We start from the raw sequence: 144179 nt of genomic DNA, 5'->3' as shown, positions 1-144179 counted from the left end.
ATTCAAAGACTGGGTCACCAAAACCATAAAACCAGCTAAAATGATGCACTAACCTTTTACAATCTCCATCAGATGACACTCCTAGGACATTATGTTAGACAATGCATGCATTTTTAGTTCTATCAAGTTCATATTTATATCCAAAAACAGCGTTTTACTATGGCATTGATGTTGAGGAAATCGTTTCCCTCCAATAACCGGCAGTCAAGTCAGCGTCACAAATTAAATAATTAAAATTAGAAAACATTGGTAAAATATTATATTGTCATTGAAAGAATTATAGATTTACATCTCTTGAACGCAATCAACTTGCCAGATTTAAAAATAACCTTACTGGGAAATCACACTTTGCAATAATCTGAGCACTGCGCCCAGAAAAATACGGCGTTGCGATACAGACTAGACGTCATGTTGGGGAGATCTAAAATCGAAAATACTATGTAAATAATCCATTACCTTTGATTCTCTTCATCAGATGTCACTTCCAGGTATCACAGGTCCATAACGAATGTAGTTTTGTTCAAAAAAGCTCATCATTTATGTCCAAAAATCTCCGTCTTGTTAGCACATGATCTAAGCCAGCCGGACTTCTCGTCATGAACGAGGGGCAAAAATATATTTACGTTCGTTCAAACATGTCAAACGTTGTATAGCATAAATCATTAGGGCCTTTTTAACCAGAACATGAATAATATTCAAGGTGGACGAATGCATACTCTTTTATAACGTATTGGAACGAGGGTACCCAACATGAACTCTCGCGCCAGGTGTCTAATGGGACATCATCGTTCCATGGCTCTTGTTCGGTCAGATCTCCCTCCAGAAGACTCAAAACACTTTGTAAAGGCTGGTGACATCTAGTGGAAGCAATAGGAAGTGCCAAAATATTCCTCAGCCCCTGTGTTTTTCAATGGGATAGGTTTAAAGGCAATACAACACATCAGGTATCCACTTCCTGTCAGAAAATGTCTCAGGGTTTTGCCTGCCAAATGAGTTCTGTTATACTCACAGACACCATTCAAACAGTTTTAGAAAATGTAGGGTGTTTTCTATCCATATGTAATAAGTATATGCATATTCTAGTTACTGGGTAGGAGTGGTAACCAGATTAAATCGGGTATGTTTTTTTATCCAGCCGTGTCAATACTGCCCCCTAGCCCTAACAGGTTAACGAGAGTCTTGTCTTTATAATGGTGTAAAATAGTCATATGTTTGAGAAATTGAAGTAATAGCATTTCTAAGGTATTTGAATAACGCGCCACGGGATTCAAATGGCTGTTGAGTAGGTGGGACGATTTCGTCCCGCCGACCCTAGAGAGGTTAAGAAGGCAGAGCAGTGCTTTATTATGGACAGATTTCTCCCCATCTTAGCTACTGTTGGGTCAATATGTTTTCACCATGACAGTTACTCCAAGCAGTTTAGTCACCTCAACTTGCTCAATTTCCACATTATTCATTACAAGATTTAGTTGAGGTTTAGGGTTTAGTGAATGATTTGTTCCAAATACAATGCTTTTAGTTTTGGAAATATTTAGGACTAACTTATTCTTGCCACCCATTCGGAAACTAACTGCAGCTCTTTGTTTATTGTTGCAGTCATTTTAGTTGCTGTAGTAGCTGATGTGTATAGTGCTGAGTCATCCGCAAACAGCCTAGACAGCTGCCTTGGGAAATTCCTGATTCTACCTGGTGTCTTGTCTTTGGCTATGCCGGATTAAGTGATATGACATGCTAACCCATAAAATTCTTTCTCTAATTAATATTACCTGATTAAGCTAATCATGTAAATGTAATTAACTAGAAAGTCGGGGCACCACGGAAGAACGTTTATAGAGCCGTTATCTTCCGAATAAACTCTTAAAATACTTAGTAATACTTTACATCGATAGCAGTCAATATTAACCCTTATCTTATTTTCAGTCTCATAATGAAGGTTGTAAATTCTTGGCTATCTTCACGAACCCTGGCTAACAAGTTGAATCAGCAATACCAAATTGGGTTTAATTATTTATTTACTAAATACCTAAACTAATCACACAGAATACAAATGATGTCATACAGAAAACGTCCCGGTGGACGGAACCTGTATCATGGCTGGTTACACAAAGGAAAGGGGGTTGGGCTTGAATGAAAGAGCGGGAAGACTTAGGAACGAAGAAACAGCAGCTATGCTATCGTAAATACATTATCTTATGCATTCTAAATTACCGCCCATTTGGAAAATGAAAATGCAATAAATATTTACTCTGAGCTGCGCTTCGGTAGATTGGTCGTAGATGCTGGCCGGGTTGGCCAACAGATCTTCCTGTAAACTCTTAAGAATGTCTTTGGTGGTAAATTGGATACGTGGTGGTATCTTCGTCTGGTTGTTAGACTGGATCCGTTGTCCGTCCTTTCCTAGCCCACGTCTACAGCGGCCGCTGCTAACTCAACGGCTAGGAAGTATCACTTCTGTAGTGAATAAGCTCAAAGTTCATACCATTCATACCATAGCTCACGCCGAGGTTGGCTTAGTTGACATGTGTGTCCTTCTAACGTAGAGGCTGCAGACCTCCCGTACTGGAACAACCTGGTTATCTTTTCGTCAAAGGCTTATATAGTGGAGAGGGGGAAGGATGTGTTTCATTGTTTATAACCCCTCCTCTTCACAGGGGTGGGCCACTGATCAAGCAGGGCACTTTCCTTATGAAAACCCAAATCTCTCATTTGGAAGCTAAAATTACATTTAATCTCCTAACAAACAATTTCAATATCAAACATTTCAATTGCATAACAATTCCATTTTACTCTGATAACTAGAGGGTGTATACTTTCTCAGGTACAGTTTATGTCGTCCTGTCATCAGTCATAATGTCTCAGATGACAACCGAACTGACATACATACTCATTACGTTCCCAAGCATATTTCCAACTGGTTTAATTACCAAAATATGGTTCCTTTTCCCCATTTGTTTGATGTTCCCAGACTCTCTATATTTAGCACAGGCTATTCAAGTCCTTCAGTAGGGTCAGAGAGGGGAAGGGAGAAAGGTATTTATGGGGGGGTCATGAACCTTACCCACAGGCCAACGTCATGACACTGGATTATGTTGGAGAGGCTTCCATTAACCTCTATGGGCTATGTGGGACGCAAGCGTCCCACCCCTGGTACACCCTATCAACAACAGGTGAAATATCAAGAGCGCCAAATTTGAAAACAATTAAATGTCATAATTCAAATTTCTCAAACATACAACTATCTTACACCTTTTGAAAGATAAACATCTCCTAAATCTAACCACGTTGTCCGATTTCAAAAAGGCTTTACGGCGAAAGCATAAAGTTAGATTATGTTAGGAGAGTACATTGACAATAGCTGAGTGTAATGTTTTGTCAATTCAAAGACAGGCGTCACCAAAAGCAGAAAACCAGCTAAAATTATGCACTAACCTTTGACAATCTCCATCAGATGACACTCCTAGGACATTATGTTAGACAATACATGCATTTTTTGTTCTATCAAGTTCATATTTATATCCAAAAACAGCGTTTTACTATGGCGTTGATGTTGAGGAAATCGTTTCCCTCCAATAACCGCCAGTCAATCAGCACAACAAATTAAATAATTACTATTCGAAAACATTGGTAAAATATTATATTGTCATTCAAAGAATTATAGATTTACATCTCTTGAACGCAACCGGATTGCCAGATTTAAAAATAACATTACTGGGAAATCACACTTTGCAATAATCTGAGCACTGCGCCCAGAAAAATACGCTTTGCGATACAGACTAACAGCCATGTTGGAGAGATCTAAAATCGAAAATACTATGTAAATAATCCAGTACCTTTGATTCTCTTCATCAGATGTCACTTCCAGGAATCCCAGGTCCATAACAAATGTAGTTTTGTTCGAAAAAGCTCATAATTTATGTCCAAAAAGCTCCGTGTTGTTAGCACATGATCTATGCCCGCCGGACTTCTCTTCATGAACGAGGGGAAAAAAAATATTTACGTTCGTTCAAACATGTCAAACGTTGTATAGCATAAATCATTAGTGCCTTTTTTAACCAGAACATGAATAATATTCAAGGCGGACGATTGCATTCTCTTTTAAACCGTATTGGAACGAGAGTACCCAACATGAACTCGCGCGCCAGAGTCTAATCGGCCACCACCGTTCCAAGGCTCTTGTTCGGTCAGATCTCACAGTATAAGACTCAAAACACTTTGTAAAGACTGGTGACATCTAGTGGAAGCCAACGATTAATAAGCCCCTGTGTGTTTCAATGGCATAGGCTTAAAGGTAATTCAACACATCAGGTATCCACTTCCTGTCAGAATTTGTCTCAGGGTTTTGACTTCCATATGAGTTCTGTTATACTTACAGACACCATTCAAACTGTTTTAGAAAATTCAGTGTTTTCTAAACAAAACTGAACAATAATATGCATATTCTAGCTTCTGAGTTGGTGTAGGAGGCAGTTAAAAATGGGCACATATTTTTTTCAAAATTCTCAATACTGCCCCCTAGCGCCAACAGGTTAAAGAAGCTCTTTGGGCTAGACGTGCCGCTAGCGACCCACCTCGATAACATCCGGTGAAATTGCAGAGCGCGAAATTCAAAATACAAAAATCGTAATATTAATCATTCATGAAAATACAAGTATCTTACATTTCTTAAAAGCTTAACTTCTTGTTAATCCAGCCGCTATGTCAGATTTCAAAAAGGCTTTACGGCGAAAGCATACCATGCGATTATCTGAGGACAGCGCCCCACACACAAAAGCATTAAAAACATTTTCCAGACCAGCAGAGGTGTCACAAAAGTCAGAAATAGCGATAAAACAAATCACTTACCTTTGAAGATCTTCCTCTGTTTGCAATCCCAAGGGTCCCAGCTACATAACAAATGGTCATTTTGTTCGTTAGTCCTTTATGTCTCAAAAAAGTTGATTTAGTTGGTGCGCTTGATTCAGTAATCCACCTGTTACACTTGTCCAAAATGCAGACAAAGGAATCCCAAAAGTTACCAATAAACTTTGTCCAAACAAGTCAAACAACGTTTCTAATAAATCCTCAGGTACCCTAATATGTAAATAAATGATCAAATTTAAGACGGAGAATAGTGTGTTCAATACCGGAGATAAATAACGAAGTGCGCACCCTCATCCACGCGCGCCACAACACTACAGTCAAAATGAGAGCCACCGAGAAAAATAATACTACTAATAATAAGAATAATAAGACTAATAATAAGACTTATTAAAAATAATAAGACTAATTCTAGCTAATTTTTCAATAAACAAGCCTGAAACCCTTTTTAAAGACTGTTGACATCTAGTGGAAGCCATAGGAACTGTAATCTGGGAGGTTTTCCTTTGATTTTCCCATAGACAGGCATTTGAAATGGTGGTCACCTCAAAATTTTTTATTCCGGATGTATTCTCCTCAGGTTTTCGCCTGCCATATCAGTTCCGTCATACTCACAGACATTATTTTAACAGTTTTGGAAACGTTAGAGTGTTTTCTATCCAATACTAGCATTTATATGCATGGGCCTGATAACCTCTTACATCTAGACGTTCCGCTAGCGGAACACCTGCTCCAATATCCAATGATAGGCGTGGCGCGAATTACAAATTCCTCAAAAATCCCCAAACTTCAATTTTTCAAACATATGACTATTTTACACCATTTTAAAGACAAGACTCTCCTTTATCTAACCACACTGTCTGATTTCAAAAAGGCTTTACAGCGAAAGCAAAACATTAGATTATGTCAGCAGAGTACCCAGCCAGAAATAATCAGACACCCATTTTTCAAGCTACCATATAATGTCACAAAAAAACAAAACCACAGCTAAATGCAGCACTAACCTTTGATGATCTTCATCAGATGACAACCATAGGACATTATGTTATACAATACATGCATGTTTTGTTCAATCAAGTTCATATTTATATGAAAAACCAGCTTTTTACATTAGCATGTGACATTCAGAACTAGCATTCCCACCGAACACTTCCGGTGAATTTACTAAATTACTCACGATAAACGTTCACAAAAAACATAATTATTTTAAGAATTATAGATACAGAACTCTTTAACCTGTTATGGCTAGGGGGCAGTATTTTCACGGCTGGATAAAAAACATACCCGATTTAATCTGGTTACCACTCCTACCCAGTAACTAGAATATGCATATACTTATTACATATGGATAGAAAACACCCTAAAGTTTCTAAAACTGTTTGAATGGTGTCTGTGAGTATAACAGAACTCAAATGGCAGGTCAAAACCTGAGAGATTCCTTTACAGGAAGTGGCCTGTCTGACCATTTCTTGAACTTCTTTTCCATCTCTATCTTTTACTAAGGATCTCTGCTCTAACGTGACACTTCCTACGTCGTCCATAGGCGCTCAGAGCCCGGGAAAAAACAGAATGTCGTCATCCCAGCCCCAGGCTGAAACACATTATCGCCTTTCTCAAGTGGCCGATCAAGGGACTCTGGGCTTAGGCGCGTGACCCGACCGCCCCCGCCTTTGTGATTTTTTCCTCTGTTTGCCGAAAAGGAGATTCCCTGTCGGAATATTATCGCTTTTCTACGAGAAAAATGGCGTAAAAATTGATTTTAAACAGCGGTTGACATGCTTCGAAGTACGGTAATGGAATATTTATAATTTTTTTGTCACGAATTGCGCCATGCGCACGACCCTTCTTTACCATTTCGGATAGTGTCTGGAACGCACGAACAAAACGCCGCTATTCGGATATAACGATGGATTATTTTGGACCAAACCAACATTTGTTATTGAAGTAGCAGTCCTGGGAGTGCATTCTGACGAAGACAACAAAAGGTAATGAAACTTTTATAATAGTAAAGCTGATATTGGTGAGTGCTAAACTTGCCGGGTGTCTAAATAGCTAGCCCGTGATGCCTGGGCTATGTACTTAGAATATTGCAAAATGTGCTTTCACCAAAAAGCTATTTTGACATCGGACATATCGAGTGCATAGAGGTCTGTATCTATAATTCTTAAAATAATTGTTATGCTTTTTGTGAACGTTTATCGTGAGTAATTTAGTAAAATGTTAGCGAATTTCCCGGAAGTTTGCGGGGGGGTATGCTAGTTCTGAACGTCACATGCTAATGTAAAAAGCTGGTTTTTGATATAAATATGAACTTGATTGAACAAAACATGCATGTATTGTATAACATAATGTCCTATGGTTGTCATCTGATGAAGATCATAAAAGGTTAGTGCTGCATTTAGCTGTCTTCTGGGTTTTTGTGACATTATATGCTAGCTTGAAAAATGGGTGTTTGATTATTTCTGGCTTGGTACTCTGCTGACATAATCTAATGTTTTGCTTTCGTTGTAAAGCCTTTTTGAAATCGGACAGTGTGGTTAGATAAAGGAGAGTCTTATCTTTAAAATGCTGTGAAATAGTCATATGTTTGAAAAATTGAAGTTTTTGTATTTTAGAGGAGTTTGTATTTCGCGCCACGCCCATCATTGGATATTGGAGCAGGTGTTCCGCTAGCGGAACGTCTAGATGTAAGAGGTTAATGCACTCGCTATGTCCGATTTTAAAATAGCTTTTCGGTGAAAGCACATTTTGCAATATTCTGAGTAGATAGCACGCCATCACAGGCTAGCTATTTTGACACCCACCAAGTTTGACCCTCACCAAACTCCGATTTACTATTAGAAAAGTTTGATTACCTTTCCTGTTCTTCGTCAGAATGCACTCCCAGGACTTCTACTTCAAAAACAAATGTTGGTTTGGTTCAAAATAATCCATAGTTATATCCAAATAGCGGTGTTTTGTTCGTGCGTTCAAGACACTATCCAAGGGTGACGAAGGGTTATGCGCCCGACGCGTTTCGTGACCAAAAAATTCTAAATATTCCATTACCGTACTTCGAAGCATGTCAACTGCTGTTTAAAATCAATTTTTATGCTATTTTTCTCGTAAAAAATGCGATAATATTCCGACCGGGAGTCGTTGTTTTCGTTCAAAGACAAAAGAATAAAAACATGGGGTCGCCTCGTGCACGCGCCTCCAGTCTCTGTTCGACCACTATCAAAATGCGCTAATGTTTTTCAGCCAGGGCCTGCAAAGCCACCATTCAGCTTTTTGCCGCCTTCTGAGAGCCCATGGTAGCCGTAGGAAGTGTCACGTAACAGCAGAGATCCCTTGTTTTGGATAGAGATATTCAAGAAGGCCAAGAAATGGTCAGACAGGGTACTTCCTGTACAGAATCTTCTCAGGTTTTGGCCTGCCAAATGAGTTCTGTTATACTCACAGACACCATTCAAACAGTTTTTGAAACGTTGCAGTGTTTTCTATCCAAAGCTAATAATTATATGCATATTCTAGTTTCTGGGCAGGAGTAATAATCAGATTAAATCGGGTACGTTTTTTATCCGGCCGTGAAAATACTGCCCCCTATCCATAAAAGGATAACAGGCAGTTTACTTTGGGCATGTCAGTCATCCAAACTTCCGAATACTGCCCCCTATCCTTAAGAAGTTTTAAAGAATTCTGTGTTCTGTTAGGCAGGTAACTCTTTATCCACAATATAGCAGGGGGTGTAAAGCCATAACACATACATTTTTCCAGCAGCAGACTATGATCGATAATGTCAAAAGCCGCACTGAAGTCGAAAAAAACAGCCCCCACAATCATTTTATCATCAATTTCTATCAGCCAATCATCCGTCATCTGTGTATGAGCTGTGCTTGTTGAGTGTCCTTCCCCTATAAGCATGCTGATATTCTGTTGTCAATTTGTTTACTGTAAAATACATTGTATCTGGTCAAACAACGTTTTTTTCCAGAAGTTTTCTAAGGGTTGGTAACAGGCTGATTGGTTGGCTATTTGAGGCAGTAAAAGGGGCTTTACTATTCTTTGGTAGCGGAATGGCTTTTGCTTCCTTCCAGGCCTGAGGGAACACACTTTCTAGTAGGCTTAAATTGAAGATATAGCAAATAGGAGTGGCAATATCATCTTCTACCATCCTCGGCAATTTTTGATCCAAGTTGTCAGACCCCGGTGGCTTGTCATTGTTGATAGACAACAATAATTGTTGCACTTCTTCCACACTCACTTTACGTAATTCAAAATTACAATGCTTGTCTTTTATCATTTAGTCAAATATACTTGGATGTGTAGTGTCAGCATTTGTTGCTGGTATGTCATGCCTACATTTGCTAATCTTGCCAATGAAAAAATCATTAAAGTAGTTGGCAGTATCAGTGGGTTTTGTGATGAACGAGCCATCTGATTCAATGAATGATAGAGTTGTTTGCCTTTTTGCCCAAAATGTCATTTAAGGTGCTCCAAAGCTTTGTACTATCATTCTTTATTCCATTTATCTTTGTTTCATAGTCTAGTTTCTTCTTCTTTTTATTCAGTTTAGTCACATGATTTCTCAATTTGTTGCACGTTTGCCAATCGGATGTGCAGCCAGACTTGTTTGCCATTCCTTTTTCCTCATCCCTCTCAACCATACCATTTTTAAATTCCTTATCAATCCCATTGGATTTAACAATTTTTACAGTCATTTTCTTAATGGGTGCATGGTTATTAGTAACTGGGATAAGCAATTTAATAAATTTGTCAAGTGCAGCGTCTGGTTGCTCTTCATTACACACTATGGACCAAGAAATATTCTTTACATCAACAATATAGGAATCACTACAAAACGTATTGTATGATCACTTATACACTATATTAGGCCCAGCCTTTGTAAATTTGGTTTTCCTAGATATGGCTATTATATTGTGATCACTAGAGCTGATGGATTTGGATAGTGCTTTAAAGCAAAATACTGCAGCATTAGTAAAGATGTGATCAATACTTGATGATTTCATTCCTGTGCTGTTTGTAACTACCCTGGTAGGTTTTTATTTATTTTAACATTTTAGTCATTAAGCAGACACTCTTATCCAGAGCAATTTACAGTAGTGAATGCATACATTTTTCTTTCTGTACTGGTCCCCCGTGGGAATCGAACCCACAAGCCTGGCGTTGCAAACACCATGCTCTACCAACTGAGCCACTAGGCAAGTCAGATCTTATTTTCAATGACGGCCTAGGAACAGTGGGTTAACTGCCTTGTTCAGGGGCAAAACAACAGATTTGTTCCTTGTCAGTTTAGGGATTCGATCTTGCAACCTTTCGGTTACTAGTCCAACGCTCTAACCACTAGGCTACGCTGCCACCCCAACTGTTAGCACCAAGTGCTAACAGTCAGTATCTGGATAACGTGTGAAATGCTTGATAATATATGTGATATCAACAGAGAGGTACAGTACCAGTCTAACATTTGGACAGACCTACTCATTCCAGAGTTTTTCAAATATTTTTTGTATTTTCTACATTGTAGAATAATAGTGAAGACATCAGAACTATGAAATAACATATATGGAATCATGATTTCATATGTGATATTTAATCGTTTTGATGTCTTCATTAGTATTCTACAATGTAGAAAATAGTAAAAACATTAAGAAAAACCCTGGAATGAGTAGGTGTTTCTGGTACTGTTCAAAATAAGATTTTTTTAATTGGGTGATGTAGTATGTTGTAGATGTTAATGCCACTTATTTATTCTACAGACTACACCACGGATGAGGGTGGTATAGTCATTCCCACTGAGGCTGTACTATTTAGTATAATGTTTTGGCAACATTGACAAAACCATAGATCATTCCCAAAACCATAGATCATAAAAATTATGTTAACAGAGCAGCAGATCAAGATTAAAATCACAACATGGTTTGTTTTTCTGTTGCAGCCTGCTTTCAACAACCATAACTTCAGTGGAGAATCAGAAAGCTAAAGAATCTGACTTTAGACAGTGTACTGGATTTATTATATCTGAAATTTATCCTATTGCTAGTTACTGGTCTAACTTTAGGCTTAAACCCTCTGGGGCACACTTATAAACCACCATGATAAAACTGTTCCTGAAAGATATACATTCTTGAGAATTAGTTATAAATACATTTTCGTTCTTATGAATCAGTGGGCAAATCATTCAATTATCATGAATGTTGAATAGTTATGAGAATGAATTTTGATAGATTAAGGCTGTATTGTATATACTATAGCTAATATTGGTAATCAAACTAAAAAGTAGAAAAACTCATTGAAAATGATACTTTTTTCAAAGTATCTCTCTTTTTCAAACAAGCATTGCAGAGCTGGCTACAATTTCAATTTCCTCCCCCTGAAAAGATAGAACAAATATTACAACAAATATTATGGCTGAACTCAAATGTGCTGTTTCATAAAATACCTGTATTTATGGGAAAGATGTTTGAAAAGGGTATTTTGTTCTTAAATTATATTATAAATTGGAATGGTAGAGTTGTCTTTCATTGAGTTATCAGAATTGTACGGAAAGGTCTGCTCAATCCAAGAGTACAACCAATTGATTACAGCATTACCTCAAAAATGGAGGAGGCAGGTGGCAGCGGGAGGAGGTAGGGAATTGTTCTGTCTGCGCAATATAAAGAATCAAAACTGGCAGAGGAATAAAAATAGCATAAACAGGAAAGTATACCAGTTTCATTTGAGGACCAGTATGTTGACAACTGTCCCATACAGATTGCAAAATAGTTGTGAAGAGATTTTTGATGTACTGATTCCATGGTACAGGGTATATGAGGTGATATATAAAACAACGCAAGATTCAAGACAATGTGCTTTTCAGCTAAAATTACTATATAGAATTCTTGCCACCAACAAAATGTTGAATATTTGGGGCATAAAATCACCGTAGCTCTACAGATTTTGTTGTGAGGGTACAGAATCAATAGACCATTTATTTTGGTAATGCCCTCAGGTAGCCTGTTTCTGGTCTCAGGTTCAAGAATGGCTGAAAATGCTTAACATTGATCTAAAATTTGCCCTAGAAATCGTACTGTTAGGAGATCTGGAGAAACCGGGTCAGTCAATTACTAATACTCTTAGTAAAAGTATTTATCTTCAACTCGCAATCTGTGGATTCTATTCGATTAGATAGATTGAAATTGTACGTTAAACATCACAGCATAGTTGAAAGATATGTTGTGAAGAAATCCGAAGAGGGTGGCCAGCAGAGATAGGTGGGGTGGGCTGAGGGAAGCTGAGGGTTGGGATGTGGAATTGGAGACAAGTGGGAGTGGAGTTGCTGGGTGGGATATAGAATGATCGTCAAAGATAAAGTATAAAAAATAAAGTCAAAATTAAACATAATAAAAAGTACGTTTGAATGACACTGAGGGGCAGTGTTTTTACAGCTAATGCCGGTTTGCCTGAGGCTGATGCCGATGCCATGCAGGTGTTTGTACACATGCATATACACACACTCTCATTCAAATACACACATCGACGGACACACACATATGTAAATAGTGGCAGACATGCACTCAAACATATACAGTTGGCCTTGCTGTTATGATTTTAGTTGTCCTTGTGTCCTTTGTTTTTTTTCTTCATTGTTGTTTTCTGTTTTCTTTGGTCTTTTTCTTTTTCTCATGAGTTCATTTTCAGGTTGTTGGTGCATTGGGGGGATTCTTGGTGGTGGAGAATGGAATTAATTTTCTTTTCTTTTTATTATTTTATTTTATTTTTTCTTTATTTTTCTTGGAGGGTGGGTGACTGTGGGAGGGGTCTCGGATGGTTGAGGGACAGCTATGGGGAACTGTGGGGGGATCTTTGAGGGTTCGCCTCCCCGTTTTTTTGGCCTTGTTGGAGATCTGTCGACGTACCCTTCAGCTGGATGCTTCTGTGTGTCGCTCTGAATGGGAGTCTGTTGGATGACTGGTGTGGTGCAGTTGTTGAGCGGCTTCACTGCAAGTATATTGCATGTTTTTGATATTCAATAAAATAAAATTAAAATTAAAAATGAGCCCAGAAAGAATTTCCATAGGTGGTCACGTAGACAAGTCAGATAAAAAAAAATCCTAATTGTTGCTGAGGCCAATTTGTTTTCCATTACTCACGGATGAAGATATTTTATAATCATCCAATGTCTGCCATGTCTTTGGATGACATGATGAAGTCTTTGCTGCTCACACTGCTGTGTGCATTTGATGTTCGTCTGTATAACCCAAAAGCAACCCGAATATAGACTGCCCATGATTTTACCTACGTATGCGAACATGAAAACAACGGTCGTACAAAACAACGGTCGGACATCTTGTATCCAGTTCTTATTATACCTCAATCCTAGCCACCATAGGTAGCTAGCTAGCAAACACACAATAATACCAAAGTCAATATCAGCATGTGAAGTAGCTAGTTAGCTGTAAAAATTGCCTAAAAACAAACTGCACTATCAATTTAGGAGTCTACAATCTCACCATGTTCAACCTGCTGATCGATGTGCCTTGCAGAGTGGAGTATGACATTCGCAATGGCCATGCAATGTCATCATGTGGTAGGACCCCCTCTTAAATTACAAATTTCTCGAGTTAGGAATATTGCAAAAATATGATCAAAGGCTGATTCGAGAGAAGACAACCTCCCGCGTTATGACATTGGCCAGTATTGAAGTCTGACATGTATGATAGACGTTTTTGCGATCTAAAAGTCATATTCCTATAAACTTTCAGTGTACTGAGAGTGACTTTATAGCAACGCTACGTCTACCAGACTAATTTCTGCCTGCTTGAATGGCAATAGCTCAGATACACATGAAAAAATTCAATGACCCGTGAATCGATAGATCATTGCTCAGAGATCGACAAAAACAATATAACATTCAAAATGGGTGACTCTTTCCTTTAAGATCCTAGTGTAGTTTGAGGGTACAAATCGGGATATTGTTTTTAAAGATATATTGCATCGTATCGTTTTGACAATATAGCAATATTATTTTTGCGCTAGTTGGCTGTACCTGCACCAAAACGGCAATATTTTTCTTTCATAACTTGTTTTCAGCACATTTATTTCCATAACTGATCAAAACTTGCTTTCTCATGGCTCTCTCGTCCCTCTGCAGCTGACATATGGTGAGCAATATGTTTGGAATTTGTCACGTGTGCTCCCTCTCCGGCCTCTAGGTCACCAGTCTGCTCGTCATGGTGTACACCTGCCACCATCGTTACGCGTAATTGCACATTATGACACTCATCTGGACTCCATCACCTCCTTGATTACCTGCCCTTTATATGCCACTCCCTTTGGTTTCTTCCCCAGTCGTCATTGTATCTGTTTCATGCCGGTGCTCTGTTTGTGTTACGTGTTTGTTTAATTTATTTATTACATGTATTCATTCCCTGAACTTGCTTCCCGACTCTCAGCGCACATCATTACAGAATTGCAATAAAATCACAGTATTGAATCACAATATGTATAGAACTGAGAGAATTGTAAGAATCGCAATACATATTGTATCGGCACCAAAGTATCGTGATGATATCGTATCATGAGGTACCTGGCAATTCCCAGCCCTAGTTACAGCCATGCATGAACTGATTTACATCCTCTGCTCTCTTTTACAATTAACCCACTCTGACCAATCAGAAAAGAGCAAAGTAGACAAAAAGGATCCATCAAGCACAATTGCTGTGTCATCACAATTGCTGTGTCATTCAGCATTGAAAAAATGCGTAATTTACGTTTGTCTGGCCGCAAGTCAGATACACTTGCGGCCAGACAAACGTAAATTACGCATTTTTTCAATGCTGAATTGAATGTCACTGAGAAAACTGAAAGGTGTCAATGTCTTTTTTTGCAAACATCCTTTCTAAATTTAAAAGTAATCCAATAACTAATCATACATTTTTCAAAAGTATCTGTAATCTGATTACAATATGACACGGGGCCTGGTGAAACACAGGGGGATCCAGGAGCGTAGCATTCCTGTGTCTCACAGGGTGTTGAGGGCTTGAAGGGTAAGGCACCTGATAAGGCTGTCAGGGTTGGATGTCGAGGAGGTGCAGATAAGCATTCCAAGGACATATTACTTCCAAGTTGGGGAACAGGTGAGTTGTACGGTCTTAGGCAATTGCAGTGGATCGCTTGGGTTTTGTTAGATGGATCCACAGGTACCTGATCCTGTTGGTTATACCAGGGTCCTCTTCTGTAGATCCAAGGCACTCAATTATCTCAAAGGGACCCTTCAATTGTAGTGAAAGCTTCTAAACTTCTGTCGTAGGGCAGTTAAGCCACACAAGGTCTCTTGCGATGCAGGGGATGTGCCTGACATTCTTGTCATAGTGTGTTTTTGTTGTAAACTCAGCAAAAAAAAGAAACGTCCTCTCACTGTCAGCTGCGTTTATTTTTAGCAAACTTAACATGTGTACATATTTGTATGAACATAACAAGATTCAACAACTAAGACAAACTGAACAAGTTCCACAGACATGTGACTAACAGAAATGGAATAGTGTGTCCTTGATCAAAGGGGGGGGGGGGTCAAAAGTAACAGTCACTATCTGGTGTGGCCACCAGCTGCATGAAGTAATGCAGTGCATCTCCTCCTCATGAACTGCACCAGATTTGCCTGTTCTTGCTGTGAGATGTCACCCACTCTTCCACCAAGGCACCTGCAAGTTCCTGGATATTTCTGGGGGGAATGGCCCTAGCCCTCACCCTCCGATCCAACAGGTCTCAGATGTGCTCAATGGGATTGAGATCCGTGCTCTTCACTGGACATGGCAGAACACTGACATTCCTGTCTTGCAGGAAATCATGCACAGAATGAGCAGTATGGCTGGTGGCATTGTCACGCTGGAGGGTCATGTCAGGATGAGCCTGCAGGAAGGGTACCACATGAGGGAGGAGGATGTCTTCCCTGTAACGCACAGCGTTGAGATTGCCTGCAATGACAACAAGCTCATTCTAATGATGCTGTGACACACCGCCCCAGACCATGACGGACCCTCCACCTCCAAATCGATCCCGCTCCAGAGTACAGGCCTCGGTGTAACGCTCATTCCTTCGACGACAAACGCGAATCCGACCATCACCCCTGGTGAGACAAAACCGCGACTCGTCAGTGAAGAGCACCTTTTGCTAGTCCTGTCTGGTCCAGCCACGGTGGGTTTATGCCCATAGGCGACGTTGTTGCCGGTGATGTCTGGTGAGGACTTGCCTTACAACAGGCCTACAAGCCCTCAGTCCAGCCTCTCTCAGCCTATTGCGGACAGTCTGAGCACTGATGGAGGGATTGTGCATTCCTGGTGTAACTCGGGCAGTTGTTGTTGCCATCCTGTACCTGTCCCACAGGTGTGATGTTCGGATGTACCAATCCTGTGCAGGTGTTGTTACACGTGGTCTGCCACTGCGAGAACGATCAGCTGTCTGTCCTGTCTCCCTGTAGCGCTGTCTTAGCCGTCTCACAGTACGGACATTGCAATTTTTTGCCCTAGCCACATCTGCAGTCCTCATGCCTCCTTGCAGCATGCCTAAGGCATGTTCACGCAGATAAGCAGGGACCCTGGGTATCTTTCTTTTGGTGTTTTTCAGAGTCAGTAGAAAGGCCTCTTTAGTGTCCAGAATTTTCATAACTATGACCTTAATTGCTTACCGTCTGTAAGCTGTTAATGTCTTATCGACTGTTCCACAGGTGCATGTTCATTTATTGTTTATGGTTCATTGAACAAGCATGGGAAACAGTGTTTAACTTTTTAGTGACAGGGGGCAGTATTCAGAAATTCGGATGAATGACGTGCCCAAATTAAACTGCCTACTACTCGGGCTCAGAATGTAGGATATGCATATTATTAGTAGATTTGGATAGAAAACACTCCCAAGTTTCTAAAACTGTTTGAACGATGTCTGAGAAAAAAATCCAACCAGGAAATGGTTTGTAGTTTTTCAAGACTGGGCCTATTCAGTAAACAATGAGTTAGGGTTCATTTTGCACTTCCTAAGGCTTCCACTAGATGTCAACAGTCTTTAGAAAGTTGTTTAAGGATTCTATGGTGAACAGAGAGCGAACAAAGGAAGTTGGAAGTTGTTGACTCAGGAGTGGACATGAGTTCATTGGCGCGCATTCACGTGAGAGTTAGTTGTGTTCCATTAAATTTTTCAAGACATTGGAATCGTCCGGTTGGAATTTTATTGAAGTTTTATGTTAACCTCTATGGGCTAGGTGGGACGCTTCTAGTTACTGGGCAGGAGTAGTAACCAGATTAAATCGGGGACGTTTTTTATCCGGCCGTGCAAATACTGCCCCCTATCCCCAACAGGTTAAAAAGGCCCTAAAGATTGATGCTATACATCGTTTGACATGTTTCTACGAACTTAAATATAACTTTTTTTGACTTTTCGTCGAGAAATTTACTGCGCGCTTCCTACATTTGGAGTAGCTTACTGAACGCTCGAACAAAAAGGACATAAATGATGGACTTTATCGAACAAAACAACATTTATTGTGGACCTGGGATTCCTAGGAGTGCATTCTAATGAAGACCATCAAAGGTAAGTGAATATTTATAATGCTATTTATGATTTTAGATGACTCCAAAATGGCGGGTATCTGTATTGCCTGCTGTTGTTGTCTGAGCGCCGTACTCAGATTATTGCAAAGTGTGATTTCCCCGTGAAGCTTTTTTGAAATCTGTCACAGCGGTTGCATTAACCTGTTGGGTCTAGGGGGCAGCATTTGCACGTCTGGATAAAAAAAATGTACCCGATTTAATCTGGTTACTAATCCTACCCAGTAACTAGAATATGCATATACTTATTATATATGGATAGAAAACACTCTAAAGTTTCCAAAACTGTTTGAATGGTGTCTGTGAGTATAACAGAACTCATTTGGCAGGCAAAACCCTGAGACATTTTCTGACAGGAAGTGGATACCTGATGTGTTGTATTGACTTTAAACCTATCCCATTGAAAAACACAGGGGTTTAGGAATATTTTGGCACTTCCTATTGCTTCCACTAGATGTCACCAGCCTTTACAAAGTGTTTTGAGTCTTCTGGAGGGAGATCTGACCGAACAAGAGCCATGGAACGATGATGGCCCATTAGACACCTTGCGCGCGAGTTCATGTTGGGTACCCTCGTTCCAATACGTTATAAAAGAGTATGCATTCGTCCACCTTGAATATTATTCATGTTCTGGTTAAAAAAGGCCCTAATGATTTATGCTATACAACGTTTGACATGTTTGAACGAACGGAAATATATTTTTTCCCCTCGTTCATGACGAGAAGTCCGGCTGGCTTACATCATGTGCTAACGAGACGGAGATTTTTGGACATAAATGATGAGCTTTTTTGAACAAAACTACATTCGTTATGGACCTGTGATACCTGGAAGTGACATCTGATGAAGAGAATCAAAGGTAATGGATTATTTACATAGTATTTTCGATTTTAGATCTCCCCAACATGACGTCTAGTCTGTATCGCAACGCGGTATTTTTCTGGGCGCAGTGCTCAGATTATTGCAAAGTGTGATTTCCCAGTAAGGTTATTTTTAAATCTGGCAAGTTGATTGCGTTCAAGAGATGTAAATCTATAATTCTTTAAATGACAATATAATATTTTACCAATGTTTTCTAATTTTAATTATTTAATTTGTTACGCTGACTTGACTGCCGGTTATTGGAGGGAAACGATTTCCTCAACATCAATGCCATAGTAAAACGCTGTTTTTGGATATAAATATGAACTTGATAGAACTAAAAATGCATGCATTGTCTAACATAATGTCCTAGGAGTGTCATCTGATGGAGATTGTAAAAGGTTAGTGCATCATTTTAGCTGGTTTTATGGTTTTGGTGACCCTGTCTTTGACTTGACAAAACATTACACACAACTCTTGTAAATGTACTGTCCTAACATACTCTAAATTTATGCTTTTGCCGTAAAAACTTTTTGAAATCGTAAAACGTGGTTAGATTAAGGAGATGTTTATCTTTCAAATGGTGTAACATAGTTGTATTTTTGAAAAATTTGAATTTTGACATTTATTTGGATTCAAATTTGCCGCTCTTGAAATGCACCTGCTGTTGATGGAGTGCACCACGGGTGGCACGCTAGCGTCCCACCTAGCCCCAAGAGGTTAAAAGGAGATGTTTATCTATAATTCTTTGAATAACAGTTTAATATTTTATCAACGTTTATGATGAGTATTTCTGTAAATTGATGTGCTCATTCACCGGAAGTTTTCGGAGGAAAAGCATTTCTGAACGTTACGGGCCAATGTAAAATGGGGTTTTTGGATATAAATATGAACTTTATCAAGCAAAACATACATGTATTGTATAACATGAAGTCCTATGAGTGCCATCTGATGAAGATCTTCAAAGGTTAGTGCTTAATTTTAGCTGTATTTCTGGTTTTTGTGACGCCTGTCCTTGCTTGGAAAATGGCTGTGTGGCTTTTATGTTTTACGCACTGTCCTAACATAATCTAATGTTTTGTTTTTGCTATACAGCCTTTTTGAAATCGGACAACGTGGTTGGGTTAACTTTTTATGGATAGGGGGCAGTATTTGCACGGCCGGATAAAAAAAGTACCCGATTTAATCTGATTATTACTCCTGCACAGAAACTAGAATATGCATATAATTATTAGCTTTGGATAGAAAACACTCCAAAGTTTCTAAAACTGTTTGAATAGTGTCTGTGAGTATAACAGAACTCATTTGGCAGGCCAAAATCTGAGAAGATTCCAAACAGGAAGCGCCCTCTCTGACCATTTCTTGGCCTTCTTGATCATCTCTATCCAAAACAGGGGATCTCTGCTGTAACGTGACATTTTCTAACGCTCCCATAGGCTCTCAGAAGGCGCCAGAATGTTGAATGATGACTTTGCAGGCCATGGCTGAAAAACAGTAGCGCATTTGGTAAGTGGTCGATCTGAGAACAATGAGACTGGTGCGCGCGTGCACGAGACGACTCCATGTTTACATTTTCAGTCTTTGAATGAAAACAACGACTCCCGGTCGGAATATTATCACTTTTTTACGAGAAAAATTGCATAAAAAATGATTTTAAACAGCGTTTGACATGCTTTGAAGTACGGTAATGGAATATTTTTAATTTTTTTGTCACGAAACGCGCCGGGCGCGTCACCCTTCTTTACCCTTCGGATAGTGTCTTGAACGCACAAAGAAAACGCCGCTATTTGGATATAACGATGGATTATTTGGAACCAAACCAACATTTGTTATTGAAGTAGAAGTCCTGGGAGTGCAAAGGTAATCCAATTTTTCTTATAGTAAATCTGAGTTTGGTGAGTACCAAACTTGGTGGGTGTCAAAATAGCTAGCCTGTGATGGCGAGCTATCTACTCAGAATATTGCAAAATGTGCTTTCACCGAAAAGCTATTTTAAAATCTGACACCGTGATTGCATAAAGGAGTTCTGGATCTATAATTCTTAAAATAATTGTTATGTTTTTTTGTCAACGTTTATCGTGAGTAATTTAGTAAATTCACCGGAAGTGTTCGGTGGGAATGCTAGTTCTGAACGTCACATGCTAATGTAAAAAGCTGGTTTTTGATATAAATATGAACTTGATTGAACAAAACATGCATGTATTGTATAACATAATGTTCTAGGAGTGTCATCTGATGAAGATCATCAAAGGTTAGTGCTGCATTTAGCTGCGGTTTTGGTTTTTGTGACATTATATGCTAGCTTGAAAAATGGGTGTCTGATTATTTCTGGCTGGGTACTCTGCTGACATAATCTAATGTTTTTCTTTCGCTGTAAAGCCTTTTTGAAATCGGACAGTGTGGTTAGATAAAGGAGAGTCTTGTCTTTAAAATGGTGTAAAATAGTCATATGTTTGAAAAATTGAAGTTTTTCGGATTTTCGAGGACTTTGTATTTCGCGCCACGCCCATCATTGGATATTGGAGCAGGTGTTCCGCTAGCGGAACGTCTAGATGTAAGAGGTTATTAAGGAGACGTGTATCTTTAAAATGGTGTAAAATAGTTGTATGTTTGAGAAATTTGAATTATGCGATTTTTGCTGTTTTGAATTTGCCGCCCTGCTATTTCACTGGCTGTGTCCCACCTAGCCCATACTAGTTAAACCCTTTACAATAAAGATCTGTGAAGTTATTTGGATATTTACGAATTTTCTTTGAAAGACAGGGTCCTGAAAAAGGGATGTTTCTTTTTTTGCTGAGTTTGTGAGCATGTTCTCTGTTCTGTCCAGCAGATCCAAGTGCACTCGAGCTTGAAGGTAAATTGAGCTACATAATGTACTGGTGATCCAGGTGTGGAGGCAAATTGATGCGGTCTAGAGGAAATCAGTGGGTTGGCTTGCTTCTCGACCAGGATCTGAAACCTGTTGTAGAATGAGTGCTGGGGTTGTAGGCCAGGCTGTTGGGGCAGAGTCTTGGCCAGTTGATCAATGAGTGTCCTGTTAAATCATTCCACCATTCCGTCATATTGTGGATGATAGGGGCTGGTCCTGGTCTTTTTAACACCAAGCAATTGGCAAAGACCTCGGATGAGATCGGCCTCAAACTGACAGTGTGCAAGATCACTTCGGACTTTTTCAATCTCCCCATAGCTCCGGATGATATACCCACCTGCATCAATATATCCACTATCCCCCCTTTTATTTTATTTATTTAACCTTAATTTAAACAAGGAGTCACATTGAGATTAAAAATCTATTTCACAAGAGAGCCCTGTACACATTACAATAAAAACAGAATATTAAAACGACATACATGTGTATAAAACAATATAATTCAGCACAATAAAACAAACATTTAATAAAAGCAATCACATTCAACTACATAGAGGCCCTCAATCAATAATTTAAACTGCCTGAGTGGCATCAGCACATCTAACTGCAGTGAATTCTGCCGATTGTTCCACAAATTTGGGGCAAAAAAACAAAAATGCAGATTTTCCCAAATCTGTGGAGACTGGAGTGTTATCCATTCCTGTGAACGGGTTAGGTAACTTATGATTCTCATTACCTCCTCGACAACATTACTTCCTCGACACGTACCACAAGGGTGCGTCCTTAGACCCCTCCTATATTCCCTGTATACCCACGACTGCGTGGCCTCACACAGTTCCAAATCCATCAAAAAAGTTAGCTGACGACACAACTGTCTTTATAGGTGCTTTCAGGTGAGGTGAAGGAGCGCTCCTGGCGTCACATAGGATGCACTGCTTACACCATTCCCGTATGTCATGCGACATGAAAGTCCGGAAGCAGAGTTGGTGAGGACGTTGCAAGACCTTGTCAGTTGACAGATGGCCTGCCAAAGGGTTAACATGAATCTAGCGATTGGCATGATTGGCAAATTCGTATATTATATTAATTTATTAGAGTATTAATTTAATTTAATTTTGTTATAGGTCTATTTGAACAATGAAAAGGCTTTGTCTGAATTAAATAAAAGTATCCATGTGACATTGCTAAATACAAGTACAGTTTACAGTATACTATGAAATTTGACATGAATTGAATAAAACAACAAACTTCTGAATGTAGTTTTAATGATGTGCACCCCATTAAAGAAAGCCATATGGGAAGCCACGTTTCACATGTGTAGCTTGTTGTTATTGTTAGTCAATCAAAGCAGCACTACAGCCAGAGGCTCCTTATCTTGTTGGGGCTAGGGGGCAGTATTTTCACGGCCGGATAAAAAACGTACACGATTTAAACTGGTTACTACTCTTGCCCAGAATATGCATATTATTAGTAGATTTGGATAGAAAACACTCTAAAGTTTCTAAAACTGTTTGAATGGTGTCTGTGAGTATAACAGAACTCATATGGCAGGCAAAAACCTGAGAAGATTTCAAGCAGGAAGTGGCCTGTCTGCGAATTTGTAGTTCCTCTTTCTTGTCCCTTTTGAAACTACAGTATCTGTGGGGTTACGTGGCACTTTCTAAGGCTTCCATTGGCTCCCTAAAGCCTTCAGAAAGCAGACTGAGGCGCCTCCTGTCTCTGGGCAGAGTATAGTAGCACAGTTTGTCAGTGGTCTGTCTGCCTGGTGACAAAGAGATTGGAGATGCGCGGTCCCGCGACCATGCTGTTTTTTATTTTCCTCTTTGAATGAATACACTATTGTCCGGTTGGAGTATTATCGCTATTTTATGAGAAAAATACCATAAAAATTGATTTTAAACAGCGTTTGACATGCTTCTAAGTACGGTAAAGGAACATTTTGAATTTTTTTGTCTCGATATGCGCTTGCGCGTTACCCTTTGGATAGTGACCTGAACGCACGAACAAAACGGAGGTATTTGGACATAACTATGGATTATTTGGAACAAAAACAACATTTCTTGTGGAAGTAGCAGTCCTGGGAGTGCATTCTGACGAAGATCAGCAAAGGTAATACCATTTTTCTAATGGTAATTCTGAGTTTATTGTGCCCCGAACTTGACGGGTGTCAAATTATCTAGCCGTGATGGCTGAGCTATGTACTCAGAATATTGCAAAATGTGCTTTCGCCAAAAAACTATTTTAAAATCTGACATAGCGATTGCATAAAGGAGTTCTGTATCTATAATTCTTAAAATAATTGTTATGTATTTTGTCAACGTTTATGATGAGTAATTTAGTAAATTCACCGGAAGTTTTGGGTGGGAATGCATGTTCTGAACATCACATGCCAATGTAAAAAGCTGTTTTTGGATATACAGGTGAACTTGATTGAACAAAACATGCATGTATTGTATAACATAATGTCCTAGGAGTGTCATCTGATGAAGATCATCAAAGGTTAGTGCTGCATTTAGCTGTGTTTTGGGTTTATGTGACATATATGGTTGCTTGGAAAATGGCTGTGTGATTATTTGTGGCTATGTACTCTCCTAACATAATCTAATGTTTTGCTTTCGCTGTAAAGCCTTTTTGAAATCGGACAATGTGGTTAGATTAACGAGAGTCTTATCTTTAAAATGGTGTAAAATAGTTGATTGTTTGAAAAATTGAAATTATTGCATTTTTGAGGTTTTTGTATTTCGCGCCACACTGTTCCACTGGCTGTTGAATAGGGTGGGACGGTGACATCCCACTTGCCCAGACAGGTTATGTCACCTAGCAGGTGAAGGGGAATATTTCTAATCAATGCAGAATTAGAAAAAAAATGACAAACAAACACATATTTCAACTACCCGGATATTGGAAAAAAATGTAATGATATTATGAAGATATTTCAAATTCCCATCGCTAGTTTCATCTGACCTTTGGTTCTCCAACTGATAACTTCAGCCAGGATGGGGTCTGCTGCTGTTGTTCCTGTAGGTCCTGTCACTTATTGGAAAGTAGGTGGACCAAGGTAAAGGAAGCTTCAGGCTGAGGTGTGTCCCTTGTAGCTGGCTGAGGTGTTTGTGGCTCAGGAAGAGTTCTGGAAATCTACTGAAGGTCAGTGGTACACCCGTAACTGTAGTAGTGTGGTTGACTGGTGAGGCTGACTTTGTCAACCATTGGAGCAGTTGACTTGTCAAAAGGGGAACGAGTAGATTTTGACTGCTGCTGGTGTGGCTACCTCTGGGCGCCTTGACAAAGCTTCTGTGTTTCGAGCATCAAAGCGTCTACTCAAAAGGTTCAAGCTCAAGAGCCCAATGTGCGCGTCGACCAGTCCTGTCACCATGAATGGGGATCCTTCTCAGGCCCAAGAGGGGTTTGTGGTCTGTGACAATGACAAATTGTTGTTTTTAGAGGTAGTGGCGTCAATGCGTAACAGACCAAACGAGTTCTCTGTTATAGGTTGACCACTTTCTCTCTGCTTTGGTGGGGGCATGGCTGGATTAAGCAACAACATTCTTATGAATTTCCTGTTTTTGGGCAACCACAGCACCAAACGCAGAGCACGGAAGCTTCTGTGTAGAGGTAGAACGGCTGCATGAAGTCCAGGAAGACAACTACAGGAGGCTCTGACAATGCGTGTTTCAGGTAGGAGATTGTGTCTTGGAATTAAACACTTTTCATTCAGCATATGTAGCGGTACAGAATGGTGCGCATAGCTCTGGATGAACTTCCAACCTGATGTCATTGATGAGACATGACGCATACGTGTACATTTATGTCCTTTTGGGAGTAAAGGGATCTTCATATTCTACAAGGACCACCATTCATTGCTGATATCCAGTACTGCATGGTGCTGCTGCAGGAAATACCAGCCCAGTATCACTGGATGATGGGCCCCTCTGACAACTTTAAACTTGTGCTGGAGTAATTCTTTCCCTAGGTGAGTGCCTACTGACAAAGTCCCAAGAATGCCCCAAAATTGACAGAGCGAGCACGAAAGATGTCTTCATGAGGCACTTTTTCAGAGCTGGATGGGAAGTTCTGAAATTTTCCCTGATGATCGAAATGGTCAATCCTGTGTCAAGAAGAGCAGACACTTCAATTCCTTAAAGGATGGCAATAATATTAGCTGAAACACCCACTGTGGAAGCCATCTTGTCACTTTCGATTTTGAATTGTGGGTTGACAACTGGGAGCTCTGGTGCACTAGCTGAAATATGCTCACCCAAGAGTCGATGTTCAGACATATATCTAATTGGTAAAATAAAAACATCCCCATCAAAATCTGTCTGTTTAAGATAGGGATATGTTTTTTAGCAATGTCGGCCTTCCACATCTGCAGAGGAAGGTGGCAGAGCTACAGCGGTGTTCGTCAGACCAGAAGACATCCCGAAAATCGGTCTTCTCATCGATTTTCGGGATGGAAGTAGTTTTGCACCAAAAAAAAGGGGTTAAATAAGGGTAGAAATATATATACACTGAACAAAAATACAAAACGCAACATGTAAAGTGTTGGCCCCATGTTTCATGAGCTTAAATAAAAGATCCCAGAAATGTTCCATACACACAAAAAGCTTATTTCTCTCACATTTTTTGCACATCCCTGTTAACCTGTTATGGCTAGGGGGCAGTATTTTCACGGCTGGATAAAAAACGTACCCTATTTAATCTGGTTACCACTCCTACCCAGTAACTAGAATATGCATATACTTATTACATATGGATAGAAAACACCCTAAAGTTTCTAAAACTGTTTGAATGGTGTCTGTGAGTATAACAGAACTCATATGGCAGGCCAAAATCTGAGAAGGTTTCATTCAGGAAGTGGCCTGTCTGACAAGGTGTCGTTCTTCTTGTCTCTGTTTATTGAAGAGTGAGGATCTTAGCTGTCCCGTGACACTTCCTACGGCTGCCATAGGGTCTCAGAAGGCGGTAAAAAGCTGAATCGTGGCTTTGCAGGCTCTGGCTGAAACAAAGTAGAGCGTTTGGGTAGTGGCTGGTTACAGTACTGTGAGACTCAGGCTCGTGCCCGCGTCGAACCGAAAGCTTTGTTTACTTTCCTCTGTTTAGCTAAATGGACATTCCCGGTCGGAATATTATCGCTTTTTTACGAGAAAAATGGCATAAAAATGGATTTTAAACAGCGGTTGACATGCTTCGAAGTACGGTAATGGAATATTTAGATTTTTTTTGTCACGAATTGCGCCATGCGCGCGACCCTTATTTACCCTTTCAGATAGTGTCTGGAACGCACGAACAAAACGCCGCAATTTGGATATAACGATGGATTATTTTGGACCAAACCAACATTTGTTATTGAAGTAGCAGTCCTGGGAGTGCATTCTGACGAAGACAACAAAAGGTAATCAAACTTTTCTAAAAGTAAATCGGAGTTTGGTGAGTACCACACTTGGTGGGTGTCAAAATAGCTAGCCTGTGATGGCCGGGAGCGTTAGAAAATGTCACGTTATGCCAGAGATCCCCTGTTTTGGTTAGAGATGATCAAGAAGGCCAATAAATAGTCAGAGAGAGCGCTTCCTGTTTGGAATCTTCTCAAGTTTTGGCCTGCCAAAGGAGTTCTGTTATACTCACAGACACCATTCAAACAGTTTTAGAAACTTTAGGGTGTTTTCTATCCAAATCAAACAATTATATGCATATTCTAGTTACTGGGCAGGAGTAGTAACCAGATTAAATCGGGTACGTTTTTTATCCGGCCGTGCAAATACTGCCCCCAATCCTCAACAGGTTAATAACCCATTAATTGGGGATGACTGTTTATCTGTAGCCCCCTATCCAAACTTCTATTATGCTAGCGAGAAATATTACTCATTAGTCACGACCAATAATGTAGATATACACTAGAACACTTCCAGTGGGCTCTGTTTTGAAGCCACCGTGCCTCAATCTTGGCACTCCCCCAGCGTTGTACATTTTTTTTTTGGAAGCTATAGAAATCCATTTCTAAATGTCTACATTTGTTTTTGCCACATTTATTCTATTACAGACACCTTAATGCACCGGTTCCCAAACTAGGGCTCACAACCCCATGTGGGATTGGCTGATATGAAAATGGGGTATATAAAATATATAAGTACACAAAATATATCTATATTATAATATCATCTTTATATCTGAAAATCATTGTAATGTGGTTAACCTTAAAAATCGAAATGAAAATGATTCAAATCTAAAAGATAAAATGAAATGTGAGAGTGCCCTTAGATCCTGGGAAAAGGCCCCACTTGACCATTGCACTTAAATCATTCCCACGGTGAATGGCTAGGCCTGCTACGCAAAGTTTCTGCAATAATGTGTGGTTACACACTATTAAAGAAACTTTGCCACAATTGATATGGTGAAAACAATGTGTGGGGAGGCAGAGGCACAGAATCTCACATCAGTACCTATGTCAGATAACACTGTTAAACAAAGAATTTATGCTCTGACTGAATGACTGAAAAATGCCCCAGCTTATGCTTTCCAAATGAACGTTAGCTGTGAGGTTCGAGATGCCCATGCATATACTTTTGTTCATTATACATGTCGGGGGATTCTATTCACGAGGACATATTGTTCTCTCTCACGATTCCTGAGCATGAAATGTGCTGCGTGGCTATATTGACGAAAAACTGATTCCATACTGTATGGGATCGAATGGTGGGCTTTTGCACAGATGGGCCTCCATCTATGGTGGGACGGCGGGCAGGCCTCTGCACTCTAGTTATGAATATGTCTCCCTCTGCCATATGGACACATTTTATGACCGAGAGCAACTGGCTGCAAAAGAAAGATGGCACCGGAGAAGAAGGCTGACTTTTTACGTGTTCCTATCCAATTGTGTTTTTTTGTTCGTTTCTTTGCGTTGTTTGTAACTTATTTTTTAACTTATTTTGTACATAATGTTGCTGCTACTGTCTCTTATCACCGAAAATAACTTCTGGACATTAGAACTGTGATTACTCACCACGATCAGGCAGAATTAATTTTTTCCTTTAACAAGTCCGACGAGTCCGACGTGAATGATATAATGCTTTCCCGGGAACAGGCCCAGATCCCGTCATTTGCGTGAAGAGAAGGTGGCTAAAAAGGGACCGGAGGACAGGCTGCCTTCTGAGAATTCGTGGGCGATCGAATAAACCCCCACTGTCTTCCATTCTGCTAGCAAACGTGCAATCTTTGGAAAATATAATTGATGCTCGCTTGAGGTAGAGTATCTCATGTTAAGCTATAGACCACACTGTCTACCTCGAGAGTTTTCATCTGTATTTTTCGTAGCTGTCTACATACCACCACAGACTGAAGCTGGCACTAAGACCGCACTCAACGAGCTGTATTCCGCCATAAGCAAACAAGAAAATGCACACCCAGAGGCGGTGCTCCTAGTGGCCGGGGACTTTAATGCAGGGAAACTTAACCAAATTTCTATCAGCATGTTACAGTTTTTCTCAGTCGCTTTGGTGCATTTCTTAGATCAAAAGTGCCATTCTTGATACTACTTGTACAAATTCCAAATCATCTAGTCACTTGTGCACATCATTAAAGCAATTTCTTATTCCTTTGAACAAATTGCAATTGCTTTTGTACATATTGCAATTGATAATGTACAAGTGTCAGCTTTTTTCCACATTTTCAATTGCTCATGTCATGTTGATCAAAATATAGTAGATGGTTCTCTGTTGAATAGTCTTACCCCTCAAAACATCTAGGCATTAGTTCCTTGCATAAGCCATTACATGCAAAATTGTTTAACTATTTGTCATACACTGTCAAGCATAGTTTTACACATTTCTATTAGACCTTTTGCACAAAAACGTGAATTGATGAATGGTGCAGGTGAAATTGACCCTCACTCATGAAGGAATGTAAAGTGTTAGTTCAACCAACAATCAACCAGTTGTCTAAATTGCTCAAAGGTGCATCTCATGAAGAATCAATTGGCAAGCATATATAGACAGACCACAACACAGAGTTGCAATTTTCCAATAATGGATGGACCAGGAAACGAACAGGGTCAACAGCCAAGAGGAGGAAGAAGAGGAGCAAGGATGCGTGGTCGAAGGCAAAACAGAGGAAGAGGCAGAAGAGGACATAGGCGCATATCTGATGACATAAGGGCCGCTATTGTAGACCATGTTGTCAATCATGGCCTTACAATGGCTGAGGCAGGTCGAAGGGTGCAGCCGAATATTGGGAGATCAACCGTGTCCTCAATAGTTCAAACGTTTCGAAGAGAGAACAGGTATGTCCACCAATGTACAGTGCACAGTTACTGTATATAAGCAGTATACTGTATACTTCCTACAATGCTTCATATTACAGTAGTCCACTTGTATTTCACAGCATACAGAAATATACTCTATACAGATACATACTGCACCTTACATGCACCCACCTGTATGTTTTACAGTAAAATGTGTGTTCGCATTAGTTTTTGTGTATGTGAAAGTGTGCGATGCATCACTGCATTTTTCCCCACATAGGACTGCAAGATTACCTCAACCCGGTGGCAGAGGACGCCTTTTCACACCTCAACAGGAGGAGGCTATTTGCACCATGGTCCGAGCAAACAATGCCATGAGACTCAGGGAAATACAAAGGACCATTATAGAAGACAACGATGTCTTTGAAAACATCCATACGGTTAGCATCTCAACCATCGACAGGGTGCTGCATAGAAACCAGATGAGTATGAAACAGCTGTACCGTGTACCATTCCAAAGGAATGAGGACAGAGTTAAGGAGCTACGGTACCAGTATGTACAGGTAAAAGGTATATCTATGTACCTACTTTACAGCAACATTTTATAGTGATACATAGTACAGTAAGCATAAACTGCACACATTTCCATTGCTGTGGAAGGAACATGCAATATATGTACATTTTATGTCACTCTTCCTTACCAAAACAAATTCAACTGTGTGTTCTGGGATATAGCGTATAATGGAGTTGGAATCAAGTGAACCCTCTCACAACTTTGTATACGTGGATGAGGCTGGCTTCAACCTGACCAAATGCAGAAGGCGGGGTCGGAATATCATCGGTCACAGAGCTACTGTGGATTTGCCAGGCCAACGGGGAGGAAATATCACCATGTGTGCTGCTATTTCGGAGCATGGTGTCCTAACCCATATCCCCCTTATAGGGCCATACAACACCCAGCATCTACTCAACTTTTTAGAGACTCTCTACAGGGCTCTCATCCCTGATGATGAGAGGGGTCTGTTTAGAGAGGATTTGCCAAAGTATGTGGTCATTTGTGATAATGTGAGTTTCCATCGATCAAACATCATAAGGCAATGGTTTGTGACCCACCCGAGGATGCTCATAGAATTCCTCCTACCTTATTCACCATTCCTTATCACAATTGAGGAGTTATTTTCAGCATGGAGGTGGAAGGTGTACGATCATCAGCCACACACACAGATGACCCTGCTGGCTGCAATGGATGCAGCATGTGAGGACATCACAGTAGACGCCTGCAGAGGATGGATAAGGCATTCCAAAAGATTCTTTCCACGTTGTATTGGAAGGGAAAATATCCGGTGTGATGTGGATGAGAATATGTGGGCCGACAGACAGGAACGTCTGGATGTGTAGAGACAGCACTAGAACAGTGCTGCGGGCAAAGTTGTGCCTTAGGGGTGGTTTCCTGTGTTTCTTTCTAATTTAGTTTGTTTTCCTTTGTGCCCCTTGGGTTGTCCAGTCTCTTTCAATCAATAACCCACATGCAGTAATATGTAAATAGTACTGTTGAAATTGATATATGCCATAGAAGTGCAGCCTTGTGCATTTTCAATACAGTAACTGTGTCGTGTCTTTGGCTATGCCGGATTAAGTGATATGACATGCTAACTTGTAAAATGATTTCTCTGTAATTAATATTACCTGATTAAGCTAATCATGTAAATGTAATTAACTAGAAAGTCGGGGCACCACGGAAGAACGTTTATAGAGCCGTTATCTTCCGAATAAACTCTTAAAATACTTTGTAATATTTTACATCGATAGCAGTCAATATTAACACTTGTTTTATTTTCAGTCTCATAATGAAAGTTGTAAGTTCTTGGCTATCTTCACGAACCCTGGCTAACAAGTTGAATCAGCAATACAAAATTGGGTTTAATTATTTATTTACTAAATACCTAACTAATCACACAGAATTACAAATACACAGAATACAAATGATGTCATACAGAAAACGTCCCGGTAGACGGAACAGATATGACGGCTGGTTACACAAAGGAAAGGGGGTTGGGCTTGAATGAAAGAGCGGGAAGATTTAGGAACAAAGAAACAGCAGCTATGCTATCGTAAATACATTATCTTATGCATTCTAAATTACCGCCCATTTGGAAAAGGAAAATGCAATAAATATTTACTCTGAGCTGCGCTTCGGTAGATTGGTCGTAGATGCTGGCCGGGTTGGCCAACAGATCTCCCTGTTTTCGGAAGAATGTCAATGGTGGTCGATTGGATACGTGGTGGTATCTTCGTCTGGTTGTTAGACTGGATCCGTCGTCCGTCCTTTCCTAGCCCACGTTACAGCGGCCGCTGCTAACTCAACGGCTAGGAAGTAGCACTTCTGTAGTGAATAAGCTCAAAGTTCATAACCGGTTCATACCATAGCTCACGCCGAGGTTGGCTTAGTTGACTTGACATGTGTGTCCTTCTAACGTAGAGGCTGCAGACCTCCAGTACTGGAACTACCTGTTTATCTTTTCGTCAAAGGATTATATAGTGGAGAGGGGGAGGGAGGTGTTTCATCGTTTATAACCCATGTCTCTTCACAGGGTTGGGCCACTGATCGAGCAGGGCACTTTCCTTATGAAAACCCAATTCTCTCGTTTGGAAGCTAAAATTACAAGAGAGGGGAAGGGGGAAAGGTATTTATGGGGGGGTCATAAACCTTACCCACAGGCCAACGTCATGACAGTCCCCCCATGTTGGGTTCAATCTTGCGATTAAACTGTATGTTGTAAACCAATCATAAAAATGAACGTGGGTTGTCCTGGTTGTGGATCATCGTTGTGGTCCCCATCTGACGGTCGACCTGGGTAGGGTGTCTGCAAATGAAGAAGTCCGCTCCAAGGCTGGGCAGCAGATGTCCAGTTGGTGGTTGCTATTGCAGTCCCCCCTCTGGTGGTCGACCCGGGTAGGGTCTCTGCAAATGAAGATGTCCGTTCCATGACTCAGCAGCGGATGTCCGGATTGGGATCGCCGTTCCGGACCCGTCGTCTGGTCGTCCAGACTAGAATATCTGGGCAGTAACTTAGGCAGATGTTAACAACGCACACACACTCATGAAATATATCATTACATTTCCTCCCAAATGAGCGGCGTTGTGGCACTAACTGATGGTTGTATGGGGGAGTTGTTTATGGCTCTATCACTTTCTATGTGCCAAAGAAAATAAACAAAATGAATGGAAGCATAAACAAAACAAAATAGTTATGCCACCTTAATCATCTAATTGGACTGTATTCTATCTACGTCCATGGTCTTGGCAAAATGACCCTATCATGGCATTGTCTAATGTCATATCTAGGGCTTTCCTAATTTGCGGGGTGGCGCTTAGGGTACTATCCTAAGTTGACAACTATATGATAAGTCTACAGCTGTAAGGCACTAGTTTTGGGCAGTCTAAAGGATGACCTATGGACTTCTGGTTAGAAAACTGGTGAGTGCTGTAGAGTCACAGGCCTAGAAGTAAACGTTCAACTTTACTAAGGCTGGTATTTTGCTTGGACCCTTAAGTGATCCTAGCATAAATCCTAATTGGATGTTCCGTTGTGCATGTGCGTTTATGCTTACAAAATCGCGCATGTCAAGGGAAGAAAACCAAGTATCCTGGCAGATTACAACTTGTTCAGAATGAGTCTGACGTAGTCAGGTAATTTTCAGGTCAATGCCTGGAGGTCAGTCAGAATTGGTGTCAAGGGAGTCTGTAGTAGTTTTCTACAAGTCACGGTGTCTTCCACTATTGTAGTGGCGGTAGGTATGAAGTCTATTTCATAGCTATGTTATCCACTGAGGAGCTAACCTCACGACGGAAGTACTCTAAGTATTAGACCAGTCGTACGTGGTGTGATCATGGTTCATGACTTCTAATAACTTTTCTCCTGAACGGAGGGTTCTATTTATTAGTGGCATGTGTTAACCATTGGAAGAGTGCAATGGAGATTCCCTTTCCCGTTTTGTACTCTGAGTGACTCCTATGTCGCTATTATCAATAGCAATTTAACTTGTGAGGTTACTAATCCTCTTACTGAGTGTTGCTGGACTGACTGTGGTATTGGTACTGGTATTCAAGGGGTCCAGTTGTCCTACCGATTTATTCTGAAATATTATCTACCGGAACACATGATTGGAGCATATTACTAGTTGTATTGTAGTTGAACCTACACATGGCAAGGAATGATTATTGTTGCCATTTGTTTTGGAGGTGGACAAGTCCATTGGACTTCCTTTACGACCAGTGTGGTACACCTCAGTACTATCTTAGATGTGTTCTAAGATAATCCCCGTCTAGGGGCCTGTCTGCTCCTCACTGTTCTCATAGGGGAGTTTACAACTAGATTTGATCTATGCTCTGGCGGCCTCGTACGGTGTTGTCCGTAGTCTCGACCCCCCCACCGGCCTCGATGAGGCTCATCATGGGTCTGGGCTACTATTCCCCCCCTTTGTGTCTCGGGACCCCCCCACCAGCGGGTGGTGTTGGTGTCCGAGGCGCAAACGAAAAGTTCGGACCCTATGTACGAGTTGTCCGTGGCCGCGTTATTATGAGAATGGCTGTAACCTTTCAACCAAATCTCCTGGTGTTTGTGCTTCAACACCCTCAGTAGCTGTTGAGGTCTGTCAGTCACCACCGCGTCCGCGTGTGGCAACCTTTTCAGTACCTGCAAACTGAGACGAGGATATCGGTCTGTGATATCGCAAAGTGTTTCACCAGTGGGAGTCATCGGGTCAGTTGCTGGACTGACGCCATTAGTGTCATTGTAAGGGGAGACAGTCCCCAACAAAGCAAAAGGTGTATCATCGGAAGCAGAGTGTACTCTGCGCATCAATGTTTTTCTTGCTGAGACGGCCGCAGTGCTTGCGGAAGTGTCCGAAGAGCAAGAGAAGTTCATCTCAACTACCGTATTGCACAACTGCAAGGAGGAGGGAAGTTGCTCATTCACAGAGACAGCTGGCTCGAAATCATGAAAAGAATGGTCAATCAGATTGGCTGATGGAATGTGTCGAGATATCGTAATATCTCCTTGGATCGGATTCTGCACCAAGAGGTTTCTAAACGTCTTTTCCCAAAGGGGTGCTTTCGACAGATACCCCTCGTGAATGACTGCATTGCAGCTAGCGTTAGGGGAAGACAGTGTGGTCAGTGGAGAAGGCACTGTGGCCTGTGACCATACCTGGTTGGTTTTCCAATCCATCAATGGGAGTAACCGATCCATCAAGTCTGCTCCAAGTAGCAGGGTTACAGTTTCGAGGCTGGTAACATACACAGGGTGAACGAGCGATACGTCCTGGAAGTGTAGTTTCAGCATGACTCTCAATGTGAGAGGCGAGGTAGTCTGAGTGACCCCTCGAAGTTTAGTGTCGCATCGTTCCACTTTTAACCAACGTTTAGTTGGCTTCAAAGCCCTTTTGAGATCATCAAACAATGTTTGAGAGATGAGTGATATTGTCGCACCCGAATCAATTAGCGCATGACAAGTTAAGCAGTCCTCCAGGACTGTTTCCAGGTATGGCCGTTTAGATTCGTGGTTAGTGGACATATTCCCCACAAAATGGAGTGGTCGTTCGCAACGACGTGATGTGCCATGTCTGTTCAAGATGGAAGCAGATTGACTTTTCCGATTTTGAGTGAGCTTGGCTTTAACGAAGCGTTTGACCTTTTTCTTCGCAACTTTTGTATCAGAGTCTATAGACAGAGCCCGGGGGCTTGTTTCTTGATCAAGCGGGCCCTGGATAGGGTCTTGAATGAGAGCGGGAGAAATTTGAACTTTAACGTCCTTGCTATGGGTGTTAATTCCTGCGGACCTGGTGTCCGGTAATTCCCCGTCTAGTCCTTGTGACTTATCTTTTACCCTTTTCTCAAATTGTTCTCGCTTAAGTTCTTCCCGTAGTGGGACTTCTGGAGAACATTGGTCTACGTTTTGATCGTCCTTCAACCCTTTGTTACCCTTGTGCTCTGACACTTTTTGTGGGTTGGGTGCAGGAACGTAGCGAACGGGTCGTTTGTAGCGGTAGTCATGTTGATGGCTACGTACTTTACAGTTATTTCGACCGCGGAGGTTATTGGAATCATGGTTTCGTGGTAGAAACTGTTGTGCGTCATCTCTCGACGCTCCAATACCTGATAATGCACCCTCTAACTGGAGTGAGTGCTCCTGGTTAAACTTCAAAACCGAGTGGTCAGGGCTCTTAGCGTTGTGAACTTTTGATGCCTCAAAAGCTGTGCTTGCAAGCTCTCTGAGTTGTAAGATAGGCAAGCCAACGTGGGCTGCAGGGCCCAAGTAGGTAATGAAGGTGGGATACATGTTCGACAGAAACATTTGTTTGAATGGTAACAGCTCTTCCATTCCTGTTTCCATGAGTAGGCCAAAGTAGGCTGAACGAAGCCTATGATAGAAAGCTTGTGGGTGTTCGTTCCGAGCTTGTTTGACCATGTTAGCCAGTGAGCTATCGTGTTTGCGAGTCGCAGGACCACTGAATTCTAATATCAAAGCAGTGGCAAGTTTAGCGTAGTCATTTAGCACGTGTTGCTGTTGTAGGCGAATTAACCTCTTCACGTGTCTATTCGACGTTCGCTTCAACAGGTAAACCCTGTCAGAACCCGTAGCATTCGGGTAGCCACCCAATGCGTCCTCTATGTCAGCTAGGAACGTCTCAGTATCGTTTGGCTGACCTGGAACGGGGTCAAAGGTGGGGAAATTCTTGACGAGTTTGTCAAGGTATTCCGCGCCAAGCGGGCGGAGAGGGTTGGCTTCATCCTGTGGAGAAATTGGGGCCGACAGGCCAAGAGAAGCCAAGCTTTGGCTTTGTTGGCCAAGAGGCTCCATATTACTCAGTGCCGAATGGCCAAGAGGAGAAGACTGAGGGACACATGATGGAGGCAATGTCTGAAACCTATCGTCTTCACTCCTTTGAGTACCGGACTCCGGTTGCTTGGATGGGTAGTCATACTGTAGAGCGTGACCATTCTGGACTTCCTCCAGATGGTACCTAAGAGTGGTCTTCTGCTGCATTGCAGAGTCCACTTGAGCGCTTAGAGTACCAATTTTGGACACGTGAGTGTCACACCTGCTCCTTTCGGTCTCAAACTTATCTGTCATGGTTTGCAGATAGAGGTCTCGAGTACGGAGCGAGAGATTCAGTGATGAGATTTCCTTTGCTTGCTTAGAAATCAATATTTCCATCCTCATCACCTGAGTTCTCTCATCATTCATTTGGTCAGCGACTTCAATAAGTTCTGCTGATTTGTCATCCAACTTAGTCATTGTGTTCATCAACTGATCGTCTTTGGTCTGCAGAATTTGGAGTAGAACATTGTTACCTTGAGTAACGTTCAACAAAACTGCCTGCATGTTATCAAATTGTGCGCTCCTGTTTATAGATAACTCAACAGATTTATCTAGTTTGGCGTGGACTACATCGCATTTAGTTTTGGCTAAATCGAGTTGTTCCTGCAGATGACGATTTTGTTGGAGAGTTTGTGCTCGTTCATCGTCATAAGTATTTGCAATTACTTTTAATTGTTCCGATTTCAAACGCAGTTCCTCGACTAGCAGAATGTTTTCATTTCCTGCTTTTGTCAATAGTTGCTCAGTTCTCTCCACCTGTGCCCTCATGTTAGCCATGTCTTGCACGTGCTTCAGCTGTGCACTGTGGTATTGGACCGATGCCAACCTTTGATGGCGATACATAAGTGCTAAAGTGGAGAGAACAGTCACAAAGCCTGTATTTGATGGTTGATTTTGGAGAGCGTTCGCAATTTCGGCTGTTGTTTTTCTAATGGCATAATTAGGGTTGGTATCACTGCTGAGGTCAGAGATCAATCCTTTTATGGGTGGAGGTTCACTAATTAGCGGAGGAGTGGTGACCACCTCCTTTGGTAGCTTGCACATTATTAGAAAAATTTAGAGGAAAAATGTTCCTATTTTTTTTCAATGTTTGGGTTTGGAATTCATTGGAAGCTGCAAAGACAAGTTTAATCTATTTATAGATGTTGACGAACCATCAGTACTGTACCAGTAATGTGGAAGTTGGACGTGAATGAATTTGCAAAAGCAAATTGAATTAATTAATCAATGCCAATGATTAATCCTACCTGGGTAGGCTATCTGGGTATTAAACTTGAATTAACCTGAGAGGTTGCTTCATCCAGGTTAATATGGGAAGTTTAAAAGTGTCTCATTTGATTGCAAGAACATTAAGGTATGTTCAACAATTTAACTTATTAAATTGAATGAGATGATAATCCATACAATCTCCATTGATTGGATATCATAAGTGTAAACAGTAGATTAAATGTTGGGAGCACTTCCCACTATGGTACACTTCTTACTTATGCCGAAAACTCATGGGATTCCCGCGGGGCGGGACTTCTGTCAGTACTGGATTACTGAATGGGTTTTGCAAAAACCAAATTTTACTGATTGATCAATTTTAATGATAAATCAAACCTGTATAGGCTATTTGGGATTTAAACTTGAATTAACCTGAGAGGTTTATTCATCTAGGTTAATGTGGAAAAAGATTACAATGTCTCATTTAGAAAACTCATCAATATGGATATTATTTAAACTTGAGAATGTAAATCTGGCAATTTCACTTATTAGTTCAATTGAATAAGACATCGATATCCGTCTGGATATCACGAGTAACGACTTGAGTGTCACCTGACTAATCCTACTTGAAGCAAAGTACTGGTGACTCTTCAAAGGTCCCTGCTGGCACACGCTGAAGTCCAACTCAAGTCGGATGAATTACCATGTGGCACAAACAAAATGGCTGTTTTACCTTTTGTTAGCTTAGCATCTCGAGCAAGCTAATGCTACTTGATGCCTGAAAAGTGCTCAACATAGGATTCCCTTGGCAAGGGAAAGGTTTTACGTATAACGTATTATGTTCAAACACTTTCCGGCGATATTTGACGATGTTTTAACCGGAACTCGCGGGAAACAACGAAATGCACCGCGGTCTACTCGCATCGAAACGCGAGAGACAGAGAGATACTTATCGCTGGTCAAGCTAATCTCTCCTAAATTTCAATCGGCTGGCTCTTTGTCCTCGCTCGAGAAATTAATAATGACCTAGCCAACACGCGTCTGAAACGCGAGAGGCAGAAATACTTAGCGTTTGGCCAAACGCGCTATTTCTCAGATAGCTTTATCAGCTATCATACATACATACATGTATAGTTTATGCTACCCACTGACTACGTCAGAGCACAACACGGAGGCGATTCTCCAGAGCACACACGCACCAATAATTCCAGTCTACAATTCCCATAATGTATATAATCAACTTGGTATATTATGTAATCTGCTTTTCAATTTTATATATGCTGAATCAAAATAAAAGCTTCATCCTATTTTAGATTCCTCGCACGGGGGCTCCAATATGTCGTGTCTTTGGCTATGCCGGATTAAGTGATATGACATGCTAATTTATACATACGGCTGTAACTTTTCTTGAAAGTACTAATGTTACTGTCCCAACTACAACAAAAATACTTAAATACATGTAATGTTGTCCTTGAAACATTTCAATGAAATACTGTAGAATTCCATTCCTATGGAGGATTGCTTTTCTGAGGAGTGTTTATAGCGCCAACCGGTGGCATCAAAGCCTATCATTGGCCAATACATAACATCAGCAATCCAGGGTTTAAATAATTGGTCACAACCCAATGCTGGTGTCAAGTAGTAGCTAGCAAGCTCTCCCAACAGTCAAGAAGCAAAAAGATTATCTTAATCCGAGAAAAGTGTGAACAACAAATCTCTCGCTGTCCACGGGGCGATTGTAGATCATTGTCTAATTAGTCCATCATATTTATGCAATGACTGTATATATGAATGAAGTCATCGAACACGACACCATTCATTCCTACGTGAATACTTTCTTTTTTTTGACATTTGAATGTTTATTGGATAGCCAGACAGCTGGCATTCCTATCAAGTTAACTTAGCTAACTAATGTTACACAAAGTGACAGTAAGCAAGTGTAAAAACAGAACACCCCATTCTAATAGCGCATTTGAAGCCAAGGACGTCGGGTTAAAATGGTGTCTCATGGAGACATAACATGCGCAGTTTGAGCTACTCCAGGAAGTGACGGTGCAGGCTAGATCAGTGCTGCCCTCTCATTGAGGATCTCAAATTGAAGGCCGACCAGGGTATGGCAGGCTGCCATTGGAAACTAAATTATCCTTAACTTCTGTGTGCGATTTTTAAATAAATCAGTTCAACGACATACACCTGATGCAATAGAAGCAATTATTGGTGCCATGATTGTGTTCAGACATATATTTTTTTATATCCACAAATATTGAACACACTTCCATTGACTATAATGGGGGATCTTGTTTGCTACAAACAATGCCTGCAGTACCACAGTCAGCCTTGAACTTTGTGGCTTCAGTAAGAGGGGGCAGTCATCCTCCCCTATAGTTATGTAAGGAAGACCAGGTTATCATCATAAAAGGTTATAGACTCAGAAGCATATTTGCAAAAGTTGCTAAGCCTCGGAGTTCGCCGTTTTTTTCCCCTCCTCAGCTGACCTGCAACGGACCATCTCAAAATGTGTCCCCCTGTTCAAAGTACCCAATTCCCTTGAATGACAATGTTTTATAGCAGATATCAATGCCCTAATTATGGATATCTGATTCAGCTAGTTAAGATCTTGTTGAGCAGCTAATTAGTAGAATCAGTTGTGTTAAATTAGGGTTGGACTGAGAACCCACAGGACTGTAGACCTCCAGGAAGAGGGTTGGCAGCCCTGGTTAAGAAGAATAATTCACACAACCAGCACATTTTCCCCAAAGTTTATTGCGTCAAACATTTTACACTGCAGAGCTCTGGTCTAGATGGCAGAAATGTACAGTTGAACCAGTTTAACATTTTCAACAATTCATCTTCATCTACAGTGGCCAAGCTACAAAACAGCCTCTTTGGAAAAAAGTAACTTAGAAGAAAAGAAAACCTAAATTGATTGCCAATCAGTCTTTATACGCCTGTACATTGCATCTCAAACTATTTACATATTTTCACAAGGCAAAAAAGTTGAATTACAAAACATTTCTGCACAATTTCCCAGTAAAAGACCAAGGTGATGGTCCTTTTAGTGTGATATCACGTAGTTATTGACAATAATTAGAATTTTTCTAACAGAATACCTACAAATTAAGCACAAAGAATAAAGGTTTAAATGAAGCATGACAATTAAGCCTAAACTATGAAAGGACATGTAACTAGTGGTGTGGGGGCTGTGCTTTGGCAAAGTGGGCAGGTTTATATCCTGCCTGTTTGGCCCTGTCCGGGGGTATCATCGGATGGGGCCACAGTGTCTTCTGATCCCTCCTGTCTCAGCCTCCAGTATTTATGCTGCAGTAGTTTGTGTGTCGGGGGGCTAGGGTCAGTCTGTTACATCTGGAGTATTTCTCTTGTCTTATCCGGTGTCCTGTGTGAATTTAAATATGCTCTCTCTAATTCTCTTTCTTTCTCTCGGAGGGCCTGAGCCCTAGGACCATGCCTCAGGACTACCTGGCATGATGACTCCTTGCTGTCCCCAGTCCACCTGGCCGTGCTGCTGCTCCAGTTTCAACTGTTCTGCTTGCGGCTATGAAACCCTGACCTGTTCACCGGACATGCTTGTTGCACCCTCGACAACTACTATGATTATTATTATTTGACCATGCTGGTCATTTATGAACATTTTAACATCTTGACCATGTTCTGTTATAATGCCCAGCCAGAAGAGGACTGGCCACCCCTCATAGCCTGGTTCCTCTCTAGGTTTCTTCCTAGGTTTTGGCCTTTCTAGGGAGTTTTTCCTAGGGAGTTTTTCCTAGCCACCGTGCTTCTTTCACATGCATTGCTTGCTGTTTGGGGTTTTAGGCTGGGTTTCTGTACAGCACTTTGAGATATCAGCTGATGTACAAAGGGCTATATAAATACATTTGATTTGATTAACATGATATAGAAACCAGAGAAATGTGTTTTAAGTAGTAAGTACAATGTCGAATGTAATCTCAAACAGGACAACATTTCATGTGCAGTGCTGACATCCAAGTTGGGAAACTCAAAATATTATTACTTACAAAGCAGCCTACTTGAAGGAAGAAAAATAAACTAAAAGCCATGGTACTGGAGTGTACTCTATTCATAGTTTTCATATTTGTGGTAAAATAAACATAACGCATTGTTCTTTTGTGGTTCCATGTGCAGCCCTTATATATTTGCACTCCAATAGAAATGTTGTTTTCCAGTGAGCCACAATTTATTTATTTTACAGTATAGTAACAAACCAATTCAAATAACTAAAATGGCCCAGATTGAGTAAATTATAGGCAAAAGTATGGTGGTCCAAACCACTCTCCAATATTTCATCAAAAACAGTGTTTCATTAGTGCTTTCTTTAATGTTCTAAATATATTGTTTTTCTTATAATGCTCAGTTTTATAGCATAACCAAAACCTTACAACAAGCAAGAGGAAAGACTGACAGGTCATTCATTCTTAAGAACTCAAAGTGGTGTTTTCAGACCAACCCATAGAACACTAAAGGAAACTGAAAATACATGCAAATGATATGCATGTTGGCCATTTATCTTGCTGTAAGCATTGAGGTGTTAATGAGAGGGCAGGATGGGAAGACAATATCAGAAGATTGATGATTGATGCAAAAACAAGGAACATTAGTATTTTGCTTTGATAACATCTGTTAAACAATAAATAACCACTGATTTAATCAATTGCAAGTTTGTAATTGTAATACCATCAAACCCCACCTGATTGAAATGAGAATAACAGATACTGTGTAGGGCCCAAATTGAACACAGCGCTTTAAAAGGGAAATGCTGCCATTAATTCTACAGGAAGACAGTAGGGTCTACATCTCAGTCTTTAAACTCCATGAACAGGCCTAAACATACAATATACAATTAATACTCCTCTAGACATTGTCTGTGCCACAAATGGGACCATATTCCCTATATTGTGCACTACTTGGTCAAAAATAGAGAATAGGTTGCAATTTGGGACACATTTATCTAGAGATAATGGGCAGTTGAGTCAAAGGTCAGTAGTAGTTTCAAGTACTGCACTAAAAAGCAGCAATAATTTAGATGATTTTGAAAACAAAACTTGTCAATGTACATACAGGATGTGACAGAGCAATGCAAATGATGTAAACACAACCAACTGTCAGTGCTTTCTCACGCTGCCAGTCAAACAGTGCATCCTTTCCAACGGTCATGATTGTTAGTATAGCAAAGGGCAGAGTAGGACTTGACTTTCACAGACTATCGTGCTCTCAAAACTCCTAGCACATACATAGTCACTTGACTTCTGTTTTTGGGACTCGCTGTGTCAATTATCCATGATGATGCTACATTCAAAAAGTATTACATTTGGGAAGACAGACTTAAGTCTCCTTTAAACATCTAAGGCACACTTTTGTTGCTACTGAATGATGCCATTTCTGTATAAAAACTGGAAAGATGCACAGCTTCAGCTCGTGTGTGAAAAGTCTCTTTATGATTAGATTGCCGAATTAGAGTAAACGTTCTTAACCATCAGACTAAGCTACAGTCCCCCACTTCCCTACCTCCCTTCCGACTGCTCTGTTTCCCATGTGCAGTGAAAATTAGGTAGTTAGTTACTTCTTCCTGTCTGAAGATAATGAACCAGGGCTACTGGTAAAACTGTACTGCATCATAGACTATTTTGCTTCTTATCTAAAATGTTGTAGATTAAGTTATTGTTGATAAAAGGAACTTAAGTTCAGAATCCAACTCAAATCAAAGCATACAGTGCATGCGGAAAGTATTCAGACCCCTTAACTTTTTCCACATTGTTAGGTTACAGCCTTATTTTAAAATTGATTAAATAAAAACATTTCCTCATCAGTCTACACACTAACACAATGACAAAGCGAAAACAGGTACATTTTTGCAAATGTATTACAAATAAAAAACAGAAATTCCTTATTTACATAAGCATTCAGACCCTTTGCTATGAGACTCGCAATTGAGCTCAGGTGCATCCTGTTTCCATTGATCATCCTTGAGATGTTTCTACAACTTGGATTTAGAAAAGGAACACACCTGTCTATATAAGGTCCCACAGTTGAACATGCATGTCAATGCAAAAACCAAGCCATGAGGTTGAAGGAATTGACTGTAGAGCTCCGAGACAGGATTGTGTCGAGGTACAGATCTGGGGAAGGGTGCCAGAAAATGTCTGCAGCATTGAAGGTTCCCAAGAACACAGTGGCCTCCATCATTCTTAAATGGAAAAAGTTTGGAACTGCCAAGATTCTTCCTAGAGCTGGCTGCTGAGCCAAACTGAGCAATCGGGGGAGAAGGGCCTTGGTCAGGGAGGTGACCAAGAACCCGATAGCCACTCAGAGTGCTTCAGAGTACCTCTTGCGGAGATGGAAAAACCTTCCAGAAGGACAACCATCTCTGCAGCACTCCACCAAATCAGGCCTTTATGGCAGAGTGGCCAGACAGAAGCAACTCCTCAGTAAAAGGGACATGAAGGCCCACTTGGAGTTTGCCAAAGGCAATTAAAGACTCTCAGACCATGAGAAACAAGATGCTCTGGTCTGATGAAACCAAGACTGAACTCTTTGGCCTGAATGCCAAGCATCACGTTTGGAAGAAACCTGGCACCATCCCCACGGTGAAGCATGGTGGCAGCAGCATCATGATATGGGGATGTTTTTCAGCGACAAGGGACTGGGACACTAGTCAGGATTGAGGGAAAGATGTATAGAGATCCTTGATGAAAACCTGCTCCAGAGCACTCAGGACTTCAGACTGGGGTGAAGGTTCACCTTCCAACAGGACAACGACCCTAAGCAAACAGCCAAGACAATGTAGGAGAGGCTTTGGGACAAGTCTCTGAATGTCCTTGAGTGGCCCAGTCAGAGCTGGTTCTTGAACCCGATCAAACATCTCTGGAGAGACCTGAAAATAGCTGTGCAGCGACGCTCCCCATCCAACCTGACAGAGCTTGAGAGGATCTGCAGAGAAGAATGGGAGAAACTCTCCAAATACAGGTGTGCCAAGCTTGAAGCATCATACCCAAGACGACTCAAGGCTGTAATCGCTGCCAAAGGTGCTTCAACAAAGTACTGAGTAAAGGGTGTGCATACTTAAGTAAATGTGATTAGTTTTTTAAATTGTATATATTTGCAAACATTTATATAAACTTGTTTGTGCTTCGCCATTATGGGGTGTTGTGTGTCGTTTGATGAGGGGGAAAAAACAATTGAGGGGGAAAAAACAATGTAATCCATTTTAGAATAAGGCTTTAACGTAACAAAATGTGGAAAAACTCAAGGGGTCTGAATACTTTCCGAATACACTGTATTTCTGTTATGACTGAATTAACATAGTGGTCCCGTCCTGGCAGGTAGATTCAATCTCCTATGAAGAGAAAAGGGTAGAATAATAAACATACATATTCACAAAAAGTGTCAAGGGCCATCTTGTGGCATGTACATTTTCCATGGCAAAACCAATTTAAAAATACTTTATGGAGCGCGGAGATACTCGTTATATTCTGCAGGAGTTGACCAATATTATTATTACTATTATTATAGATGGGTCTGGGATGGATGGATACCTGTAGTTCTATAGGCCTTTTCAGCTAGGTGAAGTAAATATTGGCCATGACACCGCTTTTGATCAAACAAACTTTTACTGAAACAATATATTAATAGTAATAATGATAATATAATAAGGCTAATAAATAAGCTTTTTATCATCACTGCTTTGCATTACCACAGGAGAAGGGTGGGAGGACTCTTTGACCCCTCCCAAAAGTCAGTTCTTCAGCCAACCTTCCCACTGTCTAACCCAGAGGGGTGGCCAGGCCAGTCAGTTGGCTGTGTGACAAGTTATTCAGAAAGGGAGAGTCGCATTCAGCTAACTACAGCTCTAGCAGGCCCTGCTGCCTCCAGAGATCCAGAGGTGGATGTGATAGTTGTTCTGTTAATGGACCCATCCATGTGACCAACAGAGGACGAGGAAGTGTGTGTGTGACACAGGGTCTCTGAACTTCAGTTTCATAGGTAGTTGAGAAAAATGTAATAAACATGTGACTTTGTATCCATGTGAACAACTTGTAGAGGGACTTGGTATCCTGCCTTCATCTGATGGCCCGTCAATAAATAAATAAAGCCAAATAGGATGTCCTGGACAGGGTTATCCAGGGCTGGGTACTGTAGGCAGGAGTAAGGAGGGCTGTGTAGTGTTGTGTGGGGTTGAGAAACGGTCACTGTGTCTCGCGGGTGTCCAGTCGGAGCCACTGCAGTCCCTGCCGTGTGTGACGCACCAGAGAGCTCATGGTGGAGGTCAGGCTCAACTGGCCCAGAGCTGAGTCCAGCTCAGACAACAAACCTAGAGACACACAAAAAAGAGAAGAAAAGAGCCTGGATAAGTCAATACCAACATTAGATAGAGTAGCAGGAAAGAAATGCTCACATGAATATTACAACCGTCTACATCACCAGTATTTTTTCCCCCAGTCATCATGACCTCTAGTGATGATATATAGAACTACAGCTATAAAGAATCTGTTCAGGTGTAATAATATCCTTGTGTAAGACTATTTAACCTTCCCCTCTGCTCCTCCTTACCACTGCCTCTGTGTGCCAGCTCGTCAGCCTGCTCCCAGATGTCGTGAGCACTCAGGAAGAGTGCTGTGATGTTGACGTAGGACGATGCCACCTGCTGGATGATCTGGGGAATGGCTACGGTGCTCACATTGCCCATTCCCACCCCACTGCTGTGGTTGGAGCCTGGCCCAGAGCTGGCTGTGCTGGCAGGAGACGGCATGGGAGACATGGGGGATGGTGTGCCCGTGCTTCTGGGAAAGAGAGGGTAGGGTGGGGCATGTATCATATAGATCATTTTTTTTATTTTACCTTCATTTAACTAGGCAAGTCAGTTAAGATCAAATTCTTATTTTCAATGACGGCCTAGGAACAGTGGGTTAACTGCCTTGTTCAGGGGCAGAACAACATTTTTACCTTGTCAGCTCAGGGATTTGATCTTGCAACCTTTCGATTACTAGTCCAATGCTTTAACCACTAGGCTACCTGCAGCCTCGGATGAGACTGAGCACATAATATGATGATTTCCAACAGTATATATACACTTATTAATAAGTGGGTTGAATTAGATGTACAGTCGTGGCCAAACATATTGGCACCCTTGCACTTTTTTCAAATAATGCACCATTTCTTCCAGAAAACTGTTGAAATTAACATATATTTTGGTATCCAACTATGTTTGTCTTCGGTGTGCAGTTGAACAAAACAACCAGAGAATTATCTGAGGAGGTCAGATACAAGATTGTAGCCAAGCATGGACAATCTCGAGGCTACAAGTTAATCTCCAGAGACCTTGATGTTCCTGTTTCCACCATAAGTAATGTAATCAAGAAGTTTAAAACCTGTTGGGGATAGGGGGCAGTATTGAGAATTTTGAAAGAAATATGTGCCCATTTTTAACTGCCTCCTACACCAACTCAGAAGGTAGGATATGCATATTATTAACATATTTGGATAGAAAACACTCTGAATTTTCTAAAACTGTTTGAATGGTGTCTGTAAGTATAACAGAACTCATATGGCAGTCAAAACCCTGAGACAATTTCTAACAGGAAGTGTGTATCTGATGTGTTGAATTACTTTTAAGCCTATGCCATTGAAACACACATTGACGTATTAATCATTGAGCACTTCCTACGCCATCCACTAGATGTTCCCAGTCTTTACAAAGTGGTTTGAGTCTTCTACTGTGAAAACTGACTGAACAAGAGACTTTGAACGTTGGTCATAAGCGGATGGCCGATACTGCTCTGGCGCGCGAGTGCATGTTTGGGTACTCTCGTTCCCATACGTTTTAAAAGAGAATGCAATCGTCCGCCTTAAATATTATTGAAGTTCTGATTGAAAAAGGCCCTAATGATTTATGCTATACAACGTTTGACATGTTTGAACGAACGTAAATATTTTTTTCCCCCTCTTTGATGAAGACAAGTCCGGCGGGCGTCGTTCATGTTTTTGAGTAGCCTACAGGACGCGCTAACAACACAGAGCTTTTTGGACATAAATTATGATCTTTTTTTAACAAAACTACATTTGTTATGGACCTGGGATTCCTGGAAGTGCCTTCTGATGAAGATAATCAAAGGTAAGGGATTATTTACATAGTATTTTTGATTTTAGATGACTCCAAGATGGCGCCTAGTCTGTATCGCAAAGCCTATTTTGCTTTTGGTGACGCCTGTCTTTGCATTGACAAAACATTACACACAGCTATTTTCAATGTACTGTCCTAACATAATCTAACTTTATGCTTTCGCCGTAAAGCATTTTTGAAATCGGACAACGTGGTTAGATTAAGGAGATGTTTATCTTTCAAAGGGTGTAAGATAGTTGTATGTTTGAGAAATTTGAATTATGACATTTAATTGTTTTCACATTTGGCGCCCTTGATATTTCGCTTGCGTCCCACCTAGCCCATAGAGGTTAAGGCCCATGCCACTGTAGCCAACCTCACTGGACGTGGCCGCAAGAGAAAACTTAATGGAAGATTGCAGCAAAGGATTGTTTGAATGGTGGAGAAAGCACCTCAGTCAACTGCCACACAGATTGAAGCTGACATTCAGACAAGGTACGACAGTTTCAACTCGCACCATCCGTCACCAACTCAATGAAAGGGGGTTATATTGTAGGAGACCCAAGAGGACCCCACTGCTGAGTGAAAGACATATGCCCGACTGCAATTTGCCAAAACACAGCTGAACATGCCAAAATCCTTCTGGTAGAATATCCTGTGGACAGATGAGGCCAAATTACAGCTTTTTGGAAAAGCACATGTTTACAGAAAACAAAATTAAGCTTTCAAAGAAAATAATACCTTCCCTAGAGTCAAACATGGAGGTTCAGTGATGTTTTGGGGTTGCTTTGATACCTATGGAACTGGTTGCCTTGAACGTGTGCATGGCATCATGAAATCAGGTGAATACCAAAGGTATTTTGGAGCGCAATGTCGGACCCAGTGTCAGAAAACTGTGTCTCCGTCGAAGGTCATGGGTCTTCCAGTAGGACAATGACCCGAAACACACTTCAAAAAGGACCCAGGAATGGTTCAAGACAAAACGTTGGACTGTTCTGAAGTGGCCAGCAAGTCCAAATCTAAATCCCATTGAAAACTTGGGAGAGATCTGAAAACAGCAGTTAGGAGAAGGCACCCTTCTAATCTGGGAGAACTGGAGCAGTTTGCACAAGAGGAGTGGGCCAAACTGCCAGTACAGAGGTGGAGGAAGCTCATTGATGGTTATAGGAAGCGCTTGATTGCAGTTATTTTGACCAAAGTCTGTGCTACCAAATATTAAGTCTAGGGTGTCAATAATTCTGTCAATGCCATTTATGTTTATTTTCTGATTTAAATGGATATATTAACTTCTGAATCAAAAACAAAAAGGTTCTGTAATGTTACGTTACTTATGAAGCCTTTTTTATTTAAGCAGTTGTCAAAGTACTCAATTGATTCCCCAGTGGGTGAAAATTTGCTTTGGTGATGAAAATTCAACTTCCTTATGTTATAAAATAAATGTTACCAAGACAAATATGACTCTTCATGTTCTGAATCATTCAGTGCGGTCTAACATATTATTAACATTATATACAAAAAGTCAGATTTTGTGACCTAATAAGCACTGAGCTCTGTTGACAAAGCGCTGCCGCTTTCTCACAGCATTCTTTGAGGATTTGACGCTGTGGTGGTCGTCTGCAAAGTTGTTTCTGCGAGGCGCAAAAAGTTAAATTAACATGACGCGAGCTGAAATAAATGTAAAAGGCTTTGAAAATAAAAAGCTTGCTCCGTTGACATTTCACAGAGATATGCTTGTTTGTTCACTTTAATAATGTTTACATACTGCTTTACCCACTTCATATGTATACTAAACAAAAATTTAAAACCCAACATGCAACAATTTCAAAGATTTTACTGAGTTACAGTTCATATAAAGGAAATCAGTCAACTGAAATAAATGCATTAGGCCCTAATCTATGGATTTCATATGACTGGGAATACAGATAAGATATCTGTGACCAACAGATGCGTAAGAAAAGTTAAGCGTGTGGATCAGAAAACCGGTCAGTATCTGGTGCCTCATGCAGCACTAATCATCTATTTTGCATAGAGTTGATCAGGCTGTTGATGTGGCCTGTGGAATGTTGTCCCACTCCTATTCAATAGCTATGCGGAGTTGCTGGATATTGGCGGGAACTGGAACAAGCTGTCGTACACATTGATCCAGAGCATCCCAAACTGCTCAATGGGTGACATGTCTGAGTATGTAGGCCATGGAAGAAATTGAACATTTTCAGCTTTGTTTCAGAACATTCAATTATCTGACAATAGCTCTGGTGGACATTCCTGCAGTCAATATTCCTGCACACTCCCCCAAAACTTGACACCTTGAGACATGTTGTTTTACAAAACTGCACATTTTAGAGTGGCCTTTTATTGTCCCCAGCACAAGGTGCACCTGTGTAATGATCACACTGTTTAATCCTCTTCTTGCCACACCTGTCAGGTGGATGGATCTTGGCAAAGGAGAAATGCTCACTAACAGGGATGTAAACAAATTTGTGCACAATTTCTAGGATATTTTATTTAAGTTCATGAATCATGGGACGGACCAACACTTTTATATTTTTGTATTCTAGTCAACATAACTACTGCTGTCCACACACCTTTTCTATTCATTCCCAACATTCCCTAAAAACTTTTTCCACATTTTGTTGGGTTACAGTCTGAATTAAAAATGTATTAAATTGAGATTTTGTTTCACTGATCTATAGAAAATACCCAATAATGCTAAAGTGGAATTTTGGTTTTAGATTCTTTTTTTTACAAATTAATAAAAAATGAAACGATTAAATGTCTTGAGTCAATAAGTATTCAACCCCTTTGTTATGGCAAGCCTAAATAAGTTCAGGAGTAGAAATTTGCTTTCCGATCACATAAGATGCATGGATTCACTGTGTGAAATAATAGTGGTTAACATGGTATTTGAATTACTAATAAGATTGTACCCCACACATACAATTATCTGAACGGTCCCTCAGTCGAGTACTGAATTTCAAGCACAGATTCAACCAAAAAGACCAGAGAGGTTTTCCAATAACTCGCTCTGATATGCAGATTGGGTAAAAATAAACAAAAGCATACACTGAACATACCTTTGAGCATGGTAAAGTTATTAATTAGGATTTGGACGGTGTATCATTAGACCCAGTCACTACAAAGCTACAGGTGTCCTTCCTAAGGGAACCGCTCAGGGATTTCACCATGAGGCCAACGGTGATTTTAACACAGTTACAGAGTTTAATGGCTGTGATAGTTTTCTCCTGAGGATGGATCAACATTGTAGTTATTCCACAATTTTCACCTAGATGACAGAGTGAAAAAAGGAAGCCTTTACAGATTACAAATACTCCAAAACAGGCATCCTATTTGCAACAAGACGCTAATAGTAATACTTCAAAAAAAAATGCAGCAAAGAAAGTAACTTTTAATGTTTGGAGAAAATCCAACAACACGTGACAGAGTACCCCTCTTCATATTTTCAAGCATGATGGTGGCTGCATCATGTTATCGGTATGCTTGTCAACAGCAAGGACTGGGGAGTTTTTCAAGACAGAAAGAAACAATGGAGCTAAGCACATGCAAAATCATAGAGGAAAGACTGGTTTACTCTGCTTTCCAACAGATACTGGGTGAGAAATTCACCTTTCAGCAGAACAATAACCTAAAACACAAGGCCAAATTTACACTGGAGTTGATTACCAAGAGGAGATTGAATGCTCCTAAATGGCCTAGTTACAGTTTTGCTTGAAACTATGGCAAGACTTAAAAATGTCTGTCTAGCAATGATCAACAACCAACTTGACAGACTTTGAAGAATTTAAAAAAGAATAATGGACAAATATTGCACAGCCCAGGTGTGCAAAGCCCTTAAGAGACTTACCCAAAAACAGACTCACAGCTGTAAACACAGCCAAAGGCGTTTCTAACATGTATTTACTCAGGTGGAATACTCTGTTGGAACTAGAAACATAAGTATTTCACTGCACCTGCGATAACATCTGCAAAATAATTTGTGTACAAACCAATAAAATGTGATATCTTCAAAAAATAACAGGAATTTCACATTAATATGAAAAGGGTATACTAAAATATGAAAATACATGTCATGTCTAAAAATCGATTTCTAGCATCTCTATATTCTTATATGTCCTCCGTATTAGAGAAGAAAGTTGCTATTATCCAGATTTTTTACCACTCCCCCCAGCCTCCATTGATTTAGTCACCCTAATTTTAGCCTTCCTACAAGGGTAAAGACTCCAATAACTTCTGAACGGATTATGATATAGACATGAGGTTATTTTACTCATTGGTCAAAAGATTTGTTTGATTGGACACCCTATGAGAGAAATAGTTTGTACAGGAAATCAACCTAACACTAATAATTCTGACTAAATGCTAAAGCAGGAGACAGGACACACAAAGGGAAAATGCTGAGCAGAAGACAAACACTAGGTAAAATACTTACTTTGAGACACATTGGGAGGGAGCTGCAGACTTGGAGGAGCTCTGAAAAAGAGAATTTAAGATCCAATTCAGTCAAACTCATTTGCTATTTAACCATGTCTCTACACACATTGACAATTTGATATTCATTTGAATTTACACAAACATACTTTTTGATTACTCAATATGAATCCAAGAACTCAACTAGTTGTGTGCTCAGAACGTCGCTGCCATTTATTTTCCAGTGAATGTGTGTACACTACACACACAAAGACATGCAGAAACAAAGGACCAACACGTGATCCTTGAAGCCTACCTTGAAATGATCCGTGAGGGTCCTTGAATACTTAAGTGCTGTTTCTCTTTTGTAGCGAAACATGGCCATCTGTAGAAGGGACTGGCACCTCATACTGACAGACAATAACAAAAAGGTTACATTCTCATAATCCTCTGCAGGAATACTTCATTTCACTGACTTGAGGTAAAATGGATCCAAAGTGCCACTACTTGACATTTATGTTACATTTAACAGAACTATAGTAAACTATTGTGTGGTGTAGCAGGGTATCTATTACATATAGTAGGGTCCTGGTTATCTAGTTACCATAAAATTGTAAAATCCTTGTCTGTAACAGGGGCAGAGGGGTCCACAGAACCCTTCAGTTTCAGTATGAACCTGAAAGAGTAGAGGTGGCATTTAAAAAACGAGAAAAAGCACAGGAAACGCAAAGGTGAGTTTCACATCCTGTCCTAGACCACATACCCACATTTTGTTATGACAATCAGAAGTGGAGGGTAAAGTACTTCATAGAGTGATTACTTAATAATTTGATTGTTTCATACATTTTTGGGTCACACTTTATTTGGATATTGATGCTCTACAGAAGGTCATACTATCAATGACGGTAGGCCATCATTGTAAATAAGAATTTGTTCTTAACCGACTTGTCTAGTTAAATAAAGGTTACATAAAAAAATATTTGTTGATAAGCCACTGCTTGCTAAAGTTATGGTTAGGTTTAGAATAAGAGTTAGGATAAGGCTTAGAGCTATGGTTAGTAGATTTTTTGAAATGTTACTGATAGTCTGTAGAGCAGGGATGGGAAACTTTGATAGCGGTGGGGGGGGGTCACAAAAAAAAAAAAGGAACTCATCATGAGGGGTCGCAGTGGCTTGTTGCCTCATCCATACCCACACATGTAATCAGTCGGTCTTTTGGAGGCCCTGAGCAAAATATTGTCTTGCCATAATATGGACTTGGTCTTTTACCAAATAGGGCTATCTTCTGTATACCACCCCTACCGTGTCACAACACAACTGATTGGCTCCAAAGCATTAAGGAGGAAAGAAATTCCACAAATTAACTTTTAACAAAGCACATCTGTTAATTGAAGCTGGTTGAGAGAATGCCAAGAGTGTGCAAAGCAGTCAAGTCAAAAGGTGGACATTTTGAAGAATCTCAAATATAAAATATATTTTGGTTTGTAACACTTTTTTTGGTTACTACATGATTCCATATGTGTTATTTCGTAGTTTTGATGTCTTCACCATTATTCTACAATGTAGAATATAGTACAAATAATGAAAAATCCTGGAATGAGTAGGTGTCCAAACTTTTGACAGGTTCTGTACGTAAATTAGATTTCTGTATTTCATTTTTGATACATCCGTGAAATTCTTAATTGAATAAAACAAACTTTTGAATGTAGTTTCTATGACGTGCACCCCATTAAAAGACATACCATATAACCTACACAGGTTTTACATGTGTAGCTTGTTGGCACTATAGTCAGAGGCTCCTATGTGTAGCAATTTGAAGTGGTAGACCTCTAATTTCATGCAAAATGGAATTACAATTCTGGAATTAAGTTAGCTAAATGAGAAGGAGTAGGCTAGCAGGAGCAACTGACAGGTTTAATCTGAATGGAGTTGTAGAAAAGGACGGGGAGCGCAGCAAAATGGCCTCAACTAGCCTAGCTAGCTGACATCTGGCCATCGTCTCTTCTTTAAATCAATTTGATGCAGTAAAGACAGCCACTGCCAGATGGGATGACAGATAACCTATGGCATTTACAAGTTTGTCTAACTAGCACGAGTCAGAGGCATTTTTTTTCTCACTCTCCCTCCTGTCTCACACACACCATCGGGCCCTGACCATCCTCTGAGTCACGCAGGCTGCACAGCAAACAAGTGTCTAAGTTTAAATAAAGTCACCAAAAAAAAAGTGTTATACAACTATCTGGATATCCAACAAAAATGTCTTATTATTCATACCTGAAAATATTTAAAATGCCCACCCCTACTCATTGCAGCTAAGGTGCTCCATCTAGTACATATTGTTTGGGCTGCTTACCTTATCAAATCCAAGGTTTCAGCGAACATCGTATATGCCGACTTCGGGGTCTGGGGATCGGTTTCCATAGCGATGCCGCTCTCCACAAAGGACATGGCAGCATCGAGGTAGTTGAAAGCTTTGCCCACCTTATCAGACTAGAGTAAACAAAAATGCACAGACCTTGGTTTAGAATCCATTGAGATTGTCACAAATGAAAGAAAAATACTGAATTGAGAGAGAATGAGAGAAAACGGGAGAGTAAAAATAGGACTATTACCGTGGCATCTGCTTTGTGCTTGAGTTTTTTGGCTTCCTTCATATGATACTCCACTGGGTGCTGCCTGTGGGTGGCAGGAACAGGGGTATATAAACTCAGCAAAAAAAAGAAACGTCCTCTCACTGTCAACTGCGTTTATTTTCAGCAAACTTAACATGTGTAAACATTTGTATGAACATAGCAGATTCAACAACAGACAAACTGAACAAGTTCCACAGACATGTGACTAACAGAAATTGAATAATGTGTCCCTGAACAAAAGGGGGGGGGGGGTGAAATCAAAAGTAACAGTCAGTATCTTGTGTGGCCACCAGCTGCATTAAGTAATGCAGTGCATCTCCTCCTCATGGACTGCACCAGATTTGCCAGTTCTTGCTGTGAGATGTTACCCCACTCTTCCACCAAGGCACAAACAAGTTCCCGGACATTTCTGAGGGGAATGGCTCTAGCCCTCACTCTCCAATCCAACAGGTCCCAGATGTGCTCCAACAGGTCCCAGATGGCCATGGCAGAACACTGACATTCCTGTCTTGCAGGAAATCATGCACAGAATGAGCTGTATGGCTGGTGGCATTGTCATGCTGGAGGGTCATGTCAGGGTGTGCCTGCAGGAAGGTTACCACATGAGGGAGGAGGATGTCTTCCCTGTAACGCACAGCGTTGAGATTGCCTGCAATGACCAAATCGATCCCGCGCCAAAGTACAGGCCTCGGTGTAAAGCTCATTCCTTCGACGATAAACGTGAATCCGACCATCACCCCTGGTGAGACAAAACCGTGACTCGTCAGTGAAGAGCACTTTTTGCCAGTCCTGTCTGGTCCAGCGACTGTGGGTTTGTGCCCATAGGCAACGTTGTTGCCGGTGATGTCTGGTGAGGACTTGCCTTACAACAGGCCTACAAGCCCTCAGTCCAGCCTCTCTCAGCCTATTGCGGACAGTCTGAGCACTGATGGAGGGATTTTGCATTCCTGGTGTAACTCGAGCAGTTGTGGTTGCCATCCTGTACCTGTCCCGCAGGTGTGATGTTCAGATGTACCGATCCTGTGCAGGTGTTGTTACACGTGGTCTGTCACTGCAAGGACGATCAGCTGTCTGTCCTGTCTCCCGGTAGCGCTGTCTTAGGCGTCTCACAGTACAGACATTGCAATTTATTGCCCAGACCACATCTGCAGTCCTCATGCCTCCTTGCAGCATGCCTAAGGCACATTCACGCAGATAAGCAGGGACCCTGGGCATCTTTCTTCTGGTGTTTTTCAGAGTCAGTAGAAAGGGCTCTTTAGTGTCCTAAGTTTTTATAACTGTGACCTTAATTGCCTACCGTCTGTAAGCTGTTAGTGTCTGTTAGTGTCTCCCAAATGTACAATGACCCCAAGCAAAATAACTTAAGAACAACAAAGTCAAGGTATTGGAGTGGCCATCACAAAGCCCTGACCTCAAACCTACAGAAAATGTGTGGGCAATGAGGCCTAAAAACCTGACTAAGTTACACCAGCTCTGTCAGGAGGAATGGGCCAAAATTCACCCAACTTTTGTGCAGAGCTTGTGGAAGGCTACCCGAAATGTTTGACCCAAGTTAAACAATGTAAAGGCAATGCTACCAAATACTAACTGAGTGTATGTAAACTTCTGACCCACTGGGAATGTGATTAAAGAAATAAAAGCTGAAATAAATCACTCTACTATTATTCTGACATTTTACATTCTTAGAATAAAGTGGTGATCCTAACTGCCCTAAAACAGGGAATTTTTACTAGGATTAAATGTCAGGAATTGTGAAACAGAGTTTAAATGTATTTGGCTAAGGTATATGTAAACTTCCGACTTCAACTGTAGGTCCTGGATGGCAGGACGCTTGGCCCCAGTGCTGTACTGGGCCGTATGCACTACCCTTTGTATTGCCTTACGGTTAGATGCTGAGCAGTTGCCATACCAGGCGGTGATGCAACAGGTCAGGATGCTCTCGAGGGTGCTGCTGTAGAACGTTGAGGATCTGGGGACTCATGCCAAATCTTTTCAGTCTCCCAGGGGGGAAAAGGTGTTGTTGTGCCCTCTTCACTACTGTCTTGGTGTGTTTGGACAATGATTGTTGGTGATGTGGACCCTGAGAATTTCTCGAAACGCTCCACTACAGCGCGATGTGAATGGGGCCTGTTCGGCACTCCTTTTCTATAGTCCACAATCAGCTCCTTTGTCTTGCTCACGTTGAGGGAGAGGATCTTGTCCTGGTACCACACTGCCAGGTCTCTGACCTCCTCCCTAAAGGCTGTCTCATTGTTGTCGGTAATCAGGCCTATCACTGTTGTATCGTCAGTAAACTTAATGATAGTATTGGAGTCGTGCTTGGCCATGTAGTTGTGAGTGAACAGGGACTACAAAAGGGGACTAAGCACGCACCCCTGTAGGGCCCCCCTGTTGAGGATCAGCGTGGCAGATGTGTTGTTGCCTACCCTTACAACCCAGGGGCGGCCCATCAAGAAGTCCAGGCTCCAGTTGCAGAGGGAGGTGTTTAGTTCCAGGGTCCTTAGCTTAGTTATGAGCTTTGTGGGCACTATTGTGTTGAACGCTGAGCTGTAGTCAATGAACAACATTCTCACATAGGTGTTCCTTTTGTCCAGGTGGGAAAGGGCAGTGTGGAGTACGATTGAGATTGCGTCATCTGTTGATCTTTTGGGGCGGTACGCAAATTGGAGTGGGTCTAGGGTTTCCGGGATGATGGTGTTGATGACCAGCCTTTCAAAGCACTCCATGGCTACCAACGTAAGTACTACGGGCGGTAATCATTTAGGCAGGTTACCTTCACTTTCTTGGGCACAGGGACTATGGTGGTCTGCTTTAAACATTTTAGTATTACAGACTCGGTCAGGGAGTCAGTAAAGACACTGGCCAGTTGGTCCGCGCATGCTCCGAGTAAACACCCTGGTAATACGTCTGGCTCCGCGGCCTTGTGAATGTTGACCTGTTTAAAAAGGTCTTGCTCACATCGGCTATGGAGAGCGTGATCACAGTCGTACAGAACAGCTGGTGCTTTCATGCATGTTTCAGTGTTGCTTGCCTCAAAGCGAGCATAAAATGCATTTCACTCATCTGGTAGGCTCACGTCCCTGGGCAGCTCACGGCTGCGCTTCACTTTGTAGTCCATAATTGTTTGCAAGCCCTGCCACATCCGACGAGCATCAGAGCTGGTGTAGTAGGATTCAATCTTAGTCCTGTATTGGTGCTTTGCCTGTTTGATGGTTCTTTTGAGGGCATAGAAGAAATCCAGCTAAGCATCTGGATTAGTGTCCCACTCCTTGAAAGTGGCAGCTCTAGCCTTTAGCCCAGTGCGGATGTTGCTAGTAATCCATAGCTTCTGGTATGTACGGTCACTGTGGGGACGACTCTGTCGATGCACTTATTATTGAAACCGGTGACTGAGGTGGTATACTCCTCAATGCCATTGGATGAATTCCAGAACATATTCCAGTCTGTGCTAGCAAAACAGTCCTGTAGCGTAGCATCTGACCACTTCCGTATTGAGTGAGTCACTGGTACTTCCTGCTTTAGTTTTTGCTTGTAAGCAGGAATCAGGAGGATAGAATTATGGTCAGATTTGCCAAATGGAGGGCGAGGGAGAGCTTTGTATGAGTCTGTGTGTGAGTATTTTTTCCTCTGGTTGCACATGTAACATGCTGGGTGAAATGAGGTAAAACAGATTTAAGTTTGCCTGCATTAAAGTCCCCGGCCACTAGGAGCACCACTTCTGGATGAGCATTTTCATGTTTGCTTATGGCCTTCTATAGCTCGTTGAGTGGGTATTAGTTCCAGCATTCTTTTGTGGTGGTAAATATAGATAAACTCTACAGCTTATCATGAGGTACTCTACTTCAGGCGAGCAATACCTCGAGACACCAGCTATTATTTACCAATAGACCCACACCCCTTGTCTTACCAGACGTAGCTGTTCTATCCTGCTGATGCACGGAAAACCCAGCCAACTGTATATTATCCGTGTCGTTGTTCAGCCACGACTCAGTGAACTCAGTGAAACATGCGATATTACAGTTTTTAATGTCCCGTTGGTATGATAGTGTTCGAACTGAGATCATCCAGTGAATTCTCCAGTGATTGTACGTTGGCCAATAGAATGGATGGTGGGTTACCCACTTGCTGACGAATTACTCACAAATCACACCGATCTCCGCACCCTGTATTTCCGCCTTTTCTTCACGTGAATGACTGGGATTTGGCCGGTTCTCGGAGAAGCAGTATATCTTTCGCGTTGGACTCATTAACTTTTTAGTGACGGGGGCAGTATTCAGAAATTCTGATGAACGACGTGCCCAAATTAAACTGCCTGCTACTCGGGCCCAGAAGGTAGGATACGCATATTATTAGTATATTTGGATAGAAAACACTCTGAAGCTGTTTCTAAAACTGTTTGAATGATGTCTGTGAGTATAACAGAACTCATATGGTAGGCAAAAACCTGAGAAAAAATCCAACCAGGAAGTGGTTTGTAGTTTTTCAAGTGATTGCCTATCCAAACTACAGTGTCTGAGGTCATTTTGCACTTCCTAAGGCTTCCACTAGATGTCAACAGTCTTTAGAACCTTGTTTCATGCTTCTACTGTTACTGGGGAGAGAATAAGAGCTGTCTCAAGCCTGGGACCAATGAGTTGTTTACTGCGCGGGTATGCAGGCGCACCGTTCTTTTTTCCTCTGTAATGAATACGCTATTGTCCGGTTGGAATATTATCGAAGATTTATGTTAAAAAGACCCTAAGGATTGATTGTAAGCATCGTTTGACATGTTTCTACGAACGGTAATGGAACATTTTGACTTTTCGTCTCTGGTTTTGTGCTCGCGCATTTTGCCTTTGGATAGTGATCTGAATGCACGAACAAAACAGAGGTATTTGGACATAAATATGGAGTTTATCGAACAAAACGAACATTTCTTGTGGCAGTGGGAGTCCTGGGAGTGCATTCCGACGAAGATCAGCAAAGGTAAGTGAAGATTTATAATACTATTTCTGAGTTTTGTTGACTCCAGAACTTGCGGGCAACTGTATAGCTTGCTTTGATGGCTGAGCTCTGTACTCAGAATATTGAACAATGTGCTTTCGCCGTAAAGCTATTTTGAAATCTGACACAGCGGTTGCATTAAGGAGAAGTGAATCTATAATTCTTTCAATAACGGTTGTAAATTTAATCAACGTTGATGAGTATTTTTGTAAATTGATGTGCTCATTCACCGGAAGTTTTGGGAGGCAAAACATTTCTGAACATCACGCGCCAATGTAAAATGGGGTTTATGGATATAAATATGAACTTTATCGAACAAAACATACATGTAATGTGTAACATTGAGTCCTGATGAAGATCAAAGGTTAGTGATTCATTTTAGCTGTATTTCTGGTTTTTGTGACACCTCTCCTTGCTTGGAAAATGGCTGTGTGGTTTTTCTTGTTTAGGCACTGTCCTAACATAATCTAATGTTAAGCTTTCGCCGTAAAGCCTTTTTGAAATCGGACAATGTGGTTGGATTAACGTGAAGTGTATCTTTAAAATGGGATATAATAGTTGTATGTTTGAGAAATTTGAATTATGAGATTTTTGTTGTTTTGAATTTGCCGCCCTGCTATTTCACTGGCTGTTGGCAGTGTGTCCCGCGGGTTGGCAGTGTGTCCCGCGGGATGCTAGCGTCCCACATGTCCCAGAAAGGTTAAAGAAAAAAATCTTTGTCCAGTTCGAGGTGTGTAATCACTAGTCTGCTATCCCAGAAGCTCTTTTCGGGCATAAGAGTTGATAGCAGCAACATTATGTACAAAATGTACAAACAATGTGAAAAAACACAAAATACCATAGTTGGTTAGGAGCCCGTAAAACGGCAGCCATCCCCTCGGGCGCCATTACTGGTGGTGGTAGTGTAATGGTTTGGGGATACTTTGCTGCTCAGGACATGGACGACATGCCTTAACCTGTTGGGTCTAGGGGGCAGCATTTGCACGTCTGGATAAAAAAAATGTACCCGATTTAATCTGGTTACTAATCCTACCCAGTAACTAGAATATGCATATACTTATTATATATGGATAGAAAACACTCTAAAGTTTCCAAAACTGTTTGAATGGTGTCTGTGAGTATAACAGAACTCATTTGGCAGGCAAAACCCTGAGACATTTTCTGACAGGAAGTGGATACCTGATGTGTTGTATTGACTTTAAACCTATCCCATTGAAAAACACAGGGGTTTAGGAATATTTTGGCACTTCCTATTGCTTCCACTAGATGTCACCAGCCTTTACAAAGTGTTTTGAGTCTTCTGGAGGGAGATCTGACCGAACAAGAGCCATGGAACGGTGATGTCCCATTAGACACCTGGCGCGCTACTTCATGTTGGGTACCCTCGTTCCAATACGTTATAAAAGAGTATGCATTCGTCCACCTTGAATATTATTCATGTTCTGGTTAAAAAAGGCCCTAATGATTTATGCTATACAACGTTTGACATGTTTGAACGAACGGAAATATATTTTTTCCCCTCGTTCATGACGAGAAGTCCGGCTGGCTTACATCATGTGCTAACGAGACGGAGATTTTTGGACATAAATGATGAGCTTTTTTGAACAAAACTACATTCGTTATGGACCTGTGATACCTGGAAGTGACATCTGATGAAGAGAATCAAAGGTAATGGATTATTTACATAGTATTTTCGATTTTAGATCTCCCCAACATGACGTCTAGTCTGTATCGCAACGCGTATTTTTCTGGGCGCAGTGCTCAGATTATTGCAAAGTGTGATTTCCCAGTAAGGTTATTTTTAAATCTGGCAAGTTGATTGCGTTCAAGAGATGTAAATCTATAATTCTTTAAATGACAATATAATATTTTACCAATGTTTTCTAATTTTAATTATTTAATTTCTGACGCTGACTTGACTGCCGGTTATTGGAGGGAAACGATTTCCTCAACATCAATGCCATAGTAAAACGCTGTTTTTGTATATAAATATGAACTTGATAGAACTAAAAATGCATGCATTGTCTAACATAATGTCCTAGGAGTGTCATCTGATGGAGATTGTAAAAGGTTAGTGCATCATTTTAGCTGGTTTTATGGTTTTGGTGACCCTGTCTTTGACTTGACAAAACATTACACACAACTCTTGTAAATGTACTGTCCTAACATACTCTAAATTTATGCTTTCGCCGTAAAACCTTTTTGAAATCGTAAAACGTGGTTAGATTAAGGAGATGTTTATCTTTCAAATGGTGTAACATAGTTGTATTTTTGAAAAATTTGAATTTTGACATTTATTTGGATTCAAATTTGCCGCTCTTGAAATGCACCTGCTGTTGATGGAGTGCACCACGGGTGGCACGCTAGCGTCCCACCTAGCCCCAAGAGGTTAATAGAATGAACCATGAATTCTGCTCTGTATCAGAGAATTCTACAGGAGAATGTCAGGCCATCCGTCTGTGAGCTGAAGCGCAGCTGGGTCATACAGCAAGAATGATCCAAAACACACAATCAAGTCTACATAAAACGTTTAAAAAGAAACAAATTTGAAGTTCTGGAATGGCCTAGTCAAAGTCCAGACCTAATCCCAATTGAGATGTGGCAGGACTTGAAACGAGCAGTTCATGCTTTAAAACCAACAAATGTCGCTGACTTAAAGCAGTTCTGCATGGAAGAGTGGGTCAAAATAAGAGAGAGACTGATCAACTACAGGAAGCATTTGGCTGGAAACACTGCAGCTAAACCATTTATTGAGTGTAAGGGGGAAACCATTTTTTCACACAGGGGCATAAGGTGTATAACTTTGCTTATGAAATAAGTATGTAATTGTTGTGTTATTTGTTCACTCGGGTTCCCTTTATCTAATATTAGGTTTTGGTTGAAGATCTGATAACATTGATAACAAAAAGTAGAAAAAATTAGAACGGGGGGGGGATCGTTCTTTCACAGCACAGTATATATAATGACAAACGGAAGGAATCTTACCTGTCCTCGACCTTGAGCAGGGGTCTGGAGGACAGGGAACCCCTGGTGGGCTGGGCAGGCATAGAGAAGGCAAAGCTGCTCTTGGGGGCCTTCAGACAAAACCACAGCAGAGACAGTATATCAACACCTATTTCAGATAACCTTTATACAGGCAATTAATGATAAATACTGGGCTTGTTCCTTTGAATAACATCTAACACTTCTGACGCACCTGCTGAAGCAACCCTCCGATGTGTGACTTCATTTCACATATAACATACATATTGAATTAAATCTCTTGCCTTGCCAGTCTTGGAATGCTCTGTGTGTCGTTTCCCAGTGCCCTTCTTGTGTTTGACGGGGGTGGAGGCCTCCCTGTCCCTGCTTTTGGCTGCTGAGGCAGCGTTGGGCTCTGGGGCCTCCCCTGCATGCCGCTTGTGCCCCCCCGGCTCTTTCCCAGGGTCTTGCAGAGGGACAGAAGTCCCCTTCTTAGACCGCTTCCTCTCCTTCTCCTTTCCAGGGTTCTTGGGCATCCTGTGAGAGAAAAGGGCAGATGGCAAGTTAGATCAGAATGAGACAGAGGAAGATACTGTGAAAGGGGACTTTCTACTCTGATGGGATAATGCCCAGTCAAGTCAGCAGGGTGTCGGTGGGTCCTTAAAAAGTCTTACATTCTGATTTTTCAGTTTTCAAAAGGTGTTAAAAAATGTGACGGAATGACCCCGTTATATTGTGCCGCTGTGTAATTGCTGCCACCGTGGTAAAAAAAAAATTGAGAGCAAGGTAGCCTATACAATTTGATAGACGATAACACTAACTAGAGCTGGGATGATAAACCAGAAATTACAGACACCTATATTGTCCTCTTACTGAAGCAATTTTGCTTATGTCAGTATTTTTGGTGATTAGGCTACACAACATTCCTGAAGATTGGTTTTAGAACCAAACATTCTTTGGTGAACAGTAATGTCCATTAAAATGAACCAGCTTCCTGTAATGAAAGTATCTTATGTTTCACTAATTTCTGCTCTGGTAAAAGCCTGGGTTTTCTGCACGTTAACACTAGAAGAGTATTACCTAAAATGGATCAATTGAAAGTGTGGGTTCACAGCTCCAATCCAGATGTGTTGGTGATTACTGAGACGTGGTTAAGAAAGAGTGTTTTGAATACTGATTTTAACATTTACATTTAACATTTAAGTCATTTAGCAGACGCTCTTATCCAGAGCGACTTACAAATTGGTGCATTCACCTTATAATATCCAGTGGAACAACCACTTTACAATAGTGCATCTAAATCTTTTAAGGGGGGGTTAGAAGGATTACTTTATCCTATCCCAGGTATTCCTTAAAGAGGTGGGGTTTCAGGTGTCTCCGGAAGGTGGTGATTGACTCCGCTGTCCTGGCGTCGTGAGGGAGCTTGTTCCACCATTGGGGTGCCAGAACAGCGAACAGTTTTGACTGGGCTGAGCGGGAACTGTGCTTCCTCAGAGGTAGGGAGGCGAGCAGGCCAGAGGTGGATGAACGCAGTGCCCTTGTTTGGGTGTAGGGCCTGATCAGAGCCTGAAGGTACAGAGGTGCCGTTCCCTTCACAGCTCCATAGGCGAGCACCATGGTCTTGTAGCGGATGCGAGCTTCGACTGGAAGCCAGTGGAGAGAGCGGAGGAGCGGGGTGACGTGAGAGAACTTGGGAAGGTTGAACACCAGACGGGCTGCGGCGTTCTGGATGAGTTGTAGGGGTTTAATGGCACAAGCAGGGAGCCCAGCCAACAACGAGTTGCAGTAATCCAGACGGGAGATGACAAGTGCCTGGATTAGGACCTGCGCCGCTTCCTGTGTGAGGCAGGGTCGTACTCTGCGAATGTTGTAGAGCATGAACCTACAGGATCGGGTCACCGCCTTGATGTTAGTGGAGAACGACAGGGTGTTGTCCAGGGTCACGCCGAGGCTCTTAGCACTCTGGGAGGAGGACACAAGGGAGTTGTCAACCGTGATGGCGAGATCATGGAACGGGCAGTCCTTCCCCGGGAGGAAGAGCAGCTCCGTCTTGCCGAGGTTCAGCTTGAGGTGGTGATCCGTCATCCACACTGATATGTCTTCCAGACATGCAGAGATGCGATTCGCCACCTGGTTGTCAGAAGGGGGAAAGGAGAAGATTAATTGTGTGTCATCTGCATAGCAATGATATGAGAGACCATGTGAGGATATGACAGAGCCAAGTGACTTGGTGTATAGCGAGAATAGGAGAGGGCCTAGAACAGAGCCCTGGGGGACACCAGTGGTGAGAGCACGTGGTGCGGAGACAGATTCTCGCCACGCCACCTGGTAGGAGCGACCTGTCAGGTAGGACGCAATCCAAGCGTGGGCTGCGCCGGAGATGCCCAGGTCGGAGAGGGTGGAGAGGAGGATCTGATGGTTCACAGTATCAAAGGCATCAGATAGGTCTAGGAGGATGAGAGCAGAGGAGAGAGAGTTAGCTTTAGCAGTGCGGAGAGCCTCCGTGACACAGAGAAGAGCAGTCTCAGTTGAATGCCCAGTCTTGAAACCTGACTGATTAGGATCAAGAAGGTCATTCTGAGAGAGATAGCAAGAGAGCTGGCCAAGGACGGCACGTTCAAGAGTTTTGGAGAGAAAGGAAAGAAGGGATACTGGTCTGTAGTTGTTGACATCGGAGGGATCGAGTGTAGGTTTTTTCAGAAGGGGTGCAACTCTCGCTCTCTTGAAGACGGAAGGGACGTAGCCAGCGGTCAAGGATGAGTTGACAAGCGAGGTGAGGTAGGGGAGAAGGTCTCTGGAAATGGTCTGGAGAAGAGAGGAGGGGATAGGGTCAAGTGGGCAGGTTGTTGGGCGGCCGGCCGTCACAAGACGCGAGATTTCATCTGGAGAGAGAGGGGAGAAAGAGGTCAAAGCACAGGGTAGGGCAGTGTGAGCAGGACCAGCGGTGTCGTTTGACTTAGCAAACGAGGATCGGATGTCGTCAACCTTCTTTTCAAAATGGTTGACGAAGTCATCCGCAGAGAGGGAGGAGGGGGGGCGGAGGATTCAGGAGGGAGGAGAAGGTAGCAAAGAGCTTCCTAGGGTTAGAGGCAGATGCTTGGAGTTTAGAGTGGTAGAAAGTGGCTTTAGCAGCAGAGACAGAAGAGGAAAATGTAGAGAGGAGGGAGTGAAAGGATGCCAGGTCCGCAGGGGAGGCGAGTTTTCCTCCATTTCCGCTCGGCTGCCCGGAGCCCTGTTCTGTGAGCTCGCAGGGAGTCGTCGAGCCACGGAGCAGGAGGGGAGGACCGAGCCGGCCTGGAGGATAGGGGACAGAGGAAATCAAAGGATGCAGAGAGGGAGGAGAGGAGGGTTGAGGAGGCAGAATCAGGAGATAGGTTGGAGAAGGTTTGAGCAGAGGGAAGAGATGATAGGATGGAAGAGGAGAGAGTAGCGGGAGAGAGAGAGCGAAGGTTGGGACGGCGCAATACCATCCGAGTAGGGGCAGAGTGAGAAGTGTTGGATGAGAGCGAGAGGGAAAAGGATACAAGGTAGTGGTCAGAGACTTGGAGGGGAGTTGCAATGAGATTAGTGGAAGAACAGCATCTAGTAAAGATGAGGTCAAGCGTATTGCCTGCCTTGTGAGTAGGGGGGAAGGTGAGAGGGTGAGGTCAAAAGAGGTGAGGAGTGGAAAGAAGGAGGCAGAGAGGAATGAGTCAAAGGTAGACGTGGGGAGGTTAAAGTCACCCAGAACTGTGAGAGGTGAGCCATCCTCAGGAAAGGAACTTATCAAGGCGTCAAGCTCATTGATGAACTCTCCAAGGGAACCTGGAGGGCGATAAATTATAAGGATGTTAAGCTTGAAAGGGCTGGTAACTGTGACAGCATGGAATTCAAATGAGGAGATAGACAGATGGGTCAGGGGAGAAAGAGAGAATGTCCACTTGGGAGAGATGAGGATTCCAGTGCCACCACCCCGCTGGCTCGATGCTCTAGGGGTATGCGAGAACACGTAGGCAGACGAGGAGAGAGCAGTAGGAGTAGCAGTGTTCTCTGTGGTAATCCATGTTTCCGTCAGCGCCAGGAAGTCTAGGGACTGGAGGGTAGCATAGGCTGAGATGAACTCAGCCTTGTTGGCCGCAGACCGGCAGTTCCAGAGGCTGCAGGAGACCTGGAACTCCATGTGGGTCGTGCGCGCTGGGACCACCAGGTTAGAGTGGCAGCGGCCACGCGGTGTGGAGCGTTTGTATGGCCTGTGCAGAGGGGAGAGAACAGGGATAGACAGACACATAGTAGACAAGCTACAGAAGAGGCTACGCTAATGCAAAGGAGATTGGAATGACAAGTGGACTACATGGCTCGAATGTTCAGAAAGTTAAGCTTACGTTGCAAAAATCTTATTGACTAAAATGACGAAAATGATACAGTACTGCTGGCTGGTGGAGTAGGCTAGCTAGCAGTGGCTGCGTTGTTGACTTTGAACGTGTAGCTGGCTAGGTAACCTCGATAGTTTCAGTACTACCCCTTGTCATGATACAAAGCAACTTTGTAGCTAGCTAGCTAACATAACACTTATCAAGACGTTCCTTGTAATGTATTTAGTTTCTACAATGCTACTCGTCGGTAATAGTTGGCTGGGTTAGGAAAAATGGCGTCGCGGGGGACGGAAATAGCTGGCTAGCTGACCTCAATGGCTGGCTAGCTAACCTCGGTAATTACTAAACTACACAATTATCAAGCTATGACAAAGACAACTAAGTAGCTAGCTAGCTAACACTGCACTAACCTTTCTGGTTATAACCTTTTTCAGCAAGAAAGATCTTCCAAAGGTGGGGGAGTGGCAATCTTTACCAAGGATCACCTTCGGTGCTTGGTTGTCACCAAGTCTGTCCCCAAACAATTTGATTTGCTGGTTTTAAGAATTAAACTTCAGAATTGCTCTTAGTTGACTGTTGCTAGGCGTTATAGGCCTCCATCAGCACCGGCCTGTACCCTACCTGCCCTAAGCTCTCTCCTGGCTCCTTACACGAAGTCTGAATTTTTCCTGCTAGGTGACCTAAACTGGGACATGCTTAAACCACCTGACCAAGTCCTAAAGCAATAGGACTCCCAAAATCCTTCTGATTATTACCAAACCCACAACGTATGACTCCAAACACCCAGAAAAGGCTACTCTCCTCAATGTTATCCTCACAAATAATTCTGTAATGACCTCAGTGATCACTGTTTCACAGCCTGTGTTTGAAATGGCTGCTCAGTGAAACGACCTGTCATAGACACTTGCTAAAAAACTTTAATGAGCAAGCCTTCCTTCATGACCTGGCCTCTGTAAAATGGTACAGAATCAGCTTGATCCCCTCTGTCGAAGACACTTGGACATTCTTTTTTGATATTTTCAGTGGTATTGTTAACAAACACACCCCCATAAAGAAAATTATAATTAAAAACAAGTTCAGCCCCTGGTACGACCGTGATCTTGCAGAGTTACTCCACCTCAAGAATTGCATTTGGCTAAAGGCTCGGCACACGCATACTAAGGGTGACTGGCTCTCGTTCAGGCAAATGAGAAATAAGTGCACTCAGGCTTTCCAGAAGGCCAAAGTTAGTTACTTTAACTTCTCTAGGCTAGGGGGCGGTATTTTCACATCCGGATGAAAAGCGTGCCCAAAGTAAACTGCCTGCTACTCAGGCCCAGAAGCTAGGATACGCATATTATTAGTAGATTTGGATAGAAAACACTCTGAAGTTTCAAAAACTTTTTGAATGATGTCTGAGTATAACAGAACTTATTTGTCAGGCGAAACTCAGAGGACAAACCATCCAGGAATTTTTGTTGTTGTTGAGGTAACACTTTTCAATGGGAATCTAGAATTCTAAGGCAGTTGCTTGCAGTTCCTATGGCTTCCACTGGATGTCAACAGTCTTTAGAAATTGGTTGATGTTTTTCCTTTGCGTAATGAAGTAGTAGTCCTGTTCAGAACGAGGGTCGAGTGAAGTGTACTGTTGTGGTTGAGGCGCGTGACCTGAAAGCACGCTCCACTTTGTTTTCCTCCGGTATTGAACGCAGTTTATCCCGTCTTAAATTTTATCGATTTACGTAAAAAAATACCTAAAGTTGTATTAGGAAAGTTGTTTGAAATGTTTGGACAAAGATTACAGGTAACTTATGAGATATTTTGTAGTCATTTTGCGCGAGTTGGAACCGGTGTTTTTCTGGATCAAACGCGCCAAATAAATTGACATTTTGGATATATAATGACGGAATTAATCGAACAAAAGGATGTTTATGGGACATATTGGAGTGCCAACAGAAGAAGCTCGTCAAAGGTAAGGCATAAATTATATCTTTATTTCTGAGTTTTGTGTTGCGCCTGGCGGGTTGAATTATGATTGTCTGTGTTTGGTGGGGTGCTATCCTCAGATAATAGCATTGTTTGCTTTCGCCGTAAAGCCTTTTTGAAATCTGACACGTTGGCTGGATTAACAACAAGTGTAGCTTTAATTTGGTGTATTGCATGTGTGATTTCATGAAAGTTTAATATTTATAGTAATTTAAATTTGAATTAGGCGCTCTGCCATTTCACCGGATGTTGTCAAATCAATCCCGTTAACAGGATTTGAGCCATAAGAAGTTAAGGTGCAGTTCTCTCTCTGTGGGTCAAACCCCAAGAAGTTCTGGAAAACGGCTAAAGACCTAGAGAATAAAACCTCACAGATGCCCATGTCCCTTAAGTGGTCTATCAGAGGACAATGAGCTGAGGCGTGTGCACGGGGCGACACCATGTTTTTAGTTTCTCTCGCTTTGTACTAAAACACAGATTCCCGGTCGGAATATTATCGCTTTTTTACGAGAAAAATTGCATAAAAATTGATTTTAAACAGCGGTTGACATGCTTTGAAGTACGGTAATGGAATATTTAGAATTTTTTTGTCACGAAACGCGTCGGGCGCGTAACCCTTATTTACCCTTTCGGATAGTGTCTTGAACGTACGAACAAAACGCCGCTATTTGGATATAACTATGGATTATTTGGGACCAAACCAACATTTGTTATTGAAGTAGAAGTCCTGGGAGTGCATTCTGATGAAGAACAGCAAAGGTAATAACATTTTTCTTATAGTAAATCTGACTTTGGTGAGGGTTAAACTTGGTGGGTGTGTAAATAGCTAGCCCTGTGATGCCGGGCTATCTACTTAGAATATTGCAAAATGTGCTTTCACCGAAAAGCTATTTTAAAATCGGACCAGAGAGGTTAATGTTGATGTTGTTACTGACAAGAAGCACATGGCTGAGCTTTTTAAAATCCCCATTTCATTAAGTCTGGATTCATATTTGACTCAGCCATGCCTCCTTGCCCGTCCAACATTTCCTCATCCCCCACCCCTTCTAATGCGACTTGCCCTGATGCTCCTCTCTCTTTTCCCCCTGCCCCGCTACAAAGTTTCTCCCTGCTGGCGGTCACTGAGTCCGAGGTGCTAAAGAAGCTCCTTAAACTTGACCCCCAAAAAAACATCTGGGTCACATGGTTTAGACCCTTTCTTCTTTAAGGTTGCTGCCCCTATAAATTGCCAAGTCCATCTCTGACCTTTCTAACGTTTTTCTCCATTCTGGGGAGGTTCCCATTGCTTGGAAGGCAGCCACGGCTCGTCCTTTATTTAAGGGGGAGATCAAGCTGACTTCTATTTTGCTGTTTATCAAAAGTGTTGAAAAACACAACTGACTGGCTTTCTTGATGTGTATAGTATTCTCTTTGGTATGCAATCTGGTGTCTGCTCAGGTTATGGATGTGTCACTGCAACCTTAAAGGTCCTCAATGATGTCACCATTGCCCTTGATTCTAAGCAATGTTCTGCTGCTATTTTTATTGACTTGGCCAAAGCTTTTAATACTGTAGACCATTCCATTCTTGTGGGCCAGCTAAGAAGTATTGGTGTCTCTGAGGGGTGTTTGGAATGGTTTGCTAACTACCTGTCTCAAAGAGTGCAGTGTATAAAGTCAGAACATCTGCCATCTCAGCCACTGCCTGTCACTAAGGTCGTATCCCAAAGCTCAAGCCTAGGCCACACACTCTTCTCAATTTACATCAACAACATAGCTCAGGCAGTAGGAAGCTCTCTCATCCACTTATATGCAGATGATACAGTCTTATACTCAGCTGGCCCCTCCCCGGATTTTGTGTTAAATGCTCTACAACAAAGCTTTCTTACTGTCCAACAAGATTTCTCTGCCCTTAACCTTGTTCTTAACACCTCAAAACAAAGGCCATGTGGTTTGGTAAGAAGCATGCCCCTCTCCCCACAGGTGTGATTAATACCTCTGAGGGTTTAGAGCTTGAGGTAGTCACCTCATAATAGTACTTGGGAGTATGGCTAGACGGTACACTGTCCTTCTCTCAGCACATATTAAAGCTGCAGGCTAAAGTTAAATCTAGACTTGGTTTCCTCTTTTACCCCAGCTGCCAAACTAACCCTGATTCAGATGACTATCCTACCCATGCTAGATTACAATGACGTAATTTATAGATCGGCAGGTAAGGGGGCTCTCGAGTGGCTAGATGTTCTTTACCATTCGGCCATCAGATTTGCCACCAATACTCCTTATAGGACACATCACTGCACTCTATACTCCTCTGTAAACTGGGCATCTCTGTATACTCGTCGCAAGACTCACTGGTTGATGCTTATTAATAAAATCCTCTTAGGCCTCACTCCCCCATATCTGAGATATCTACTGCAGCCCTCATCCTCCACATACAACACCTGTGTTCTGCCAGTCACATTCTGTTAAAGGTCTCCAAAGCACACACATCCCCGGGTTGCTCGTTTTTTCAGTTCTCTGCAGCTAGCGACTGGAACTAGTTGCAACAAACACTCAAACTGGACAGTTTTCTCAATCTCTTCATTCAAAGACTCAATCATGGACACTCTTACTGATCGGTGTGGCTGCTTTGCGTGACGTATTGTTCTCTTTACCTTCTTGCCCTTTGTGCAGTTGTCTGTGCCCAATAATGTGTGTAACCTGTTTTGTGCTGCTGCCATGTTGTTGTCATCTTAGGTCTCTATGTAGTGTTGTGACGTCTCTCCTGTCCCTATTCTGCTTTTGTCTCTCACACCCACTCCCCACACAGAGTAAAGAGAAGGATGCATTCTGATTTACATTTACATTTAAGTCATTTAGCAGACGCTCTTATCCAGAGCGACTTACAAATTGGTGCATTCACCTTATGATATCCAGTGGAACAACCACTTTACAATAGTGCATCTAAATCTTTTAAGGGGGGGGTTAGAAGGATAACTTTATCCTATCCTAGGTATTCCTTAAAGAGGTGGGGTTTCAGGTGTCTCCGGAAGGTGGTGATTGACTCCGCTGTCCTGGCGTCATGAGGGAGCTTGTTCCACCATTGGGGTGCCAGAGCAGCGAACAGTTTTGACTGGGCTGAGCGGGAACTGTGCTTCCTCAGAGGTAGGGGGGCCAGCAGGCCAGAGGTGGATGAACGCAGTGCCCTTGTTTGGGTGTAGGGCCTGATCAGAGCCTGAAGGTATGGAGGTGCCGTTCCCTTCACAGCTCCGTAGGCAATCACCATGGTCTGATAATTTAGTATTTTTATTTATGGTGGATCCCCATTAGCTGCTGCCAAGGCAGTGCTGTTTGAATGAATGCTTACGAGCCTGCTGCTGCCTACCACCACGCAGTCAGACTGCTCTATCAAATTATAGACTTAATTATAATATAATAAACACACAAAAACGAGCCTTTGGTCAAATCCATAAACTATCATTTCAAAAACAAAACTTTTATTATTTCAGTGAAATACGGAACCGTTACGTATTTTATCCAACTGGTGGCAACCTTAAGTCTAAATATTGCAGTTACGTTGCACAACCTTCAATGTTATGTCATAATTATGTACAATTTTGGCAAATTAATTATGGTCTTTGTTAGGAAGAAATGGTCTTCACACAGTTCGCATCGAGCCAGGCGGCCAAAACTGCTGCATATACCCTGACTCTGCTTGCACTGAACTCAAGAGAAGTGACACAATTTCCCTAGTTATTATTGCCTGCTAACATGAATATTTTTTAACAAAATGTGCATGTTTAAAAAAATATATACTTCTGTTTATTGATTTTAAGAAAGGCATTGATGTTTATGGTTAGATAAATTTGTGAAAAGATTGTGCTTTTTTTTCACGAATGCGCTTTTGTTAAATCGTCACCTGTTTGACGAAGTTGAAGTAGGCTGTGATTTGATGAAAAATTAACAGGGAGGGCATTGATTATATGCAACACAGGAAAATCTAGTTATCCTAGCAATATCATAAACCATGTGTAGTTAACTAGTGATTATGTGAAGATTGATTGTTTGATATAAGATACGTTTAATGCTAGCTAGCAACTTACCTTGGCTCCTTGCAGCCACAAGGTCCTTTTGATGCTGCACTCGCGTAACAGGTGGTCAAGCCTGCCATGCAGTCTCCTATTGGATTGCAATGTAATCGCCATAATCGGCGTCCAAAAAGGCCGATTACCGATTGTTATGAAAACTTGAAATCGGCCCTAATTAAATCGGCCATGCCGATTAATTGGTCGAACTCTAGTTTCTACTACTTTATTGGAGTCCACCTGTCGTAAGTTCAATTGATTGGACATGATTTGGAAAGACACAAGCCTGTCTATATAACGGTCCCACAGTTGACAGTGCATGTCAGAGCAAAAACCAAGTCATGAGGTCGAACGAATTGTCCGTAGAGCTTCGAGACAGGATTGTGTCGAGGCACAGATCTGGGGAAGGGTACAAAAACATTTCTGCAGCATTGAAGGTCCCTAAGAACACAGTGGCATCCATCACTCTTAAACGGAAGAAATTTGGAACCACCAAGACTTCCTTGAGCTGGCCACCTGGCCAAACTGAGCAATCGGGGGAGAAGGGCCTTGGTCTGGGAGGTGACCAAGAAGCCAATGGTCACTCTGACAGAGCTCCAGAGTTCCACTGTGGAGAAGGAAGAACCTTCCAGAAAGACAACCATCTCCGCAGCACTCAACCGATCAGGCCTTTATGGTAGTGGCCAGACGGAAGCCACTCCTCAGTAAAAGGCATATGACAGCCCGTTTGGAGTTTGCCAAAAGGCACCTAAAGGACTCTCAGAACATGAGAAACAATATTCTCTGGTCTGATGAATCCAGCCAAGACAAACCCGGAGTGGCTTCGGGACAAGTCTCTGAATGGGGGGGGGGGCAAAAAAGCCGATACCGATTAATCGTCCGGTTATTTTTGTGATGATGACAATTACAACAATACTGAATGAACACTTATTTTAACTTAATATAATACATCAATAAAATCAATTTAGCCTCAAATAAATAATGAAACATGTTCAATTTGGTTTAAATAATGCAAAAACAAAGTGTTGGAGAAGAAAGTAAAAGTGCAATATGTGCCATGTAAGAAAGCTAATGTTTAATTGCCTTGCTCAGAACATGGGAACATATGAAAGCTGGTGGTTCCTTTTAACATGAGTCTTCAATATTCCCAGGTAAGAAGTTTTAGGTTGTAGTTATTATAGGAATTATAGGACTAATTCTCTCTATACGATTTGTATTTCATATACCTTTGACTATTGGATGTTCTTATAAGCACTTTGGTATTGCCAGTGTAACAGTATAGCTTCCGTCCCTCTCCTCGCTCCTACCTGGGCTCAAACCAGGAACACATCGACAACAGCCACCCTCGAAGCAGCGTTACCCATGAAGAGGAAGGGAAACAACTACTCCAAGTCTCAGAGCGAGTGACGTTTGAAACGTTATTAGCGTGCACCCAGCTAACTAGCTAGCCATTTCACATCGGTTACACCAGCCTAATCTTGGGAGTTGATAGGCTTGAAGGGGTGGGTATAATTTGTGGAACGTTGCAACAGGAATCTGTTCCAAAAAATGTAAAGTAAAAGGTTGCCAACCAACAACGCATACAAAGTAGCAACGCATACAAACCTAGCTAACTAGCTGCCGAATAGGCATCAACTCACCACGTAGATTATTCTTAATGTTTGTCCATAAGCAAACAGACATGTGAGGACAGACATTTTTCGGAATAAACGTGATGAGTGAAAAACGCAATGAATTAGACCACTCCCTACCCGGTATCTTATTCTGCCGCTATACAACTTTGTATGCGTTGTTTTTTGGAAACCTTGTTATTTACAAAGTTTTTGTAATAGATTCCTGTTGGAACGTTCCACAAATTATACCCACCCAGGTTGAAGTCATAAACAGCGCAATGCTTGAAGCACAGCGAAGGGCTGTTTGAATGAATGCTTACGAGCCTGCTGCTGCCTACCACTGCTCAGTCAGACTGCTCTATCAAATCATAGACTTAATTATAATATAATAAACACAGAAATACGAGCCTTCGGTCATTAATATGGTAGAATCCGGGAAACTATCATCTCGAAAACAAAAGTTTTTTTCTTTCAGTGACATATGGAACCGTTCCGTATTTTATCTAACGGGTGGCTAAGTCTAAATATTCCTCTTAGGCATTGATGTTTATGGTTAGGTACATTGGTGCAACGACAGTACTTTTTTCGCAAATGCGCTTGTTAAATCAACACCCGTTTGTCGAAGTAGGCTGTGATTCAAAATTAACAGGCACCGCATCGATTATATGCAACTCAGGACACGTTAGATAAACTAGTAATATCATCAACCATGTGTAGTTAACTAGTGATTATGTTAAGATTGATCGTTTTTTATAAGTCTAATGCTAGCTAGCAACTTACCTTTGCTTCTTGCTGCCCTCGCGTAACAGGTAGTCAGCCTGTTAATCCTTGTGGAGTGCAATGTAAGGCAGGTGATTAGAGCGTTGGATTGGTAACCGAAGGTTGCAAAAACGAATCCCCCCTGAACAAGGCAGTTAACCCCCGTTTCTAGGCCGTCATTGTAAATAAGAATGTGTTCTTAATCTGACTTGCCTAGTTACATAAAAGGTGTAATTTTTTAAAATAATAAATAAATAAAAAAATTAGGCAAATCGGTGGCCAAAAATACCGATTACCGATTGTTATGAAAACTTGAAATCGTCCCTAATTAATCGGCCATTCCGATTAATCGGTCGACCTCTACTCTGGAGAGACCTGAAAATAGCTGTGCAGAGATGCTCCCCATCCAACCCAACAAAGCTTCAGAGAATCTGCAGAGTAGAATGGGAGAAACTCCCCAAATACAGGTGTGCCAAGATTGTGGCTTCATACCCAAGAAGGGTCGAGGCTGTAATCGGTGCCAAAGGTACTTCAACAAAGTACTAAGTAAAGGGTCTGAATACTTATGTAAATGTGACTATTTTTATACATTTGCAGAAAATTCTAAAAACCTGTTTTTGCTTTGTCATTATGGGGTAGTGCGTGTAGATTGATGAGGGGGGAAAACAATTGAATCCATTTTAGAATAAGGCTGTAACTTAACAAAATATGGAAAAAGTCAAGTGGTCTGAATACTTTCCAAATGCACTGTAATTGACATGATGCGCCAGCTGAAAAGAATGGTCTGATGAACCACGCCATTTGCGGTGAACACGTCAAGTAGCGTATATAGGCCTACCAATGGGAAGTTTTTGTAGGACATTACATTTAATGTTAGACCAATTGCATTGCTATCTAGCAACAATATCATATTCAGAGTTAGCAGTGACTCAGCATATTTAGCATATTTACAGTGCCTTCAGACAGTATTCATACGCCTTGACTTATTCTACGTTTTGTTTTTACAGGCTGAATTCAAAATGGATTAAATAGATATTTTTTCCTCACCCACCTATACACAATGACAAAGTGAAAGCATGTTTAGACATTTTTGCAAATGTATTGAAAATGAAATACAGAAATCTAATTTACATAAGTATTCCCACCCCTGAGTCAATACTTTGTAGAAGCACCTTTGGCAGCGATTACAGCTGAGTCTTTCTGGGTAAGTCTCTTAAGAGCTTTCCACACCTGGACTGTGCAACATTTGGCCATTATTATTTTCTAAATTCTTCAACCTCTGTCAAATTGGTTGTTGATCATTGCTAGACAGCTATTTTCAGGTCTTGACATAGTTCTTACTTAAATCTACTTGAAAATCTAACTCAGGAACATTCACGGTCTTCTTGGTAAGCAACTCCAGTGTAGCCTTGTGTTTTAGGTTATTGTCCTGCTGAAAGGTGAATTCAACTCCCAGTGTCTGGTGGAAAAACAGACAACCAGGTTTTCATTAAGGATTTTGTCTGTGCTTAGCTCCATTACATTTCTTTTTTATGCTGAAAAATCCCCCAGTCGTTAACGATTAAAAGCATACCCATAACAGGATGAGGCCACCATTATGCTTGGAAATATAGAGTGGTACTCTGTAATGTGTTATTGGATTTGCCCCAAACATGACACTTTGTATTCAAAACAAAAAGTTCATTGCTTTGCCACATTTTTTGCAGTATTACTTTAATGCCTTGTTGCAAACATGATGCATGTTTTGGAATATTTCTATTCTTTACAGGCTTCCTTTTCCCTCTGTCAATTAGGCTAGTATTGTGGATTAACTACAATGTTGTTGATTCATCCTCCGTATTCTCCTATCACAGCACTTAAACTAACTTTTTTAAAGTCAGCATTGGCCTCTTGGTGAAATCCCTGAGTGGTTTCCTTCCTCTCCGGCAGATGAGTTAGGAAGGACACCTGTATCTTTGTATTGACTGGGTGTATTGATACACCATCCAAAGTGTAATTAATTACTTCACCATGCACAAAGGGATATTCAACGTCTGCTTAATTCATTTTTACGCATCTATTTTCACCAATTTCTGCGAATTATTGGAAAGACGTCCCTGATCTTTGTGGTTGAACCTGTGTTTGAAATTCACTGTTCGACTGAGGGACCTTACAGAGAATTGTATTTGTGGGATACAGAGATGAGGCAGTGATTCAAAAATCATGTTAAACACTATTGAGTCAAAAACGATTGAGTCCATGCAATTTATTATGTGACTTGTCAAGTACATTTTTACTCCTGAACTTATTTCGTTTTGCCATAACAAAGGGGTTGAATACTTGACTCGAGACATTTCATTTTAATTCATTTGTAAAAACATATACACTGCTCAAAAAAATAAAGGGAACACTTAAACAACGCAATGTAACTCCAAGTCAATCACACTTCTGTGAAATCAAACTGTCCACTTAGGAAGCAACACTGATTGACAATACATTTCACATGCTGTTGTGCAAATGGAATAGACAACAGGTGGAAATTATAGGCAATTAGCAATAAAGGAGTGGTTCTGCAGGTGGGGACCACAGACCACTTCTCAGTTCCTATGCTTCCTGGCTGATGTTTTGGTAACTTTTGAATGCTGGCGGTGCTTTCACTCTAGTGGTAGCATGAGACGGAGTCTACAACCCACACAAGTGGCACAGGTAGTGCAGCTCATCCAGGATGGCACATCAATGCGAGCTGTGGAAAGAAGGTTTGCTGTGTCTGTCAGCGTAGGGTCCAGAGCATGGAGGCGCTACCAGGAGACAGGCCAGTACATCAGGAGACGTGGAGGAGGCCGTAGGAGGGCAACAACCCAGCAGCAGGACCGCTACCTCTGCCTTTGTGCAAGGAGGAGCAGGAGAAGCACTGCAAGAGCCCTGCAAAATGACCTCCAGCAGGCCACAAATGTGCATGTTTCTGCTCAAACGGTCAGAAACAGACTCCATGAGGGTGGTATGAGGGCCCGACATCCACAGGTGGGGGTTGTGCTTACAGCCCAACACCGTGCAGGACGTTTGGCATTTGCCAGAGAACATCAAGATTGGCAAATTCGCCACTGGCGCCCTGTGCTCTTCACAGATGAAAGCAGGTTCACACTGAGCACGTGACAGACGTGACAGAGTCTGGAGACGCCGTGGAGAACGTTCTGCTGCCTGCAACATCCTCCAGCATGACCGGTTTGGCGTTGGGTCAGTCATGGTGTGGGGTGGCATTTCTTTGGGGGGCCGCACAGCCCTCCATGTGCTCGCCAGAGGTAGCCTGACTGCCATTAGGTACCGAGATGAGATCCTCAGACCCCTTGTGAGACCATATGCTGGTGCGGTTGGCCCTGGGTTCCTCCTAATGCAAGACAATGCTAGACCTCATGTGGCTGGAGTGTGTCAGCAGTTCCTGCAAGAGGAAGGCATTGATGCTATGGACTGGCCCACCCATTCCCCAGACCTGAATCCAATTGAGCACATCTGGGACATCATGTCTCGCTCCATCCACCAACGCCACGTTGCACCACAGACTGTCCAGGAGTTGGCGGATGCTTTAGTCCAGGTCTGGGAGGAGATCCCTCAGGAGACCATCCGCCACCTCATCAGGAGCATGCCCAGGCGTTGTAGGGAGGTCATACAGGCACGTGGAGGCCACACACACTACTGAGCCTCATTTTGACTTGTTTTAAGGACATTACATCAAAGTTGGATCAGCCTGTAGTGTGGTTTTCCACTTTAATTTTGAGTGTGACTCCAAATCCAGACCTCCATGGGTTGATAAATTGGATATGCATTGATTATTTTTGTGTGATTTTGTTGTCAGCACATTCAACTATGTAAAGAAAAAAGTATTTAATAAGATTATTTATTTCATTCAGATCTAGGATGTGTTGTTTAAGTGTTCCCTTTATTTTTTTGAGCAGTATATATAATAATTATTGGGTTTTATGGGGTATTGTGTGTAGGCCAGTGACCAAAAACATCTCAAATTTTATCTATTTTAAATTCAGGCTGTAACAACAAAATGCGGACAGAGTCAAGGGGAGTGAATACTTTCCGAAGGCACTATAGCTGTGTGTTTTGAGTTCCCACTTCCTCTGGTGTTAAATTAAATAGCATATAGCCTAGGACAATATGCAAAAAAAGAACAACATGCAGACAAAGATATATGATTATTCTGGATCCTATTCTGACATTTTGCACATCAAAATATCCATCATGCATTCCCTGAACATGTTAGATGAAATAGCTTACTTGGCAATTGAAAAGTTCAGTCTAGAACCCTCCCGCTTAAATGGCTTGCTACGAAGTAAGGCCATTTGATACCTGATTCACTTACCTTCTATTTTTTTTACCCCCTTTTTCGATCTTGTCTCATCACTGAAACTCCCCAATGGGCTTGGAGGCTAAGGTTGAGTCATGCGTCCTCCGAAACATAACATCCACCTGCTTAACCCGGGAAACCAGCCACACCAATGTGTCAGAGGAAACACCATTAAACTGACGACTGAGGTCAGCCTGCAGGCGCTGACCCGCCACAAGGAGTCGCTAGAGATTGATGAGCCAAGTAAAGCCCCCCCGGCCAAACCCTCCCCTAACCCGGACGATGCTGGACCAATTGTGCGCCGCTCTATGGGACATTAGATCCCGGCCGGTTGTGATACGGCTCGGGATCGAACTCGTCTGTAGTGACGCCTCAAGCACTGCAACGCAGTGCCTTCGACCTCCACCACTCGGGAGGCCCATGAGGAAATTCTTTTATTAGACTTTTTGGTTTTAGGCTAATGTTCAAGCATAATAACTCCAGGAGAGCTAATGGGTGTGCAGACCTATTCCAGCCCCACTCGCCAGATTCTACAGATCAACTGCTCAACAGGAACTTGATACGGCCAAAATATCGTATTTTTCACATTTTTGATGGTATGAGACAGAATTTTGTGTTTTTGAATAACAAAAGGTTCTAAATTTGCTATACAAGTAGTACGTGACCCTAGGGTGGAAATACATTCTGAGGGATTTAAAATGAGTCTCTCCATTCTGATTGTTTAATATGGTTCAATTCAACCCCCCAAAAAATTCTACATTTTCATACATTTCTGCATTTCCTGCACTCATTTGAGATAATTTCCACAATGCCATGTAGGGCTGCACAAATAAGGGCAAACAACCTAGGCCTTATTTTTAACCAAATGTTGCAATTGTAATTTGACTTGCGGTTTAGAGCAAAACACTTGGGTGAATTGTTGGAATTATGGAAAGAAAATTATTCTAATTCTATAGTTCGAATATAATAGTGGGCAATTTGAATATTGTTTGACATGTAAACGAATGAAAATGCCAGGGAGGAGTTATTGTGGGAGGGTAGGAACCAAAGTGTTTCCTAGGGGACCCTAGAAATCTTTGACTAAATTGAATGTTCTCTTATCTGCTTTGTGTATTCGTCTTTGATTTAAAATATACTGTTGCACAAACATGCTGATTTAGGTCTACACCATCACTGGTATTATCAGACTGTATAGCTAGTTATGTTTGCTCTCAGTACATTTATTAGCTATCTAGCTAGCCAGCTAATTAGAAATTAGCATTAGCGGCTAACACGATTTAGGTCCAACTTGCTAAGAAAAGACAAACTAGCTGTTTGCAGATGTAAGAAACACAAACTAATAGTGTAATTATAGAACGCTAGTGAATTTATATTAAGAAGCAAAGTGAAAACAGCATCGTTGTCATCAACATTGTTGCTTGTGCTGCATTGACTATGCAGACTGAACGCAAGTGTCTCGTGATCAAGCAACAACAAATGTGCCCCTTCAGTGACAGAGGGCGGGGCTAGGTCTGTGTAGAAAGCGGCATGAAGAGAGAATGAGCGAAGAGAGACAGAGACGACTAAAGTAGTGGAGTAAACTATAAAAATTAACATTACACACGGCGTATCACATTAACAAACCAAACATTCAAATATCGTTATAGGAGGTAAAGTAAAAACCCAAACCAGTCTGTGCATCTATACAGGTATATTGTAAAATATGGTATATCGCCGAGCCCTACTCGGGTGTGCTTGAGCAGTGCTGATTCAAAAGCCTGCACACCCAATGGCCTAGCTCTCCTAATAGAGAGTTGACCGCATGCGTTTTATACAGTGTAAGAATATGTCGAAGATAAATACACAACGCAGAGACAGAGGACGAGAGGTCAAAAGGACGAGAAGTCAATAGAGTAATAATGATTAAGGGAAATTGTGTTTTTTTCTGTAATAGGGAATTATTGATCAATGTTTCAGAGACATGGGAGGAATATGTCTTCTGAAATAGGCTACTTTGGCTAGTTTTATTGCAAGGAATTCTAATTTGTCAACCACAGGCTAGGGCTGGGTTATAAAACTACATGCTGTCCCTTTGTTCTTGGGAGAGAATCACTGAGATAATCACTGAGAGAGCATCACTGAGAACAGGGGCGAATGACCATCTACCTCCCCATATGATTTGTCATCTTCGAATAAACCTATTTCCTCCCCCTTATTTGCTTTGGGGTCTGTGTTATTAAAGAATAACAAATTGCTAGCAGCAACAGTGCTTTATGCTTGACTTGGTGCCATTTTCTTCACAGTGGTATCGTTATGGTATTGAGTATCATTATAGCTGGTATTGGTATCGAAAATGATGTTTATGATGTAGTTCATGATTTCCTCATTGGATAGCCTAAACAAATGCAGATTGTCAACCCCATGCTTCTACCATCTATAGCCTAGCCACTATGCTACTACATCCGTTAGGCTACAGGAGAATGCTCATTGCCAAAACAGCACACCTGCCTGATTTTTTTATTTCACCTTTATTTAACCAGGTAGGCTAGTTGAGAACAGGTTCTCATTTACAACTGCGACCTGGCCAAGATAAAGCAAAGCAGTGTGACACAGACAACACAGAGTTACACATGGAGTAAACAATAAACAAGCCAATAACACAATAAACAAGTCAATGACACAGTAGAAAAAAAAGGAAGTCTATATACAGTGTGTGCAAAAGGCATGAGGAGGTAGGCAATAAATAGGCCATAGTAGCGAATAATTACAATTTAGCAGATTAACACTGGAGTGATAAATGAGCATATGATGATGTGCAAGTAGAAATACTGGTGTGCAAAAGAGCAGAAAAGTAAAAACAGTATGGGATGAGGTAGGTAGATTGGGTGGGCAATTTACAGATGGACTATGTACAGCTGCAGCGATCGGTTAGCAGCTCAGGTAGCTGATGTTTAAAGTTGGTGAGGGAAATAAAAGTCACCAACTTCAGCGATTTTTGCAATTTGTTCCAGTCACTGGCAGCAGAGAACTGGAAGGAAAGGCGGCCAAATGAGGTGTTGGCTTTGGGGACGATCAGTGAGATACACCTGCTGGAACGTGTGCTAGGGGTGGGTGTTGTTATCGTGACCAGTGAACTGAGGAATCTGAGGAATCGCCCTCAGCAAGAGCGACCTCATTGATATATACAGAGAAAAGAGTCGGCCCGAGAATTGAACCCTGTGGTACCCCCATAGAGACTGCCAGATGTCCGGACAAGATGCCCTCCGATTTGACACACTGAACTCTGTCTGCAAAGTAGTTGGTGAACCAGGCGAGGCAGTCATTAGAAAAACCAAGGCTATTGAGTCTGCCGATAAGTATACGATGATTGACAGAGTCGAAAGCCTTGGCCAGGTCAATGAAGACGGCTGCACAGTACTGTCTTTTATCGATGGCGGTTATGATATCGTTTAGTACCTTGAGCGTGGCTGAGGTGCACCTGTGACCGGCTCAGAAACCGGATTGCACAGCGGAGAAGGTATGGTGGGATTCGAAATGGTCAGTGATCTGTTTATTAACTTGGCTTTCGAAGACTTTAGATAAGCAGGGCAGGATGGAAATAGGTCTGTAACAGTTTGGGTCTAGGGTGTCACCCCCTTTGAAGAGGGGGATGACCGCGGCAGCTTTCCAATCTTTAGGGATGTCGGACAATACAAAAGAGAGGTTGAACAGGCTGGTAATAGGGGTTGGAACAATGGCGGCGGATAGTTTTAGAGAGGGTCCAGATTGTCTAGCCCAGCTGATTTGTACGGGTCCAGGTTTTGCAGCTCTTTCAGAACATCTGCTATCTGGATTTGGGTGAAGGAGAAGCTGGGGCGGCTTGGGTGAGTAGCTGGGGGGGCGGAGCTGTTGGCCAGGGTTGGAGTAGCCAGGAGGAAGGCATGGCCAGCTGTTGAGAAATGCTTATTGAAATCTTCAATTATCATGGATTTATCGGTGGTGACCGTGTTACCTAGTCTCAGTGCAGTGGGCAGCTGGGAGGAGGTGCTCTTGTTCTCCATGGACTTTACAGTGTCCCAAAACATTTTGGAGTTAGAGCTACAGGATGCAAATTTCTGTTAGAAAATCTAGCCTTTGCTTTCCTGACTGACTGCGTGTATTGGTTCCTGACTTCCCTGAATAGTTGCATATCACAGGGACTTTCGATGCTATTGCAGTCCGCCACAGGATGTTTTTGTGCTGGTCAAGGGCAGTCAGGTCTGGAGAGAACCAAGGGCTATATCTGTTCTTAGTTCTGCATTTTTTGAACAGGGCATGCTTATCTAAGATGGTGAGGAAATTACTTTTAAAGAATGACCAGGCATCCTTGACTGACGGGATGAGGTCAATATCCTTCCAGGATACCCGGGCCAGGTCGATTACATTTACATTACATTTTAGTCATTTAGCAGTCGCTCTTATCCAGAGCGACTTACAGTAGTGAATGCATACATTTCATACATTACTTTTCTCGTACTGGTCCCCCGTGGGAATCGAACCCACAACCCTCGTGTTGCAAACACCATGCTCTACCAACTGAGCCACACGGGATTAGCAAGGCCTGCTCGCAGAAGTGTTTTAGGGAGCGTTTGACAGTGATGAGGGGTGGTCGTTTGACCGCAGACCCATAGCGGATACAGGCAATGAGGCAGTGATCGCTGAGATCCTGATTGAAAACAGCGGAGGTGTATTTGGAGGGCAAGTTGGTCAGGATAATGTCTAAGAGGGTGCCCATGTTTACGGATTTAGGGTTGTACCTGGTGGGTTCCTTGATGATTTGTGTGAGATTGAGGGCATCTAGCTTAGAATGTAGGACTGCCGGGGTGTTAAGCATATCCCAGTTTATGTCACCTAACAGAACGAAGTCTGAGGCTAGATGGGGCGATCAATTCCCAAATGGTATCCAGGGCACAGCTGGGAGTGGAGGGGGGTCGATAGCAGGCGGCAACAGTGAGAGACTTATTTCTGGAGAGATTCATTTTTAAAATTCGAAGTTCGAACTGTTTGGGTATAGACTTGGAAAGTATGGTCCCGTGTGGCTCAGTTGGTAGAGCATGGTGTTTGCAACGCCAGGATTGTGGGTTCGATTCCCACGGTTCACCAGTACCGGAAAAAAAGGAAAAAAAAAGAAAAATGTATGGAATGTATGCATTCACTACTGTAAGTCGCTCTGGATAAGATTGTCTGCTAAATGACTAAAATGTAAAAAATGTATGACAAAACTTTGCAGGCTTCCTCCCCTTTGGCAGTTCTATCTTGACGGAAAAAGTTGTAGTTGGGTATGGAAATCTCAGAATTTTTGGTGGACTTCCTAAGCCAAGATTCAGACACAGCAAGGACATCAGGGTTGGCGGAGTGTGCTAAAGCAGTGAGTAAAACAAACTTAGGGAGGAGGCTTCTGATGTTGACATGCATGAAACCAAGGCTTTTTCGATCACAGAAGTCAACAAATGAGGGTGCCTGGGGACACGCAGGGCCTGGGTTTACCTCCACATCACCCGAGGAACAGAGGAGGAGTAGGATGAGGGTACGGCTAAAGGCTATCAAAACTGGTCGCCTAGAGCGTTGGGGAGAAAGACTAAAAGGAGCAGATTTCTGGGCGTGGTAGAACAGATTCAGGGCATAATGTGCACACAGGGGTATGGTGGGGTGCGGGTACAGCGGAGGTAAGCCCAGGCACTAAGTGATGATAGAGGTTGTATCTCTGGACATGCTGGTTATAATGGGTGAGGTCACCGCATGTGTGGGAGGTGGGACAAAGGAGGTATCAGAGGTATGATGAGTGGAACTAGGGGCTCCATTGTAAACTAAAACAATGATAACTAACCTAAACAACAGTATCCAAGGCATATTGACATTTGAGAGAGACATACAGCGAGGCATAAAGTAATCACAGGTGTTGATTGAGAGAGCTAGCTAGACAACGGGTGAAACAACAGCTGATCAGCTAAAACAACAACAGGTAAAATGGTGATGACTGGGCAGAGAGGGTCGGTTGACTACACACAGAGCCTGAGTTCGCGGCTGGGGCCGACAGATAAACAAAAAATAAACAGGTCAAGTTATTGAGCCATGTAGGCTATAGCTTTTAGAGAAAGAGCCAGACCTAAAAATTCAACTTCTTGCCAACATGGGCTCATTTATGGAGGGGAATGAATATTAGCAGGTATGTGGTCCACGCAAACCTCAACATTGCAATTTAATATCATTCCAAGTGACATTAAAAAAGGTATCAACCCCCGAGTCAATTTCCCAGCGAAAATCAAATTAGCATAATAGAAAAATCCCCATCAAAATCAGTCTGTTTAAGCTAGAGATAGTCAGCTATTTGCAAGGGCTCCGTCTCAATCTACTGCATCCGCCAACAAAGGCCTTACACATCTGCGGTGGAAGGCGGCCTGAGCTACAGCGGTGTTTGTCAGACCATGAGACATCCTGAAAATAGGTCTCCTCAAAACAGTTCGGGCTACACACTAATATGACCGCTCTATAGAAAGGTGAGTCTCTCACAAACGCATACTTTTCTCTACGACGCCCACAAGCCTCGCCGAAGGCAGCCCTGTACCGGTTCAAAAATCAATATTTTAATGCCTAAAAAAGGGGTTAAATGTGTCCCCCAAAAATAGTTTCCTGATCTTTCTTATATCTCTCAGATATAGGACAGACACTTCAAAACAAAGTTCCTTCAGACCATCTGTTTTTCAATGTATGAATCGGTTATTCAAGGCGTTTTCTATGGGCTAATAGCAGTAAGGCCAAATTAAATGTTTCTGCAAATATACATTATTTAAAAAAAAAAAATGTTTTACCTAAAGGGGTACTAAAATTCCAAATCAAATACCTAAATGATCCTTGATATGGCCATCTTAAAACAATTCCATATGTTAACTTAGTAGAACTCCGCCCTCTCCCCCCCTTGAGAGGGTTAAAAAGTCTTAAATTCATCGTCATTGAATCTGCAAATAGTCAGACACCCAGTCTGATACCCAGCCTTGTCTCTAGGGTGACATACGGCAGGTTGGACAGGTTAAGGTGTTTGGACAGGTTAAACGTTTTGTTTGATGCATCTCTAATATCGTTGTAATGTTATTAGGTATACCAGAAGAATGATATACCAGAAGTAGTTTGCAGCACTTTGGGGCAGAGAAGCTATGGATGGATATGCTGCAGAGCTTTGAAGACACTAGTTCGGAGGAGTAAAGAACTGAGGGGTGTAGTGTTACTCACGCAGACTTGCAGGAACCAGGACATGAAGAGGAGTGTTTGCGATCTTTCTCCAGTTTTGGCTTCTTCCTTGGCAGGGATTTCACATCCTTCTCAGCCTGAAAAAAAATTGTAATAATAGTAATAAAAACTATACTAGCGACAGGTTTGCTCTTCTTACACTTTAAAAAATAAATTCAGCATCTATGGCCGAAGCACTTTTGTTACTTCCCCATGTTCACCCTCTCAAGCAGACCACGAGGTTTATAGTAGTACTACTTTCACAATCTAACGCTAGTCAACCATACAGGTTGGCAGACCTCTCAGGGGCAGTGACGCACAGCCTAGGTAAGAGCCTTTTGAAGGAGGACAGAATGCCCTGTACACCTCAACAGCAGAGAGCCAAAGAAAACAAGGACCAGACATATACTGTATAAACTATTTTCAGGCAATTTTACCATTACAGCTGGGACACTGCACGCTTATCACATTATGCAAAACAGTATGTTTGATTCAATGTGGGAACTAAAATGCTTAAAATACACTACTCAACATACAGGAAGCAGGACAGCAGCCTTTGGTAAAACACCGGATGGGTGCCTATGCATTTATGTAAACAGCTGGTGCATGACATCTAAGGACGTCTCGAGGTTTTGCTCGCCTGAGGTAGAGTATCTCATGATAATACTGTATTTATTTATTTATTTTGCTCCTTTGCACCCCATTATTTCTACTTTGCACTTACTTCCACTACAAATATACCATTCCAGTGTTTTACTTGCTATATTGTATTTACTTTGCCACCATGGCCTTTTTTGCCTTTACCTCCCTTATCTCACCTCATTTGCTCACATTGTATATAGACTTACAGTGGGGGGGAAGAGGTATTTGATCCCCTGCTGATTTTGTACGTTTGCCCACTTACAAAGAAATGATCAGTCTATAATTTTAATAGTAGGTTTATTTGAACAGTGAGAGACAGAATAATAACAAAAAAATCCAGAAAAACACATGTCAAAAATGTTATAAAATGATTTGCATTTTAATGAGGGAAATAAGTATTTGACCCCTCTGCAAAACATAACTTACTACTTGGTGGCAAAACCCTTGTTGTCAATCACAGAGGTCAGACGTTTCTTGTAGTTGGCCACCAGGTTTGCACACATCTCAGGAGGGATTTTGTCCCACTCCTCTTTGCAGATCTTCTCCAAGTCATTAAGGTTTCGCGGCTGACGTTTGGCAACTCGAACCTTCAGCTCCCTCCACAGATTTTCTATGGGATTAAGGTCTGGAGACTGGCTAGGCCACTCCAGGACCTTAATGTGCTTCTTCTTAAGCCACTCCTTTGTTGCCTTGGCCGTGTGTTTTGGGTCATTGTCATGCTGGAATACCCATCCGCGACCCATTTTCAATGACCTGGCTGAGGGAAGGAGGTTCTCACCCAAGATCTGACGGTACATGGCCCCGTCCATCGTCCCTTTGATGCGGTGAAGTTGTCCTGTCCCCTTAGCAGAAAAACACCCCCAAAGCATAATGTTTCCACCTCCATGTTTGACGGTGGGGATGGTGTTCTTGGGGTCATAGGCGAGTTGAGTTGATGTAAAGGAGCTCCATTTTGGTCTCATCTAACCACAACACTTTCACCAGTTGTCCTCTGAGTCATTCAGATGTTCATTGGCAAACTTCAGACGAGCATGTATATATATATATTCCTGAGCATGGGGACCTTGCAGGCGCTGCAGGATTTCAGTCCTTCACGGCGTAGTGTGTTACCAATTGTTTTCTTGGTGACTATGGTCCCAGCTGCCTTGAGATCATTGACAAGATCCTCCCGTGTAGTTCTGGGCTGATTCCTCACCGTCTTCATGATCAATGCAACTCCACGAGGTGAGATCTTGCATGGAGCCCCAGGCCGAGGGATATTGACAGTTCTTTTGTGTTTTTCATCCATTTGCGAATAATCGCACCAAATGTTGTCACCTTCTCACCAAGCTGCTTGGCGATGGTCTTGTAGCCCATTCCAGCCTTGTGTAGGTCTACAATCTTGTCCCTGACATCCTTGGAGAGCTCTTTGGTCTTGGCCATGGTGGAGAGTTTGGAATCTGATTGATTGATTGCTTCTGTGGAAAGGTGTCTTTTTTACAGGTAACAAGCTTCGGTTAGGAGCACTCCCTTTAACCTGTTAATGACATATAAATAACTTCAATTTCTCAAACATATGACTATTTTACACCATTTTAAAGACTCTCGTTAATCTAACTACATTGTCCGATTTCAAAAAGGCTTTACAGCGAAAGCAAAATATTAGATTATGTCAGGAGAGTACCCTGCCAAAAATAAATCACACAGCCATTTTGAAAGCAAGCATATATGTCACAAAAACCAAAACCACAGCTAAATGCAGCACTAACCTTTGATGATCTTCATCAGATGACACTCCTAGGACATTATGTTATACAATACATGCATGTTTTGTTCAAAATATTCCATTACCGTACTTCGAAGCATGTCAAACGCTGTTTAAAATCAATTTTTATGCTATCCTTCTCGTAAAATAGCGATAATATTCCAACCGGGCGACGTTATAGTCATTCATAGACTGAAAGAAAAACATGGAGTCGTCTCGTGCACGCGTACTCCAGTGTCATTGTTCCCTGCCTGATCACTCACAAAAACACATGCTTTTTTTCGCCCAGAGACTGCAGAGACGTCATTCCGCATTCTGGCGCCTTCTGAGAGCCAATGGAAGCCTTAGAAAATGTCACGTTACAGCAGAGATGCTGTATTTTTGACAGAGATGCCCTAGAAGGAGAACAAATTGTCAGACGGGGCCCTTCCTGTATAGAATCTTCTCAGGTTTTGGCCTGCCATATGAGTTCTGTTATACTCACAGACACCATTGAACCTGTTTTAGAAACTTTAGTGTTTTCTATCCAAATCTACTAATTATATGCATATTCTAGTTTCTGGGCAGGAGTAGTAACCAGATTAAATCGGGTATGTTTTTTATCCGACCGTGAAAATACTGCCCCCTATCCCAAACAGGTTAAGAGTGTGCTCCTAATCTCAGCTCGATACCTGTATAAAAGACACCTGGGAGCCAGAAATCTTTCTGATTGAGAGGGGGTCAAATACTTATTTCTCTGATTAACCTGTTGGGTCTAGGGGGCAGCATTTGCACGTCTGGATAAAAAAAATGTACCCGATTTAATCTGGTTACTAATCCTACCCAGTAACTAGAATATGCATATACTTATTATATATGGATAGAAAACACTCTAAAGTTTCCAAAACTGTTTGAATGGTGTCTGTGAGTATAACAGAACTCATTTGGCAGGCAAAACCCTGAGACATTTTCTGACAGGAAGTGGATACCTGATGTGTTGTATTGACTTTAAACCTATCCCATTGAAAAACACAGGGGTTTAGGAATATTTTGGCACTTCCTATTGCTTCCACTAGATGTCACCAGCCTTTACAAAGTGTTTTGAGTCTTCTGGAGGGAGATCTGACCGAACAAGAGCCATGGAACGGTGATGTCCCATTAGACACCTGGCGCGCTACTTCATGTTGGGTACCCTCGTTCCAATACGTTATAAAAGACTATGCATTCGTCCACCTTGAATATTATTCATGTTCTGGTTAAAAAAGGCCCTAATGATTTATGCTATACAACGTTTGACATGTTTGAACGAACGGAAATATATTTTTTCCCCTCGTTCATGACGAGAAGTCCGGCTGGCTTACATCATGTGCTAACGAGACGGAGATTTTTGGACATAAATGATGAGCTTTTTTGAACAAAACTACATTCGTTATGGACCTGTGATACCTGGAAGTGACATCTGATGAAGAGAATCAAAGGTAATGGATTATTTACATAGTATTTTCGATTTTAGATCTCCCCAACATGACGTCTAGTCTGTATCGCAACGCGCGTATTTTTCTGGGCACAGTGCTCAGATTATTGCAAAGTGTGATTTCCCAGTAAGGTTATTTTTAAATCTGGCAAGTTGATTGCGTTCAAAAGATGTAAATCTATAATTCTTTAAATGACAATATAATATTTTACCAATGTTTTCTAATTTTAATTATTTAATTTGTGACGCTGACTTGACTGCCGGTTATTGGAGGGAAACGATTTCCTCAACATCAATGCCATAGTAAAACGCTGTTTTTGGATATAAATATCAACTTGATAGAACTAAAAATGCATGCATTGTCTAACATAATGTCCTAGGAGTGTCATCTGATGGAGATTGTAAAAGGTTAGTGTATCATTTTAGCTGGTTTTATGGTTTTGGTGACCCTGTCTTTGACTTGACAAAACATTACACACAACTCTTGTAAATGTACTGTCCTAACATACTCTAAATTTATGCTTTCGCCGTAAAACCTTTTTGAAATCGTAAAACGTGGTTAGATTAAGGAGATGTTTATCTTTCAAATGGTGTAACATAGTTGTATTTTTGAAAAATTTGAATTTTGACATTTATTTGGATTCAAATTTGCCGCTCTTGAAATGCACCTGCTGTTGATGGAGTGCACCACGGGTGGCACGCTAGCGTCCCACCTAGCCCCAAGAGGTTAAAAGGCAAATCAATTTATAACATTTCTAACATGCGTTTTTCTGGATATTTTTCTTGTTATTCTGGATATTTTTGTTGTTATTCTGTCTCTCACTGTTCAAATAAACCTACCATTAAAATTATAGACTGATCCTTTCTTTGTCAGTGGGCAAACGTACAAAATCAGCAGGGGATCAAATACTTTTTCCCCCCACTGTATTTTTGTACTGTATTATTGACTGTATGTTTGTTTTACTCCATGTGTAACTCTGTGTTGTTGTGTGTGTCAAACTGCTTTGCTTTATCTTGGCCAGGTCGCAATTGTAAATGAGAACTTGTTCTCAACTTGCCTACCTGGTTAAATAAAGGTGAAATCAAATCAATAAAATAAGCTGTAGACCACACTATCGACCTAGAGAGTTTATCTGTATTTTTCGTAGCTGTCTACATACAGTTGAAGTCGGAAGTCTACATACACTTAGGTGGGAGTCATTAAAACTTGTTTTTCAACCACTCCACAAATTTCTTGTTAACAAACTAGTTTTGGCAAATCGGTTGGGACAGCTACTTTGTGCATGACAAGTAATTTCCCAACAATTATTTACATTCAGATTATTTCACTTATAATTCACTATCACAAATCCAGTGGGTCAGAAGTTTACATACACAAAGTTGACTTTGCCTTTAAACAGCTTGGAAAATTCCAGAAAATTATGTCATGGCTTTAGAAGCTTCTGATTGGCTAATTAACATCATTTGATACAATTGGAGGTGTACACAGATAACACTGCTACTCCTACTGCTCTCTCCTCGTCTGCCCACGTGTTCTCGCACACCCCGAGAGCTTCTGGTCAGCGGGGTGGTGGCACTGGGATCCTCATCTCTCCCAAGTGGACATTCTCTCTCTCTCTCTCTCTCCCCTGACCCATCTGTCTATCGCCTCCTTTGAATTCCATGCTGTCACAGTTACCAGCCCTTTCAAGCTTAACATCCTTATAATTTATCGCCCTCCAGGTTCCCTTGGAGAGTTCATCAATGAGCTTGACGCCTTGATAAGTTCCTTTCCTGAGGATGGCTCACCTCTCACAGTTCTGGGTGACTTTAACCTCCCCACGTCTACCTTTGACTCATTCCCCTCTGCCTCCTTCTTTCCACTCCTCTCCTCTTTTGACCTCACCCTCTCACCATCCCCCCCCTACTCACAAGGCAGGCAATACGCTTGATCTCATCTTTACTAGATGCTGTTCTTCCACTAATCTCATTGCAACTCCCCTCCAAGTCTCTGACCACTACCTTGTATCCTTTTCCCTCTCGCTCTCATCCAACACTTCTCACTCTGCCCCTACTCGGATGGTATTGCGCCGTCCCAACCTTCGCTCTCTCTCCCCCGCTACTCTCCCCTCTTCCATCCTATCATCTCTTCCCTCTGCTCAAACCTTCTCCAACCTATCTCCTGATTCTGCCTCCTCAACCCTCCTCTCCTCCCTTTCTGCATCCTTTGACTCTCTATGTCCCCTATCCTTCAGGCCGGCTCGGTACTCCCCTCCTGCTCCGTGACTCGACGACTCATTGCGAGCTCACAGAACAGGGCTCCGGGCAGCCGAGCGGAAATGGAGGAAAACTCGCCTCCCTGCGGACCTGGCATCCTTTCACTCCCTCCTCTCTACATTTTCCTCTTCTGTCTCTGCTGCTAAAGCCACTTTCTACCACTCTAAATTCCAAGCATCTGCCTAAAACCCTAGGAAGCTCTTTGCCACCTTCTCCTCCCTCCTGAATCCTCCTCCCCCCCTTCTCCCTCTCTGCGGATGACTTCGTCAACCATTTTGAAAAGAAGGTCGACGACATCCGATCCTCGTTTGCTAAGTCAAACGACACCGCTGGTCCTGCTCACACTGCCCTACCCTGTGCTTTGACCTCTTTCTCCCCTCTCTCTCCAGATGAAATCTCGCGTCTTGTGACGGCCGGTCGCCCAACAACCTGCCCGCTTGACCCTATCCCCTCCTCTCTTCTCCAGACCATTTCCGGAGACCTTCTCCCTTACCTCACCTCGCTCATCAACTCATCCTTGACCGCTGGCTACGTCCCTTCCGTCTTCAAGAGAGCGAGAGTTGCACCCCTTCTGAAAAAACCTACACTCGATCCCTCCGATGTCAACAACTACAGACCAGTATCCCTTCTTTCTTTTCTCTCCAAAACTCTTGAACGTGCCGTCCTTGGCCAGCTCTCCTGCTAGCTCTCTCAGAATGACCTTCTTGATCCAAATCAGTCAGGTTTCAAGACTGGTCATTCAACTGAGACTGCTCTTCTCTGTGTCACGGAGGCGCTCCGCACTGCTAAAGCTAACTCTCTCTCCTCTGCTCTCATCCTTCTAGACCTATCGGCTGCCTTTGATACTGTGAAGCATCAGATCCTCCTCTCCACCCTCTCCGAGTTGGGCATCTCCGGCGTGGCCCACACTTGGATTGCGTCCTACCTGACAGGTCGCTCCTACCAGGTGGCGTGGCGAGAATCTGTCTCCGCACCACGTGCTCTCACCACTGGTGTCCCCCAGGGCTCTGTTCTAGGCCCTCTCCTATTCTCGCTATACACCAAGTCACTTGGCTCTGTCATATCCTCACATGGTCTCTCCTATCATTGCTATGCAGACGACACAATTAATCTTCTCCTTTCCCCCTTCTGATAACCAGGCGGCGAATCGCATCTCTGCATGTCTGGCAGACATATCAGTGTGGATGACGGATCACCACCTCAAGCTGAACCTTGGCAAGACGGAGCTGCTCTTCCTCCGGGGAAGGACTGCCAGTTCCATGATCTCGCCATCACGGTTGACAACTCCATTGTGTCCTCCTCCCAGAGTGCTAAGAACCTTGGCGTGACCCTGGACAACACCCTGTCGTTCTCCACTAACATCAAGGCGGTGACCCGATCCTGTAGGTTCATGCTCTACAACATTCGCAGAGTACGACCCTGCCTCACACAGGAAGCGGCGCAGGTCCTAATCCAGGCACTTGTCATCTCCCGTCTGGATTACTGCAACTCGCTGTTGGCTGGGCTCCCTGCCTGTGCCATTAAACCCCTACAACTCATCCAGAACGCCGCAGCCCGTCTGGTGTTCAACCTTCCCAAGTTCTCTCACGTCACCCCGCTCCTCCGCTCTCTCCACTGGCTTCCAGTTGAAGCTCGCATCCGCTACAAGACCATGGTGCTTGCCTACGGAGCTGTGAGGGGAACGACACCTCCGTACCTTCAGGCTCTGATCAGGCCCTACAACCAAACAAGGGCACTGCGCTCATCCACCTCTGGCCTGCTGGCCCCCCTACCTCTGAGGAAGCACAGTTCCCGCTCAGCCCAGTCAAAACTGTTCGCTGCTCTGGCACCCCAATGGTGGAACAAGCTCCCTCACGACGCCAGGACAGCGGAGTCAATCACCACCTTCCGGAGACACCTGAAACCCCACCTCTAAGGAATACCTAGGATAGGGTAAAGTAATCATTCTAACCCCCCCCCACCCTTAAAAGATTTAGATGCAGTATTGTAAAGTGGTTGTTCCACTGGATATCATAAGGTGAATGCACCAATTTGTAAGTCGCTCTGGATAAGAGCATCTGCTAAATTGCTTAAATGTAAATGTACTTGTGAATGTATTTCAAGGCCTACCTTCAAACTCAAAGCTCATCACTAAGCTAAGGACTCTGGGACTAAACACCTCCCTCTGCAACTGGATCCTGGACTTCCTGACGGGACACCCCCAGGTGGTAAGGGTAGGTAGAAACACATCCGCCATGCAAGATCTTCAACACGGGGGACCCTCAGAGGTGCGTACTTAGTCCCCTCCTGTACTCCACTCATGACTGCACGGTCAAGCACAACTCCAACACCATCATTAAGTTTGCTGATGACACAACAGTGGTAGGCCTGATCGCCGACAACGATGAGACAGCCTATAGGGAGGAGGTCAGAACCCTGACCGTGTGGTGCAAGGACAACAACCTCTCTCTCAACGTGATCAAGACAAAGGACATGAATGTGGACTACAGGAAAAAGAGGACCGAGCACGCCCACATTCTCATCGATGGGGCTGTAGTGGAGCAGGTTGATAGCTTCAAGTTCCTTGGCGTCCACATCACCAACAAACTAACATGGTCCAAACACACCAAGACAGTCGTGAAGAGGGAACAACAAAACCTATTCCCCCTCAGGAGACAAAAGATTTGGCATGGGTGCCCAGATCCTCAAAAGGTTTTACAGCGGCACCATCGAGAGCATCCTGACGGGTTGCATCACCGCCTGGTATGGCAACTGCTCGGCCTCCAACCGCAAGGCACGACAGAGGGTAGTGCGTACGACCCAGTACATCACCGGGGCCAAGCTTCCTGCCATCCAGGAACTCTATACCAGGTGGTGTCAGAGGAAGGCCCTAAAAATTGTCAACGACTCCAGCCACCCTAGTCATAGACTGTTCTCTCTGCTACCGCACGGCAAGCAGTACCGGAGCACCAAGTCTAAGTCCAAGAGGCTCCTAAATAGCTTATACCCCCAAGCCATAAGACTCCTGAATAGCTAATCAAATAGCTACCCAGACCATTTGGGTAGCCATAGAGTTGTCACACAATGCAATCGTTAAGTGATGTAACAGGAAAGTGACATTGTATACGGGACATTGTCTCTGCTGGTAAGATAGCAAACGTAGCACCAATGAGTTTTAAATTACGATAGCACTGTTGATATACCTATACATGGCTAAGAGTGGGGACAAGGTGAGGAGTGGGACATAATATTCCTGTATAGAAGAGCTTCTGAACCGAAACCAGTTCATAAAAACAAAAACAACAACCTGCTAATATCAGCAACAGTATGCATCCTATTTCACAAAACAAACAAAAACTCTCACCGGTCTCTTTTTGCAGACTTTGGTAGTGATGGGGGAAGCAGGGTCGCCGTCTCCCCTCTCTGGGGCGGTGTTTGGTCTCTTCCTGCTGGTTGGTTCCTGGCCTCCCTGAGAAGGCCTGGAGCCCTGGGTAGGGACCCTGGACAGCAGATTGAGCTCAATCTTCACCAGCAGGGCATGTGGAGGTCCCTGGGGGGCCCTGGAGGCTTTGGCTGAGGACTCCCGTTTGGCCTGGTGTGCTGCAGCTGCAGAGTAGCTCCGGGGCGTTTTTTGACCCTTCTGAGGGGCCAGGAGGGTCTCTTTCCTGACACTGACGGAGGTTTCCACCACCCGGGCAGGGCTGGGACTGCGAGATCTCTCCCTCTTACAGTCCAGCATCAGAGTCATCTTGGGACCACTGTTTCCAGACTCTGGTTGTTTAGTCTTCCTCTTATCCGAAGAGTTGCGCTTGGCAGGCTTCTTACTGTCCGTTATGGCGCTGCCACTCTTGCTGCTGTGCCCGGTTTTCGTTTTGACCTTAGGCCTGTCTGTGAAAGAGGGGTCTTTGTCGCGGGGGGCCACCTCCACACTCTCTACCCGCAGCCCAGCCTGTGAGTCCTCAGGACGGGGAGCCTTAACTGGTCTGGAGGGGTGTTTATTCCCCACAGTCTTTCTCTGGCTGCTGCTGTCCCCAACATGTGAGGCGGCCGGGGACTTATGGCGGACATGCTGCTTGCAGGCAACGTCCTCACTGCCTGGAGGTTTGGCTTCACTATCGCTGAACTCTGGGTATTGTGGTGGTGTGTGGGATTTGTAGTCCCTGGGAGGAATGGCCTCCTCCTCTGAGTCATGGCTCTGCTGCTGTTTCGGTAGAGGGCTTTGGACAGTGTCACTCTGGCTCTCTGTGATGGGGTTCTGCTGGCTCACTCTTATCCAGTTATTCAGCTGCCAGTTAGTCACCACGGGGCCTTCAGCCTGGACGGAGACAATATATGAACAACGCAAAGAAACGTATAGGACCCGGTATAAACATTAAGTCTAGTCCTGGACTCTAAAGCCATTTGAATGAAGATTCTGTGTACGGGGAAACTGGCCCATGGTGAACGCATAATCAATCAAAGACAAAGCAAGTTATTTGAGTGTTCCAAGTGTATGACTAAGTAGTGTGCTGTGTGTTTATACCTTGGGTACTGGTGGGCTGCTGCCCCTGAGGGGTTGTGGGGCCTCCTCTGTCCCACTCTCACTGCTCTCACTGTCTGAGTCTGACCCTGAGCTGCTCTCGGAGTCACTGGAGCTGGCTGACTCCACCCCACTGGAATTTGTTGCTACAACCGTACTGAAGGACCAGAGAGACAGAGAGCATAGTTACAACCAGATAACGCAGAGACAGAAAGGTGTTAGAGAGCAGTTCAGTTCATTTATCTGGCCTTTTACAGGAATGTGTGAGAAAACGGAGAAAGATGTAAAAGCAGTAACTATTAACAAATTGTATAATAATACAGGTGAGTAAATGGTTTAGATGGAGAGTAGTTCTCTATCACAATACAACATCCCCCTCCCTGCCACATCCCTATAATCCCTCAGAGGTTAGGCCTCTTTACACACACACACGCACACACGCGCGCGCGCGCGAGCAGAACCCCTTCCAACCTAAACACTGCAACCTCCAGGATCGCTGAGCTCCTTTCTCCTGCTGTAACACTCAACCAGATGTGCTCTCAGAGCCACACACTCACCAGGCAGGGCAGGAGGAACTATTACCATCATGGCTTTTACTAGTACGCTAAGAAATAGGCCAAGCTGTTCTGTACTCCTGATAATATCGGTGGTGTGAATACATTAGAAGAGAGAGAGGGTCGCACATTACATGAACTAGGGATAGGCCTTGCTAAATGTGTCTTTCAAACAAGGATATGAGTTTGAGTGTGACTGACTACGTCTTAGCTTTCCGTTTGTCCAAAATACGTTTTATATTGCTGTTCTACTGTACACTGAAATGGCCTTGTCAACACCAGAACCGCCATTGTCAAAACAGCCACTGACGTTTGATTTTGTACAACAACAAAAAATACGATTCCTACCTTAACGGGCCAAGACAAATGCGCTGTAGAACGTTGGTACCAAGCCAGGCGCTAATGTGTCTCTCTCCTCACTGAATGACGTAAATTGTGCACGTTAATTCACAACAGAATTTGAATTAACTGAATGATGAGGGTGAAGAGGGTGATTTAATTTAGAACAATTGTGTAATGAAGAATTGTGTCCGCTGTGGTGAGGTCTAATTATTAGAATTAATGGCATGTAATCTCCCCTTGGCAAGATTCCAATCAGACAATACAGGGTACGATACAATCCATAAAATTACTTTTCATAACTTTTTATGGATATATTTCCACTAATATTTCTTTATGAAATGAATTCTTTATATTTGTGTTATGCACCATTTATCAAGCATTGGCGCTCATGTTTATGGACAATTATTTGACTCCCAGCCTTGCGGGTTGATATCATTCCCTTTTCCACTGAACAAAAATCTAAATGCAAAATGCAACAAATTAAAAGATTTTACTGAATTTATAAAGGAAATAAGTCCAGTCAGTCAATTTAAATAAATTCATTAGGCCCTAATCTATGGATTTCATAGATTAGATATGCATCTGTTGGTCACAGATGCCTTTAAAAAAAAGTAGGGGCGTGGATCAGATAACCAGTCAGTATCTGGGGTGACCACCATTTGCCTCATGCAACGCGACACATCTCCTTCGCATAGAGTTCATCAGGCTGTTGATTGTGGCCTGTGGAATGTTGTCCCACTCCTATTCAATGGCTGTGCAAAATTTCTGGATATTGGCAGGAACTGGAACACGCTGTCGTACACATTGATCCAGAGCATCCCAAACATGCTCAACGGGTCACATGTCTGGTGAGTATACAGGCCATGGAAGAACGGACATTTTCAGCTTCCAGGAAGAGTGTACAGATCCTTGTGACATGAGGCCGTGTATTATCTTTCTGAAACATGAGGTGATGGCGGCAGATGAACGGCACGACAATGGGCCATTCTCGTCACGGTATCTGTGCATTCAAATTGCCATTGATAAAATGTAATTGTGTTGCTTGTCTGTAGCTTATGCCTGCCCATACCATAACCCCACCGCCACAATGGGGCACTCTGTTCACAACGTTGACAATCAGCAAACCGCTCGGCCACACGACGTCATACACGCTTTCTGCCATCTATCCGGCACAGTTGAAACTGGGATTCATCCGTGACGAGCTCACTTCTCCAGCGTGCCAGTGGCAAGCGAGGTGAGCATTTGCCCACTGAAGTCGGTAACAACGCCAAACTGCAGGCAGGTCAATACCCTGGTGAGGACGACGAGCACACAGATGAGCTTCCATGAGACAGTTTCTGACAGTTGGAAAACCCACAATTTCAGCAGCTGTCCAGGTGGCTGGTCTCAGACAATCATGCAGGTGAAGAAGTCATATAGGGAGGTCCTGGGCTGACGTGGTTACACGTGGTCTGCAGTTGTGAGGCCGGTTGGACGTACTGCTTACGGCTTATGGCACAGAAATGAACATTAAATTCTCTGGCAACAGCTCTGGTGGACATTCCTGCAGTATGCCAATTGTACGCTCCCTCAAAACTTGAGACATTGGCAGCATTGTGTTGTGACAAAACTGCACATTTTAGAGTGGCCTTTTATTGTCCTGAGCACAAGGTGCACCTCTAACGCTCATGCTGTTTAATCAGCTTCTTGATATGCAACACCTGTCTGGTGGATGGATTATATTGGCAAAGGAGAAATGGTCACTAACAGGAATGTAAACAAATTTGTGCACAACAGTGAGAAATAAGCCTTTTGTGCGTATGGAAAATGTTTGGGATCTTTTATTTCAGCTACGATACATAGGAAGGATTTTAGATAGAAAACTGAAACTGTGCTGTGATATGATATGATACAGTCTGCCGGTGACGGTGTAATAAGAGAGAAAGTGGCATGAGACTTGTCTGTGGCATGCATGTGAAGAATACAACCACACACAGACACGTGAGTAGACTTCTGCTATGTGTCCCTGCTGCTGCAGCCTCTCTCTAATCTGATAGCAGGATGATATATCTGAAGAGTCTATGAGATAATCTAATACGCGGTCTGCACTGATCTGGACTAACTTCATAACGAACACACACACACTACCTCCACCCCCTGGATATTCTTTCAGGCCACAAAGGGTCACTGCGACCTTTTCAACACCAACGTGAGACAAAGGCCTGGGGCGCACTATGGCCCCTCTTTGGGGACATTAGTACACATTGGGGACATGACAGAGGGTGAAAGTATACTCACAATGAGCTCTGTTGACAGATGAGTGTGGAGGAAGGGGCTAGTGGAGGTGATCCATAGTGTTCTGGGAAGAGAAAAAAAATTAACATCTTTACTAAAACAGATGATACGACACACCCCCTTTACCAATATTCCCTCTAAACTGCGCACATTCGGGACTGCCCTGCAGAAGAAATATCAGCCTGCGCACAAGATTGGAAGTCAATTAAGGGGGAAAACTCTGGAACGTTAATTAACTCGGTCAACGTTTCCCTTTACTGTGGGACTTGTGATCGAATCAACACAATATCAGCCACTTCCAATGCAACATACCGAAACAAACTACGCAAGACTTAATATGCAAAACTAACTATGCAAGATATTTTGCTGTAGGCAGAATGCATCGGAGTAGGATTCTATTGCATTGACATGCGCGACTCAGCCCGTACTCTACACAAAACAGTACGGCATAACCTATCAGAGCTGCAGTAGGCCTATATACACAAATAGGCCATTTCCATATTTGGATCTGTGCAATTCACTGAGCTGCATGAGCGGTCGTGAGTAGATGCACTTGTTAAGATCAGAGCGGACAAAAGTACGTGGACACCTGCTCGTCGAACATCTCATTCCAAAATCATGGGCATTAATATGGAGTTGGTCGCCCCTTTGCTGCTATAACAGCTTTCCACTAGATGTTGGAACATTGCTGCGTGGACTTGCTTCCATTCAGCCACAAGAGCATTAGTGAGGTCGGGCGATTAGGCCTGGCTCGCAGTTGGCGTTCCAATTCATCCCAAAGGTGTTCGATGGAGTTGAGGTCAGTGCTCTGTGCAGGCCAGTCAAGTTCTTCCATACCGATTTCAACAAACCATTTCTGTTTGGACCTCGCTTTGTTCATGGTGGCATTGTCATGCTGAAACAGGAAAGGGCCTTCCCCAAACTGTTGCCACAAATATGGAAGCACAGAATCGTCTAGAATGTCATTGTACGCTATAGCGTTAAAATATCCCTTCACTGGAACTAAGAGGTCTAGCCCGAACCATGAAAAACAGCCCCAGATCATTATTCCTCCTCCATCAAACTTTACAGTTGGCACTATACATTGGGGCAGGTAGCGTTCTCCTGGCATCCGCTAAACCCAGATTCATCCGTCGGACTGCCAGATGATGAAGCGTGTTCCAGAGTCCAATGGCGGCGAACTTTACACCATTCCAGTCGATGCTTGGCATTGCGCATGGTGACCTTGCACTCATTTTGACGTGCTACAGCATTCTACTGTCCCGTTCTGTGAGCTTGTGTGGCCTACCACTTCGGGGGTGAGCCATTGTTGTTCCTAGACGTTTTCACTTCACAATTACAGCACTTACAGTTGACTGGTGCAGAAATTTGAATAACTGACTTGTTGGAAAGGTGGCATCCTATGATGGTGCCACGTTGAAAGTAATTTAGCTCTTCAGTATGGGCCATCCTACTGCCAATGTTTTATCTACGGAGATTGTGATTTTATACACCTGTCAGCAACGGCTGTGCCTAAAATAGCCAAATCCACTCATTTGAAGGGGTGTTCACATACTTTTGGCCATGTAGTGTAATTTGTAGTCAGCAATGGGGGAGTGATTGCTTCCTACAAGAGCACAAAACCTGTACATTTCTAGACATCTTTGAAAAGTGAGTTGGGTAAAGAGCTTTTTTGTTGTTTTAAAACAGGCTTGAATGAGCTAAATAGATAATGGCAGAGGGTAGCATAATGTGTCCGATACTCTGTAATAATGGTTTGGGAATAATAATGCATTTTATTTGGTATAGTTGTTTCTTGCATGAAACAATATTTTCAGTCACCTTGTCTGAAGGACAAGTGGATAAACAGGTTAATGTCATGCCCTGCATGTTTTTTTCAAAAATCAAATTTAATGTAGGCCTACATTGAACCCAACACATTGGCTGCCACTGTAGGCTGAATGATAGAAGAGCTATTTCCATGTTAAAATGTTATAAGACGCATTTTACATTATGATCAAATAGCCACAGTAGCCTACTTGACCACTGTCTGAAACTAACTTAAAGCGGGTACAGCCTCAGTGTTCATAGTAAACGCACGGTGGAAGTTGCACTGAATTTTCACAACGTTCCAAGTTTGCGCTTAGCAGACCTGAAATTTTGCCCACAAAATTTGAGGGAACATTGCCCCTTACTAAAACACAGATCATAGGATATAGGACACACCCCATTACTAAAAACCCAGTAGATAGGACACACTCCCTCAGCACCCACATCACAGCTGATCCCCAACTAGTGAGGTTAGAAGAGGGAAAGAATAGGTCAATAAAACCTTAACAAAGAGGTTAAGGGCCTAGAGCTGAGCTCATTTGGGAGGTTTATTATTTACTGGCAGGCCAGTTCAATGGAAGGGAGATGAACAACACGGCTGTGACCAAAGACTTTATAACTCTGGGGGACGAGAGACTCAAGTGTTTGTGATGGAGTCTGGTGGAAATGAAGAGAAAGAGAGATAGAAAAAGAGAAGATCGAGAAACTTGACACAGAGTGCCACTGAGGATAACAGCGGACGATATTGCCACTCCTATTTGCCATATTTTCAATTTAAGCCTACTAGAATGTGCGTGTACTGGCTCAAATAGCCGACCAATCAGCCTGTGTTTGACAAGATACAATGCTACTTTACAGTAAACAAACAAACTTTCAGCATGCTTATAGGGAAGGACATTCAACAAGCACTTTCACAAATGACTGATGATTGGCTGAGAGAAATTGATGATAAAAAGATTGTGGAGGCTGTTTTGTTAGACTTCAGTGCGGCTTTTGACATCATAGATCATAGTCTGCTGCTGGACAAACTTGTGTTATGGCTTTACACTCGCTGCTATATTGTGGCTAATGATTTACCTGTCTAACAGAACACAGAGGGTGTTCTTTAATGGAAGCCTCTCCAACATAATCCAGGTAGAATCAGGAATTCCCCGGGGCAGCTGTCTAGGCCCATTACTTTTTTCAATTTTTACTAATGACATGCCACTGGCTTTGAGTAAAGCCAGTGTGTCTTTGTATGCAGATGACCCAACCCTATAGATGTCAGCTACTACAGCGACAAATGACTGCAACAATTAACAAAGAGTTGCAGTAAGTTTCAGAGTGGGTAGCAAGGAATAAGTTAGTACTAAATATTTCTAAAACTAAAAGCATTGTATTTGGGGCAAATCATTCACTAAACCCTAAACCTCAACTGAATCTTGTAATGAATAATCTGGAAATTGAGCAAGTTGAGGTTACTAAACTGCTTGGCGTAACCCTGGATTGTAAACTGTCATGGTCAAAACATATTGATACAACAGTAGCTAAGATGGGGAGAAGTATGTTTATAATAAAGTGCTGCTCTACCTTCTTAACAGCACTATCAACAAGGCAGGTCCTACAGGTGCTAGTTTTGTCACACCTGGACTACTGTTCAGTCCTATGGTTAGGTACCACAAAAAATGACTTAGGAAAATTACAATTGGCTCAGAACACAGCAGCACGGCTGGCCCTTAGATGTACACAGAGAGCTAATATTAATAATATGCATGTGAATCTCTCCTAGTACAAAGTGTAGGGGAAATTGAGTCTCAGTACTTGTATTTATGAGAGACATGTTGAATGCACCGAGCTGTCAGTTTGAACTACCGGCGCACAGCTCAGACACTCATGCATACACCCACAAGAGGTCTCTTCACAGTCCCCAAGTCCAGAACAGACTATGGGAGGCGAACATGGAACTGATGCAAGCAGTAAAATATGTTTTTTTTTTTAAACTGATAAAAATACACCTTATGGAACAGCGGGGACTGTGAAGTAACACAAACAAAAAGGCACAGACACATGCATACTGTCACGGCCCCTCTGCAGTGCAGGGGCGGTTCTTCCTGCAGGCAGAGGAGGGTCGTTAGTGATTGGAGCCACCTGGGCTCAGGGTATTTAAACTGCTTCACTAACCACTCTTCTCTCTCTGCTCCTCCAGGTATGATCCTGTTTTGTTTGTTCCTTTGTAGTTTTACGTAGTTTCCACTCTGTCATATTCACACACACAGATATCCCTGCACTTTACATACACCCTACATTATGACATTTCCACACCTCATTCCTTTTTCTTTGTTTAAAGTTAATAGTTTCTGGTTTATAATAAAGAACCTTTTTGATTGGCCTATACCTGTTGTTCGTGTCCCCTAATTTTTGCCACAGGCTATGAGCCGGCCTGTGACAATACACACACGATAACCTACGCACTATACACACACGTACACATGGATTTTGTACTGTTGATATGAGTGAGTGAGTGAAACAAATGTAGAGAGAAAAAGCAAAATAGAGAGATACTAAAAGAGTGAGAGCGAGGCCAGCTGGCATTTATAGCACAATCATGAAAACGGGGCTGCAGAGAGAGAGTGACCCCCATCAACCGTCAAATTAGCTAATAAAGCCTAATTTGAGAGGCCAGGTGGCAGTTTGTTCTCAGAGAAACACTGCTAAGCTAGTGTTTTAAACTTGATGCATGTAACATGATATACCGAGTGAGTGTAGACTCCCATTCCCCCACATTAAACTTACTTTGTCCTGGAAATGCAGGTGGGACATGCTGTGCTTCCTGTGAGGGGACAAAGTAGAGGCAAACAGCCTTAGTGAACACACACATAGTGAACACACTCAGAGATATGCTTTTCCACACAGGATTTACAGTATGTTGTCTGTAAAAATAAAATAAAGAACTGGGCAATGTTTATATGACCCCGTTTCAAACAGCCCCATTTTTACCACATTCTTGGCGGCATAAGCCTTTTATATCCTGTGCGCATGCACCGTTGACAAGTGGAAGTAGGGGTGGGCGTTTATTTTAATAAATCCATTGAATATACACCATCAAAGAAATCCATTAATTATTTTAGGCAGGTCGTAAGAAAGATAAGACTAATCAAATGTATTTTCAAAATAATAAAATAGCATATTTTGAGTTTAATTACTTTTTTTTTAAAGAAAAAATAAACACACTTGTCTGTGCAGCCTATAGGCTTACATGGCTGTGCTATGCAAACAAAATCAATAGTTTGTTATTTTGTATCTGTCAATCATCACGTAAGAAACAGTTAAAATCCCCAGCAAGGATAATTTATATATCCTGAAATATACATGTAAGTCTATTAATATCCTCTTCAAATTCTTGACATAACAAGCTGTTGTTTTGTTTGTTATTGGATGCATAGATATTCCCTAATAAAAAAAAACATTTCCAAGTTCACTGAAAAACAAAAAAAATACAAAAAAACAAGATTATTCATCTACTTTTAGATCTGTGGGCCATACTTTTTTAATGGCAAGCTCAGAGTGTGAACTTTCCAAAAGTCGTTATGTATTACAGAGATTGGTCCTTTCAGGAGACCAGATAATCTGTTTACAAATTCCATCATTGGATGGTTCGACAGCTGGGTTTCCCATGGAACTCAATAGGCCAGCATAGCTAACCTAAACTGTAGATAAAGGAAAAAAAGAGTTACTTAGTAATATAAATGCTTCTTGGAATGTCTCCAAACCATTACTATCCATGATATTGCCAAAGGTAAATTTACCACATTTGGACCATTGGTTGATGTAAAAGGCCATCCTCCAGGTTGCAAGGTCATTATTGTTCAATATTCGAGTCTGGGCATGCCAGTTGCATCGTTTTTCAATTTTGCACCAAATAGAAATCGTGTGAGAAATAACAGGACCCAAGTATAGTTTAAATTGTTTAAGAGCTCGATCAATGAACACTACTTCCACCATATTTCTCTTTATTCTCTTTACACTGTGGTGTGGGGGCTGTGCTTTGGCAAAGTGGGTGGGGTTATATCCTGCCTGTTTGGCCCTGTCCGGGGGTTTCATCGGATGGGGCCACAGTGTCTCCTGATCCCTCCTGTCTCAGCCTCCAGTATTTATGCTGCAGTAGTTTATGTGTCGGGGGGGCTAGGGTCAGTCTGTTACATCTGGAGTATTTCTCTTGTCTTATCCGGTGTCCTGTGTGAATTTAAATATGCTCTCTCTAATTCTCTTTCTTTCTTTCTCTCGGAGGGCCTGAGCCCTAGGACCATGCCTCAGGACTACCTGGCATGATGACTCCTTGCTGTCCCCAGTCCACCTGGCCGTGCTGCTGCTCCAGTTTCAACTGTTCTGCCTGCGGCTATGGAACCCTGACCTGTTCACCAGACATGCTTGTTGCACCCTCGACAACTACTATGATTATTATTATTTGACCATGCTGGTCATTTATGAACATTTTAACATCTTGATCATGTTCTGTTATAATATCCACCTGGCACAGCCAGAAGAGGACTGGCCACCCCTCATAGCCTGGTTCCTCTCTAGGTTTCTTCCTAGGTTTTTGGCCTTTCTAGGGAGTTTTTCCTAGGGAGTTTTTCCTAGCCACCGTGCTTCTTTCACATGCATTGCTTGCTGTTTGGGGTTTTAGGCTGGGTTTCTGTACAGCACTTTGAGATATCAGCTGATGTACGAAGGGCTATATAAATACATTTGATTTGATTTGATTTATTCTCAGCCAGGGAGTGGAAGAGTTATATCTAAACCAACTTGTAAAATTGGTCGAAATGCTAGAGCTTGGAAATACAATTTAAAGTTTGGAACGAATAGCCCTCCAGCTCCTCTAGGCTAAGTTAGAAACGTATGTATTTTAACTAATAATGTATTAGCTAAATATAAGGGCCTTCAAATATTTACCTGTCAAAGTCAACATGAAAAGGCTGTGTGCAAATTGCCAAAGCATTTCTGTGACAATAGACAACAGCTCAAGGACAGAACTACATAAATGTAAAATAAATGCATCTCTGTAAAGCTTTCTGATTGCCAAGGAGGAGTTTGACGTCAGAAAACAATAGAATGTTCATGATTTAATGCATGCCAAAGCCGGTAAAATGAAAGGCAACGTTTTATACTGAGGCGTTGGCGGGACTTTTAAACATAATACCGGTTGGCGGAAATAAAAATACAGGCTTTGTTCCCGGCAATACCTTTCAGATGTAAAGAAAAGTTGGCGGCATTCTAAAATTGGTGGGTTTTCGTCTTGTTATGAAAAGGATGACAACGAACACAAACACAGTGAATGCACATTCAGTGAACACAGACACAAAGAGGTGTTTTATGCATTCCCTTGTAATCTATGACAACACCGATGATTAATGGACATAATGTATGTGGTGTAGGTGTTGTGCAACACTGTCTTTGACTAAGTGGAACATGCGTAAGACAAGGGGAAATTGATTTGGGGATTCTAAGTTGCTAGTACATACAGTAAAGCACATTGAGTTTAGGTTAGGCAAATACCTAAAGCTCATAAAACGGAGTATAGAGAAACTAAAGGAGTTGAGTTGTAAAAGTTTTAGCAGCTCAGTGAGCTGAGAGGGACCTCACCTTGACTGGGAAGGAGAACTTGGAGGGCTCAGCTGTGCTGGGTGTGTGGATGGCAGTCAGGAGAGGAGGCCAGGAGTGGGTCATTTCCTGAAGGAGAGAAAGGCAGAGAGAGCGCTAGCGAAAGAAAGTTGTGAAAATAAGTATTAGCTAGGCCATTAGAGCCCCATAGTATAGACAGATGGCCAGGTCTCTCATGCAAAAATAGATTTTTAAATCTCAATGAGACTCACCGTTGTGTACTAGAGTTCACCATGCCCTCCTACCAAGTCAATGTCTAAGACCCATAGAGGAGGACTAACTACACAGCAGAACCTTTATGACCGATTCATATAGCACATTAAGCGCTCTTCTGTCCTGAATGCAGAATGCATACTACAGTAGCTAGCTCTGTAAACATGGGTTGGCTTTAACACAGGAATGTGAAAAGCAGCCGTGTGCTCAGCAACTGATCCCTCTTTAGCAACCCAACATTCATCATGATGATAATAACACTAACAAACAAACTGACCAACCACCACCTCAACTCTAGGATTGATTACAGCTGTAAGTAAAGATTTAGGAACAACTTACCCTCAGAATGTCCTCCACACAGTGAGCTTCATTTGACAGAGTCTGGAAGGCAGAGAGGAGCACAACACAGTTTGAGTGACACAGAAATCAGCCAAGAGGTGAAGCTTGAACACAACACATACATAACATAGGCATGGTGGTCTATACTATGAAACCACTATGACCATGTGACTTTCACTTACATGTGCCTACACACACACAGAGCCGCCCTCCAACAGAAGCAGAAAGGCAGGCACAGAGTGAAACCTTGTGTGACCTCACACCTGATACAGTCCAGTATTTATAGGAATGTAAACAAGGCAGCCATCCAGGAATGGTGCAGTGTGCATCAAATTATTTTATCAGAATAACATTCTGACAACACAAACTCTGTTGTGATGTCACTTCAGCCGATAGTCAGCCGTGCCAGGCAGTTAAGTGAAACATTTGAATTTCAACTGATGTATTTCAGTAGCGTTACACAGTACAAACTAAGGTCGTGCCAACACTTGACACTTACAGTGGTTGCTCGACTTAAAGTTGTGCGATTATGCCGCAGGACTTAAAGGTAATTTGTGGTTTAGTACAGTACCCTGTGTCACTACTTTATTGCTCCAGACCAGCGCAAGGGGGAGTTAGAACACGGACTATGCTTTTGGGTCCCAAGGCGCTACTGTGTCTCTGACAATGAATGGGCGACATAAACCAAATGGAAACTGATAATTATGCAGGACTTCAGTATTACTTACTAAAACTGTTGTTACACTAAGGTTTTTATTCTAAGAGAAAATTAGACTACAATTAGGGTGTGGAAATGTTAGGATTCTTTTTCTCTTACTGTAGCCTACTCCCGACCGGTCACGTTGTACAGCGCCTGAGAGGCGCAGCAGTCTAAGACACTGCATCTGAGTGCAACCTGTGTTGCTACAGATGCTGGTTCAATACCCTTGCCGGCCTCAACTGGGAGACCCATGAGAACTGCAGGCTTTTAGTTTCTCTCCCTGTAAAAACAGAAATAGTTCTAAATAACAAAATGGCTTTATTTACAAATTAGTAACAATGTCTCTCCCCATGTTCAAGCATGGCCTTTTTCCCCTCGCTCAATTTACATTATTTGAAAACAAAATCTCCAAAACTTTTTTTTTTAAACGCAATTATTATTATCATCATCATCAATTTAGAATTATATAAAAGCCCTTTGTCTATTCTCACAGATAAATTAACCCTGATATTAGCAGGACAATATATATTGGTCATGGTTTCCGAGAGGCACACAATGGGATTGCCTTGCAGTTCTCCAGAAGATGGACCTAGTCCATGGGGAAGGGAGAAGGAAGGGAGGGGGTGGACCCCCACCCTACCCCACTGGGTAGCACAGAGCATTGCACTAATAATGGCGCTGAAACGTTCCCGCTGTTCTTATTGCCAGTCTACATGTCCAAACGAAAACAATGTAACTAATAATGGTGTGAAAAATGCCCCTTAGATATGAATTTGGAGGACAGATATTAAATATTAAACCTCTCACTAAAGGCATCAGTAAAAAGTTATACTTAAATCCAAACTGGATTTAACGAAAAATGACATGAAAAACGCACAATTGTAAATCCCAAACACTAAAAGATACAAATACAAATTACTTGTGGTTACAATAAAGAACGTAAACAAGATGCTGTGTTTTTATTTACAGTAGTGATGGACAGCTGGAGGCATTTTGTATTTCTTCATCAACATCTTTAAGCTTTGTTAATAAAATAATGAGAAAAAGACATTCAAAATTAAAGAAACAATGTGGTCCCATGATTTCTTCCTCAATGAAATCTCGAGCCGTGAAACCTGAAAAAGGAGGCAAAAGTGAATTATTGTGGAAACACTATAGCAGTCCGTGAGGTGTAGGCTACAATATTTTATGTACCTTTTGCTTTGTAAATAGCCTAACTTATAAAAATCTAAAAATAAATTATACATATATTTTTAACATGTCTTACCGAGCATTTCCATAAGTCCACACAAGTTTCTTCAACTGTCTTCTGACTGTGATTAGAGCGATGTTGATGTGCCGTGAAGCCAGCAGATTACATATGGCCTTCGACGATCGCGCATCATCTTTACTCATCAGTGAGTTGATGGCTTGAATAGTTTCACTGGAAATACGGGCGACAGCTGATGATTTGGTCCAGAGCCAGGCAGTATTGGCATGTTTACTACAGTACGTACAGCAGGCTGTTTACTTGTCAGACTGCATAGTAGCCTAATAAACAAATGCAGGCAGCTTCTAGCTTCAAAATGCTTTACTATCCAAATGTTTAAAGTGCGTACGGGTGACCTCATGCAACCGCAAATTGTACAGTACTATATTTCTTCATCAGCATCTTTATGCTTTCCTTAATAATATAATTAAAAAAAAAATACTCTTTCAAAATGCAGATGTTTATTTAGTTATGGATCCATAACGAATTACTATGGGAATTATATCAATGAATTACAGAAATATTGTATGATTAGTTGCAATTTCAGTTTAATCCACCAGAAAAGACAGAACAAATAATACAACAAATATTGTGGTGAAACACAAATATACTAATTGATTTAAAAAAATATGAATTGGAACCTTTACCATGTGGAAGGGGTAAAAAGTATTATTAACCCTGTTTTTCACAAGTGTGGCAGGCTGTGAGTTCTGCAAACAACGTTTCAAGGATGGGCTATTAGCAGGACAATATATATTGGTCCCATAGGGCGGCGCACAATTGGCCCAGTGTCATCCGGGTTAGGGGAGGTTTTGGCTGGCCGGGATGTCCTTCTGTTCCTCTAAAAACAGAAATAAATATTTTGGCCTTTATTCAGAAAACAAAATAATCTCCCCAAAAAATGACTATTTCAGTCAGCACCGTTCCAAGCTGTTCTGAGACAAAAATGTTTCAATTATATTCCTTGATATTCTTAAGATGTGTTGACTGAACATAAGCAAGTGATGTCTGCTAAATAATCAAGTTGATGCACAGTCGTATACCCTCGGCACCTACATAAAGCTACGTGTGGGCGACAATTTCTTCATCAGCATCTTTATGCTTTCGTTAACAAAATTATACAAATACTCATTCAAAATGCAGATGTTTATTTCCTTATGGATCCATAAATTACTGTGGTAATAAATATCACTGAATGACAGAAATAATGGAACAAAGTAGGCTAATGAAGGTAAACAAATTGTTGCCAACTGGAAAATACTATTATTTTGGCCTTTGTTTTGATTACAAAATCGCAGACTTTCGTTTTTTTGAAAACAATGTAATATCGTTATACAGTGCCTTGCGAAAGTATTCGGCCCCCTTGGACTTTGACCTTTTGCCACATTTCAGGCTTCAAACATAAAGATATAAAACTGTAATTTTTTGTGAAGAATCAACAACAAGTGGGACACAATTATGAAGTGGAATGAAATTTATTGGATATTTCAAACTTTTTTAACAAATAAACTGAAAAATTGGCCGTGCAAAATTATTCAGCCCCCTTAAGTTAATACTTTGTAGCGCCACCTTTTGCTGCGATTACAGCTGTAAGTCGCTTGGGGTATGTCTCTATCAGTTTTGCACATCGAGAGACTGAAATTTTTGCCCATTCCTCCTTGCAAAACAGCTCGAGCTCAGTGAAGTTGGATGGAGAGCGTTTGTGAACAGCAGTTTTCAGTTCTTTCCACAGATTCTCAATTGGATTCAGGTCTGGACTTTGACTTGGACATTCTAACACCTGGATATGTTTATTTGTGAACCATTCCATTGTAGATTTTGCTTTATGTTTTGGATCATTGTCTTGTTGGAAGACAAATCTCCGTCCCAGTCTCAGGTCTTTTGCAGACACCATCAGGTTTTCTTCCAGAATGGACCTGTATTTGGCTCCATCCATCTTCCCATCAATTTTAACCATCTTCCCTGCCCTTGCTGAAGAAAAGCAGGTCCAAACCATGATGCAGCCACCACCATGTTTGACAGTGGGGATGGTGTGTTCAGGGTGATGAGCTGTGTTGCTTTTACGCCAAACATAACGTTTCGCATTGTTGCCAAAAAGTTCGATTTTGGTTTCATCTGACCAGAGCACCTTCTTCCACATGTTTGGTGTGTCTCCCAGGTGGCTAGTGGCAAACTTTAAACAACACTTTTTATGGATATCTTTAAGAAATGGCTTTCTTCTTGCCACTCTTCCATAAAGGCCAGATTTGTGCAGTATACGACTGATTGTTGTCCTATGGACAGAGTCTCCCACCTCAGCTGTAGATCTCTGCAGTTCATCCAGAGTGATCATGGGCCTCTTGGCTGCATCTCTGATCAGTCTTCTCCTTGTATGAGCTGAAAGTTTAGAGGGACGGCCAGGTCTTTGTAGATTTGCAATGGTCTGATACTCCTTCCATTTCAATATTATCGCTTGCACAGCGCTCCTTGGGATGTTTAAAGCTTGGGAAATCTTTTTGTATCCAAATCCGGCTTTAAACTTCTCCACAACAGTATCTCGGACCTGCCTGGTGTGTTCCTTGTTCTTCATGATGCTCTCTGCGCTTTAAACGGACCTCTGAGACTATCACAGAGCAGGTGCATTTATACGGAGACTTGATTACACACAGGTGGATTATATTTATCATCATTAGTCATTTAGGTCAACATTGGATCATTCAGAGATCCTCACTGAACTTCTGTAGAGAGTTTGCTGCACTGAAAGTAAAGGGGCTGAATAATTTTGCACGGCCAATTTTTCAGTTTTTTATTTGTTCAAAAAGTTTGAAATATCCAATAAATTTCGTTCCACTTCATGATTGTGTCCCACTTGTTGTTGATTCTTCACCAAAAAAATTACAGTTTTATATCTTTATGTTTACAGCCTGAAATGTGGCAAAAGGTTGAAAAGTTCAAGGGTGCCGAATACATTCGCAAGGCACTGTATATTATCAAGTTGATTGCACAGTCATATAGCCCCGGCACCTAAATAAAGCTGAGTGACTCACTCATTCATGGCTTTGGATTCAAATAAATAAGTACAAACATTCTCTGATAGTCTTTAATAAAGAAATGTTTTGGTTATCCTGATCTGGACACCATATACAGTATTATAATAGCCCTGTTAACAGGACAATATACCTTTACCAACACCTCTCTGTATTTTGATACTTTGTGGATGGGGCCTCCCGAGTGGCACAGCGGTCTAAGACACTGCAAAACGCGTTGCTACAGATGCTGGTTTGATACCCGTGCTGGCCACCACCGGGAAACCCATAAGTAATTATTGGCGATCACATCATTGAAAACAATATTTCCCGATATACTGTAGTCCTACTGTAGGTGACATGAGTCTCACTAGTGTTGAGTAATGTGCTGTTAAAAGTGGTGGTCTTATTTATTTGAAGAAGATATTGAAGTTAGAAGCAATATGATTTGAAGCAATAAATAGCCTACCTGCTGTGGTCAACTATTTTAGCACAGTTTCACACAAGCATGGGACTGGTCTTGATAAATGAGATTTTTATTTTCACTGAATCTCCGTTTGGGTATTGGGGAGACTACAATTATACAACTAGGGTGTGGAAATGTTATGCTCTTAGTACTGTAGCCTACTCCCAACCATCACGTTTTACAGCGCCACATTTTCTGCTCTATCCTAACGCAAACCTGAGGGTTTTCATTTTTCTTGGAACAGAAACACCATAATATTAATCAAATTAATTCAGCAAAATGTCTTACAAATCAGTCCCATATACGTATGTTCTTACAAAAAAAGGTTTTAAATTCTGTAGTACAGGAATTATTGAAGGCTATCAAATGCTTCTCAAAGATGCCCTCTGGTGGTCAAACTAGCACTAACTAGCATTAACGGAAACAGTGGCTGACAACTAACATGCCTTAGAATTCTGCGGCACCATTTTAATTTATTTTTTAACCTTTATTTAAGAAAAAAAAGTATTATTTTCAATGACGGCCTAGGAACAGTGGGTTAACTGCCTGTTCAGGGGCAGAACGACAGATTTGTACCTTGTCAGCTCGGGGACTTGAACTTTCGGTTACTCGTCCAACGCTCTAACCACTAGGCTACCCTGCCGCCCCATGCAAGCTATGCTGCAGTACGCTGAAACTTTTAAAGGATGAACCACTGTACATGCGATTTCTGCTATCAGAATACAAAGCTCGCATTGAAAAGATGGGTCTAGAAGCAAAAAGTCACTTTGTGGTCTGATTGTGTTCAGACCTGTCTGGAGGTGGTCAGGGCTGCATTGTGTGCGGATTTCTCTTCAGTCTGGATGCAAATCAGGCTACTAAAAGCTCATACAGTGGGCGACGTCATCAGCACTCCTCCCACAAGTCTCCAGAAAACATGTGTTTTGGGACCGAGAGGCACCTTCTCATTATGTCATTGGAGGAAATACATTCCTTGTGTCTGGGGAACGTGTTCGCTGGCCTCGTAAATGATAGCTAATATTTATAAATATTTTTAGTTAGGCTGAAGTTGTGCTAACTAATTTGCAATTCCTTTAGTGTTGCTTGCTAGATTGCTACGGAGGTTAACTGGCTACAGTAGTTAGCTTCTGCCATCAGCTGTTGTGTTAACATATTTTTCCACTTCCACCGTTTGTTGAATTCAACCTGTCATATGAATATAGTGCGGGAACAGACAATGTGGACACATGTAGACGCATGACGTGTTCAGAATTCCAATATCAGAACTCCATTATCAGAATAAAAAAGCTGCATGAACTGTCAAGTGTAGACAAGGACCAAACTTAAACAAATATTTGGTAGGGCTCAACATTAACACTTGTCCACATCTGGGGGAGAAAAAAAAAAGAAGTCTGACAGGAGTATAGATTTAAGTTGTCCGAATGGCGTAATTTAAAAAAAATATTTATTATGATAATAAATCACAATATCAAACAATTACGCCAATCAGAACTGGATCAGAGGCCAACATTGGTATAATATTCAAATATTTTTTCCCATGTAGCATGCATACATATAAAATGCCTACAGACTCATGTCCAAACCGATGCAGACATGGACGTCCCAGAAAATATAGCCAAACTTTAATAATACTGTTACACTGAAAAAAAAATATAAATGCAATAGGCAACAATTTCAAAGATGTTATTCATCTTGTTGTTCAGTAATTTAAATAAATTCAATAGGCCCTAATCTATGGATTTCACATGAATGAGAACACAGATGTGCATCTGTTTGTCAAAGATACCTAAAAAAATTTTTTTTTAAAATAAAGTAGGGGCGTGGATCAGGAAACCAGTCAGTATCTAGTGTGACCACCATTTGCCTCATACAACATGGCACATCTTCACACAGAGTTGATCAGGCTGTTGATTGTGGCCTGTGTAATGTTGTCCCACTCATATTCAATGGCGGGAACCGGAACATGTCGTACACGTTGATCTAGAGCCTCCAAAACATGCTCAATGGGTGACATGTCTGGTAAGCATGGAAGAACTGGGACATTTTCAGCTTCCAGGAATTGTGTACAGATCCTTGCAACATGGGGCCGTGCATTATAATGCTGAAACATGAGGTGATGGCGGCAGATGAATGGCACGACAATGGGCCATTCTCGTCATGATATTTATGCATTCAAATTGCCATCGATAAAATGCAATTGTATTCGCTGCCCATACTATAACCCCACCGCCACCATGGGCACTCTGTTCACAAAGTTGACATCAGCAAACCGCACGCTCACACAACGCCATACACGTGGTCTGAGGTTGTGAGGCCGGTTAGACGTATTGACAAATTCTGTAAAACGTCATTGGAGGCGGATTATGGAGAAATCAATTATCTGGCAAGAGCTCTGGTGGGCATTCCTGCAGTCAGCATGCTAATTGCACGCTCCATCGACATTTGCAGCATTGTGTTGTGTGACAACTGCACATTTATTTTATTGTCCCCAGCACAAGGTGCACCTGTGTAATGATCATGCTGTATAATCAGCTTCTTGATATGCCACACCTGTCAGGTGGATGGATTATCTTGACAAAGGCAAAAATGCTCACTAACGGATGTAAACCAATTTGTACACAAAATTTGAGAGAAATAACATTTTTGTGCTTATGCAACATTTCTGATATCTTTTATTTCAGCTCATGAAGTATGGGACCATGCTGCGTTTATATTTTTTACAGTGTATATAAACCCCCCATGCATTGGTTGTGCCCCCCACTCCTTTACACATAAGTGAGTAAATTGCGGAAGTACTTTTAATTAAACTGCCTCCACGTACAGTATTATATAGAGCCATTAGTGCATGGAACGCCGTTCCATCTCATATTGCTCTAATAAACAGCAAACCTGGTTGGGAAAAAAATAAAAATAAAAAACAGATGAAGCAGATAAATAGGGGGGAGCACAACGCCTCCCCCCTATTTGACCTAGATAGTTTGTGTGTATGTATTGATATGTAGGCTACGTGTGCCTTTAAAAAAAAAATGCATTTAGTTCTGTCCTTGTCTATTAATGTTCTGTATTATGTCATGTTGCATGTTTAGTGTGGATCTTAGGAAGAGTAGCTGCTGCTTTTGCAACAGCTAATGGAGATCCTAATAAAATACATCGACCAGACTTTTAAATTTTACCTTTATTTAACTATTTTACCTTTATTTTACTAGTCCAACTCTAACTATTAGGCTACCTGCCGCCCCATTACAGCTCCCATTGTCCCAAATGGCACCATATTCCCTATATAGTGCACTACTTTTAACCAGGGCCCTATGGCCCGCTGGTCAAAAGTAGTGCTCCATGTAGGGGGCGGGGAGCAATTTGGGACACATCCCAAGTCCCAACCTAGAACAGCAGAACTGACAAACCAGACAAGACTTCTCCTTTCCCCTTCTCACCTCAGACTACTGCACCATAGCCTAAGTAGTGGTTAATGCCTAACAACTAAAGTACTCCATCAAAATATAGCTGTTTATAAACTGCCCGGATACGCTACTTCCTTCCAACAGCCTCAGAATGCAAAATAGTGTGATATACATTCAAGACTTGGCAGCTTTTTTCCTCAGGGTTCTGTGTTTCAGATCCCTTGCTGTAGGGAGGACTGAGTGGAGTGTTGCTGCTGGGCTCTGAGGCAGCAAAGGTCACTATAGCTGCCTGCCATACATACGCATGTGTGCGCATGCACACACACAGCACTAAGAGTGGAGGTGTGGGGTGGCATTCGGCAGGAGGAGGGTATGGCTTTTCTCTCTGTTTCTCTCTGCTAGGAACAATACAATTCTACAACACTACAATGCAGCAAACACAGCCAGGACAGGAGAGCCACTTATTACTTAATCAACCAGTGCTGACTAAGTCATTAGCCTAATTTAGACCCTGACTCTTTATAAACACAGTGACACACAGAAGGCTCAAAGGAGAACTGTGTGGGCTCACTGGCTGCTGCTGCTCTGAGACAGGACAACACTACCTGAGGCTAGGTGAAGAGAAAGAGTGTGGTGGCCCAACGAGTGTGTATGTAGCAGCCTTTGGTAGAGTATCAGCCAGATCCAATTCACTCCTTTCCCCATACCCCTTGGGCTAACCCTTCAATGTTTGCAGATCTGATGGGTCTGGATAGTAGCTTTAACAATGCATAAAATAAAGCTCCACCACAGCAGACAGAGCAGTTAAAATCTAGAAACCCCCAGAAAGGGGAGGATCAGAGCTTGTTATGAGCATGTTGTTACAGAGCATTCCTCTAGAGCACTGTAACTCTCAACACCACACACCCATCTTTCCAAACCCCATACAACTGTACAATCTTCCACCACACACAGTAACCAATGCTGGAGACTTAGTTTGGGTAGCCTACAATGGCATTGACCGTTTCAAAACAGGAACCAGAGGGGTATCCTATGAATCAGGTTTGAGAAGTTAACAAGGTAACTTCGGTCATTCGAATGTGGCTCACTTTTTAGTCAGGTCAATTTATATGGCAACAAATCCTTCAGAACTAACCTGCTCCTGGGCAGGCTAACCCTGGGCTGATTTTGTCACTAATGAAAATGTAGCACGGACTTGCCCATGGATTGATGTTTCAGCATTGTCTCAATGAAGAGTTGGGCGTTCAAATAGCCAAAATACATGCAAACGCAGTTACAAGCCTGCTGGAGTTAGCGGCAGGCGGATGAGCAATACCTAGCTTGCGTCGTAGGATACCCCTCTGGACTGGATAACAACAAACATCAACATAACACCACAATATTGCATTCCTTATGTGTAGCAGCCAGGTAGTCAAGCTACTTTGAGCATTGCGGTTCAATATTGAATTATTGGCTTACGGCATGCCTATACAACTGTCTAGACAGAGGAATCCGCCGGTGTGACTAAATTTCAATCCATTTACCTTATATTTGGCCAGTGCCTACAGAACAGCTTCCACAACTATGTTGTATTACTACTGACTGATTGTCTTCTCTTTTAGTGTGTTAACAGGCGTGGGCGTTTCGCTGAAGTGCAATGACAGACAAACATTTCTCGGTGCATCCTTACTTTAGCCTAGTCACTGTCCCCGAAAGACTTCCCTGACTTTCCCCACTAGTCAAAGAGTAGCCATTAGTTGAAGTAATGGCCACCATGTCTGCTACAGATCCAAAACATAACTATGTTTAGTCCTGGCTTTACTTTTGAATAAGTACTTTATTTAAACAGCAAACATTTCCTGAGCATACTGAAGATTGTGACAGTTCACTAGCAGGCATTTATTTAGTTTAGTAGGTCTGAGGAAACTTATTGAACCAAAAAGTTCCTCCCAGTACCTTCACTCTAAGGTCCTGGGTATATCTGAGCAGCCCATGCAAAGAAATGTGAGAGATTGTGAATTATTAACATTACAGTTCTGTATGGTCAAGGCAAGGCATGGACAGCAGGGTAGAGCAGAATGCTTCATGTAGCCAGGGAGGGAGAGGGCAGGCAGCTTCAAGCTTGATAAAGACAGAAACGCCAATGAAACCCCAGAGTGAACACCAAACATCTCAACATTACCCGATACCCACTCTCCAGGACATTCACTATGGATTCAAATCAAAGTAACATCAGGGTTGCATGTGTTCAGCAGGACAGAATGTTGTGGAACGTTCAGATATAAATATATTATCTACAAGTTCAGATGTACATCTCTGACATTGACTAGGCGAGTCCTCTGACATGTCAGCACTATTTGTGGCGTTTCTATGTGGACCCTTCAGTTTGTTGAGTGAGGGTTATGAGTCACTGCACAGCTATCCTGTGCTGGATTAGCCCCCGCAGTGGGTGAAAACACCAGCCTGCCTATTCAGCACTGCTGGGTTTGTGTCCACATGTGCAAGGGACAGCAGGAACTCCAACAATGAGCAGAGCAGGGCTGCTGCAGGTGCAGCCTGGGCTGTGGGGAGGGAGGGTGAGGGCAGGGGATAGGCCACATTCCTAATAATAGAGGCTTTTTAAAAAATGTTATTGTGGACATCCTTGCAGAGGTATGGTTAATACAACTATGAGCTAACTGTCTGCTCTCAGAAGCTTTCTGTCCTCTGCTCTCTGGATGGGGTAGTGGGGAAAGTTTAAGCTCTTAGTGTGAAAACAACCTGAGGGTTCCGATGAAGGCCCGAAACATCAAGCTTTTAATAGTCGTTTAAATACAATAATGTTTAACAGAAAGCGAGTGCTTCACCTTTTCAATTATTATAAAAAATGTTGGTTGCACCTCAACTCGCCCTTTTTAAGGGAAATATAATATATTCTGATCTGCAAGTACGATGAGGGACTTGAGGTGCTTGAGTGGGGGAATTTGAAAGTGTAACAATCCTGGCAAATAAATGAATGCCAAAATAAATGCATTGGATTACTTTGGTTAGGCCTACAAAAACACAGTACCCTATTAGCATAAGAGAATAACTAACAAGGTTAATTATGTAAACATTCACACAGAGAAATTGTCACCCGCAATTTTCATTTGAGACTATTCTAACAACCATAATTACAGGAGACAGATGTGCATTAACTGATGTTACAGGACAGATGCTTTTCCTTTTGCCGTCCTCCCATAGGTACACAGGCAGGATGAGGTCTCCTCTCCAAGTCCCATCAAAGCCAATTATGGAAATATTCACCCAGAGAGAATAGGACTATACTAGAGCATGCAAATGGATTGACGACAATGGGTTGTTCTGCTTGACTAGCACTGGGTTTTTGTTAATAACCTACATGCAATCTTTGCCTGAACGCATTGGCCATGTGTGAATACCCATATTGCGTTCAAAATAATAGGCTGATTAGGTGTGTGAATTTCTTAAAAATGTAGTACACTTTAAAATGCCAGGATGTCATTTAGGCTTTTCATTTAGTAGAATTTGCTGAACACTATTGAGGAAGATAAGCATCTTTACAGACCCACATTTGACAACAGCTGATAATCAGATAAGAGGACAGGGGTAAGTAGTAGGCAAGACAGATTTAGGATAGTAGGCAAGAGATTTTAAAACCACAGACAGCTGCCAACTTCATCCAAAATCAATCTATAGTTTTAAGATGACTGGAGTTTGTCAAATATTTAAGTTGCTAACGTCACAGTGCTACTTTCCAATTCAAAACAAGGCAGCAAAAAGTTCTCTATTAACCAGCAACTAAGAAATAGGACTGGTTCATGTTCATTTTAGGGTATGTTCAAGGTTTGTTGCATTGATGTTACGTAATGTTTATTTTTTTTGCCACTGTATCTAAAGTGTGCCAACTTATTTTAATCTAACGTCCAGTGTGTCTGGTACTAACTGATATTTCTCACACAGTTTAGGCCATGGGTACTCAACTCTTACCCTACGAGGTCCGGAGCCTGCTGGTTTTCTGTTCTACCTGATAACTAATTGTGCACACCTGAGTCCCAGATCTAAATCAGTCTCTGATTAGAGGGGAACAATAAACAATAAAAGCAATTTAACTGGCTTCGAGGTACAGAATTGAGTTTGAGGGGTATAGGCTATTCAAAATAAGGAACCACACACACACAACCATGGTTAAAAACAAAACAGTGTGCTGCTTACCTCTATAGACTGGAATGGAATCTTCCGTTTGGAAATGCTGGGCTTGGTGCTTTTCAAGTCTGGTAAAGGTTCATGATAAGACTGTCCATGGAAGCCTTCAGGAGAGGGCTTGAGGTCCGGAGACTCGCTGGTCACCTGGTCCTGGCCGTCCATGGGCCGGACATAGGCTGTGGGCTTCTGGGGCATGACCAGGTTTGGTTTAGAGGCCAGTGGTAGAGGGAATGTCTGAGAGGGCAGGGTTGTTGCTCCCTCGATTGCCAGAAGCGGGATGTCTCTCTGGGGGTCATCCAGAGGGGACCCCTCCATTGGGACAGGGGATTCAGGGTGCAGGAGGGAGGCCGGGTGCCTCTCGGGGTGCAGGGGGGACCCTTGGTGCCTGTCGGGGATGTCTCGGGGCTCAGAGTCGCTGGGGTCACTGGAATGTAGGGGGGATAGGGGCTCAGCTGGGGGGGACAGGGTGGAGAGGACCGGAGTAAGACTGGCACACTCCCTCAGGTCTGGCCAGGGGCAGGGTTCAGATTTCCTCTGGAGGGAATCAGGGCTGGCCTGGCCTTGACTGAGACCCAGTGAGGACTGGGTGTGGGAGGAGGGACCAGGGAGCCTCTTCAGAGGCTGAGAAGTTTGGCTGCTAATGGAGGGACCACCACTACCACTCTGGCCTGCCCCGTGCAGAGGAGTGTTCTGGAATGGAGGCTTCACTCTGTCTTGGCTGCGAGATGGCCGCCTATATGTTGTGGTGACGTGAGATGGAGGGTCATTAGAGAAGCTACTGTCCAAACACAGATGAGGGTTGGGGTTTTTCACATCTTCATAACTACCCAGCATCCTCTGTATACGGCTGGAAAGCTCATCTCCTTTGTTTGTCTGAAACAGAAAATACAATTTTAGGTTCTGCAGACAATGTTGGGACAATTGATTATAACAGGGTTCAGATCTGCAATGGTTGTTGTTAGCCTGGAAAATGAATGATAGAGAGTAAGACGAGAATAACAATAGCATCTTGTTACACGCTCTTTCTTGTTGTAGAAGTCGACCCTAAACTGCTAACGCGTACTTAGTATCGCTAGTCCAGGCCTACCTTTTAACTAAACCGAGAGCAACATGCAGTGAGGGTGTGTCGTGGACGAATCAGAATTAGTTGGGTAACATAGATAATTAAGATGTTTTATTAGTATAATATGCTTATGTGAGATACTTGTCATTAGAAAGTGTCCTTTGACTCTGGAATGTTTCAGTTACACATTTCCCTTAGCTGGGGCTCAGACACTTGGGGCCCAGAGAGGGGAAGAGGTCAGACTTGTCTTTTACTTGTCTCTGTTGCTCTGCAGAATATCAGCAAGAGAGGACAGAATGAAATAGTCTTCATATGTGAATGTCTCTTTACCTATGCTTAAACCATGTGAAGGGATGGCGTGAGTACTGGGGAACCAATGACTTGTCTCCACAATGTCTGTGAGCAAGTCACACCCTCCTTTTCCTTATTGTGGGGAGGTTTATGGCAGTGTCTGGGACCATGGTCTCTTAGATCTCACACGTATCCTGTGATAATATATGGCCTAGAGGCTCACTCCCTCCAGTGAGCCTGTCCAGGAGTGGGGTCAAGAGGGGGTTTGCTTGAGATGGGAGTATCTAGAGTTGACAATTGATATATGCCATTGGATGAAATGGTGTTTTCGTTCTATACCGTACCTGGGAGGGACAGTTCTAAGGAGACCAGATACTGGGCTATACCATTAATCCTGTTGACATAGCAGTTACTGTCTGATGTGTTTTATTGATATCTGTCATACAAAACGTAACCTTTGTGAACTGTTACTAAGTATCTGTGGTTTGTCAATGTATGTTGAAGGGGCTGTATCGTTGCTATAAAAGATCCCTGAGCCATTCTGCAATCACCTCATTAAATGATTCATTCGAGAGAATGCATTATTGGGGGTCAAGAACTTTTGCAAAAGTATCTTAAGTATTAAAGATGTAGTTTAACTCGGACTAGTGTGTTTTGTAACTCCTCATTTGGTAATGCGGAAATTAGCCACCACAGGTGATATAGTAGTTCACAAATAAAACAAGCATGTCAGTTTAGGTGAGGTTTTCTGATAAACATTTATGTATCTAAATGTACTGTTGCCCTTTGAGTCTCTGTGTATGTATCGCCCAAAATATCGGCTGACTATTTACGGCAACCAACCAATGTGACCTTACAAAGTGGTAGACTAGACAAAGTTCTCTCTGTGACAGTAGCTAGCTTACCCCCTGGGGTTGGATTCCATGAATGAGCTCACTAGTCACACCAAACAAAATCCTCAGAAAAGGGCAATGTTGGGTTGAGGCGGAAGGATGTGTCCTAATTTGCCACCCTTCTCCCAAATCGTACACTTGCCTCAGGGGGGAGCGTGCTATGCCACTGCTTATAAGTATAAGAAATCTAAGATGTGTCAAATAAATTATATCCAACGCCCTTTGTGTACACATTTGCCAATACTGTATACCCCAGTATAGGATAGAAACGTTATGACAGTCTGGATACCACCCAACCCTACTTTCAGCTGAGAGGAGTGGAACCCGGTGTGGGCGTCTGCTGCATTAGCCCAGCTGTGACAAGAACCGACGAGTTATGCGTTCAGAGATGCCATACCGCACACCACTGTTATTTGCCCGTTATTTGGCCAGCCTGTTAGCTTGCATGATTCTTGCCATTCTCCTTCGACCTCTCATCAACAAGCTGTTTTCGCCTAAAGGACTGCCGCGGACTGCATGTTTTTTTGGTTGTCGCAACATTCTCGATAAACCCTATAAACTGTCCCGCGTCAAAAGTGCAGAAGGCAGGCCCTTTCTGAGATACTGGTACCCCTGACACCGGCGATCATACCACGCCCCACATTGTTTAGGTCACTCGTTTTGCCCATTCTAGTGTTCAATGGAACAGTAATTGAATGCCTCAATGACAGTCTGCCTGCTTTATATAACAAGCCACGGCAACATGACTCAATGTCAGTAGGAGTGAACTATAAACTGGCCACCATGTCCAAGCTCTAAGACAACTCCATCAGACCCAATAAGACGGCACCGTGGTTTGAAATGGTTCTGAACACATGAGTCGCCCGTTTCAGCTGCAAACTTCCTGGACATGTTATTTGATGGATCTATTTATTCTGGAGCCGCCCATAGCAGCAGGCCTGTGCAGTAGACCGGAGCTCTAGAGTTGTTCTCAAGAAAACATCTCTAATGTCTGAGCTACAGTTCTTTGATGACCCATCGTGGAAAGCTTAAAAGCTCATGAACACGCACGTGTTGCTCTACGAAGCTCACAAGCCACACAGAACTCATTAGAATGCAAGTGCTTTCCTACATAGAATATCATAAGGAAGAATTGCATTGTGATATTTCCTGAACTTTGTTATAGCTACCAGACACACACATCAAACACTTAAACAGATCACAGACATGAGGGTTAAGTGCCTTGCTCATGGGCAAATTGGCAGATTTTTTTTACTTAATTTTTTTTGTTGAATTATACTATTATACCTTTATTTCAACAAGGAACATAACAATATAGGCCTAGAGGTAAACAGGAACCAAACTCACCTTGTAGGGTACCCCAAAGAGGGGAATGTCCTCCTGGTAGAACTCCTTCTCATGGAGGGCTTCCTGGTTCCGCCTCTCCCACTCTCGGATGCGAAGGAGATTCCTCTCTTCATTGTAGCTGCAGTGAATCAGACAGACAGGACGTAAAATCAGCGGCACTGTTTACTCATGGGCCGAATCATAACTTGAAATTTGTACGCAAGTCTGAATTTCTGTAGACATCAATATGATTTACACAGATGTCTAAGTACACACCTAGCCAATCTATGTGCAGTACTGTCCAGGGGGATGTCATCATGTGTGCCCATCATAACTGGAGATGGGTGTAATGTGGGTTTGTGTACCCATCATATCTGGAGACAGGTGTAATGGGGGATGTGTGCTTATATCGGAAACAGGTGTAATTATATACAAACACAGTCCTATGGGGTTGCCATCACATTTGTTCCAAACACTACAGCTGGACTGGGACACTGCCAGAAAACATGTAAAATGGATAACATCAACTTATTTTACTGGGGGAAAATAGGCTTTTAAAATCAGTTTGGTGACAGTAAGACGGTTGAGCGTGGTTAATTATAATTCCTAAAACCAGGTCTCAAGCATGGATTACACTAGAGGCCCATGCGATTTCCAGAGTTGGGTATGGCTGCCTTTTCCTGTTACGCTCCTTGCCTATGGAATAGCCTGCAGACTAAACTTAAACTTGTGACTCTTGTCCCCCTTGCCCATTTTAAAAATTAATTGGAGGATTTTTCTTTTTGTATTGCTTGTAACTGCTTCAGGTAATGCAAGTTCTAGTGCTGTTAGGGGAATAACCTGTGTAACTGTAACCATCTGCTGCTGTATTTTTGTGTCCTCTGTGATAGTTTTGTTTGTCTTGTGTAGTTTCTTAATCATTGTACCTGAACTGTATGTGTAAACATGTATACGCAGGGCCCAGCTGTAAAAGAGACCTTGGTCTCAGTCTGTGTTCCTTGTTGAAATAAAGGTATAATAATATAATTCGGATGGAGAACTGGCTGTAGCTTCAATGAATTTTTTTTTCTTCAAGTTTTTAAAAAATTCTGCCGATTTGCCCATGAGCAAGGCACTTAACCCTCATTTGCTCCAGGGGTGCCGTACTACTGTGGATGACATTGTAAAACAACACATTTCACTGCACCTATCCGGTGTATCCGACAATAAAACATGACAACATTTTACTGCCAACAACAAGACAAGTCAGGTGGCCTAGTTAAAGACAATTTTCAGCACAGTTGATCATGAATCACTGAGACTGGTCAAAGGACCAAGCCAGCCAGCACAGAAAGTTAGAGAAACTACTCAGGTTCTCTTTCTAAACAGCACAATTTTGCTTAGTCTTCATTTACAACTTGCCACTGAATTGCTGGAACAAGTTTCATAACCCTAGCAGACCTTCATAATCCTATCCAACCAAAGAAAGTGATTCAAACTAATTATCCTAGATATGGTAGTCGGAGTTAAGCCTGCACAGTAGAGTTGAATGTGTCTACAGCAGCACCGGGGAGTCCAAAGGAGCCATAGTCTTCACAGTTCTTCATTGTAAAGGGTTTAAGAACAAAATCGTATTTACAATGACGGCCAAACCCGGACGACACTGGGCCAATTGTACACCGCCCTATGGGACTCCCAATCACAGCCGGTTGTGATTCAGCCTGGAATCGAACCAGGGTCCGTAGTGATGCCTCCAGCACTGAGAAGCAGTGCCTTAGACCGCTGCGCCACTCGGGAGCCCACAGTTGCCATACCAGGTGGTGATGCAACTGGTCAGGAGGCTCTCAATGGCACATCTTTTCAGTCTTTTGAGGGGGGGAAAGGAGTTGTCGTGCCCTTTTCACGACTGTCTTGGTGTGTTTGGACCATGATAGTTTGTTGGTGATGTGGACACCAAGGAACTTGAACCTGCTCCACTACAGCCCCGTCGATGTGAATGGGGGATTGTTCGGCCCTCCTTTCCCTGAAGTCCACGATCAGCTCCTTCTTCTTGCTCACTTTGAGGGAGAGGTTGTTGTCCTGGAACCACACGGCCAGGTCTCTGACCTCCTCCCTATAGGCCGTCTCATCGTTGTCAGTGATCAGGCCTACCACTTGTGTCATCAGAAAACTTAATGGTGTTGGAGTTGTGCTTGGCCACGCAGTTGTGGGTGAACAGGGAGTACAGGGCAGGGACTAAGCACGCACCCCTGAGGGGGCCCCGTGTTAAGGAACAGTGTGGCAGATGTGTTGTTGCTTACCCTTACTACCTGGGGGCGGCCCGTCAGGATCCAGTTGCAGAGGGAGGTGTTTAGTCTTTATGGGCACTATGGTGTTAAATGCTGAGCTGTAGTCAATGACCAGAATTCTCACACAGGTGTTCCTTTTTTCCAGGTGGGAAAGGCCCGTGTAGAGTGAGATTGAGATAACGTCTTCTGTGAAATCTTTTAGGGTGGAATGCAAAATGGAGTGGGTCTAGGGTTTCTGATAAGGATGCACAATATATCGGGTAGCATATCGGAATCGGCCAATATTAGCTATTAACCTGTTGGGGATAGGGGGCAGTATTTGCACGGCCGGATAAAAAACGTACCCGATTTGATCTGGTTACTACTCCTGCCCAGTAACTAGAATATGCATATAATTAGTAGATTTGGATAGAAAACACTCTAAAGTTTCTAAAACTGTTTGAATGGTGTCTGTGAGTATAACAGAACTCATATGGCAGTCAAAACCCTGAGACAAATCCTAACAAATGGAAATCTGATGTGTGGAATCACTTCAAACCTTTGCCATTGAAACACACAGGGACTTATTAATCATTTAGCACTTCCTAAGGCTTCCACTAGATGTCAACAGTCTTTACAAAGTGGTTTGAGTCTTCTATGGTAGAAACTGACCCAGAGAGAGGCTTGGGAAGTTGGTCACAGGGGGAGGGCCATTACTACTATGACGCGGGCGCCCATGGGAACCCTTTTGTTCCGAAACGTTTAGTAAGACAATGCAATCGTCCGCCTTGAATATTATTGAAGCTCTGGTTGAAAAAGGCCCTAAAGATTTATGTTATACAACGTTTGAACGAACGTAAATATATATTTTTTTGCACATTCGTGACGACAAGTCCTGCGAGCTTCAGTACATTATGAGTAGCCTTCGGAATGCGCTAACAAGAAGGAACTATTGGGACATAAATTATTAACTTTTTCGAACAAAACTACATTTGTTGTGGACCTGGGATTCCTGGAATTGCCTTCTGATGAAGATAATCAAAGGTAAGGGAATATTTACAATAGTATTTTTGATTTTAGATGGTTCCAAGACGGCGCTAACATGTATCGCCTAGCCTATTTTTCTGAGCATACCATGTCGTTTATTGCAAAGTGTGATTTCCCAGTAAAGTTATTTTTAAATCTGGCAATGCGGTTGCATTCACGAGATGTTAATCTATAATTCTTTGAATGACAATATTCAATTTTAACAATGTTTTCGAATAGTAATTTTGTAAATTGTAGCGCCGATTCACCGGAAGCATTTGAGGGAAAATATTTTCTGAACGTCACGCGCCGATGTAAAATGCTGTTTTTATATATAAATATGAACTTTATCGAACAATGCATGTATTGTGTAACATGATGTCCTAGGAGTGTCATCTGATGAAGATTGTCAAAGGTTAGTGCTGCATTTAGCTGTGTTTTGGGTATTTGTGATGCATCTAGTTGCTTTGAAAATGGCAGTGTGATTTTCTTTGGCAGGGTACTCTCCTAACATAATCTAATATTTTGCTTTTGCTGTAAAGCCTTTTTGAAATCGGACAACATGGTTCGATTCAGGAGAAGTGCATCTATAAAATGGTGTAAAAGTCATATGTTTGAGAAATTGAAGTTATAGCATTTATGAGGTTTTGTATTTCGCGCGACGCGATTCCACTGGCTGTTGACTAGGGTGGGACGCAAGCGTTCGTTCCCAGACAGGTTAATGCCAACATTGGCCCGATGTCTAGTTTAACGCCGATGTGCAAAACCGAAGTCAAAGCTGACGTGCATACGTATTAAAAGTAAGTAGATGACGTAATGACGCCATGAAAAATACAACACTACACAGAACAAAAGCAGAAAAATACTATGCTACTTGCTAAGGGCGTCACGACGATGTCAGCCCCATGAGCATGCTGATTCTGACAGGACAGTGGGACAACGACGATTTCGTAAAGCCGTAACGCATGCTCAAGAATGTGCTGGTTCTCATACTGCTGCTGCCCTTTCAATGGCATTTGAGAACATGTTCGAAACATGTACACACTCCTCGCGCCATTCGAACAACTGACTTGAGAAATAAGCTAATCAACTGCGTCTGCAGCAGACGTGATACCCTCTGTCATGGTTTTGGGATGGAGATGCAAAATGGCAGTCGTGCCAACATATCTCATCAGCAACCTGGTGGAACGGAATTTGTGGATCTGAGGCTCTTTCCCCTGTTTCCTCCATCATCAGCCACCTCAGAGCGCAACTGGTCCTTGTTTGGGAACACACACCAAAGCACGCAACAGGCTGACCAAAAATTGGTGGACATCCGGGCAAATTTGAGCCTGACAACAAGCCATCCTCAACAAGGTTGGAAAGTGACAGTGAAGATGAAGCCTCAGGGTCTGATGTTCAAAAGGTTGACATTGAGGTCCAGGGAGAAGACATGGAAGCCTGAGAGGAAGACAACCAAAGCTTTAGTTTCTAGACTATCATTTTACAGATGTATGTTGAAAACGTTTTGGGAGATGCAATGGATCATTGGGGATCATTCAATATTCCCTTTTGTTGTTCAGTGAAATCATCCTATGTGAAGAGTCAACTCATTTAAATAAAGTTCAATTCATAACAATATTTTTTTTTCTATTGGAAGGATTTAATCATTTGCAATTTTGTCTACTTATGATAAGGTAAAAGGTTTATGTTTCTATGTCCATTTGATATGGTAACTATATCCAATGCAAAAAGCATCTACATTCAAATGGTATTACTACTAATTTGCATTAATATTAATTTGCATATATTGCCATTAATGGCGATATATTCCCATTAATTCACACGGAAAGTTTCCACCTCTGAATATTCCCCAAAATGTGCAACCCTAGTAACAATTATTCAAATGTATTGAAAAACTTCAAAATAAATAGTTGACGGTATTGAAAGATCACTCCGTGGCTTTTTCCAAATACCCCGGTATATGGTACAGTGCCTTCAGAAAGTATTCATACCCTTTGACTATTCACACCCTACATTTTGTTGTATTACAGCCCAAATACAAAAAACAAGATTTTTTTTTCTTCTCACCCATAATGACAGTGAAAACATGTTGATTTTTTTATTGAAATGTTTTGGAAATAGAAAAATATGTAATTTACATAAGTATTCACAGTATACACAAGTATTCACATCCCTGAGTAAATACTTTGGGAGCAATTTAAGCCGTGAGTGTTTCTAGGTAAGTCTCTAAGAGCTATCTACACCTGGATTGTGCAACATTTGCCCAGTATTCTTTTTATTTTATTCTTCAAGCTCTGTCAAATAGGTTGTTGATCATTGTTAGACAACTATTTTCAGGTCTTGCCATAGATTTTTAAGCAGATTTAAGTCAAAACTGTAACTCGGACACTCAGGAACATTCACTGTGTTTTTGGTAAGCAACTCCAGTGTAGATTTGGCCTTGTGTTTTAGATTATTGTCCTGCTGAAAGGTGAATTCATCTCCCACTGTCTGGTGGAAAGCAGTTCTTAGCTCCATTACGTAAATGTTTTATCCTGAAAACTCCCCAGTCCTTAACAATTACAAGCATACCCATAACATGATGCAGCCACCACTGTGGCTGAAAATATGTAGTACTAATTATTACCCTCTTCACTCCATCTCAACTTACATCTCTGCTCCCTGTCATACACGAGGAAGGCACATGAAAACACTAGGCAGAGGACTAGCTGGGTCATTCCTGAGAGCTAGGCCTACTTCTACAGCCATCCAACCCATAGATGGATGGCTATAGATTTTATGTGTAGTTCCTGGCTTTTCAGACGGGATGCAAGAATGAGCCTAAAGTTACAAAAATGTAGGCCTATAGCACAACATTGCACAAGACCAATGTCTGCATGACATCAGTAAAATGCAAACTGCATACTAGCTTAGGCCTACAGGCAGAACTTTCGCAGGCGTCTGGAAAGAAATTCCTTCAAACCACAAAAGTGGGATGATGGCAGGCTTTTAGCTTTATAGGAGGCACAAGGCTTTCTGTAACAGCAGCATACCAGCCTCCATTAAAGAGAAGGGCTGTGAGATGAGTGGAGCAGGGACACATACCTTCCCCTGCAATGGAGAAAGGTCAACATGTGGGTTACCCTGTATCATTAGGCTACTCAGAACTCACAGACTAATATAGATTGGAGGTGGTGAAAAGATTTTCAGGCACTGATGGTAAACACAATGGAAGTGAAATCCAAAACTGTATTAATTGGCTATGTCATAGCTAATTTCTAAAGATAAATATTGGCATATTACGAGCAAAAAATATTTGTATCTGCTATATGACAAGTTATTCAGTGGGTGATGAGGATTTCAGATAAAAAGTGGGGGGGCCAAAAACATAAATTGCCCCCCTAATCTAAAAGTGGTAGCGGCACAGCCTGTCCTATGGCTCAGCTCTCACACACACACCAGCTCCTGACTAATCAAATCGGACTGAATCGTCGTTCAAAATAAAAGTGTATCGTTCCAGCATCGTGTCAGAGCCCATGTATCTAGATGTGTATTGAATCATGCTTGTAAGGAGAGATGCACATCCCTACACTATACCAATTTTGCCATCCTTCTTAGTATTGTGGCAAGGAAACAAAACATGAATCTGATTTAACTTTTTAGGAAAACAGTCCTAATGTTGGAAACAAACATGTCATCCACAGTCACATTTATTTATTTCCCAAACTATATCACACAATATTGTACATACAGGAGGACTTTCCTGCTTCATGTTTTCGTTTTTGTCATGGAAAAACATTGATACTGGTATGTCACAGCCCAAACTAGTAGGCTAGTTATCTTGGGCTACACACCTTTAGGTTTAGCTTCATGAGCAGACATCAGCTGGCTAAAATAGTTTCTTCCAGTAGACAGGTCTAATGCCAAAGCAGTAGACCAATTTAACTTTCATGAACACAAACAGGGATGTACTTCTGTGAATATTATTAACTCCTGTTTTGAGGTCAGTGTTGTGACACTGAGTGACAGAGCCTCGCTTGTTATTCATCTCAAACCTGATATTCAAAGTTGCTGATTATCTTCAAAGATTGCTAGAAACGTACAATTAACGGGCACAATGTTAACTTGCATTCCTTCCTTTCCCTGAGTTTGGGGCAATGGGCTTTATTGGAAAACAAACCGGTTGGGAAAATGTTTTCAATTGAGGCCGTTGTAAAAGGCTGTTCATGCGCAGGAGGCGTAGCTAACTAGTCGCCATCTTCAATCTCCTGGTTAGCAAGTTTGATTGAATGTAGCTACACTAGTTTTTCTGTAAAACGTTTTACTACGGTTAACGGTACCTAGCTATTAGCTAATATCAGGTTAATCCACAACAGTTAGCTAAAGTAGTTAGCTATTACAGCATGCGAACTGCTAGATACAGTAAGAGTTAGCTAGGCATCGATTTATCTAACCAATTATTTCCATCTGACACTTACTACGAGTGTGAGCTAGCTGTCTAACTAGCAACTACATTCATGTGAAACAGTTAGCTCGTTTAAACTCACAGGACCACACGTTAAATTACATAACGTAGCTAGCTAACGTTAATGGGCAGTTATTCTACTAAACAGTGTTATCCAAAATAGTTGTTAGTAAACTACACTTAATTGAAATACGATGGGATGTTTTGAAGTTAACGTTAGCCGATAAGGCTGGGAGCTAACTAACGTTAGCTACCTAACGTTAGTTATATAAACACACACTGATGTCGTCGATTAACTGGTTCGAAGTGGCACAAGCTTGCTAACTACAACACACTACACAGCTGTGGTGAGCAGTAATTCCAGGTGATTCCACCAAAAACGGTATGGTAGCGCAGTTTTATTACGTTAAACTGATAACTTTTACAACAAGCCTCTAGCTACATCCAAACGTAAATATCAAAGTAACATGCCAAAATTCAACTTTTAGACTAGCTGCTCTTCTTAGTGTGCGCGCGGTGCTGTTTAAATTGATTGACCTAGCTTGCTAGTTCGTAGACTAGCTAACATTATCGTTGTCTGCTTACCTTGAGCGAGCTGCCATGGTGCTCCTCAAAAACTAAATTTCAAGTTGCTTGCCATGTGTTTCTGACAATCCGTGATTGGATAACCTTCTCTTGATTACATTGTTTACCAGTCAAATACCATTGTATTCTTTAAATAACTGTCAATAATGTGTTATTTGATCGTTATCTGCTAACAGCGACCGCTGTGAAGCAAGCAAGAATAACTATGTACTTCCGGGTCACGGATTATTCTTTGGGAATTTGGTTGGCGGATCGCATCCTACTTTTAGGTGCATACAGCGCCACCTACTGTACTGGCGTGTGAGACCAATCATGCCCTACCTACATTATATTTTAGATACAATAATGCAAAATTGGGGAAAATTCAAATTACCCTACCACCTACTAGCCCTCTCAACAACAACAAAAAACACCACCCATCCACTATTTAACCCTACCTAGTCCTACTCCAGACCAACGGTCTGAGAGGACATATCACTACCACTCAACACCCCCTGCAGCTGTTTTATTTTAGCAATCCCAAGTACTTCTCTGCCGCTTCCACCACAACCTCTGTTTTCTGTCTTTCCATCCATTTCTGCAGTACAACTGACAACCATGGCTATAAATGCTAAAAAATTAAAAAAATAACACCTTACTGAAGCACATTTTCTTCCCATCACCCTCTCTTGATCTCTGCCTACTCACAGGAATCCTCTAAGGATCCTTCACTCTGTAGCCATCTTCCTCTACCACTCTCTTCACTGCTTCGGCATATGACACTCTCTGTACTACTCTAACCCTGGCAACCTCAATCTGCCTTTCTCTCACCGGACACCTCCGATCTCCAGCCTCATTATCACCCCCACAACTAACACACACAACTTTCTCCACTGATATAACTCCTTTCAACTGCACCCTGCTCTGGAGAGCAAAGCACAATTATTGTCCCTAATCTCATAATCCGCAGCGCCCTCTCCCTCTGAGCGGAGGAAACACACTCTGAGTTACCTTCACCAACAAAACAGTCCCCAACTTCTCCTCTACCCAACCTGACACCACATATAGATCAACCAAACAGCAAGGATCCATTCTCTCTACAAATCTCACTCCCACTGGGCCAAAATCATCCTTATCATCCTTGGGACGAGCATCCTTGGGACGAGGCCCGAATTTGGTGATCCTTGCCGCAGGTACTTCACCCTCACGCTCAACAAGTTCCATCTCTGAACTACTGGAGCACCTATCCCTGTTTTTGCACTAGACGCCCACCTTCCTCACCTCACTACTACATTCAACTTCTTCTCAGCAGTCATCACTGCACCTGACACCACATTTAATTCCTCCTCCTCATCCTGTTCCATTTCCTCCTCAAGCTCTTCCAAAAGTTCTGTGCAATCCTCCATTCCATATTCACTCAAAAAATATTCCATGTATCTCCTTTTTTTCTTGTCCATCATCTTCTCCTTCACCAGATCTTTCAGAAGGCTGGTGTAATCCCCCACTCCATGTTTGGGTCACAGATTTTTGGAATCCTTCAGAATGAGAGTTCCATCCTGTAAATAAAATAAAATGGTATTTCTCACATGCTTTGTAAACAGCAAGTATAGACTAACAGTGAAATGCTTACTCACTGGTATTTTCCAACAGTACAGAGTTAAAGATACTCAGTTGAGTATCTTACCTAGTTATTTTCTGATGATCTCATTTGGCTCTTTTGGCAAGTATGTGTGTGCTTCCCATCACAGTTCGCTCTTATCTCTGTATGTTTACAGACACTCCCCACCCCATGTCTGCAACCCTTATACTTTAGTGTACTGTGCTCATACAACCCATGTGGAACTCCTAGTCTCCAGCAGCATTTGGAACTGCCGACCTGCGGTCAAAAAGGCTGAGTTCATCTCAGTCTATATTGCCCTTCAGTCCCTACACTTTCTGGCCCTGACAGAGACATGGACATGGATTACCCCAGAGGACACTGCTACTCCAGCTGCTCTCTTGTCATTTGACTATGTGTTCTCTCATAGTCTGAGAGTATCTGGTGGTAGCAGTTGTGGCACAGGGATACTCATTTCTCCTAAGTGGAGATTTTCTCTTTTCCGCCTGTCACCTGTCTATGTCCTCATTTAAATTCCATACAGTCACTGTCACTTGTCCCTCAAGCTTAACATTGTTGTCATCCATCGCCCACCAGGTGCCCTTGGAGAGTTCCTCAATGAGCCTGACACCTTGACAAGCTGATTTCCCGACGATGGCTCATTGTACTGGGTGAATATAACCTCCTAACACCTAACTTAAATTAATTTCTTTCCACCTCTTTCTTTCCACTTCTTTCCTATTTTGATTTCACCCTTTCCCAGTCACCTTCCACTCACAAGGTAGGCAATACACTTGACCTCATTTTCACTAGAGGCTGTTCGCCTACTAATCTCACTGCAACCCCCCTCTATGTCTCTGATCACTACTTTGTTTAATTTTCTCCCCATCTCTCCTCCAATCCTACCCACTCAGCCCCTACCTAGATGTTCTCTACCACTACTCTCTCCTCTTCTACGCAAGCCTACCAGACAAGTTGAATGCCTTTTATGCTCGCTTCGAGGCAAGCAGTACTGAAGCATACATGAGAGCACCAGTTGTTCTGGATGACTGTGTGATAGCGCTCTCGGTAGCCGATGTAAACAAAACCTTTAAACAGTTTAACAAAGCATGCGCGAACCAACTGTCAAGTGTCTTCACTGACATTTTCAACCTCTCCCTGACCGAGTCTGTAATACCTACATGTTTCAAGCAGACCATCATTGTCCCTGTGCCCAAGGAAGCAAAGGTAACTTGCCTAAATGATTACCGCCCTGTAGCAATCAGGTCGGTAGCCATGAAGTGCTATGAAAGGCTGGTCATGGCTCACATCAATGGCATCTTCCCGGATACCCTAGACCCACTCCAATTCGCATACCGCCCCAACAGATCCACAGATGACGCAATCTCAATCGAACTCCACACTGCCCTTTCCCACCTGGACAGAAGGAACACTTTCCATGCTGTCACAGTCACTAGCCCATTCAAGCTTAACCTGTTTAGGATAGCGGGCAGTATTTTCACGGCCGGATAAAAAACGTACCCGATTTAATCTGGTTATTAGTCCTGCCCAGAAACTAGAATATGCATATAATTGTTTGATTTGGATAGAAAACACCCTAACGTTTCTAAAACTGTTTGAATGGTGTCTGTGAGTATAACAGAACTCATATGGCAGGCCAAAACCTGAGAAGATTCCATACAGGAAGTGCCCTCTCTGACCATTTCTTGGCCTTCTATAGCCTCTTTATCGAAAACAGAGGATCTCTGCTGTAACATGACATTTTCTAAGGCTCCCATAGGCTCTCAGAAGGCGCCAGAACGGGGAATGATGACTCTGCAGTCCCTGGGCGAAAAACAGTAGGGCTTTTGGAAAGTGGTCGTTCTGAGAACAATGACACGGGCGTGCGCGTGCATGTGAAGACTTTTCTATTTTCAGTGTTTGAATGAAAACAAGGTCTCCCGGTCTGAATATTATCGCTATTCTACGAGAAAAAACGCATAAAAATAGATTTTAAACAGCGTTTGACATGCTTCGAAGTACGGTAATGGAATATTTTTAATGTTTTTGTCACGATATGCGCCGGCACATCACCCTTCAGATAGTGTCTTGAACACAAGAACAAAACTGACCTATTTGGACATAACTATGGATTATTTGGAACCAAAACAACATTGGGTGTTGAAGTAGAAGTCCTGGGAGTGCATTCTGACGAAGAACAGCAAAGGTAATCCAATTTTTCTTATAGTAAATCTGAGTTTGGTGAGTGCCAAACTTGGTGGGTGTCAAAATAGCTAGCCATGATGGCCAGGCTATCTACTCAGAATATTGCAAAATGTGATTTCATCAAAAAGCTATTTTAAAATCGGACACTGCAATTGCATAAAGGAGTTCTGTATCTATAATTCTTAAAATAATTGTTATGTTTTTTTGTCAACGTTTATCGTGAGTAATTTAGTAAATTCACCGGAAGTTTTCGGTGGCTATGCTAGTTCTGAACATCACATGCTAATGTAAAAAGCTGGTTTTTGATATAAATATGAACTTGATTGAACAAAACATGCATGTATTGTATAACATAATGTCCTAGGAGTGTCATCTGATGAAGATCATCAAAGGTTAGTGCTGCATTTAGCTGTGGTTTTGGTTTTTGTGACATTATATGCTAGCTTGAAAAATGGGTGTGTGATTATTTCTGTCTGGGTACTCTCCTGACATAATCTAACGTTTTGATTTTGTTGTAAAGCCTTTTTGAAATCGGACAATGTGGTTAGATAAAGGAGAGTCTTGTCTTTAAAATGGTGTAAAATAGTCATACGTTTGAAAAATGGAAGTTTTGGGATTTTTGAGGAGTTTGTAATTCGCGCCACGCTCTATCATTGGATATTGGCGAGGCGTTCTGCTAGCGGCACATCTACGTAGATGTAAGAGGTTAACATCCTTATCATTTATCGCCCTTCAGGTTCCCCTGGAGAGTTCATCAATTAACTTGATGCCTTGATAATTCCTTTCCTGAGGATGGCTCACCCCTCACAGTTCTGGGTGACTTTAACCTCCCTACGTCTACCTTTGACTCATTTCTCTCTGCCTCCTTCTTTCCACTCCTCTCCTCTTTTGACCTCGCCCTCTCACCGTCCCCCCCTACTCACAAGGCAGGCAATACGCTTGACCTCACCTTTACTAGATGCTGTTCTTCTACTAATCTCACTGCAACTCCCCTCCAAGTCTCCGACCACTACCTTGTATCCTTTTCCCTCTCGCTCTCCTCCAACACTACTAACTCTGCCCCTACTCAGATGGTATTGCGTCGTCGCAACCTTCGCTCTCTCTCTCCTGCTACTCTCTCCTCTTCCATCCAATCATCTCTTCTCTCTGCTCAAACCTTCTCCAACCAATCTCCTGATTCTGCTTCCTCAACCCTCCTCTCCTCCCTTTCTGCATCCTTTGACTCTCTATGTCCCCTATCCTCCCAGCCGGCTCGGTCCTCCCCTCCTGCTCCGTGGCTTGACGACTCATTGCGAGCTCACAGAACAGGGCTCCGGGCAGCCGAGCGGAAATGGAGGAAAACTAGCCTCCCTGCGGACCTGGCATCTTTTCACTCCCTCCTCTCTACATTTTCTTCCTCTGTTTCTGCTGCTAAAGCCACTTTCTACCATTCCAAATTCCAAGCATCTGCCTCTAACCCTAGGATGCTCTTTGCCACCTTCTCCTCCCTCCTGAATCCTCCTCCCCCTCCTCCCTCTCTGCGGATGACTTCGTCAACCATTTTGAAAAGAAGGTTGACGACATCCGATCCTCGTTTGTTAAGTCAAGCGACACCGCTGGTCCTGCTCACATTGCCCTACCCTATGCTTTGACCTCTTTCTCCCCTCTCTCTCCAGATGAAATCTTGCGACTGGTGACGGCCAGCCGCCCAACAACCTGCCCGCTTGACCCTATCCCCTCCTCTCTTCTCCAGACCATTTCCGGAGACCTTCTCCCTTACCTCACCTCGCTCATCAACTCATCCTTGACCGCTGGCTACGTCCCTTCCGTCTTCAAGAGAGCGAGAGTTGCACCCCTTCTGAAAAAAACTACACTCGATCCCTCTGATGTCAACAACTACAGACCAGTATCCCTTCTTTATTTTCTCTCCAAAACTCTTGAGCGTGCCGTCCTTGGCCAGCTCTCTTGCTATCTCTCTCAGAATGACCTTGATCCAAATCAGTCAGGTTTCAAGACTGGTCATTCAACTGAGACTGCTCTTCTCTGTGTCACGGAGGCTCTTGCACTGCTAAAGCTAACTCTCTCTCCTCTGCTCTCATCCTTCTAGACCTATCTGCTGCCTTTGATACTGTGAACCATCAGATCCTCCTCTCCACCCTCTCCGAGTTGGGTATCTACGGCCCGGCTCACTCTTGGATTGCGTCCTACCTGACAGGTCGCTCCTACCAGGTGGCGTGGCGTGAATCCGTCTCCGCACCACGTGCTCTCACCACTGGTGTCCCCCAGGGCTCAGTTCTAGGCCCTCTCCTATTCTCGCTATACACCAAGTCACTTGGCTCTGTCATATCCTCACATGGTCTCTCCTATCATTGCTACGCAGACGACACACTATTAATCTTCTCCTTTCCCCCTTCTGATAACCAGGTGGCGAATCGCCTCTGCATGTCTGGCAGACATATCAGTGTGGATGACGGATCACCACCTCAAGCTGAACCTCGGCAAGACGGAGCTGCTCTTCCTCCCGGGGAAGGACTGCCCGTTCTATGATCTCGCCATCACGGTTGACAACTCCATTGTGTCCTCCTCCCAGAGTGCTAAGAGCCTTGGCGTGACCCTGGACAACACCCTGTCGTTCTCCGCTAACATCAAGGCGGTGACCCGATCCTGTAGCTTCATGCTCTACAACATTCGCAGAGTACGACCCTGCCTCACACAGGAAGCGGTGCAGGTCCTAATCCAGGCACTTGTCATCTCCCGTCTGGATTACTGCAACTCCCTGTTGGCGGGGCTCCCTGCCTGTGCCATTAAACCCCTACAACTCATCCAGAACGCCGCAGCCCGTCTGGTGTTCAACCTTCCCAAGTTCTCTCACGTCACCCCGCTCCTCCGCACATTCCACTGGCTTCCAGTTGAAGCTCGCATCTGCTACAAGACCATGGTGCTTTCCTACGGAGCTGTGAGGGGAACGGCACCTCCGTACCTTCAGGCCCTACACCCAAACAAGGGCACTGCGTTCATCCACCTCTGGCCTGCTGGCCCCCCTATCTCTGCGGAAGCACGGTTCCCGCTCAGCCCAGTCAAAACTGTTCGCTGCCCTGGCACCCCAATGGTGGAACAAGCTCCCTCACGACGCCAGGACAGCGGAGTCAATCACCACCTTCTGTAGACACCTGAAACCCCACCTCTTTAAGGAATACCTGGGATAGGATATAGTAATCCTTCTAACCCCCCCCCCAAAAGAAAATATAGATGTACTATTGTAAAGTGGTTGTTCCACTGGATATCATAAGGTGAATGCACCAATTTGTAAGTCGCTCTGGATAAGAGCGTCTGCTAAATTACGTAAATGTAAATGTAAATGTAGGTCCAGGATCCAGTTGCAGAGGGAGGTGTTTAGTCCGAGGTTCCTTAGCTTAGTGATGAGCTTTGAGGGTACTATGGTGTTGAACGCTGAGCTGTAGTCAATGAATAGCATTCTCACATAAGTGTTCCTTTTATCCAGGTGGGAAAGGGCAGTGTGAAGTGCAATAGAGATTGCATCATATGTGGATCTGTTTGGGCGGTATGCAAATTGCAGTGAGTCTAGGGTTTCTGGGATAATGGTGTTGATGTGAGCCATTACCAGCCTTTCAAAGCACTTCATGGCTACAGACGTGAGTGCTACGGGTCTGTAGTCATTTAGGCAGGTTGCCTTTGTGTTCTTGGGCACAGGGACTATGGTGGTCTGCTTGAAGCATGTTGGTATTACAGACTCAACAGACCCAAACTGTTGCCACAAAGTTGGAAGCACAGAATCATCTAGAAAGTATGCTGTAGCGTTAACCTGTTGGGGGTAGGGGGCAGTATTGACACGGCCGGATAAAAAACGTACCCGATTTAATCTGGTTACTACTCCTGCCCAGTAACTAGAATATGCATATAATTGGCTTTGGATAGAAATCACCCTAAAGTTTCTAAAACTGTTTGAATGGTGTCTGTGAGTATAACAGAACTCAAATGGCAGGCAAAAACCTGAGAAGATTCCTTACAGGAAGTGCCCTCTCTGACAAGATCTTGTTCTTCTTCTCTCTGTTTATTGAAGACTGAGGATCTTTGCTGTAACATGACACGTCCTACGGCTCCCATAGGCTCTCAGAGCCCGGGAAAAAGCTGAATGATATCGAGGCAGCCCCAGGCTGAAACACATTTACGCTTTTGGCAAGTGGCCGATCAGAGGATAATGGGCTTAGGCGCTTGCACGAGTCGACCCCGTGCTTTATTTTCTTTCCTCTTTTTACCTAAACGCAGATTCCCGGTCGGAATATTATCGCTTTTTTTATGAGAAAAATGTCATAAAAAATGATTTTAAACAGCGGTTGACATGCTTCGAAGTACGGTAATGGAATATTTAGAAATGTTTTGTCACGAAATGCGCCGTGCTCGTCACCCTTCTTTACCCTTTCGGATAGTGTCTTGAACACACGAACAAAACGCCGCTGTTTGGATATAACTATGGATTATTTGGGACCAAACCAACATTTGTTATTGAAGTAGAAGTCCTGGGAGTGCATTCTGACGAAGAACACCAAAGGTAATAACATTTTTCTTATAGTAAATCTGACTTTGGTGAGTGCTAAACTTGCTGGGTGTCTAAATAGCTAGCCCTGTGATGCCGGGCTATCTACTGAGAATATTGCAAAATGTGCTTTCACCGAAAAGCTATTTTAAAATCGGACATATCGAGTGCATAGAGGAGTTCTGTATCTATAATTCTTAAAATAATTGTTATGCTTTTTGTGAACGTTTATCGTGAGTAATTTAGTAAATTTTTTGTAAATTCACCGGAAGTTTGCTGGGGGTATGCTAGTTCTGAACGTCACATGCTAATGTAAAAAGCTGGTTTTTGATATAAATATGAACTTGATTGAACAAAACATGCATGTATTGTATAACATAATGTCCTAGGTGTGTCATCTGATGAAGATCATCAAAGGTTAGTGCTGCATTTAGCTGTCTTCTGGGTTTTTGTGACATTATATGCTAGCTTGAAAAATGGGTGTCTGATTATTTCTGGCTGGGTACTCTGCTGACATAATCTAATGTTTTGCTTTCGTTGTAAAGCCTTTTTGAAATCGGACAGTGTGGTTAGATTAACGAGAGTCTTGTCTTTAAAATGGTGTAAAATAGTCATATGTTTGAGAAATTGAAGTAATAGCATTTCTAAGGTATTTTAATAACGCGCCACAGGATTCCACTGGCTGTTACGTAGGTGGGACGATTTCGTCCCACTGGCCCTAGAGAAGTTAAGATTTCCCTTCACTGGAACTAAGGGGCCTAGCCCGAAACATGAAAAACAGCACCAGACCATTATTCCTTCTCCACCAAACTTTACAGTTGGCACTGTGCATTGGGGCAGGTAGCGTTCTCCTGGCCTCCGTCATACCCATATTCATCCATTGGACTGCGAGATAAGGAAGCGTGATTCATCACTCCAGAGAACGCATTTCCATTGCGCCACAGTCCAATGGTGGCGAGCTTTACACCACTGCAGCCGATATGGCTATGTGCTCGATTTTATACACCTGTCAGCAACACGTGTGGCTGAAATAGTCAAATCCACTAATTTGAAGGGGTTTCCACATACTCTTGAATATATAGTGTACATAGGGTATGTACACTATATATGCAAGAGTATGTGGAATATAACTTATAAATGCCTCATGAGCTTAGTTCAATGATTATACCCCATCATAACCCACAATATAAGCTTGTTTTATTCCAATGTTTGTGTAATGTAAATTATATGATTACAGGTTTGACTAAATGATTTCGCTCAGAAACCATATAACCTGTTGAAATGTATTAGAAATTATAAGGCTATAATAAGGTGTTAAAGACTATAATCCAATGCTGTGTGTGATTAGATTTTTAAGACTATGACACTGTTACTACTTCAAATTGAGCAGGGCAGGGTAGCCTAGTGGTTAGAGCGTTGGGCTAGTAACTGAAAGGTTGCAAGTTTGAATCCCTGAGCTGACAAGGTACAAATCTGTCGTTCTACCCCTGAACAAGGCAGTTAACCCACTGTTCCTAGGCCGTCATTGAAAATAAGAATTTGTTCTTAACTGACTTGCCTAGTTAAATAAAAAAAAATAAGATGACCTTGGGAAAGTAAGGGAAAACCCCCCTGATTTGGACAAAATAACATGGGAACATATTGGCATAGCACGAATCATACACACAATTGTAAATACCACCGAAAGCGGTCCATCTCCGTGCCAATCATATGGCAATTTTCCGATGGCAATTGCTAATTGTAACACCCCAAATTTCCTTTAGATGGCGAGCGCGCTCCACCGTGGATTTTCATACAGCAAATGATACCCAAGTCAACACCCAAGGGTCAGATTTTGATAAAATGATTTTTTTTTTTTTTGAAAACTTATCACCCCTTAAAAAAGTGGTTTCTGGACCGTTTTTCGAATTTTTTTCGATTTTTATGTCAATTACACATGTATAAGAGCTGTATGAACATGCTTATGACGTTTTTTATTGACGTCGTTTTTTGGGTTTCTTTTGCTTGTGCACAAGGCATATGTTTTGTGCATTTTGAATATGATTTCATAGGAAGTTAAAAGTGACATATTTGCTTGTGCATAAGGCATATGTTTTGTGCATTTGGAATATGATTTCATTGGAAGTCAAAAGTGACATATTTGCTTGTGCACAAGGCATATGATTTGTGCATTTGGAATATGATTTCATAGTAAGTCAAAAGTGACATATTTTTTTCTTTTTTTGCCAAATGCCATTAGAAATGTGCAAATGAAATGTCCAATTCTTTTTTTGTCAATTATACATGTATGAAAGTATTGAATGTGCCAAATCAGGATGTTTGTCC

The 144179-nt window shown here is 42.4% G+C and overlaps 1 protein-coding gene across 3 annotated transcripts; it reads right to left on the bottom strand.

Moving 5' to 3' along the window:
* Window positions 1-44399: 44399 nt before the first annotated feature.
* On the bottom strand, window positions 44400-133781 carry LOC106560682 (AF4/FMR2 family member 1). Of its 3 annotated transcripts, none has more exons than XM_045687933.1 (19): window positions 125512-126720; window positions 125257-125374; window positions 121672-122535; window positions 108660-108701; window positions 108090-108176; window positions 105243-105279; window positions 100665-100725; window positions 97495-97648; window positions 96337-97287; window positions 86902-86996; window positions 62922-63153; window positions 62641-62729; window positions 54652-54715; window positions 54393-54529; window positions 52644-52715; window positions 52356-52449; window positions 52062-52102; window positions 46066-46292; window positions 44400-45826 (listed from the first exon to the last, which is right to left on the bottom strand). In XM_045687933.1, the coding sequence occupies exons 1-19, from the start codon at window positions 125565-125567 to the stop codon at window positions 45702-45704; spliced, it is 3546 nt and encodes a 1181-aa protein (XP_045543889.1). In that variant the 5' UTR covers window positions 125568-126720; the 3' UTR covers window positions 44400-45701. The 3 variants fall into 3 exon arrangements, with proteins under 3 accessions (XP_045543889.1, XP_045543883.1, XP_013979271.1); XM_045687927.1 differs by having other exon boundaries at window positions 44401-45826; window positions 46066-46295; window positions 125512-126716; XM_014123796.2 differs by lacking the exon at window positions 125512-126720 and adding an exon at window positions 133540-133781 and having other exon boundaries at window positions 44402-45826; window positions 46066-46295.
* Window positions 133782-144179: the final 10398 nt, after the last annotated feature.

The sequence above is a fragment of the Salmo salar genome, chromosome ssa01 (genome assembly GCF_905237065.1).
Source record: "Salmo salar chromosome ssa01, Ssal_v3.1, whole genome shotgun sequence".
NCBI classification, from domain to species: Eukaryota; Metazoa; Chordata; class Actinopteri; order Salmoniformes; family Salmonidae; genus Salmo; species Salmo salar.
This window is presented reverse-complemented; position numbering and strand designations above follow the sequence as displayed.

Coding starts and splice junctions, on each gene's coding strand:
- LOC106560682 (XM_045687927.1), bottom strand. CDS start 125,567: ATGATGGGCACACATGATGACATCCCCCTGGACAGTACTGCACATAGA. Junction 97,288..97,494: donor GCAGCCCACCAGTACCCAAG/GTATAAACACAC, acceptor GTCTCCGTCCAG/GCTGAAGGCCCCGTGGTGAC. Junction 52,716..54,392: donor GAAACCTTGGATTTGATAAG/GTAAGCAGCCCA, acceptor CTACTCTTTCAG/GTTCATACTGAAACTGAAGG.